Raw genomic sequence first — 144,179 nt, forward strand, 5'->3', positions numbered from 1 at the left:
GTGATCCAAAGATGGCTGTGTCGGTTTACACTTCCAGCAATAAGGTTTTTTCTTTACCCACATTTTCTCAAACATAAATTGTTGACAAAAATTTTTAATCTTGGTCATTTTTACAAGGATAAGATAAAATCTCAGAGTTTTGGTTTACATTTCTCTGATGGCTAAAGGATGTTATGTTTAAAATTTTTTTAAATGTCTCTCAGTCATTTTTAAGTTCGTCTGTTGAGAGTTTTCAGTTTAGGTCTGTAACAAATATTTTTATTGGATTAATTTTTAATAACTAATTTCCTGAGTTCTTCATATATTTTTGAAATGGGTTTATGATAAGTAAAGATCTTTTCCCACTATATAGCCTTGTTATACAAAAGTTTCTCAGTTCAGGAGATTTATGGTTTCTCCAAATGTTTGTGCCACTAAGGCTATGTTTAAGATATCACAAAATGTGCTTCAAAAATTTTTCTCTGTGAGGTTCAACATAATTTTTATATGCTAAGGCCTTTGGCTCATTTAAACTTAAGTTTTGTACATAGAGATGGATGTAGATCTATTTTCATTTTTCTACATGTTGGGGCCTGGTCTTGGCACCAGATAAGATCCAACAGACTACTGCTATAAAATTTCTGGGGGCAATTATATCCCCTTTGACGGTGACCCCTCAAAAGATTTCCATTCGCACCCATCATTTGAGGACACTTAATGATTTTCAACAATTATTGGGGGATATTAATTGGATTAGGGGGTATTTAAACATCCCCCGGGCAAAGTTGTTGCCCTTGTTTTCTATTTTGAAAGGTGATCCAAATGTTAATTCGTACAGAACTTTGACCCCCTTGGCTGAAAAGGCTTTAAAACAGGTGGAGAAAGCAATGACTAAGGCACAATTGTGCCAAGTCGATCCTGCTTTGCCCATATTCTTATGCATCTTAAAAACTGCACATTACCCTACTGGGGTGCTATGGCAAGATGGCCCTTTATGGTGGATCCATGGTAATTCTTCAGGTACCAAAGCCATTCAATATTATCCCGAGTTGGTTGCTTCTCAAGCGGTATTGGGGATAAAACATTGCTTAACATCTTTTGCAACCATGCCAGATAAATTGATTATTCCCTATACCAAGGGACAGGTGGAGACATTGACAGCTACAGTAAATAAATGGGCTGTTTTGGTTTGTGCTTTTCCTAACCTTATTGATAATCATTATCCAAGACATCCCCTATTAAATTTTATGGAAAGGAACTTAGTGTATTTTCCTAAGGTTACCTTTAAAAAGCCCATTAATATGGCCTTGACTGTTTTTACTGATGGCTCCAAAACTGGCAAAGGTGCCATAGTAATTCAAGGTAGGGAACCCATTTTGCTTGATTTTCGACCTGATTCCCCACAAGTCACGGAATGTATGACCGTGCTGGAAGTTTTTAAAAGATTTTCAGAACCCTTCAATTTATTTTCAGATTCTAAATATGTGGTAAATGCTGTTGCCTCATTGGAGGTGGCTGCCTTTGTTAGAAATTCAAGTACAGTTTCCAATATTTTGTGTCAAATTCAAGCATGCATTTTACAAAGGGATAATCCCTTTTTCATTGGACATATTCGGGCTCATACTTTGCTTCCAGGACCCATGTCTGAGGCCAATGATTTGGCTGACTGCCTTACCCGGTCCATGGCTTTGGTCGTCTCGGACCCTGTAGAATTAGCATGAGATTTTCATAAGCTTTGGCATGTGCCTGCCAATACCCTTAGAAAAAATTTCATATTTCCAGACAGATAGCCAGAGATATAGTTAAAGCCTGTTCTTCATGTGTGACCTTTTTATACCCCCCTAATGTTGGGGTCAACCCTAGAGGGCTGCAACCTAACGCGTTGTGGCAAATGGATGTTACCCATCTGCCTGATTTTGGCAAATTAAAATATTTACATGTATCAGTGGATACCTTTTCTGGCATTATTCATGCCACGCCCCTAGTGGGAGAAAAGGTGACTCATGTAAAAACACATTGCCTTGAGGCATTGGCTGCCTGGGGAAAACCCCTATGCCTGAAGACAGACAATGGCCCGGCATATACCTCCCATGGATTTCGTGCCTTTTGTGCACAGCTCCAAGTGACCCACATTACGGGTCTTCCAAACAATCCACAAGGACAAGGAATTGTGGAGAGAGCCAACAGAAATATTAAAGAAATTCTACAAAAACAAAAAGGGGGAATAGCTGAATCCGCTTCTGTTGAAATACGGAGCGGCGGGCTGTGTCCCGCCACCCGGCTAGCTTTACCCGAAATAATTACACGGAAACTGTATTCTTTTAAACACTGCCTGACCCATTAGTTTCAGTTTCTTATTGGCTAGCTTTTACATATTGATCTAACCCATTTCTATTAATCTGTGTAGCCCACGAGCTGGCTTACCAGGAATGATCTTAACCTGCGTCTGTCTGGAGTGGGAGAATCATGGCGACTCCCTGACTCAGCTTCTTCCTCCCAGCATTCCGTTCTGTTTATTCCGCCTACCTAAGGGTTGGCCTATCAAATGGGTCTAGGCAGTTTCTTTATTAATAAGAAATTACTCCCACATCACGCTTCCCCCAGGGAAAGAATCTCCCTTGCTCTCTTCACACTTAACTTTTTAAACCTGAATGAGTTGGGTACTGCAGCAGCTGAAAAGCATGCAGCAGGCCCTATGGAACAAAAGGAATATGTGATGTGGAAATATGTATTGGATAACAAATGGTATGGACTGGATCTTGCGATGGCAAGATCCAGGGGAGCTGTATGTGTTTTTCCACAGGGCCAAGAGGCTCCGCTTTGGGTTCCGAGCCGGCTGACACGCATGATCAAGGAAGCTCCTAAGGATGAGGCTGAGTCTCTGGAGGAAGTTCCAGCTGACATCCCTGATGACATGGATCCAGGGGAAGGCGGAGCACAGAAGGAGAATCCTGTCAGCCCTCCCAAAGGTGATGCCTGTTCGGCATGATTTCCCCAGATTTTTACCACCAATAGAAACCTTGATTTACTATTTTTAATGTATAAGTCTAAAGTGGCCCTTTTAGGAGAAGCACGTAACATTACAGAGAAAGGGTCCCTGTGCTTTTCGTTGCATGGGCATGTTTTTGGCAAGCTGCCTGGGTGGCTGTGTGTTGTGCCTGTGGTTGGTTTGCTGCCTTCGAGCCCAGACCAATAGGGATAAGGCTATATTGGGATAAGGTTGTAATCTCTCAGGCATTAGCTACCCTGGAATGTGGCTCCTTCCCCCAGATATGGATGTCAGCAATAAGAGACGCTTAGGGCTTCCATCCTGCACAGCCTTTGCACCCCATGGGATCTGTTGATCCATTGCACTTGGGTAGGTGTGCGGATGTAGATTTCTGCGGCTCAGCCTATGCACCCCATGGGATCTGTTGATCCATTGCACTTGGGTAGGTGTGCGGATGTAGGTTCCTGCGACACAGCCTTTGCACCCCCGGGGTTCCTCGAGTACCCATTGCACAGGGGAAGGTGTGTCCATGGAAAATATCTTCCATCCTCGATCGACCAACACATCATGAGGTGGGGGTCAGATTGGATGACGTTAGTCCTGCGCTCATTGCTTACAAACAATAAGGGGGAACTGTAGTGAGCCGGACAGGATCGCCATTACAAGATGGCGCCAACATCCTGTCTTGTTGGTTATAAACAACTCCATATTTGGCTATGGCTTTGAGAGCTGTGCGTCCCCGCTTCCCGCATGTGTGGTGGATGAGGATCCTTGAGCCTATCCCGATGCGGTCTGGTGTCAGCTGTTGGTGGCAGCCAATCACAGGGCGACCCGTGTGCCATTTCCCTATTTAAGCAGCTGCCTAAGAGCCCTCCTCCCTTCGCTTCCTGCTGCCTCTCCCCTTAGCTCCCCGCCCCTTTGCTCCCTGCCCCTTCGCTTCCTGCTGCCTTTCCCCTTCACTTCCTGCTCTCCCTGCCCTTCCCTTCTTGCCCCTTGTTTTCCTGCCCCCCTCGTTTCATGCTCCCCATCAATCAAGGGTACTCCAGTAAAGCGTGATCTGAGTGGAATCCTGATGTGGTGGTCGTTCTTCGTCGCTGGTCGAGAGGTCCGCCACAGGTTAACACATCCAAAACCGTTTGAAACTCTGAACAAGCCTATCATGGAGGTTTATCATTCCTGAATTTTATTAAATTAGAATTTATTGCTGGGTTGAGATGACTCACATCTTAAATTCCAGCCTCCGGGAGTCAGAGGCAGGCAGATCTCTGAGCTTGATTAATATCTGGGAAGTCAATTGGATTCCATTGGTCAACCACTGTTTTAATGTCAATATCAAGCTGTTTTCATTACTGTAGCTCTGAAATAGAGCTTGATGTCATTGATGGTGATGACTCTGGAAGTTCCTTTATTGTACAGGAATGTTTTGGTGATTATGTGTTTTTTGTTTTTCCATATGAAGTTTAGTATTGTTCTTTCAAGGTCTATGAAGAATTATGTTGGGATTTTGATGAGGATTTCATTGAATCTATAGATTACTTTTGGTAGTATTGGCATTTTTATTATGTTGATCCTCTCTATCCAAGAAGATGGGAGATCTTTCCATCTTCTGTTGTATTCTTCAATTTCTTTCTTCAAAGACTTAATGTTTTTGTCGAATAGGTCTTTCACTTGTTTGGTTGTTGTTACCCCAAGATATCTTATGCTATTTATGGCTAATGTGAAGGGTGATGTTTCTCTGTTTTCTTTCTCAGTCTCTTATGATTTGTATATAGAAGGGATATTGATTTTTTTGAGTTGACCTTGTATCCTGTCACTTTACTGAAGGTATTTATCAGCTTTAGGAGTTCCCTCGAAGGGATTTTGGGGTCACTTATATATATTGTCTTATCATCTGAAAATAACAAATGTTTGACTTCTTCCTTTCCAATTTTTAATGCCCTTGATTTCCTTTTGTTATCCTACTGCTCTATCCAGAACTTCAGGAACTATGTTGAAGAGATATGAAGAGAGTGGCAGCCTTGTCTTATTCCTGATGATTTTAGTGGAATTGCCTATTTAGTTTGATGTTATCTGTTGGCTTGTTGTATATTGCTTTTATTATATTTAGATATGTTACTTGCATTACTCATGTCTTCAAGGCCTTTATCATGAAGGGGTTTGGATTTTGGTGAATGATTTTTCATCATGTAATGAGATGATCATATGGCTTTTTTCTTTCATTTTATTTATATGATGGAATACCTTGATAGATTTTCATATGTTGAACCATCTCTGCATGACTTGGATGAAGCCAACATGGTCATGATGATTTTTTTCATGTATTCTGGGATTCAGTTTTCTGTTATTTTCTAGAGTATTTTTGCCTCTATGTTCATGAGTGAGATCAATCAGTTATTCTCTTTCTTGGTTGAGGTTTTGTGTTGTTTCAGTATCAAGGAAACTGTAGCCCCATGAAAAGTGTTTGACAATGTTTCTTCAATTTCTGTCATATGGAATACTTTGAGGAGGAAAAATATTAGCTCTGTTTGGATGCTCTGATAGAATTCTGCACTAAAATCATCTGGCTCTGGGTTTTTTTTTTTGGTTGGGAAGCTTTTGGATGACAGCTTCTATTTCCATTTAATAAGTCTATTTAAATTGTTCGCCTGTTCTTAATTTAATTTTGGTATATGGTATCTATCCAGAAAATTTTCCATTTCTATTTTGTTTTCCAATTATGTGGAGTACAGGGTTTTGTAATATGACCTAATGATTTTCTGGATTTTTTTAAGTGTCTGTTGATATGTTGCCCTTTTCCTTTCTGATTTTGTTAATTTGGATGTTCTCTCTTTGCCTTTTGATTAGTTTGGATAAGGGTTTGTCTGTCTTGTTAATTTTCTCAAAGAACCAGCTCTTTGTTTCATTTATTCTTTGTATTATTTTCTTTGTTTCTATTTTATTGAATTCAGCCCTCAATTTGATGATTTCCTGTCTTCTACTCCTGCTGGGTACATCTGCTTCTTTTTGTTCAAGAGCTCTCAGGTGTGTTGTTAAGTCACTAGTGTCAGTTTTCTGTATTTTCTTTATGTGGACACTAAGTGATTTCTTCTATCTCTTGTATTCTGCTGGTTATGCTTGTTTCTGTAGTCTCTATTCGTTTACCTAGATTTTCCATGTCCAGCCGGCCCTCTGTTTGTGTTTTCTTCTTTGCCTCCATTTCAGTTTTCAAGTCTTGAACTGTTTCCATTATCTGTTTGATTGTTTTTCCTTGGTTTCCTAGGGTATCATTCACTGATTTATTCATTCTTCAAACTTTCTGTTATATTTCTCATCCATTTCTATAAGGGCATTTTTTACATGCTGTTTAAGGGCGCCAATCACTTTCATAAAGTCAATTTTTTCTACTTCTTCTTGATTAAGGTGTTCATGTCCTCCTGTTGTGAGGTCGCTGGGATCTGGTGGTTTCATGTTGATTTTCAGATTGTTGGGTGAATTCTCGCATTGGCGCCTGCCCATCTCTTCCTCCGAATGCTTCCCTATGGATCTTCTTTTACAGGATCAGGTCTCCTTGCCTACTGATGTACCTTCCCAGTGATGGCACTCCCCAGTGATGGCTCTCCTGGTGCTCAAGCGATGTCTCACCCCAATGATGGCTCTCCTGGTGCCAACATCAGATCTCCGTGCTGGTTGGGTGGTTCATAAACAAAGCGCCTACCTTGCTTGCTGCAGACAGGCTATTGAAACAAAGGAGCTTCCACCCGCACATTTCAGCATTTGATAGATATAGTGAAATTGCTAATCAAAACCTCTTATAGAGGGAACTTTGGCCATAGGTATATTACTTAAATACAACTTTCTGTGACAGCAATGACAAGGTATAAGAACTTATTGCTCTGTAAACCATAACTCATTTTGTTTTCCACTGTCCCTTGTGTTCCTGACTTGACTATATACTTGTTCAATTTCATCTTCAGACTTGCCAATGCGAAGGAGTACATCTTCAAGTTTAGTGGCCTCCTTTGCAGCCTATCAGCCTTGGTGTTTGAGATTGTCATAGCAAGCAGCCAATTCTGGCGCCTCTGGGAATTCAATGACAAGCTTGTGCAATTCATGTCTTTTGGACTTTGGGAAGCTTACTACCCTCAAGAATTTAATGTTTCAGGCACTGTAACCAAGATTCTGGTGCACACCCCTATCAATTCCACTTGGACCATTTCACCTGAATTTCAGTATGCACAGACCCTGATAATGTGGGCTGTTTTGATGAAGCTTGTAGTTCTGATTTTCAGTGCAATTGCCATTAATATTGGCTGCATGAAAGACCCATTTATTGAGATGCAGTTATATTGCTACAAGGTTGCTGCCTTAGTTTTGTGTGTTAGCAGCATCTTCACATTTGTTTCTGTGAGCTGGAACCACTTTGTAGATCATTATGACCAAACCACTCTTGACTTTCCACCTGACTATCCGGTTAAAAAAGAAGCCTTAATAAGCAAACACTATACTGTTGTGTTCCCAATAGGGGTACTAATTGCCACCATGTCACTCTTTGGTGCTATCTTTTTTCTCTTAGAGATAAACTCTTTGAAACTAAAGAATCAGGTGAAGGCCAAGTGTGCTTCCGTAGTGGCCGAGGAAAAGATATGAAGTGAGAACTACATTTGCAACATCTGTCAGAAGAATCCTAGAAGAAAGTTCCTACTCATTTAAAAACTCTTGTAGTTCTCAACTTGTTCTAAATAAAGCATCAACTTTATTTTCTTGGTCTGTCTAAATGACTTCCTCCTCTGTCTAACCTGTTTCTTTCTTTGGGTATTTTCGTATCCTAATCTCTGAAGGCCATGATCATGCGTTCAGATATTTCCGACAGGCAATAGCAGGGAAAAGTAATGGTGAAATGCAAGTTTCAAAGATATTTATCATAGGATAAATATCAAGTGAAAGAAGGTTTGTAAGGAAGCTGACACATAAACAGAAAAGTAAACACAATTCTGTCTGGAGACACTCTGAAACTCAGGTCTCCTGAAGGCAGAGCTGGACTTCATAGTGTTAGCACTGCAGATAGTGTGTTCCCTTGTCATGTAGTAGGAAGACTATGCTGTACACTGGTCAGTCATGCATATCTTTCTGTTTGTGAGTTTCACAAATTGCCGAGCATTCCCTGTGTGCTCTGATCGAGAATATGGTGTAAAGATCAGAGGGCTGCTTGTCCGAGTTGTTTTTGTTGTTTTTACCTTCAGAAACACTGGGTTCAAACCCACATTAAGCTTGGTGGCAAGCTTACATAGCCACTGGGCAATCTCACTAACTTCAAATATACCCCCATTTCACCTAAGGATATCCCATGCTTGGCATCCATAGAATGTAGACCATTTTATAAAGTAAAAGAAATTTGCTTGCAAATGGGAAGAACTAGAAAAGCTCATCCTGAGTGAGGTAACCCAGACCCAGAAAGACAATTATTGTATGTACTCACTTCTAAGTGAATATTAGCTGTAAGGTAACCATGATGCAATCACAGGCCCAGGGAGGATAACCATGCTACAATCACAGGCTCAGAGAGAAGCTAATTAACAAGGGGTTACAATGGGGCTTGAGACTCTCACTGTGAAAGGGTAATAGAATAGACATCACTGATGGATGGGAGAGGGGTCTAGATGTGGGCAAGGCATGGGAACAGGATGGATCAGGTGAGGGGAAAATGGAGAGAGAGTACTGAGAGAGACAACTGGCTTCTGGGACATTTCTGGGATGAGCTAAAAACCTAGTAAAATGGAAACTCCCAGCAATCTATGAGGTAACCCATTCCTCTCCATCATGCCTTGTACTCCATCCATTCTGCCTCCTCTGTTTCTCTTCCGAAAAGGGTGGGCCTCCCATGGATTTCAGTCAATCACGGAATATCAAGTTCTATTGAGGCTAGGTATCTCCTGTTTTATTTAGACTGGATGAGGTAATCTGGTAGGCAAAACGGGTCCCCAAAGTATGCAACAGCCTCAGAGATAGCCCCTGTTGCCATTGTTAGGAGTCCCACAAGAAGACCAATCTACATGGCTGTAACACACACACACACACACACACACACACACACACACACATACGTACACAGAAGGCCTAGGGTTTCTGATTTTCTTTGTTAGATTTACATAACTTTATTCACCAGGGCAATGTCTAACCACAAAGTCCTATTTCCTGCATCTCTGCTACTATAAGGATTCCCTGCTTAATCCCATTAAAGCCAGGCCTATCAGAATAATCTGCAATCCTCAAGTCCTGACTGTATATTATACATTGGAATTCCCTGTTGCTTTTGACCATATCTTACTCTTCTTTTTAATCCTTTTTTGCATAATAGTTCAGGTTTAATAATTAAAGCATTAATCAAATAACAACATATGTCAAATGATCAGAAGAGGTTAAGCAGCTTGTACCACAGATCAATATGTTATGTTCTGTGGACTTAAGGGCCTATTGCTTCAAAAGCAACAGGAAGAATGTGTTTATAACAATAGCTGAAAATAAATGATAAATATGAGCATAGGAATATAGTAGGTGAAAATATTCTACACATGAAAAAGACAAAATATTCAGAAAATGATTATCTGGGCATGTTTGTTTGTTTATTTATTTATTTATTAAAGATTTCTGTCTCCTCCCCGCCATCACCTCCCATTTCCCTCCCCCTCCCCCAATCAAGTTCCCCTTCCCTAATCAGCCCAAAGAGCAATCAGGATTCCCTGCCCTGTGGGGAGTCCAAGGACCTCCCACCTCCTTCCAGGTCTAGTAAGGTGAACATCCAAACAGCCTAGGCTCCCACAAAGCCAGTATGTGCAGTAGGATCAAAACCCAGTGCCATTGTTCTTGACTTCTCAGCAGTCCTCATTGTCCGCTATGTTCAGCAAATCCGGTTTTATCCCAGGCTTTTTTAGACCCAGTCCAGCTGGCCTTGGTGAGTTCCCGATAGAACATCCCCATTGCCTCAGTGTGAGGGTGTACCCCTCGCATTCCTGAGTTCCTTGCTTGTGCTCTCTTATCCTTCTCCTTATTTGGGCCTTGGGGTTTCAGTCCGGTGCTCCAATGTGGAACTCTGTCTCTGTCTCCTTTCATCGCCTGATGAAGGTTAATATCCAGGAGGATGACTATATGTTTTTCTTTGGGTTCACCTTCTTATTTAGCTTCTCTAGGATCACGAATTATAGCCTCAATGTCCTTTATTTATGGCTAGAAACTAATTATCAGTGAGTACATCAGGAGACCGCTTCCTAAGTACAACCCCAGCAGCATAGACATTAAGGGCATCATTGAATAAATGGGACCTCCTGAGACTGAGAAGCTTCTGTAAAGCAAAGGACACTGTCATTAAGACAAAAAGGCAACCCACTGACTGGGAGAAGATCTTCACCAACTCTGCAACTGACAAAGGTCTGATCTCCAAAATATATAAAGAACTCAAGAAACTAGACTGTAAAAGGCTAATCAACCCAATTATAAAATGGGGCACTGAGCTGAACAGAGAATTCTCAACAGAAGAAGTTCAAATGTCCAAAAGATACTTAAGGTCATGCCCAACTTCCTTAGCAATCAGGGAAATGCAAATCAAGACAACTTTAAGATACCATCTAACATCTGTCAGAACGGCTAAAATCAAAAACACCAATGATAGCCTTTGCTGGAGAGGTTGTGGAGTAAGGGGCACACTCATACATTGCTGGTGGGAATGCAAACTTGTGCAACCACTTTGGAAATCAGTGTGGCAGTTTCTCAGGAAATTCAGGATCAACCTACCCCTGGACCCAGCAATACCACTCTTGGGAATATACCCAAGAGATGCCCTATCATACAACAAAAATATATGCTCAACTATGTTCATGGCAGCATTGTTTGTAATAGCCAGAACCTGGAAAAATCCTAGATGCCCTTCAATGGAAGAATGGATGAAGAATGTATGGAATATATACATATTAGAGTACTACTCAGCATTAAAAAACAATGACTTCTTGAATCTTCTGTTTAATCCTAATGCTCTTAATAGTAGTTCTCATCATATAGTTTCTATACCAGCTTTCCCTGATGGATCCATAAGAAATAAACTCATGTTCTTGTCCTCTTCATAGTCCCAAGTCCTATCTGTGGGAACACAGATTAAGCACTAATTTCCATGATGATTTTCCCCATAACCTCTTCTGCTCTGTGCCATTTCCATACTCCTTGGCTTTGCTCTGGTAACACAAGTTCATTCACTGGCTTTCTCTGCCATGTACCATAAGAACAGGTCTTGCTCTAGTGCCTTGATATGATACCTACTTCTCAATACACACATTGCTTAGCCATTTTCATACTGCAAAAACCTCAGCTGTCAGAGTTTTCCTCATGTCCCCAGTCCTACTTCTGATCACACAATCATGTAACTGCCTTGCCTTGTGAGTGCCCCTATTCTATATACACCTCCTTTATCTCCAAATACAAAGCCCTAGACCTGAATGCAGAATCAGTCATCAGTTTTCCTCATGACACTCAACTTATCCTCTGCTATCTCTGGACTAGCCAACTGTACATTGGCTTTGCATGGGAATTTTCCAAGAATAACATTTCACAGCCTCAAAACCACACTTCTAACCCAACCAGTAGTCATGCAAGTACTACATCAGATTTCATCAAATCCAAATTCATCTGATCCATCTCTACACTTCAGTTCGACCCCGTGTTTGCGGGAATCTAACACATGATTGGCTCTGGAGACAAAAGACGGATACCACATGAGAACTGAAGGAGACTTTGAAAGGACAAACAAGACCCATACCCATTCAAACCAGACCATATGCCAGTATTATTAACTGTGTAGCAGACACAAAAAACTCCACTAACCAAGAAGATATTTGCAATTGATACTTGCTGGAAAAAGAAGATCCGATCTGCCATCTTGCGTCCCCGCATTATCTCAGCTGGTCCGCCCGAGACCCCCTGAGCGCAAACCCTAGTCCCGCACAAGGCCCCATTTCCACTCCGACAAGATGAAAGAATCGATCATGAACCAGGAAAAACTGGCCAACCTGCAGGCAGAAGTGCGCATTGGTGGGAAAGGAACTGCTCACAGAAAGAAGAAGGTGGTTCACAGAACAGCCACAGCAGATGATAAAAAACTCCAGTTCTCCTTAAAGAAGTTCTCTGGTACTGAAGAGGTGAACATGGTCACAAACCAAGGAACAGTGATCCATTTTAACAACCCTAAAATTCAGGCGTCTCGGGCAGCAAACACCTTCACCGTTACAGGCCATGCCGAGACAAAGCAACTGACAGAAATGCTTCCCAGCATTCTAAACCAGCTTGGGGCAGACAGTCTGACTAGTTTAAGGAGACTGGCTGAAGCTCTGCCCAAACAATATGTGGATGGAAAAACACCCCTTGCTACTGGAGAGGATGATGATGATGAAGTCCCAGATCTGGTGGAGAATTTTGATGAGGCTTCTTACAATGAGGCAAACTGAACGGAGGCGACTTCTGAAGAACTGACACTTGCAGAAGTTACAGGAGCTGCTATTTTATAACATGGCTGCTTTGTAAAGGTCTTTTGTTTATGGATCTGATCAAATCTAGATCGCTAATATTTTTAAGCCCAAGCCCCTTGGACACTGCAGTTCTTTTCAGTTTTTGCTTAAACACAATTCATTCTTTGCAGCAAATTAAGCTGAAGAAGCCTGGGAATAAATTTTGGAAAAGGGTTAATAAAATTCTTTGCCTAGAAAAAAAATAAAAAGAACATCAGTTTTGTTCAATGGAATAAACTCGGAATACTCAATACATTCCATTGTAGGGTTCATAACTAGCAGTAGCTGGCCAATGCAAACCGTATACCATGTGTTCATTTTGTATTTTCGTCTTTCTTGTATTAAGATTTTTTTCAGAGAGATAGAGAAAGCTAAGACTGAACTAGTGGGCAGGTAGAGATGTGGGAAACAAAGGAAGTAGAAAACTTTGTTGAAGGGAGAAATCATGATAAATTTATTTTATGAGAATTTTTTCAAATTAATCTTAGATTAATTTATACCTTTAATAGATTAATTATATCTCTAAAGGTTTGTACATATGAGAGGGACATTAACCACTCTGGCCCTTTAAAACTATATATCTTGACTCTGATTCTTTGCTCATAATGTGACATTCATCTCTGGTAGCTACTGAAACAAGAATTTTTAAAGTCTCTTTTATACTGGGCATTCACTAGCATTTGGCCTTCATAGAAGGGAAGAAAGGCAAGTATTTTATGTTTTCTACATGGTTTCTGTTAAAAGCTTTCAATTTCAGGAGACATAGAAGATCAAAGAAGTCAATGACCTAAGATTCAACTCTTTGTTGATATCATTTCTATGTCAGTAAATCCTACTGAATATAAGTACTGGGAATCCCTGTGTAGCTGTCAAGGCTCTGTAGCCTGTATTGAGCTTTATACATTTGTAGTTTCCTGAAACTCAGTATGTGAATTAGACTTTCTGTGGTTTTTTCTGCTTATATAATGGGGTAATGATTGCGTGAATCTCATTGGAGGGTCAGGACTATCAGATGGGCTAATATCCCTGAAGAGTATAAATGAGGCTTCAACTAAGCAAAGCAGAGGAAGGGGTTGGTTTGTGTGAACCAGGGGTTGATGGTGAGACACCATTCTGAGCTGAAATATCTGCCTAACAGAACTTCTTTTACTGAAGGTGATTCAACTCTTGTGCGACTACCTGTCTGTTCAACATTTCCTGCTATTTGGAAGATATTTATGATCTCGGCATTTCTCAAATGGATCTCTTCCTCCTGGATAAACAAAGGTAAAAGCTTAAGATGAGCTTCATGGGGGGTTTCAAATTGGATCTTTATGAAGCATAAGCACCTCCTCCATGGGTTTCAGACATGGGCAAAAGTAAATCTTGCCATGCTCATTTGTCTTGCACAACAGAATTTTCCACCCTGATTCTGGTTGTGCTTCAAAACTCACTGATTCTGACATCAAAAGGCTCAGATCTGCCTTAACAAGGAAGAGGGCGAGGGCATTGGTCTGTCTAAATGACTTCTTCCTCTGTCTAACTTGTTTCTTTCTTTGGATATTTTCATTTCCCAATCTCTGAAGGCCATGATCATGCGTTCAGATATTTCTGACAAGCAGTAGCAAGCAAAAGTAATGGTGAAATGCATGTTGCAAAAAATTTATCACAAGATAAATATCAAGTGAAAGAAGGTTGTAAGGAAACTGACACATAAATAGAAAAGTAAACACCATTTTATCTGGAGACCCTCTGAATCTCGGGTCTCCTGAAGGCAGAGCTGGACTTCATAGTGTTGGCTCTGCAGACAGTGTGTGCCTTTGTCATGGAGTATGAAGACTATATTGAACGCTGGACAGTCAGACATATCTTCCTGTTTGTTAATATTCCAAATTGCCAAGCATTCCCAGTGTGCTCTCACAGAAAATGTGGTGTGAAGATCAGAGCGCTGCTTGCCCGAGTTGTATTTCTTGTTTTTACCTTCTGAAACACTGGGTTCAAACTCATATTAAGCTTGATGGCAAGCTTACATAGCCACTGGGCAATCTCACTAACTTCAAATATACCCCATTTCACATAAGGATATCTCATGTTTGGCATCCATAGAATGTAGGCCATTTTATAAAGTAAAAGAAATTTGCTTGCAAATGGGTAGAACTAGAAAAGGTCATCCTGAGTGAGGTATCCCAGACCCAGAAAGACAATCATTGTATGTACTCACTTCTAAGTGAATATTAGCTGTAAGGTAACCATGATGCAATCACAGGCCCAGAGAGGATAACCATGCTACAATCACAGGTTCAGAGAGAAGCTAATTAACAAGGGGTTACAATAGGGCTTGAGAATCTCACTGTGAAAGGGTAATAGAAAAGACATCACTGATGGATGGGAGGGGGGTCTAGATGCAGGTAAGGAATGGGAACAAGAGGGATCAGGTGAAGGGAAGATGGAGGGAGAGTACTAAGAAAGACAGCTGGCTCCTGGGACATCTCTGGGATGAGCCAAAAACCTAGGAAAATGGAAACTCCCAGCAATCTATGAGGTAACCCATTCCTCTGCATCATGCCTTGTACTCCATCCATTCTTCCTCCTCTGTTTCTCTTCAGAAAAAGGTGGACCTCCCATGGATTTCAGTCAATCATTGAATATCAAGTTGCAGTGTCTAGGCACCTCCTGTTTTATTTAGGCTGGATGAGGTAATCAGGTAGGCAGAAAGGGTCCCAAAAGTAGGCAACAGCTTCAGCGATAGCCCCTGTTGCCATTGATAGGAGTCCCAAAAGAAGACCAGTCTACAAGGCTGTAATACACACACACACACACACACACACACACACACAGAAGGCCTAGGGCTTCTGATTTTCCTTGTTAGATTTACATAACTTTATTCACCAGGGCAATGTCTAAGCACAAAGACCTATTTCTTGCATCTCTGCTTCTATATGGATTCCCTGCTTAATCCCATTAAAGCCAGGCCTACTTAAATAATCTGCAATACTCAAGTCCTGACTGTGCATGAATACATTGGATTTCCCTGTTGCTCTTGACCGTATCCTACTCTTCTGTTCAATCCTAATGCTCTTAAATGGTACCTCTCATCATATAGTTTCTATACCAGCTTTCCCTGATGGATCCATAAGACATAAACTCATGTTCTTGTCCTCTTCATAGTCCCAAGTCCTATCTGTGGGAACACAGATTAAGCACTAATTTCCATGATGATTTTCCCCATAACCTCTTCTGCTCTGTGCCATTTCCATACTCCTTGGCTTTGCTCTGGTAACACAAGTTCATTCACTGGCTTTCTCTGCCATGTACCATAAGAACAGATCTTGCTCCAGTGCCTTGATATGATACCTACTTCTCAACACACACATTACTTAGCCATTTTCATAATGCAAAAACCTCAGCTGTCAGTTATCCCCATGTCCCCAGTACTACTTGTGATCACACAATTATATAATTTATTTGCCTGGTGAGTGCCCCTATTCCACATACACCTCCTTCATTTCCACACACAAAGCCCTAGACCTGAATGCAGAATCAGTCATCAGTTTTCCTCATGACACTCAACTTATCCTCTGCTATCTCTGGACTAGCCAACTGTACATTGGCTTTGCATGTGGATTTTCCAAGAATGGCATTTCACAGCCTCAAAATCAGACTTCTAACACAACCAGTAGTCATGCAACTTCTACATCAGATTTGATGTTGAGTTTCACCAAATCCAAATTCATCGGATCCATCTCTACACTTTAGTTTGAGCCTGTGTTTGCAGGAATCTAATACATGATTGTTTTGGTGTGCTCTCTAAGTCCTTCTGCACCAGTGCCTCCCCAACACTCCCAGATCTATCTGTGGAGATGCAGCTCCTGCAACAGATTTCCCTGATCAGTTCTGCAAAAAGACATCCTATATGATATCCACTATCCAAATCCTGCCATCAGATGCACAGTAGGCATATTAGCTATGCCTGATGGAATTACCCTCAGTCTGTCACACTTTCTTGTTTAATACCTAGCTGTGTGTTTTTAGATTGCATGACATATTTGCTCTCTGAGTTCAAAAAAAAAACATTGTCTGGAAGCAGGTTTTAAAACTGTGGAGTAATTCCAACTAATGCATATCCCGCGGTGGTCATACATTATAAATATCCCCAGTACAGGGATTGCTCATGTCAAATCCACAACCCAACGAGTAATTTGGGGTTGCCAATTTAGATATACATATACAGAATTCTCAGATTCCTTGAACTTTTCCAGCCTCTGTGACTTCCATCCTCTTAGGTTTAGATCTGCTCATTCATATCTTGTTTCTTTCCATGCCACATTACCACAGAATCAAAAAGATCCCTACTATGTGCACTATTAGGCTTCTCTGTAGTCACACAGCTCTGGCACTTTCTCTTCCTGGTGATTCCCTCTCTGACAACAGCTGGCATGTCCCAAATTAATAAGCTGATTCCTGGCTAAAGAATGAGTAAATGGCTTTTTGCTTTCACTGGATAAGAGTCACAGAACTTGCTCCTACAGAACCATTTGGAATTTCCACTTCTAGCTCTGGCCACCCAACTGTTGCTCTGGATTTATCTAAGAAGTACCTTCAGAAACCTTTCCGTTTGGGATGTATTAACATTATCATGTTTAGCTCTGGAAACATAGATCCTCTCTAGGTCTGTTTGGTGGGATCCTAGGAGCCCTACCACAGCATGTCAAAGCCTAGAACTACCCATTTAGTTCCTGCACCATGTTTCCCTGATCCTTTTCCAGAACCCAGGCTGTGTAGAACACATCTACTCTTTTAGGAATAGCTCCCTTTCATTACCTATGCCAAATTTGCAACATAATTTCAACAGAAGTTTGTGTGTCAGCTTCATCCCCACAGTCCCAGGCATAGCTTGGTTTGCAGCTCTTTAGTTTAATTCTCCTTCACCATCCCCCAGAGCCATGCCTACCTGTATCATCTGCACACTCCAAGTGTTGATATGCAGGTCATGCATCAGACTATTCTGGTCATCTTTACCTATTTTCACTGGCCAGTTTTATCCATTTACTCCCAACAGTGTCTGCGACAAAACATTTGCTGTATCATCTTTCCCTGGTCTTGTCTTCAGAAACAGGTCTGCCTGTATCATCTCCACACTGACAAATACTAGTGCAATAAGTTCAGATTATGCACCAGTTTGTATTGGTGCATACATCCCCTGCCAGTACCCATACTCCCTGGTCTAAAGTTCCAACACAGTTAAATGCACAGAACACATACCTGGCTTGCCTAGTTTACTAGTACCATCCCTCCTGACTCCCATACATTGCTCCTTTGTAGCAGATTCTGTGAGATCTTCCCCTGCAGCATCCTCCACTCAGAACTAAGCCTCCTTCAACCGTCTGTCCAGTCCAAGGCCTCTCTGGAATTTCATCTACTATGCATCAAGTTTTCCTGGTGATCTCCACATAACCTCACCTGCTTTTGCCATTCCCACTCTCCCAGAAGAAGCTTCAAGGCAACTGCACCCAAATTTCCTAGTGAGTTCTGCTTGAATCCAGAACTCTTGGATCTCTCTGTATTCCCAGCCCTACTTGCAGTTGCTTTCATTACTCACCAAATTTTCCTTTTGAGTTCTCCTTAAGGTTGACTGCCAGTGCCATCCGTACACTTTGAGATCTTATCTAGTCTTGAGGCTGCAGCACTGACTTTCCTTGGTCAGCTCTGATGGAAACAACACCACCTGGACCATCTCCATAATCCAGATTCTAACATTCTCACTTGCACAGTTCATGAAAATGTTTGCCTGATAATGGTCATCAGAAAGCTTTCCCTAGCATATAACTGCCTCCCTTTCTGATGGGATAAAATAATATGATCAACAACCACTTTGGAGGAAAAGGTTTATTTCAGCTTAGACATTCCAACTCCAGTCAGGAACCTCAAGGCAAGATCTGACACTGAGGTCACATAGGGAAGTTGGTTACTAGTTTTAAATCCATGGCTCACAAAACTTGCTTTTTAAAATATAATTCAATATAACCCGAACAGGTGTGATAGGAAGTCTAATTGGCTGGGCTCTGAAATATCAAACATTAATCAAGAAAATGTTTCACAATCTCCATTACAGGCCAATCAGATAGAAACATATTTTTTCAATTAAGTTTACTTTCTTACAGATGACCCTAGTTTATGTTAAGTTGGCAAATTATTAATCAACCCCACTGAGTACTTACCCTTCACATACGTGCTTCACTGTTAAGCCATAATATTTCCTTTCATGGTTATCCCCTGGGTCTCGGTTAATATTGTGATACTTAAATATATATATTTGTAAAAGCCCTTCAGTTTTAACAAATTAAAATACTGAAAAATTTCATGTTCTTTAAAGTAATTAAAGACTCTTCAAAAGTCCATAGACTCTTATCTCTTGGCTCCTGTAAGACAAAAATAAAACTAATACCAAAATCAAATTAAATACACTGTTAGTCTAAAAGCAAAGAATAAGGGAAAAGTTTGATCAAACTAAAGTAAACAAAAAACTGTAGCAGGGTAAACCACTTAGTTTTCAATGTATGGGATTCAATCACAACCTCCTGGACTTCAAAGAGATTAGGTAACTCTGACTCTGTCATAAAAAGCACATAAAGGTTATCTCACTGTTTAGTCCAGGTCCAGTCTAGACCTTCCACTGCCCTTGGTCATACCCTGTCCTTGCATCTCCACCACATTGAGATCTAAAATACAAGTGAGGCTGAACTTTTTTCAATAGCTTCTCCTCAGGTTTTTTTAGGGCTTCTGATCTTACATAATAGTGCCAGGGCTCAGCTTCTATCCATGTCTTCTTTAATTCTTCTTCCTTCACTGCAGGTAAAGTTGCTCCATCAAAAAATGGCCTCTTCTAGGACCTTAAAGAGACATACATGGATCTAATCTACATTGGAAGTAGGAAAAGTCAAGATCTCCTGAGTAAATTGGGAGCAAGGGGTTCATCGAGCAGGCAGAAGTAGGGGAGGAAGGACGGCACAGGATTAGAGAAAACTATATTTAAATAAAACAAAAAAACAAGAAAAAGTAACAAAAAGATCCAAAGAAACACACCCACCAGATCCACTTCCACACTCCCACAATCATTTCAGAACACACAGATCATGAAAGAATTTACATGATGAGCTTCCCAGAATTTTGGACACTTTATAATCTCCACTGTCATAGACCTGGATCCTGATAAGCAACTCTTGCTCTACTGTTGACTTACTTCATCATTCACACAAAATATGAAATAGGAACATAAAAGAAATTGCCCCTAGCACAGAATAATTAAAACATTAAATGCAGACTGAAGAATGAGATAATACTCTCAAGAGAAATTCTATAAGACATATATGAGTGTGTTTTATAAAACAATCAGAATAATATCTGCTTTCTCATTGGAAACTTTAAAAATAAGAACATGGAGTCATGTGCTTCATATTCTAAAACAACATGAATGCTAACCTAGAGTACTATACCCCCCCAAAAAAAAACAATGTGACTATGTGCTGCATGTATAGGAGAAACAAAAATTTAACATTATATAATTATGCAATTTTCTTCATGCCCATTGAACCAGATTCCTGGGGAAATCTGAACTGAAGACAGGAATAATAAAAACAAAGAGATTATAAAAAGAAATCAAATGTTGTTCTAACTGCAGAAACTCAAAATAAATCTAAAACATCGTGGAAAAAAATGAATAACAAAATGACAGCATCAACCTTGTCATAATAACTTTAAATATTAATGACCGTATAACCCCAATGAAAAGCACATGTAAATTGAATATGTTAAGAAACAAAATCCATCTTACTGTTATCTATAAGAAACTCATCTTACTGTCAAATATAGATGACACATTAATTAAAAGTTTGGAAAATATATTCCAAGCAAATTACATCAGGAAACAAATAGGTGTTGATAGTTTAATGTTTAACAACATAGATTTTGAACAGAGACTAATCACAAGAGACAAAGAAGTGCTGTTGTAAGGACCAGCCTCCAATAGCTCAGGAATTGAAGAGGAACCTTGGAGTTGGCAGACAAATCACTCTATTGACTTTTCTATTTGAGAGAATAAAACTTAATTCTTTGGGTCAGTGAATGGGGAAAAAGTTAATTTCCTGGAACTGGTGAAAAAGGGAAACACACACACACACACACACACACACACACACACCTCAATAGGGCAGGAACTCACCTAGGGTATTGATGAATGTCAAGTCTTCAGTAGGCCAGAGAGACTGAAGTGGGAAGCAGAGTGGGTGAACAACTAGACAAACATATATATGACACCATTTCTAAGGACCAAAGTATAGATCTTCATTTTATTATTCCTTCTGTTGCTTATTATACTCTATTCTTTTTCTTTTCTATTCTTATACATTGGTGTTTTTCTTATTCTGTGTCTTTATTATTTCTTTTGTACAAAAATCTTTTAAACAGTATAAAAGTCACAATATGGTTACATTCTATTTTTAAGAGAATGATTACAGTGAGTACAAGTAAAAAAATTCCCATTTTTCTTACATGATTTAAGATTTACATATTACATGAGGAAAACCAAATTATTCCCATGAACACACAAAGAGCTAAACATTTATCTTTTAGAGTTTTCATTGATCAGGAACCTTTCAGCCATAGCTGTTTATTTAGGCAGTAGATTTTTTAATTGACAGACAAACAGGTCACTATTTTCAGTTTTAATATTTTAGAGTCCAATCCAATTATCTTAACTAACCATCCAATTCTTTGTTTTTAGTTATATGAAGTCATTATTTAAGGCTTTGTTTTAGCTATGATGTACATCAAAACACATGAGCACATTTTTAAATATAAAAAGTAAATTGAGCTAACTCCTGTGGTTTGATGGTTTTCCTTAATCATTAACCTAAGTCACAATCTATATAGGTCCTCAATAGAAACTCATTAAGTCTTAGCTGTGTGACACTTTGTTGGTCTTATTTTGTACTCATTTTATCCCCTGCTTTATCAGAGGTGGGGGCAGTACTAAATCCTACCTAAACCATTAAGTATCAACATTATACTGAAAATAACATGATTATTGTATAAAATCATTACTTCAGTTAAACAGTACAGTTTAAGAGAAGATCATCTTCACTGTAATTCACAGGTAAAAATGTCCAGTACAACAGGATATTTCCATGACATAATCATATTACCTTAAAGGCAGTGGGGAATCCCCCCACCCATTTTCACCATGACAGATACCAGAGAAAAATGGCAGCAGAAAACATGGAAAGTCAGAGCAGTAACAAGAAATATTCTGGAACTGAGGCCCTTGGGGGCCTTGTCAGCTTGCAATTCACCTTGTATTCTGGTGAGCCAAACTGCTAAATTTCAGTTGCTCCTTGTTGTTCCTCTGACATGCCACTGGCAATTTTAATCAAAATAACTATTAACCAAAAGACATCACTGTTATTATTCATAAAATGGTGATCTGAGGCCATTCCCATGAGATGCAGAAGTCCCACAATGGGCAGAGGTGGGCCACCTGAGGTCTTGTGGAGGTAGGTGACCTGAGTCCACAGCAGGTCTGTAAGGATAAGTCCCGCCCCTAAGGAGGCATGTCCGCCTCGGGCTAATGTTTGCCTATAAATTTGGCGTGCTCCCAGCCGCTGCTTCTGCTTTCCTGGTCTCCGCAGGAACAGTGGTTCTGTAAGTCTATTAAAGCTATATATATATTTTTACAATCTGTCTGCATTCGTTTATGCAGTTACACTTTGGCATCCAACGGTGGACTATTTTGCCCCCGACTCTAGCTAACACAGCACGCTCCCAGGTGCTATTTTTTAGTTCGTGACTGGTGACTTGGGCCCCAGTGCCAAGTCTGAGACACACTCGGCCACACAGGCCCATTCTGCCTGCCGTGGCTATGTTTGCAGCGGAACCCCACTGCCTGAATTAGCAGAAGCTCAAGTACCTGCAGTTTTCATTTGGTCCCAGATTTGGTCCGATACAAAGTGACTTGGCTGGGCGGTGGTGGCACACGCCTTTAATCCCAGCACTTGGGAAGCAGAGGGAGGTGGATCTCTGTGAGTTCGAGGCCAGCCAGGCGGTGGTAGCACACGCCTTTGATCCCAGCACTTGGGAGGCAGAGGCAGGCAGATCTCTGTGAGTTCAAGGCCAGCTAGGCTGTGGTGGTGCACGCCTTTAATCCCAGCACTCAGGAGGCAGAGACAGGCGGATCTTTGTGAGTTCGAGGCTAGCCTGGTCTACAAGAGCTAGTTCTAGGACAGGCTCCAAAACACAGAGACCACCACTGGCAAGAACCGATCATTGCAGGTAAAAAATTTTTCTTTTATAAATAAAATGTCTGAACACATTAGTATTCAAGAATTTAACAGTTTTTTAATTGTACCATGTGGGAGATTTTACAAGAGGTGTCCATCACCCCACATCTATGGATCCTTCTGGGATTCGTAGTTTTCATTGGCACTAAATGGTTTGATAATAGAAATATGATAAAGTCTTTACGAGACGAGTCCAGGATTCTTAAGGCAGAGATTGAATGCTTAAAAACAATTGAGAATGACAACAATCTTCTCAAGAATCAGTTTGAAGTTCTCCAGGCTGATGTTAAGGAAAAATTCATTACTATGGAAGAGGGAACAGCTGATTTGGATCGTAAGCTTCAGTCCCTTTCTGTAGGAACTGAAACATTAGTGGCTGATATTAAGGAGAAATTCATTACTATGGAAGAGGGAACAGCTGATTTGGATCGTAAGCTTCAGTCCCTTTCTGTAGGAACTGAAACATTAGTGGCTGATATTAAGGAGAAATTCATTACTATGGAAGAGGGAACAGCTGATTTGGATCGTAAGCTTCAGTCCCTTTCTGTAGGAAATGAAACATTAACTGAGAGAATCAAAACTGCTGAATGTGACAATCGGATTTTGTCTAAAGCTTATGACAGATTGGTGGAAAGATTGTCAATAAAAGAAGGCACGGTTTATGCCATAAATATTATGTCCAAAGATGAGATGTTATCTCTAATGGACAAACTTCATAATTTAGAATCCTCAATGAAGGCTTTGGAATATAATTCTGGACAGGAGATTCAGACATTGCAGAAGGCAATGGTGAATAGAATTGAAAAGATTGAGGAATTTCTAAATTCTGATGAAAAAGAGCAAAGGGTAGAAAGGCAAATTTTAACTACATCTGTGGGTAAATCTCTCTTGGACAATTTCCACAAAGCTCTACCTGCCTTTCCAGTAATAACAACAGAGACGGTGATTGGTTCCAGAAACCCTAGGGTCATCAAGGAGGATACATGGGAGCCTGTCCGTATGAATGACCTCAAGGAAGTAAAACAGGCTGTCATGACTTTTGGGATGCAAGGCTCTTTTGTTAAAGACATGCTAAGATCTTGGGCCACGACAAGCAGAACAACCCCTCAGACTGGCTCCAGCTGAGCTCTGCGGTACTTGAGACTGGACTGCAATTGAAATGGAAATGCTTATTCAGGCAAGAGGCTAGACTTTTAAAACAGCAGGAAAAAGCGAAGGGAATTGACATTCCCCTAGATAAAATTCTAGGTGAAGGGCTCTTTTCCGACCCTCAGGAACAAGCTAATTTGGATGAAAACACATTCTCCATGTGTACTACAGCAGCCTTAAGGGCTTGGGACAGGGTACAAGACCCAGGACAGAGAATGGAATCATTTGTCAGAGTTAAACAGGGTCAGAGAGAACCCTTTAGTGACTTTTTACAAAGATTAACTAAGGCTGTACAAATAGGGATATCTGACCCAGAAACAAGACATATAATGATTGAGTCTTTGGCTTATGAAAATGCAAATGTGGAATGCAAAAGGATTTTGGGTCCTTTAAAGCTCAGATCAGCGCCCTTGGACGAATGGGTGTTGCATACACTCAATGTTGATACATTTGATTATGGCACTGAAGCATGGGTAGAAGAAGCAATTTCCAATGGTAAAAGGAGACACCAGAATACCAAATGTTTTAATTATGGCAAAATGGGTCATATGAAAAGGAATTGTAGGCAACGGATTTTCAGAAATAATAATAATAATAATAATAATAATAATAATAATAATAATGCATCTTTCAGAAATAATAATAATAATAATAATAATACATCTTCTAGAAATAACAGAAATAGGAGGACTCAGCCTTCAGGTTTATGTAGAAGATGTGGAAAAGGCAGACATTGGACTAATGAAGGCAGGTCTACAAGAGATAGACAAGGCAACCTGATACAGTCGGGAAACGTGAGGGGGGGGGCCTCACAGGCCCCCATGGCAAACATGGTTCAGTCATTTCCAGTTTCCGCAGAGAACGTGCCTCGTCAGGACAATTAGGAAGCCCCATGCCTACTGTTACAAGCAATAATGATCAGAAAGATAAGTTACGTGTGTTTTGGCAAACTTCTATAAATGATCAAAGACCTAAACTGAGAGTGTGTGTAAATGGCATTTTTATTACTGGCCTGTGGGACACAGGTGCTGATGTAGGTATCATTACCCCAGAATCTTGGCATCCGTATTGGCCTCTTCAGAATGTAAATGTTCAGCTCCTGGGAATTGGAACCTTATCTCGAGTAAGGCAGAGCACGAGATGGGTTGAATGTATAGGGCCAGAGGGACAAATAGGAAAATTAAGGCCATATGTAGCCAATATCGCAATGAATTTATGGGGTTGTGACCTATTACAACAATGGAATACCGAAATTAACATTCCTGCTACTTCTAGAGCCTATATTTCTGAGAATAATATTAAGAGATATTGCAAATGGAGAAAACCGGCCATTCGGGCTGTACAAGAACAAGCAATTGATGTCCCTTCAGAGATACCAACAGCCTTGCCTCTAAAATAGTTGACTGAGAAACCAATATGGACAAAGCAATGGCCTTTAGCTGAGGAAAAGTTACAGGCTTTAGAACAGCTGGTACAAGAACAATTAGATGCTGGACATATAGAAGAATCTACCAGCTCTTGAAATTCTCCTGTATTTGTGGTTAAGAAAAAATCAGGTAAATGGAGAATGGTGACAGATCTCAGGGCCATCAATACGGTTATTCCACCTATGGGCCCTCTGCAATCTGGAATTCCTTTGCCCTCTTTATTACCAATAGGATGGCCTCTCATAGTTATTGATTTAAAGGATTGTTTTTTCACTATACCTTTGCAAAAAGAAGATAGAGAAAAATTTGCCTTCACAGTGCCTACTTATAACAATTCTCAACCTTTGAGGAGGTACCACTGGGCTGTCCTCCCCCAGGGTATGTTAAATAGCCCCTCCCTTTGCCAATAATTTGTGAACCAACCATTGCAAATAATACGCAAGAAATTTCCTAAATATATAGTATACCATTACATGGATGACATTTTGTTATCCGATTCAAACATGGATACCTTAAACAGGCTGTTTGAAGAAATAAAGATACTTTTACCTAAATGGGAATTGCAAATCGCTCCTGAAAAGATTCAGAAGGGAGATTCTGTTAATTAATTAGATTATAAAATAGGTTTGCAAAAAAATAAGGCACAAAAAGCACAAAATAGGAGAGATCACCTACGGACTCTTAATGAGTTTCAAAGACTGTTAGGAGACATTTCCAGTCTACGACCAGCTATTGGAATAACACCTGATCTAATAATTCATTTGAACAAAACCTTGGATGGTGATAAATATTTAAACAGTCCCAGAGAATTAACAGCTGAAGCAGAAAAGGAACTGACAATGATTGAGGAAAAATTACAACAGGCACATGTGGACAGGGTGAATCCAGAGCTCGATTGTATTCTCGTCATACTATCATCAAAAATTTCTTCTACAGGAATTTTAATGCAGAGAGATGATATTATTCTGGAATGGATCTTTTTACCACATAAACCAAGTAAGAAACTGAAAACTTATGTGGAAAAAGTCTCTGAGTTAATTATAAAAGGCAAGCTGAGACTTCGTCAACTAGCAGGCATAGACCCAGCAGAAAATATAGTGCCTTTCACTGCTGATGAACTAAAGAAATTATGGGAAGATAATGAACCATGGCAAAGAGCTTGTGCTAATTTTTGGGAGACATTATTAACAACTATCCAAAATCAAGAGGCTTAACTTCATAAAGAGAACTTCTTGGATTCTTCCTTGAATCGTCCGTGATGCTCCAATAACTGGAGCCCGTACATTCTATACTGATGCCAATAAATCAGGGAAGGCAGGTTACAAATCAGAAGACTTGGGTAAGGTGGAACAAAGTCCTTATAATTCTGTTCAGAAGGCGGAATTATATGCCATTCTTATGGTGCTAAGGGATTTTAAAGAACCTATTAAGATAGTCACTGATTCACAATACACAGAAAGAGTTATTTTACATATTGAAACTGCTGAATTTATACCTGATGATACAGAACTAACCTCGTTGTTTCTCCAGGTTCAAGATTTGATCAGGAACAGGCTTTGCCCTATGTACATAACACACATCTGATCCCATACGGGTCTGCCAGGTCCTCTAGCACAAGGTAATGCAGAAATTGATCAATTATTGATTGGTAGTGTGCTACAAGCCTCTGAATTTCATAAAAAACATCATGTTAATAGCAAAGGTTTAAAGAAAGAGTTTTCAATTACATGGCAAGAAGCTAAGGAGATTGTAAAGAAATGCCCTACTTGCTCTTTCTATAACCAAACGCCACTGCTTGCAGGGGCTAATCCAAAGGGCACCCAAAGCAATGAAATTTGGCAGATGGATGTGTTCCACTTTGCAGAATTTGGCAAATTAAAATATGTTCATCACACCATTGACACTTATTCAGGCTTTCAGTTGGCAACTGGTTTAAGTTCAGAAAAAGCTGATTCAGTAATCACTCATTTATTAGAAGTCATGGCTATCATGGGTATACCTACACAAATAAAGACGGATAATGGTCCTGCTTATGTCTGTAGGAAAATGAAACGGTTTTTTGATTATTATAATATAAAGCATGTTACAGGTATACCATACAATCCTACAGGTCAAGCAGTCACAGAAAGTTCAAATCTAACTATAAAGGATATGTTGAACAAACAGAAAGGGGTGTTAAGTCCTTAAGTTAGATAGATATTGAGAATTATATATATTAATAGTCATCTAAGTTTGTCATTTATAATTACACTAATCAGGTTCCTTAGATATATAGAGATTATACTCAGTATAGATAGATAATCTTCAACCTCTTCAAAGAGCTGTAGAAAATGGCCTTTAATCTAACTCAGAGTTTTGTGGTAGTGAGACACAATTGCTCCTGGCAACACTGCTCTATTCCCGAGAGAATGTTGAGCACCAAAGACACTCCACCTGGAGCCTTTCTTTTTGGCAGAACTGGCCTTTGGGCAAAGAAATGCCCATACCTCAACCACTGACAGAGATACAGAGCGTGCATCAATGGATAAAACAGGACTGTCATATCCTGCCAAGACAGGGTAAGATAGTTTTGAAAAGTTGCTTGCCTTTGACAATGGTATGTCAGTTATGTTAGGCCTTAGCCAAAGTTGTTTGCTTCAACGCTGCTAACGTGACTTTGGGTGATTGCCCAGGTAGCTAGTTGTCTCTGTGATTGGTTGCATGTTTTGGAAGTTGTTTTACTGAACTTCCTAAATACCCAGGTAACATTATTTCCCTTCTCAGATCTTCAATGGGGTTGAAGACTATATAAATGTAGTTACTTTTCTCTCATGACTTGGCCAAGTTATTTATTATACAAGACCTAAGCTAGTTAGAATAGGATATTTGTACTTATTGTATATAATTTCGTAGTAGGTTTAGAACTCTCTTACTTAAATAAAAGTGGGAGGTGTTGCGGGAGGTCCTTCTGCTCCTCCAGCCTATAGCCACTGAGATACCAGCCCATTGGGGCGTGGTCTCTCTCCCTTTAAAAAAGCAGCCACTTCCCGCTCTCTCTTCATTTCCTGCTCTGCTTCCGGCTACTAGACTCCCTTCCCGGTTGCGCAGAGGGCTGTTGTCTGGGACAGTGATCTGTAAGTTTTTTCCCCTTTAAATAAATACCACCCTATTAATCATAATTCCAAACTGGTGTGGCATTGTTTGTGACTTACGCCTTCACAGGTATGTTCCACCATGTCAGATTAGTTATCTCTGGTTTCCCGTCAGGATGGTTGCAGTTTACTAAAAGCTGAGATGACTCCCATCACCTGACTTTGAACTGCCAAGAACCATCAGTGGGACACTGAGAAGTGGCTTCCCAGGACCTAACCTTCCTCCCTGCCTTCCCTGCCTCCTCACCGTGTACTTGTCCCATTTTTTCTCTGGGTCATAGGGCTCCCAGCGACTGGCAGGAAAGATGTGCTTGTTCTTCTCATACCAGCTCCTCAGCACCACTTTGCCTGCATGTGACTGGGGAATGAAGGCTGTGATTCAGGGCCATCCTACCTGACCTTGCCTTCCTGTGACTTCTCCCAAGGATAACCCCAATGTCAGGCTCAGGGTGTCTTTGCCTGCCCAGTACCCTGGCACTATCATACCTCATCCTTCTCCACAGTGGCATCACTGAGCAGTCGTACATCATCATGAACATCGAAGTTGAAGAGTGGCCCTGGAGGGGAGAAGCAGTAATCCCAAGGCCATACTACTGCCTTTCCCAACATATTAGAACAAGTTAAGCTAGAATCACTCACCACTCTTTCCTCGTGCTTTGATGATGATGAAATAGTAGAAGCTGCATTGCTAGGAGCAGAGAGTGGGAAAGGCAAGTTTGATGATCCTTCTAGGTCTCTATCACCTACTACTCCTCAAACTCCTACTTGCAGGGTGGGAGCAGGCACCACTGTGCCTACTAGCCCTGGAAGAGTGCACAACAGTATAGTGACTCTCCTATGAAACAGTATGCATGACTCAGGGTTGAAGGGACTCACGTGGGGGATGATTAGGTCCTCCTTGATATACATGAGCTGCTTCACCCCTGCTGACATGAGAGAGATCGGAGCAGATGAATACCTGAAAGTCAATGAGTTGGCACAATACTTTAAGCCTTAATGATTAAGGGAAGCTGTGTAGTTTAGTGAACATGGGATAGAAATCCCAGTGTCCTCCACTTCTGGACCATATGACCAAAGCAGGGCTCTCTCACCTAAGCTTTCTACAGCAGGAAGTTAAGAAAAAAGAGCACAACTCTCCTCTTTGAGGAGCACAGTGCTCAGCACAACATCTTCCCAGCAGTGGAGCAGTCAGCATGGTTGTCTGATATGCTGGCTAGGGAAGCAGGCTCTTCAGGTGCATAACAAAGACACACACAATGCATAGCTTGCTCACCTGAGCTCACTCAAGTCTTGCGCAAGATCTCGAGTGCTTTCTGCAGGAACTGCTGCATGGTGTTGCCCCTTTTCATCTGCAGAAGCAGGTATATCAGTGAATTGAAAAGGAAAGACATTAGCCCAAAGAAATACCTCCAAGAAGACAAAGATCCACCCTGCTATCCACAGCGGTTTACTGTAGTAATAAAGGCGGCGGGGCTGCGTCCCCAGCACCCCGGCTGCCTGCTCGGCTAGCTTTTGCCCTGAAATAACAACACACAAACTGTATTCATTTAATCACTGCTTGGCCCATTCTCTTCTAGGCTAATTTTCACATATCAATTTAGCCCATTTCTAATCATCTGTGTGTAGCACCCCAAGGTGCGCTTACTGGGAAGATTCTAGCCTATGTCCATCCTGGGTCGGAGCTTCATCCCGGGAGCAGGGCATGGCATCTCTCTCAGGCGTCTGCTCCCGGGAGAAGAGCTGCTGAGTCTCTGAGCTCACTTCCTCTTCTTCCCGGCATTCTGTTCTGTTTACTCCACCTACCTACGTCCTAACCAATAAAATGGGCCAAGGCAGTTCCTTTATTAGCCAATGACCTTCCTCCATCAGTTTCCCAAGCCAAGACTGTCAGCTGCTTTCTATTGAACTCAAGACAAAGGAACCCTTCCATTGCCTACCTTAACTGTGCGCCAGTGTACAGAGCCATTCCAGTAACTAAAGGTGATTTCAATCTCTTCACCTACAAAGAAGAGTTGCCTCTTGGTCTAGAGAGAGACCCAAGTGCCCAGAGTTCCCTTGTTCTACATACCCAAGGTTAATATTTGCAAGAGAACTTCTTGGATCTTAGCCCTGCTTTTTCACTGCCCCAACTCTGGATCACACATGTTCAGCTCTACTAGAACTTATTGTTTTTGTGTCTGTTTTGTTTTTGACTTTTTGAGATTGGGTCTCATGTAGCCAAGACTGGCTTCAAACTAGCTATGTAGCTAAAGATGACCTTAAACTTCAGATCCTCTTGCCTTAAGCTCTTGAGTGTTAAGATAACAGGCCTAAGCAACTGTATCATCCAGCTATATAGTACTCACTCTTGATTTTCTTCTGCTTGGCTTCCCATTCGTGACGCAGCTCTTCTCGAAGCCGATTTTCCTCCTCCTGAGAGGAAATAGACAAAGAATGAGGTTCAGGTCTGATTCCTGGGAAATAGTCTCCACCAAGGTCAACTTCATGATCAATAAATACCAAAGTCAACACCAGATCCAGGCAGTTTTTACCTCCCTGTCCCGGTCAGGCAAGAAGCTCGTGTCTACATCAGGGTTCTTCCCCAATTTCCTTTGCTTTGTGGTGGGTGATCTCTAGAGCAATGAGACAAACAATATCTCACCATTTTTCAGAAAACGATTCTGTGGTTTTGTTTTTAGACAGTCACATTTATGTTACCCAGAGTGACCTGGAACTCTCTTATGTAGACCAGACTGGGCTCAAACTCAGAGATCTACCTACTTCTGTCTCCTGAGTGCTGGGATTAAAGGCATGTGGCACTATGACTGTACTAAAAATGGTTTTGATCTCCGTGGACCTGTCTGTATGGTCTCTCAGGCCACTGGAACGTGTTTTAAGAACTACTGACTTAGCCAGCCTTGGTGGCACACACCTTTAATCCCAGCACTCTCAAGAGGAAAAGCATGTGGATCAGAGTTTAAGCCCAGCTTGGTGTGCACAGTGAGCGCCAGACATACCACAACTACATTTAAACCTTGTCTTAAAAACAATCATTAATGTGATGGTGGCAAACACCTTTATTCCCAGCACTCGGGAGGCAAAGGCAGGCAGATATTTGGGAGTTTGACGCCAGCCTGGTCTACAAAGCAAGTTCTAGAGCTGCTAGGGCTATTACACAGAAAAACCTTGTTTCCAAAACCCCTAAAATAAATAAAATAAAAAATAAAGGGAAAAACAGAACTACTAACCAAAATATATAACAAACATAAACTAAAAGAAATAATCATCGATGCCAGGGAGCTGGGTGTCTAGTTCCTATTGCTAAGACCTCAAAATGATGGCAAGGGAAAACTCACCACCAGTGCTTTTCAAAAGTCCCAGTGAACTCGGAGTAGTGGCACACACCTGTATGTAATCCTAGCACTCAGAAGGCTGAGGCAACAGCACTGAAATTTAGAGCCCATCCTAGGATATACAGTAAGACTATCTGAAAGAAAAAGATCCCACTAATACACAGTGAGCTTGAGAACCTTTCCACTAGCCTGTGCAATCTAGAATTGCTCTTAAGGTAGATGCAAGATGACTATCAAGGCCAGACTGAGCTATGTAAGACCCTGTCTCAAATCAACACTACTTGCCACCTAGAGCCCTGAGTACTACTGAATGTATATCTAGCTCAACAAGCTATTTAATGATATTATTTCAGATACAGTTGGGTTAAATGTACTGCTAAATTAAAGTGGAAGAGCCCAGTGTGGTAGTACACACTTATATTAATCTTAGCATTGAGGAAAATCAAAAGGATTGGAAGTTCAAGGCCAACCTTAGCTACATGAGACCCTGTCTCAATAAAAAAAAAGAAAATTAAAAATTACAATGACAGGAAACAACCACAGTAAGGGGGGCCTACATGAATAAGATAACAGCTATTACCTAACTTATTCCAAGTCCTCAAATGCGTCCTTTGCCCTGTTATTTCTGTCCAACTGTTTCACTTCATTATCTAATCGTCCTGCCTCCTCCCATCTCTGCAACTAATGAAATACTCATCCTTCATTCCCGACACAACTATTCCCCATATGACTCTTTCTCTCACATGGATCTAGTAATTTCCCCTGGGCTATAAGGAAAGTAGCATTCCTGAATATCCGGAGTCCATACTGACTGTGTAGCCTGGCCAGGCACAGAACAGATATGCATACATAGGGCTGTACATTAGAGGCACTGGATTTCAGAAGGTATAAGATCAAATTCACCAATCACTACCAGTGCCCAGTGGCCAACTGTGGTGAGCAGTTACAATATCTGGCAGTGGCCAGGCATGGCACACACTTTAATGCCAGTACTCCGGGAGGCAGAGGCAGGTGGATTGCTGTGAGTTCAAGGCCAGTCTTCTCTAGAAAGTCAGTTCCAGACAGCCAGGACTATTACACAGATAAAATCTATTTTGGCAAAACCAAAACCATACCAAACCAAACAAACAAAAAGAAACCTCAAAATACCTGACAGAGTAGTCACAAACATTCCCATTATTTCAGAAATTTTTAGCAGGCTATCCACTCCCCTCAGTTTATCCTGTGTGCCCCAAAGGACAGCTTCTGGATCCCTTTAGACCAGGCACTAGTCCTCTGGTAACTTCCCACACTGGTGGCTCCTGTTCAGGACCTCTGGCCTAGCTCTGACTCAGTCTCCTGTTGCCAGTACTTCTGTACTTTAGCTTTAAAACCATGGTGCTGCCTCTGTTCCATTTTTCCTTAAACTGTGTGAAACTGGGGACCAAAAGCCCAGTAGGTAACCAGGGCTAAAGAATGAGTGTGCTTCTTCCTTTGCCGGCCCAAATGTTAGCCCAAATGCCAGGACAGAGCTCTGGCTGGCAGTGCCCTAACATTCCCTCTCCAGTTCCTCCTCATACATGGCCACCTCTTCCTCCTCTTCACCTCCCTCCTCTTCTTCCTCCAAGGTGAAGGACAGGCAAGAGATCTTCTGCTTGGCCTCCTTCTTGAGCTCCTTCTCTCACAGCTTCTCTAGCTTCTTACCAAGGCATGGACCAGTGAAGGAGTAGCTCCTGGGTCTGGAAGAAGGTGGTACAAGTGTCTTGTTTACTCACAGAACTGGACTTGAGCTCTGCTTCCACAGCGTCATAGTGGGTAGAAAACTTATCCATGTTGGATTTCATTATATTCTCCTGAAGGGGAGGGGCATATCAGTGCAGGCCATCCACTACTCACTCCATTGTGGCAGTGAAAGACTGGCTGTGGGTCCTAGATTGGTACCCAGACACACTATGATATAATCTTAGAAAACACACACACACACACACACACACACACACACACACACACACACCATGTTCCTGCCCTGAAGTCCCTTCTCTGACCTAGAGCCACTGTGTTCCTAACAAGGGGTCCACATTGCACAGGCTGGATTTCCCCAGCACCCAAGAGGGATTCTATTTGCCCTAGTTTACTTCAAGTTCAAGGACATGGCTCTGATTATGACACACCAAGCATAAAGGACACAGGGGTCATGGGACAGAGAGGAATGGGGACAATGCAGGCTGTTCAGGCACCCAGTAAAAAGAAAGGGCTCAGAAAGGACTCACTATCTTTACAAAGGAACAGAACGAAAGATAAACCTGGAAAGTGAGAACCAGTTTGGAGCTCAATAGATACCACATCTGCTTCCAAAGCAGAAAATGGGGTCTCCCTGTGGAATGGGGATGGGGACAGCCTTACCCATCCCAGGAATTCCTAAGCACTAGCTGTACTATATAGGGAGGACGGCTTAGAGAGGATGGGGGACCCACATCTCTAACTCCTTTGACTGTTCCTTTTTTGCTAGCTGCTTCTCTCTCTCCTTCACCAGTGCCTCCTGTTTGGCCTTCATGTCATTCAGGGTCACGAGACCTGTGAGGCAAGGAGATAGGGGAGGAAAGGCTGGTCATCCAGGGCCAGTGAAGGAGTAGCTCCTGGCTCTGGAAGAAGGTGGTACAAGTGTCTTGCTTACCCACGGTACTGGACTTGAGCTCTGCTTCCACAGCATCATAGTGGGTGGAAAACTTCTTATCAATGTTGGGTTTCATTATATTCTCCTGAAGGGGAGGGACATATCAGTGAAGGCCATCCACCACTCCACTGTGGAAGTGAAAGACTGGCTGTGGATCCCAGATCGGTACCCAGACACACTGTGGTATAATCTTAGAAAACACAGACACACACCCTTCCTTTTCTGGGTGGAAGGGTCCATGAAGCTGGGAAGGCTAAAGTAGCCAAAGGTCAGAACTAGAGAACTATGTGTCAATTCAAGCATGACTGAGGGCTGATGATACCTCCATCTGATGGCTGGTTCTTGGGTTTGGCTTCTCACTTCCCTAGATATGGCCTGTTCTCACCTGGAGAGCTGAGGCCCTGCTCTTGTCAGGAGTCTTGCCCAAAGAATTAAGCCAAGGTCTGCTCAATATCATGTCCCTAAATCCAGCAGCCACTCACTGAAGAAGCCCTGAGGGACACACTAGTACTCTGGGATGCTAAAGGCTCTGGAGTGAGCTTCAGGGGCATACTTCTGTGCCTCTCCACAGGAAATGAGCTCTTCCCTGTATGTATTGGAAGGCTGGGAACATGAATTAGGAAACTCTGTGCTCAAGACTCACCCAACAACAATGCCACCACTGTGGATCCCTCCTGCTGAAGTTTTCACAAGCTAGTGGTCTCAGTCTCTGACAGGGCCCAACACTGAGCCCACTTTACAGATTACACTGTCTCAGCTGGCTTCCAATACCAGTCAGAGATGCACAAGCAAGTCCCGCCCCAGGTGTGGGGCCCGCCCTCTGGGCTCTCCTAGCCCACCTAAGGGTTTCCCAGAGACAAGCGGCATGAAACTGCCAGGGCCCACACAAAGCATATGCTCTGAGGCGCCCCGGCCTGGTCCACACCTCTGCGATCCTATGCTTCATGAGCTCCATGTGCTCACGCTGTTTCTCCCTTTTCTTCATGAGGTGCATGGCGCGGCCTGCCTCGCTTGTGGCGCCCTTATACTGAGCCATAGTGGCTATGGCTATGGCGGCAGTAGCTGTGGCGATGAGCATTGACGACGACCGTGGTGGTGGAGACTCCTGCTTCAAGGAGTCCTGGCAACGGGGGTTTAGTCAGCTGACTATGATGCCACACACCAGGGAACGTATGGACACCGGCCCTGCCTTATGCCCCAGTGACTCTGGCACGTGATCACACCTTGCCCTGCCCCACAGTAGGCTGAGCTCCTTCACTCACTGTGTTTTGATAAACTACAAGTTCTGTTGGCTCTTTTGTGACAGAGCTGTGTCCCCTAGTTTCTTGCACATTCTCAAAGTTAACTGCTGTCTTAAGCTAGACCTACAGCCCCCTTACAGTCTCCTGTTGGCCCCAAGACTGAGCGCAATGCTCCTCTGAGTTGTTTCTTAAGAACTCTTTGAGTTATGTCTCATGGTCAGGTGTCCTCATAACTCTGAGACTATTTCCCCTACTTATTTGGCTGCTTAGATTTTTTTTTCCTGAAACAAAATTTCTCTGTGTAACCTTAGCTGTCCTGGAACTTACTCTATAGACCAGGCTGGCCTCAGATTCACAGAGCTCTGCCTGCAAATGCTGGCAATAAAGGCGTGAACCACCACATCTTGATGGCTTGGATTTTTTGTTATCATCCAAGACTAAGTATAGGTCCCTTTGCTTCCCTAGGACTGAAGCTGGCTCCTAATTCCCTCTTGAAAATTTGTGTGTGAGACTGAAGAGATGGCTCAGGCAGTAATGGCTACTAGAGGAGAGGTACTTCCAGAGGACCCAGGTTCAATTCCCAGCAACCACCCAGCTCACAACAGATTGTAACTCCAGTTCTTGGATATCCAACTCCCTCTACTGGCCTTTGTAGACAGCAGACATGCAAGTGGTGCACATTTGTCTAAGGAAAACACCAATACACATAAAATGTTAAATTTGTATATGTGTGTGTGTGTGTGTATGTGTGTGTGTGTGTGTGTGTGTGTGTGTAAGTCATGGAACGTGTGCAGAGGTCATATTATGGAGCTGGGCTCCAAAGATCAAGTTCAAGGTTGCCTGGAAAGGGCCTTTATCCAGAGTCATCTCACCTGTGCTTCCCTGCCTCAGAGAGCCCAAAGTCTTCACACCTAGATGCCTTCTCTATGACTTAAAAACCACTACTGCAGCTGGGCAGTGGTGGCGCTCACCTTTAATCCGGGTACTCAGAAGGCAGAGGTAGGCAGAGTTCAAGGCCATCCTGGTTTACATAGTGAGTTCCAGGACAGCCAGAGCTCTTATACAGAGAAAACCTGTCTCAAAATATCAAAAAGATAAAAACGAAGCCACAAGTGCAAAGATGACACAACACTAGTTGCTGATTGACCTACTTCACCCTTGAGGATACAGTTCTAATTCCAGAAGCTAAACTGCTGCATTCCTGCAAAACAACCCAATAAACTTTGAGCAAAGAACCTAAAGATCCAGATTCAGGTTTCAACAGTTTTATTGGGAGGTTTTTGTTTTCTGTGAAGTACACTAGTGATTGAGGAAGTGGACGCATTCACTTTGCAAGATAAGGGTTTCCCACCACTAAGGGAAAAGACATGGGGCAGGGCATACTGGGGTTTGGATCCACTTTCCCACCTCCTTCTGCTTTGTTCACATATGCTTTTTATCAGAGAACACAACACAAAGACAAGAAATTAAAAATAGATCAACCCCCAGAGGAGCCACACCTAAACCTTCACCCAGCCCAGACTTTGCCAGAACTGGGAGAGGCCAGGGAAGCTCACTCTGCATCCCCAGGCTGCACAGAAAGGCTGAGGGACAGAGGGGTAGGCTATAGTTAATAAATTATAAGGGGGAGAAGGAATAAAATTTTGTGCTGGGAGGGGTCCCTTCTCTCCAACACATAAGAGTTGGGGGAGGAGACAAAGGCCACTACATTGGGAGTAAGAACATTTGGGGAAGAGTCAGTTTTTCCTCTACTCCTTCCCAATCAGCAGAATGAGGGTGTACACGTACACACACACACACACACACACACACACACACACACACACACACAGAGGAATCCTCTTTTCCTAGAACAAGGATAGGCCAAGAAAGAGGATACTATCCAACCCCCATCTCCCAAACTATCACTAAGTTAAGGATTTGGTTGGTGAATCAAATCAATGAGGTGGATAATCGGAATGTGGTGGGGGAAGCAGAAGATGCTGGAAACAGGGATGTGCCCAGCCATACCATCTTCCCTGCCCCAGAGAAGGACATAGAGGTTAGGGAGAGGGTAGTATGGGCTGGAGGAGGGGAGTAAGAAATCACTGATCAGCCTCTCCAAAGACATCATTCTGTTTGTGCTTCATGCTCTCAAAATCAAAGGCAGACCCAGCCTTGCATTTGTAGATATCTTTGATGTCATTTCAGGTGGTCTCAAAGTGTGTGGTGGTATCATAGGAGCAGGAACAAAACACCTGTAAATAGGCAAATACCCAGGGCTCAGAGAAGTCAGACAGAGGATCTTGCGTGAGCATCAAGAGGCAGGGGTGACTGAGACAGGTTTCTTACCTGACTCTCGGAACCATCATCAATGTGTTCTTACGAATCACTTATAGCCACAAACCTTAAATGCAAATAGAAGACAGAGGTAGATTAAAGTTTCACAATAGGCCTTGTCCATTCCTGGTCTTCAACCCAGCCTTCCCAGTTTGGCTCAGCCCCTCACTTCTGGTCAGTGTGTTCCAAGAGCTCCAATGCAGGCTCAACCTCCTTTTCCGGTTCTGCAGTCTCCATGGTGGTATTGGCAATGCCAATGTACTTGCCCTGTGCTGCCACGTTGTGGGCATAGGAGATCATGCACACATATATGTCTGACCACAGGAAGCACACAGTTAACATATGCCGGGGGAAATGACCACACAAAAAGGTAGTTCTTAGGAAATGGACAGGAATCTGGCCCACCTGGCCCTCCCCAGCCCAACATACAGACAGCATTCAAACTGTTGCTCTCATAAAGAAGGGAAGGCCTTTCAAACCCAGGTATATTGCATAACAAAATGTCACACAAATCCCCAAGACTTCTGGTGAGAATAGAGGCATAGCAACAGAAGGTAGTCCCTCATGGCTTGGCCTACATGACTTCCTGTTGACCTGGGTCTGAGGGATGATAATTTGACAGGAATTGGAATCACTGATGTTCTTGATGGGGTGGCTGAGGATAACGATGATGCGAATAAGGTGGCCAGCCTTCTGTACATGGTCTGGGATGTTGCTAGGATCACAGATCAGCTGCTTGCAGTGGGCCACCTGTGAAGGCACCAGAAGACTTTATGCCTGTCAGATTACACCTTGCCTTGTGTAGTAGTAAGCCAAGTCAAAAGTCAAGCCAGGCAGCTGAGTTGTCATCACCACCCCTCCTATGCATATAACCCCTTTCTTGAAGCTCATAGAGGTGAGCCCTCACATACAGGGCTAGGTGGTGACCCTACTACTGAAACACAATGATCACAAATACCTTTTTTTGCTGTTAATGGGGTTTTATTTGAGTCTATCTGGCCTATACTCATCTCAAACTCAGGATCTTCCTCCCTTACCCATCTCAGTGCTCATGCACTACCGTATCAGGCTGAAGGATGCTTTTTTGGACAGGGGCATATGTCTCAGTTGGTAGAATGCTTGCCTATCATGCATAATGTCTAGGTTAGATTTCTAGCACTGCATAAACCAGGAATGTTGAAACACACCTGTTATCCCAGAATGAAGAAGGTGGAAGTGCAAGGATTAAGAGTTCATCCTCAGCTATATAGACTATTTGAAGTCAGCCTGGGAAACATGATACCCTTTCCAAAAGAATACCTTCAGGACAACAGACACAGCATGTGGCTTCTAAAGATTACGTCTTGATTTAAATCCATCTGACTCTGCCTCCCTAGTACTGGAATTACAGGCATGTACCACCTTACCTAGCAATTTGAAGGGTACTTTCTGCCAACAGGAATAGCTTTGAAGACTTTTATTGATCTCCCAGTTCCTAGCTGTAAGTCTCTCAGGGTTAACCAACAGCAAACTTATCAGCAATAAGGCTCCCTATGAACATAGCCCTAAAAAAGACTAAACCTTAACTGAGCCACAGTAACAAATGCACATGGCATAATTACCTCTCCCTCAGATTTCACACCCACCACCTTGCCATTTTCCATGATGATGTTATCCACGGGTTTGTTCAGCATATATGTTCCCCCATAGATGGCACTCAATCTATAGTAAGGAAAATGATGGGGAAGTCTTCTCAGAAGAATTGGGACCAAATCTACTATACTATTCCAACCCTACCAGTGAGATAGAGAAAACTGCCCAGGTAGGCAATAGTTAACTCCAACGACTTCAGGTGTCCTTCCTATGAACTTGGGGCCCATCTTGGCATACTCCTTCCTCTCCGGAGTTTCCATCCAGAATATTCTATTTTGCAAAGGGCCAGTTAGCATAACTTAAAGGAGTAGCTCCACAAAGAAAGGGCCCAGAAATTCAGAATATAGAACTCTCCAGAAAAGAGGCAGCTTGCAAGAATGCAGAACCTCAAGGTTCTGGGGTCCTAGAATTAGTACTCGTGCTACCAGAAACTGGGGCAACTATGTTAATGGTGATCGTCTCCTGTACTTTGTATTTCATTTACTTTTTAAATATTTTTATATTCACTATTTTATGTGTATGTAATTTATTTGCTCATGTCTGTATACCACATGAATTCTTGTTACCTGTAGAATTCAGATGAGGGTGTTGGATTCTCTAAAACTGTAGCTATGGACAGTTGTGAGCTATCATGTGGGTGTCGGAATTGAACCTGGGCCCTCTGTAAAAATAAGTGCTTTTGCCAAGCGGTGGTGGCACACGCCTTTAATCCCAGCACTTGGGAGGAGAGACAGGCAGACCTCTGTGAGTTTGAGGTCAGCCTGTTCTACAGAGTGAGTTCCAGGACAAGCTCTAAAGCTACAGAGAAGCCCAGTCTTGAAAAATCAAAAACAAAATAAGTGCTCTTATCTGCTGAGCCAAGTCTCCATACTTTTGAAAGCATTATTCATAAAATCCAAAAAGTGGCAACACCTCTAATATTCACCAATGAATAAATAGTGCATAAAATATGTCCTATATATAAAGTGGGTTATTTAGCCACAAAATCTGAATGACATATTGATACATACTAAAAGATATATTCACCTGCCCATTGAAGGCTAGGTGTAAGATCACAATGAAGAAAGCATGTAGAATTGCACTGATACGACATATTCAAAACCCGGCATGTACAAAGAATCAGAAGAGACTAGTACTTGCTAAGGGCTAGTAGGAGAGAAATAAGGATTAACTTCTTGATAGGTTAGAGTCTCTTTTTGAGATGATGAGAAAGTTCTAGGATTAGACAGTACTGATGGCCACACAATACTGTGAACGTGCCTCATAATACTAAATTATATGCTCTAAAATGATTCATGTTTAAACTTATGCTTTGTAATATTACCTCAATTAGAAAAACTATAGAAAACTAGGGAAATTGTAAGTATGCAGTGGAGGTGAATTGGAAGAAGGATATTACTGAGAAATTTGCTACCTGAGCTGAGCCTGCAAGATATGTCCTCCAAAGACATGTTCTCCTTTCAAACACCCTACCCTTTGAATGGAGACTTGTTCAGCAGCTTCAGAAGAAAATAAGGAGGCAGTGTGCATGGAAATGAGTGAAGATAGGGCTATGGGAAGATATGGCAGCCCTTGTCTACCTCATCTGTTAATTTGGTGGTTGTTTTCTATAGTTGATTCAAATGATTGACCTACCTACCAAGACTGACAGTGGTGACGCACAGGCTGTGGTGAGGAAAATAAATGCAGATGTTTCCTATACTCCTGAAGCCCAACAATTGGTTCATAGGTTACCCTTTTCTCTTTTGCTTAGAGGATTCCTTTAAATGATGTGGCCCTTCGGGACTCAATGAAATGGGAAATATTTTCTACTTATTTTAGTGAAATAATATTTTAATAAGCTTCTACAGTATAATAAAATTTAGGAACAAGCATACTGATAAAAGTGTATTTTGAGAAAGATCATAACCAACTTTCTGATTCATTTTTCTAAAGAAACATTTATATGGCAACAATGATAGATTTTTGAAGCATGATTCTGATTCTTTTCAATGAAGGAATTATGAGTAGCCATCTACTGGTGTCTTCGTAGGTAAATTCTTAAACATGAAATGGACTTAGGGTCATTGTTCTCCATACAGAAGTGAAAATGAAATGAAGCAGTTGGTAGAAAGGGAAGAAAGGTGGTGCTAGAACAGAAGCATGGATTTAAGACCACAGATGCACTTGCCATATGGGTAAGTTTGGCCAAGGTACTTCCCCCTCAGAGCTGCAGGTTGTTGACATTACCTCACCTCCTAGTTCACAGGCCCCCATCACTCAGCAATGTGACTATACTTTTAAAAGTACAATTTGCTTATATAAAAAACAAGTATTACTATTATTCTTCAATGATAACAACTGTTGTTAAATCTAAAACCCACTCTCCTTTCTCAATATGAAACCAATGTGATTTTGTTCATATTTATACAATTTTCCTGTTTTCTTAGGCATTGTGTCTTTGTCACTGAGTGAAACTCTGCAAACCAGAAAAGTCTGGCCAGACGTGGTAGAATGTATGTGTAAATAATGCAAGTAAGGTTGTTTTTGTTGCTGTTGTTTGTTTTCTTTTATTTTGGTTTGCAGTTGTGGTCATATGGTCTCACTTTGTGCCTTAGGCTGGCCTGGAACTCACTGTTTTTTCTGCCTTAACCACATGGGTACTTGCTAATAGGCATGTAAAACCATACCTGGTACTACCTGTACTGTCAAGAACTTTTATCCGTTAATCATTTGCAGTGCCTAGGATTGCTTTTAGATAGTAGAAGATTAAGACTTTGAATGCTTATGTGTTTGAAAATTGTGGAGGAAGCTAATAAAATCATGTGGAAGTTAAGGTGATATCATATGTTGCTTCTTTAATAGACACTGCAAGGAAGCATACAGTAAGACTACAGCAGATCTAAGAAGCCACAAGTATTGGCATCTTGGGCATGAGAGTGCACTCTAATTGTAGGGATAGAGAGGAAAGTTTCAGCAGTCTAATATCTGTTTTTTCTTGCCATCATTTTTGTTGATGAAGTTTTGAATATTCCTCTAAGTACACTAGTCATTTTCATGGACATGTAAGCAAGCTACAGGAGGTCAGCAATTAGCCAGAGCCCTGAAAACAGCTTTTTTGTCTTACATTGAAAGTAATGATTAAATGGTCCTAGCGTTTATTTCATTAAAGATATCTTAACCGCTGCTCTAAATTCAGTTCGAGATATATAAAATTGGTGAACTATTTCTTCTCTAATCAAAGAACATGATTTAAAAAAACAGTTAAAATTTCAATATGCTATCTCTTTATACTACTATGACAAATACCTTAAAAACTGTCAACCTAAAGATTTATATTGGCTTGCTGTTTCAGAAGTCTCATTCTTTGGTCCACTGGTTCTAATACTTCTGGGACTCAAGTGAAATAGAGCTTCATGGCAGAAGGGCATAGTGAAACAAAGTTTCTTTATTATTTTTAATGCTGTAGTTAGAAGTGTAAAGGTAATGGGAAGGTTCCAGGGACACAAAGTATCTTTTCAGTACTTGCCCCCAGTGATGTGATTCTTGCTGAGCCGTTACTATGTTCTAGAAATCCTGCTAAGCTCTTGCATATGTTGGGCTTAGTTGCCACCAACAGTACTGTTTGTACAGTATCAAATACAGGTGAAAATAGGAAAGCTATGTATCACATTAAACCCAGCCCAATGCAGCTGGCTCACTCAACTTATAAGCCCAAGAATAGTTAAATAGTAGATACGTGGGTATGTCCTGATGGTAGTGCTTTCATTTGTTTGCTTGCTTGGGAATTTTAATTTTTCTTTGACCCCAAAAAACACTCAGTTAGATAAGGCTTATTATCAATATGTAGCTTACTGGGACATGAGAAATATAGATCAGCCACAATAAGCGATGTTTGCCTACAAGTATTCAGGAGACTATATATATGGACACAAGACAAGGCAAATACAGTAAACACTCTTAGCTGCAGTGGCTGCTGAATTCTCCTTTGAAGGAATTTCATTTTCCAATTTTGAATGGGAGGAGGTTGTTACTCAAAAAATTAGGAAAGTATAGCACTGGTTTCTAGGGAGTGTTTAAGCACCCTCCCCCACATACACAGGCTTTTTCCCCTTTAGCTTCTCTGCTCTCGTTCCCTTTCTCCTATTTTCTTCTCTTTCCCCCTCCACTTCTTTCTCTCTTTATTTCTCATTATCTTTTACTTTCTGTATCCCTTTCCTCTGTTCCTTAACTATCTACCAATCTATAACCACATACATGTATTTGATCTTCTTTCTGTAAACCTTGTCAGATATTTCTTGATTTTTACCCTTTTGATTATACATATTAGTAGTATTAGGTGCGGTGGGGCTGCGTCCCCAGCACCCCGGCTGCCCACATGGCTAGCTTATGCCCCGAAATAACAACACACAAACTGTATTCATTTAAACACTGCTTGGCCCTTTAGCTCTAGCCCTTACTGGCTAATTCTGATATCCGGATCAACCCATCTCTAATAATCTGTGAGCACCGGTCTTACCTGGAAAGATTCAGCATGTCTAACCTGGCGGCTTGCTTCATCGCATGCATCTTCCCAGGAGCCAGGAGCATGGCGTCTCCCTGAGGCGTCTGCCCCCGAGAGGAGAGCTGTCGAGTCTGAGCTCACTTCCTCTTCCTCCCAGTATTCTGTCCTGTTTACTCTACCTACCTATGTTCTAACCAATAAAATGGGCCAAGGCAGTTCCTTTATTAGCCAATGACCTTCCTCCATCATTTATGGTTATTATTTTTGAATGTTTTATGAGTACCAATGATATCGGTAGTAGATAAAGCTGCTTATTTATTTTCCCCATGATTTTTATCTCGTGTATAAAATTAAATATTAATATTGTCATCAATTACTCCCTAAAAGATGTTGGAAACTATTTGTTAGTAACATATTGATAAAAACTATGTAAATAGATATTTTTCTGCTATTCTGACTCCCACATCTTCATTCACAAAAGAACATTTTATTTTATCATCAAGTAAGAGGGTAAAAATTTAAGTGAGACATATTATTTATTACTTGCTTTGCTTTCCAAAGCAAATCCTAGGAGCTTCATTTTTGACTGTGTCTAGTATCAATTTTAAATTTATGTTTTCAAATATGCTGAAAAAGAAAGAGGTATCTATTACTTATCTACTTACAATAAATTGTTCATTTCATTCTGTATTAAGAAATTCTTTCTTTGCTTTCAGAAGCTGAAATGATTTCAACCCGATAGAGCATATGCATGTCTGACCTCTTAACATTGCAACTTAAAATATATGCATATGAATTTTTTATGCATATGAATTTTATCTGACCATTTAGAAGACAATTTCCTTCTGGGAGTATATTTCTCAATGAGATCAACAAATTTCAGATTCTGAACCAAACTATACAAAAGAGGTCACATAAATCTGAACAAAATTGGACAACTGTCAAGAAAAAAATAGTGTAAACATGCTGTCGGACAATGATCATTTATCCTGTCACTTGTATTATTTTAATAAAATGCTGATTAGCGAGTAGCCAGGCAGGAAGTATAGGCAGTTTGACCAGGCAGGAAGTAGAGGTAGGTCAAGAGAATAGGAGAATACTGGGAAGAGGAAAGCTCAGTCTGCAGTTGTCATCCAGATACAGGGAAAGCAAGATGAGAATGCCTCAGTGATAAAGGTACCAAGCCACGTGGCTAACACAGACAAGAATTATGGGCTAATATAAGCTATAAGAGTTAATAAGGAGCCTGAGCTAATAGACCAACCAGTTTATAGTTAATGTAGATCTCTATGTATTTCTTTGGGACTGAATGGCTGCAGGACCCAGTGGGACAGAAACCCCTGGCAAAATAACAAATAGAATCTTGACCATAGTCATGAAGAGCGCATGTTTTGGAGTTGGAAACACTGACTTTAATATTTATTTTGCATGTGGTATTAGGAAAAAACTCTTGTCTGGGATTCAGCTTCCTCATGTATAAAGTAGAGATAATACTAAGCACTGATTTGCTGTCATTTTTGAGTGCCAAATAAAACAAATATATTTAAAATCATTTGTGAGTGTCCAAAATAATATCTTCATACTGTTTAGGAGATTAAATCTCTTGATAATTGGCAGTGGTTATTAGTATTGCCCTATTAGTCATAACCATCCATGTAAGAACACCAATTGAGGGTAATAAAAGATTATGGTATAGTGCTTGATTTATGACTTGTCAAGATTAATACTCTGAGACTTAAAGAAACTAATGAAGCTTCAAAAAGGATGTAGGTTTATTTTTAGGTCTTAATTTATGTTTTAGTCCTAAAATATAAAAACACCATAAAATACCTTAATGAACAGAGAATTATCACATCACAGTTTTCAAGGATTGAGCTCAAAATTTTTTGTGATGAAAGAGCCATAGTCCCCGTGAAAGCCTTAGAAGAATGCTTTTCCTTCCTGCAGATATTTGTAGCCCAAGGTCTTCCTTAGCTTGCAGTTAAGGCATGCCAGTCCCAATTTCCTTCATCACCTCTGCATAGTTGGATCCAGATTCTGCTCTTCTTAATCATATTGAATTCAGAGGCCATCCTACCCCAGTATGCCTTTCTCCATGTTTCTTCTTATTAGTTAATTCTTGATACTATAGAAAGTCTTTATATGTCAACTTAGCATCACTTTTTATGACATTTCCACATAAGGTCATGTCTATAAGTACTACAGATTAGAACATCATCATGCCCTTGGAGGACAAAGTTAATCCTGGCCCAAAATTATCTTTTAATGTCCTCCAAAAAGTGATATGCTCATCTTGATCTAGAATTAATATGAAAAGAGTAAACAGGTCTATTAAGGCAGTAAGATCATGGAAATTGAGATTTAGTTGGGAAAATAACGTATGCAGTGAATAAGAAAATATTGCTTAAAAGTGTTGGGTTGTCCTGATGAGCATGGTAGTAGAAGTTACTGGAAATGTTAACTATGTAATATGTATGCAGTCCTCCTGTTTGCTTTGATTTTTTCCTTATTTTTCTAATATGCTGACTATTCCCACCATTCACCCTATTAAGAACCCGAGACTTTATAGAATCCCTACCTCTATTCAACTTCAATATGGCCTCTTTAGGGTGCCTGAACTGATCTTCTCCTGTAATCAGATTTGTGAATACCCTAACATTCATCACAGAGCCTTCAGCCAATAATTGATGGAAAAGGGTGCACAGACTGGCAACCAGACTGCAGGGAGAGATCTGGGAATCCAGTTGAAGAAAGGGATGAGGGAATGTATAAGCAAGGGAGATCAATATCACGAAGGAAAAATCTACAGAGACAGCTGAACCAAGCTCATGGGAACTCATGAACCCAAGGCAGGCAGCTATAGAGCTTCCATGGGACCCAACGAGGCCCTCTGCATGTGAAGGACAGTTGTTTGGTTTGATCTATCTGAGGGGCCCCTAGCAGTGGGACCAGAAAAACCCCTAGTGCATGAATAAGCTTGTTGGGGCCCATTCCCTATGGTGGGATGCCATGCTCAGCCTTAATCTGGGGAGGCAGGTGGCTTGGTAATGCTTTAACTTGATATGCCATGCTTTGTTGACTTCCCATGGGAGGCCTTACCCTTTGGGAGGAGTGGATGCATGAGCAGGCAAGGAGGAGCAGGAGAAGGGGTGGGAGAAGAACTGTGGCTGAAATGTAAACTGAAATTTAAAAATGTAAATACATTAAAAATAAAAAAATAAGATGTCTTCTTTATTTAACAACTGACTAGTTACTTTGATCAAATAATGTGAATTGTCAAACCATAGTCTCCCTGAATGTTTGCTGTCTAGAACATGGCACAGATTCTAAGTGGTATTTTTAATCCTCTATACTGCTACAAATCTGGACTTGGTAATCCTCTATCAACATTCATCAAAAAGTACCTATTAGTGACAAAATAATATTTAAGGTCCTTTCTGTTAGTGCAGAGACCAATATACTTCCAGTTTTCATGCTGTCACTACTGGGCAGTCTTTCACTATGGGCTAGTGTCTGTACCATCCTGCATAATGAGCATCTGTGGCACTTTAACCACCTTGTACTGTATCATGTCTCAGTGATATCACATGCCCTTGTTCTCAACTTGATATCACCTCCTCCTCTCACCTTTTAACCTTCTTATTGGCTACTTTTATAAATTCACCTCCTTCATGAAGGCTTTCCTGATGCAGCTTCTTTCCTGATACAAAGACTCATACTTTATTTCATCATGAGAATAAAGTATCAATTAATCATTTGCTCTGTTACGTATCATAGAAGAGCATTATCATCAATTAAATTGATTTTCCACCCATGACATCATGAACACTTGAGAAAGACAGTGGTTAGTGCCTGCCTCTACCTCTTATACTAAGCACTGAGTCTGGTCCAGGATGAGAAACTAAGAAATGGTTCTGGAACCCCTCCCTTGCACTTAACTGGTTTTGGTAATCTCTTCCCCTTGCTAGATTAGCTGGTCCTCCCTCTTTTTAAGGAGAGGAGCTTGGTCCTGCCTCAACTTGATGTGTCATGATTTGGCAATCCCATGGGAGGCCAATCCCTTTCTGAGTGGAGATAGAGGAGGAGTAGGTAGGGAAGGGGTAAAGGGAAAGAGTAGAGGATGGGAAGAGAGGTAGGGAGAAGAAACTGGTTGGTATGTAAAATAAGTAAAAAAATATTTTTTAAATAAAAAATAAATGTTTCTTGGTTGAAAAGTAGAAAATGTCTTATGTGCACCAACCTCTTACCATAGAATTTTCTTAAAGATGGCAGACTTTCATTATAATATTTTTGACAACTTTTAAGGTAAGAATTTTGCTTCTACTTCCTAAAAATCCTTTATCAAGGGAGGCATTTAGTCTAATTTGGGGATATAATGAGAATGTTTTTGATGGCACCACCCAAGTTGGTATCAACTGAGATCTCCAGAGTTCATATAGAATATTTTCTTTGAGTGTTTTAATTCATCATTTTCAAAAGTCTAATGAGTGAGAATACATTGAGTAGGATTGAGATAATATTTAGTATACAATCCTCCTTGTAAACATCGTGAATGAAAATGACTGTTAAACAGGCATGCTCAGTACCAACTTAAGCTCAGGCAAGCTTAGCCATGCAAATCAATGCAAGTTCATCTTTCAGTGTCATCTGTCTGAGTTTCTGACTGGTGGTGAATACCTTGACTAGAAAGATGAAATACTGGAATGCCAGCCAGTGCTCTGACATCTCCAGATGGTGCCAGTTACTGCCAGTGGAGCCTGTCCTGCTGTGAGCCCAAGATGTCTGATTTGTGGACACAGGAAAATGAAAAAGAGGCCTTCCAGCTGGGCTTGTCAACTGTCCTTTATTGTTCTTTAACCAAAATTGTAATGAAGTGTGAATGGCTCTTCCCTTTTACTTTTTTGATGATGATAGCTAGGGACATTGAACATGAGAATGAAGCAATGTTACTCATGTTAATTTGCAGAGTCATGTTAATTGCCAAGCATATTCTAGAGAATTTGGAGTATGTCACTAGCCAGTTATTTTTCTCACCCCACTTCTAGTGTACAAACTGGAATATGAATAAAAGATAATGAAAATATTGCAAGTTTGTGATTTTTGGTGAGCTATGTACATACAAATATCTTATAGCATATCACTTGAAGAAAGTACTTCTGTTACAATTGTACTACTGTTACGTGAAAGACTTCGGATATTGGATCTTCCTGTGTTTATGCTCCAGAATCAGATAATCCCAGGACACATATTTGAAGTATAATAGTCAAATAAACTTTATTCTTCTCTTCCTCTCTGTGTGTATGTTGCATTCCTACGTTTGAAGGATCATCCCACAATAATACCTGGGTATAAACTGAATCCTCATTCTAAGACTAACAAAGTAAAATTTCAATTCTTATTATTCTTACTTATTTCTGTGTGTGTATTCATATGTAAAGGGGGCACTATGCCACAGTTCATGTGTGGGGACGAGAAGATAACTTTCAGGAGTTTGTTTTCTTTTTCTACCATGTGACACTTAAGGGATCAAATTCAGGTCATCAGCCTTAGCATAAAATGCATTTATACACTGAGCCATCTCTTCAGCCCAGAATAGAAAAGATGGTGGCATTATAAATAATAACATTAGCCACAATATTTTGATAGCTTCTTTTTATGTTTTATAATTATTGTGTACTAATAATACAAAATAGCATTATAACTTTTCATATACATATACAATATACTTTGATCATATTTATTCCTCCTGCTATACTCTCTTAATTTCCCTTCTCCTGTTCCCCTTCTTGCCTCCTAATAGTTATTCTTCTGCTTTTATTTCTCAAAAAAATAAAATCCGTATATGATTGGAAAGCTTATCTTATTCTACTTAGCATGGTTATCTCCAGTTATGCTCATTTTGTGGGAAAAAGACAGAATTTCATTTGTTATGAATAAATAATACCACATTGTGAATATATGGCATATTTTATTTATTCATCCACTGAATGCCATATTTTGGGGGAAAGTATTAGCTCAGACAATTTATCTCTATTATTCTTAATATTACAACAAAACATGTAGACAGATATTACTACTCCATGTTATCAATGAAAGATGATGCAGAAATGTGGCATGCATTATTAAAGTCTATAAGATTTATTTGAATACAATTATCCAAACTTTAAGAATGAATGTACCCAAGAATAGAACAAAAGGTTTTTTCACTACTTATCATATAATATGACAGCAAAACTCATTCAGTCAATGGTGGACACAGAAGAAAACTACAGACATTAGGTTGGAAGGTTAAGTAGAATTGCAATGGGAGGCAGAAAGGCAACAGCAGTGAATTGTTTAATTTTTTAATGTTATTAATAGTAGCTGAATATTCTAGGTAATAACCACTGTAAACTATAGTCTTTCTGATTCTAGATAATTTTCAGTCACATGGAGTGTGGTAGCCAGATGTCGGAAACTTGAATCAGGAACAATTAACTATCTTTTCTATGACTGTTCACCCTAAACGTGACAGTAGTCTCTTACAAAGGACTCAAAAGAAGCCAAGATAGCCATATCCACCAAAGGGTAAGAAAGTGAGATGCCAGTCCAAACTCCAATCCAAGAAGTCTGAAAGCAGTGTCAACTCACATGGCCCAATATCATTGCTTTGCTCTGTTTACCCACATGTTGGCCTCTGTGGGTTTTCCTGGATGAAAAATGGGTACTGGGAATCAATCTTATGGGTAAACAGGAATGGAGTGTTTGTCCTAAAATTACTACTTAACTCGCTAATCGTTGGTGTATAAGCACATTTTTAACTTTCCTAACACAATATTCTTTAATGTATTTTCAGTTCATGTATTCTTTTTTCCCATTTTCTTCCTACATCTTTCTTGTTAGACACAACTCATATGTTGCACTTGCATATTTGTATCTTTCTTCTGTCACATGTTTTCTCTTTATACATGGACTATAAGACAAATGCACGAAAGAGAAACTAGTGAAGAAGAGGAAAGAGTAATGGCAAGATCAATGTGATGAAAAATAGTGAGAGCTTACAAAAGATGCATACCCTCATAAAGACACCCATGGTCTCTTTGAAAACCCAGAGTTTCTAATGATTAGGACATTTCAAGAAGTAGAGGTTGAATCTACAATGTGACTTTCCATTGAAAAGAGATATGGAAGGCTCTCTAAACTTTTTTTCTTTCTTATTACAATGTTGACTTTCAAATAATTGGCCTATCCTTTGCTTCTACATGAAAAAGGCTCCTGACATTGGACAAAACCTAGCTGGTAATTTTGTAGTAAGTATTCTAAAAACAGGTCCAAGTTTTTAAGGCTGATGTTTCTGTTGTAGAAATTTCTCAAATTTTGGTGCAAGGATCAATATAGTCCTTCACAAGAGGTTTGTATATTGGGGGGGGGGGAGAGTTGATGGTGTTGATATTTTGGTAGATGGATACTTTAGAAGGATCACTGGATCAAGAAAAAAGTTGTTTATCCATAAACAGCCAAAGACTTACTAATCACTAGTCATAAAGTACTTAATTGATCACATGGCCCTAGAGAACTAACTTAGCTATTCTCCCAGGCTCATCAAACTTATTCTCCTACAGTCCTTTTATACGTACCATATTCTACAGTGCCTCTAAACCTCCATCCATGCAGGTCTTGAAATGTGATAAGTGATAAGTGGGAAAGACGTACACTGAATGAATAAAGCTCTTATTTGAAAATGAGTTGACATTGTAAAATTCACTATATAAATTTCAGGAGGGTTGTTAAGAACTAATACAGAAAAAATAAGTCCATATTTAGTCACTCAACAGTTTTGGTATTCCAGGAGTAGATTAAATCTAATGACTTCAGAGGCTTGAACTATTCTGTTCATGTTTGTTCCTCTTCATATGCATGTTAGTTACATGTTTTCTCTTGTCTCTTCATGTACATGTCAGTTACATGTTTTCTCTTATCTCAGCATCGTACTAATTTTTGGAGTATGCATGAAACATGGGGATAAATTAAACATTGTCTTGTCCTGCTAGAAATTGACAGCCTCATGGGATAGATCCAAAAAGGGATATATATAGAAAAGCAAGCAAGGTAGAATTACGTTCATGTGAAACAGAGCACTAAATGATATCTTGGGTTAGTGAAAATCATACTTTACATTTTGATTGAAAGAGCCAAAGTATAATCAAAAAGGTACAATTTGTGCTGGACTTTGATAAATAATGAGCATGATGATAATTAGTGAAATATGGACAAAGGATAACTCTTGTTGAATAAACAATAGTAAATAAACAAAAGAAAATATCGCATAGTCTACATGTGGAATAACAAAAAGATAAAGCTAAACGGAACAAGTGATAGAAGATCTACATGTCACAATTAATAGGCTACTGTCTGTTCTAAGTTTGTGAAAAGGGGGTGGATTATACTACATAAAAAATACTATATAGGCCTGTGAGAAAAGCAACAATATACTCAAATCCTGTAGTTCTGTTGAAAAGCAGAACATGAACTAGGGAGGCAAAAGGGAGACAGATGGTATAATAATTTGATTGTCAATTTGATAGGACTTAAAATCATCATGATGACACACCTTTTGGCATGCTTTGGAGAGTATTTCCCAAGAGTTTTAACTGAGAAGGAAAAACCCACACCAAAGGTATACAGGACATTCATGTGTGCTGGATTGCAAAACTACATGGAGTATAAGAACCTAGGTGGGACAATATTAAGAAACCAAAAGAAGCACAAGTACCTACTACTATCTATATTTTTTTATATTAGCTCAATGTGACCATCTACTTCATACTCATGCCACCCACCACACCTAGAGCCACTCTCACAGCCTTAATATAATTGAGTGTATGGTTGCTTTGGGAGACAAAACTCCTCCTTTACTTGATTTTATCACATCAGCACAAAAAATATAGAAAACTGGTATCAGGAGCCAGGATTCTACTCTGATAAGTCTGACCATGCAGTTCATTATTCTTTTGAAATTCGTTTGTGGGATGAATATGAAATAGTTTATATCTATGGGTTGAAAAGCCCAGGAATCCTGTAAACAGAGAATAATGGGCCATTCTGGTGGGAGTTTAGAAGACTAGAATGCCAAGATGAGTAGAATCAGTGAAGCTCATGAGCCTTCAGAGGGATACGATAACTCTATTAGCAACTTAAATAAAGATTACTCACATTATAACCTGGAAAATTTTTCTTGCTGCATTCTGCTCATGGCCTGAAAATTTGAGTATAGCTGAAATGAAAAGTAATTAAGTTAATTTTTGTCAGAAGTGATCTTAAGACAGCAGCATAACATCCAGGCTGTGGGAGAGTTACTGGTCACTGCTTTTAGCTCTGTAGAGAGAGAAAATAGTAAGATTATGAAGAAAGATTCATAGTTAAGGTTAAAGATGCAAAGAAGGTAGGTGTAGAGAAAGCAGCAATAACCTTAAGGAGAAATCTTAGGCTTGCCACTTTGCCCATTAGAGATGGCCTTAGGGAAAGACCTCAGTCATTGAAAGGTACAACATGTGAAAATATAAATTTGCGTGAAAGGAAAGAGCCTAAAATGAAACTGCAATGTGGGGGGTCAGTTTCTCTGTTCTCTAGGTCTAAAACAACTTAATGAGGAAGTATTTTCTCAGGCTGTGATGCCAAGCTGAAAAGAAACCACTGTAGCTGTATTAGAAATGGTCTAGACAACATCTCAATCTGCCACTGTAACGTGAAAGCATGACCTGCATAGTGATAGTTTTCACGCATGCAAAATGCAAGAGTGAGGAGGTCCTGGGGGCTTGTACTAAGGTTCCAGAATGCCTCTGAGACCCAGCAACATGAAGCAGGGTCACCTTTCCTAAAAGAAGGTTCCAAGAGGCCACTATACAAAATTGTGAAGGTAAAGTCTAGTTGTAGTAAGGGTACCAGAATGTTACTGATGCCAGGATCATGGAATAACTACCAAGGAAAGCTACAAAAACAGAGGTTATCTGGGCCAAGAGAGAGGTTTATGTAATGTATAATGCAAAGCTAGGGGAAATTTTATCTCAGGCCACTGAACTCTTTTAAAGATCCAGAAAATGAACACAGATCTCCAGGACTGAATGCTAGCCCTGTGGTTTTTCAGTCTTCCTTTATTCCAACCTTTCCTTATTATTCCACCTTTTCTCTCTTTTCATATGTGGATGTTTATTCTTTGCCACTGTAATATGTTTTGCCTATTTTTATAAAGATTCACAGTTAGGAAAATACCTTGAGTCTTGGAAGAGACAGGACTTTTAAATGGTGCTTTGAATGTTAAATTCTCTGGTGGCGTTTAAAATTGAACTGAATTAATTCTTTATAATGAAATGGCCACTACCCTTTGAGAAACAAGAGTAGAAAATGATAATTTCAAGTGATATATTTGGGTGTCAATTTGACAAGGGGCGGACTTGTTTGTCTTGATTGTTAATTTCATGATATTTAGAATAATCTAGGGCTCACAATTCTTACGATGGCTATGAAGGTATTACCAGAAACTTCTAATTAAAGTGGTAACACTAATATGAGTATAGGTAACTCCATTCCATGAGTTGGGCCCCATGCCTAAATTAGAAGGAGGAAGCTATCTAAAGACCAATATTCCCCTTTCTTCTTGACTGTGAATACAATGTGATGGAACACCTGCTCTATGTTCCATCCATGACAATATCAACTGTTTTCAATGCTGCACATTCTCCACCATACCTTCAAAGTGAGCGAAACTCAACTCCCATGATATGCTTTTCTAAGATATTTCTTAAAATCACCAAAAAGTAACTAAAACAGATGGGTTAGGAACTATTGTAATAGTTGAGGTGAAGGTTGGCCTGTGCCTGAAAGTAGAATTAAAACAATTATCCAGGGACTCTAATCAATGCAGAAAATGATCTTACTAATGAGCATAGATACAAGGGAGGCACTTAACTCTGTTTTTATTGCCTTAGCCTGGCCAGATAATTGTTTCAGCTCTTTGCTTTGACTTTATCACAGTCACTGTATGGTTTGCATAAATTGCTTAATATCTATAGACTTTATTTTAACCAGCTGAAAAGAAGGGAACTAATTCTTGTCACCACTGGTAATTGCCTCATAGGAATGCTTTATGCATTTGGGTAAGTGCTGGCATATTCTTGGCATGAAATGATCATTAATGATTATCTAAAGTGTGTCAAGAACTTCTAGGAAGTCAACATATATGAATGTTAAATACTTTAGACATAATTATCACTCAAAATCATAAAATGGCAATAATTTCTTGTGGCGTTCCCTTTGTTACAAATCCTTTATGTTCCATTTCTAGTTTGTTCATAAAACTTAATATTAGAAAATAACTACACTCTCCAGGGTGAGCTTAAGAAACTTGCTACAGTGTTTATGGTGAATAAGGAAATGTCTCCATCAACCCTGAACTTGTCCCGCATAAGTAAAGGCTTCCTATTGATCTTTAGGTGACAGTAGAAGGTAAGGAATATATGCATTTAGCAACATCATTTTCCTATAGCTCAAGGGATTAATGAGAGAAGTATGCTTAGTTTTTCAGAGTGTTGAGGAAAACTCAAAAAAAAAAAAACCAACAATGCCTTTGGCAAGTGACCTGATGTTTTCATAGAGGAAAAAGATGAGCTGTATTCACAGAGTCTTAGATGATATTTTATTTGCGGAAGCCACTCTATACTTACCTTTATCTCTATCAAATAAGGCAAAAGATATTCGCATACACTGTGATAAGTTAATGTGGTCAGAAAAAAGGCAAGCTAAACATCTGGTTCTAGTTGGCAACAATTAGCAGTGCATAAAACAACAAAAAGCCCAAAGCCAGAAGACATGCAAGTTCTAACATCAGCAAGTGAAGAAGTGAAACTATTTCTAGGTCTCCAACCCAGTAGCTCACTTAGAAATCCCTCATTGTAGAAAATGGATCAATGTGTAGCTTCAGGAAGCCACGTGGTAGCAGATTGGAGCTACACTTAGGTTACTAACAGCGACAGTATCGAGATACCTTATTCTAGGAGGAGTGTTGCATAGGGAGAGTCTACACATACATCGAGGCTCCAGACATTTTCATCTCAGAACAGTGCTTCTTACTGATTATTTCAATAACACAACCCAGAGATATAGCAGTTCCTTCAGGACCCTAATTTTTTTCTGATGCCACACAAGACCCACAAGGTAGAGATGGCTTATGGATCAACTGCAGAGAAGAACTTGGCTGTCACTGTGCACATGGCAGGCCCTATCAATACTTACCAAGCTATAGATACACTTTTCACTCACTGTGATAAAAAAATCAACATAAAAACCTAAACTAAAGCTGGTCCATGGTGATGCATGCCTTTAATCCCAGCACTCAGGAGGCAGAGGCAGGTAGCTCTCTGTGAGTTCAAGGCCAGCCTGGTCTACAAGAGCTAGGTCCAGGATAGGCTTGATAGCTACAGTGAAACCCTGTCTCAGAAAAAATAAAAAGACCTAAACCAAGGTATCACTACTTGATTTCAGAAAAAATAAAAAGACCTAAACCAAGGTATCACTACTTGATTTCACATAAATGGGAAATTTTTATAGGAAAGTATTCATTCTTTGAAAAATATGAAGAGCTGATTATTTGAAACTTTCTCCTTGGGAAGATGAATGTATTGCAAGCAAAGTACACACAGTTGTTTATGTAAATTACCTGTCAGTAGAGGCAGGAAGAATTCTATAACCCTTCAGTCTACTAGTCTGTCTAAGCAACACTCCTTGACATGTTTGTGGCTTTCTTTCCTTGTGTATAAATAGAACTAGGTTCAAAACAATTTGATCTTTGGTCAAGAGGTTATCATTGACTCGATTTAGAGATGCAATTAGTTCCCCATCACTGACTGTGGTCATCCTGAAACAATTATGATAATCAGTAGTTTACCTGTGAGGTTTTGTCTGAAGGGAGGGTTCATTGATTTTTTTCTTATTAATGAACTACTCAGAATATATTAATAAAAAGTAGCTAATTTCTTTTTTTGTTGTTAATCATTTTTTATTGAGAAAAGGAAGAAAAAAAAAAGTTTCCACCTCCTCCCTGCCTCCCATTTCCTTCCCCCTCCTCCCACCCTTCTCCCCCTCCTCTCACCCTTCTCCCCCTCCTCCCATTCCTCTCCCCCTCCCTCTCCAGTCCAAAGAGCAGTCAGGGTTCCCTGCCCTGTGGTAAGTCCTAGGTCCTCCCCCCTCTGTCCATATCTAGGAAGGTGAACATCCAAACTGGCTAGGCTCCCACAAAGCTAGCACATTGCGAAGGATCAAAACCCCGTGCCATCGTCCTTGTCTTCTCATCAGCCCTCATTGTTCTCCATGTTCAGAGAGTCCAGTTTTAACCCATGCTTTTTCAGTCACAGTCCAGCTGGCCTTGGTGAGCTCCCCGTAGATCAGCTCCACTGTCTCAGTGGGTGGGTGCACCCCTCGTGGTCCCGACTTCTTTGCTCATGTTCTCCCTCCTTCTGCTCCTCATTGGGACCTTGGGAGCTCAGTCCAGTGCTCCAGTGTGGGTCTCTGTCTCTATCTCCATCCATCCCCAGATGAAGGTTCTATGATGATATGCAAGATATTCGTCAGTATTGTTATAGGCTAGGGTCATTTCAGGTTCCCTATCCTCAGCTGCCCAAGGAACTAACTCAACCATGTTCATAGCAGTATTATTTGTAATAGCCAGAACCTGGAAACAACCTAGATGCCCCTCAATGGAAGAATGGATGAAGAAAGTATGGAATATATACACGCTAGAGTACTACGCTGCAGTAAAAAACAATGACTTCTCGAATTTTGCATGCAAATGGATGGAAATAGAAAACACTATCCTGAGTGAGGTATCCCAGACCCAAAAAGATGAATATGGGATGTACTCACTCATAATTGGTTTCTAGCCATAAATAAGGACCACGGAGTCTACAAGATGTGAACCTAAAGAAGCTAAGTAAGAAGGTGAACCCAAGGAAAAACATATAGTTGTCCTCTTCACTAAGGGAAGTAGACCAAATTTCCGGGGAGAAAATGGGATCTTGGGGATGGGGTGGGATGGGGGTAAGGGGAGATGGGGAGAGAAAAGGTAGAAGGGAAGGAGGGGGGACTTGGGGAAACAGGAGAATTGGGATAAAGGAAAGGTGGATAGGGGAGCACGGAACCACAATTCTTAGTTAAGGGAGCCACTTTAGGGTGGGCAAGAGACTTGACCCTAGAGGGGCTCCCAAGTGCCCAAGATGAGGTTCCCAGTTAGTTCCTTGGGCAGCTGAGGATTGGGAACCTGAAATGACCCTATCCTAGAGCAATACTGACGAATATCTTGCATACCATCATAGAACCTTCATCTGGTGATGGATAGAGATAGAGACAGAGACCCACACAGGAGCACTGGACTGAGCTCCCAAGGTCCCAATGAGGAGCAGAAGGAGGGAGAACATGAGCAAAGAAGTCGGGACCACGAGGCGTGCACCCACCCACTGAGACAGTGGAGCTGATCTACTGGGAGCTCACCAAGGCCAGCTGGACTGTGACCGAAAAAGCATGGGATAAAACCGGACTCTCTGAACATGGCGAACAATGAGGGCTGATGAGACGCCAAGGACAATGGCACGGGGTTTTGATCCTACTTAATGTGCTGGCTTTGTGGGAGCTTAGCCAGTTTGGATGTTCACCTTCCTAGATATGGACAGAGTGGGGAGGACCTAGGACTTACCACAGGGCAGGGAACCCGGACTGCTCTGTGGACTGGAGAGGGAGGGGGAGAGGAATGGGGGGAGGGGGAGAAGGGTGGGAGGAGGGGGAGGGAAATGGGAGGCTGGGAGGAGGTGGAAACTTGTTTTTTGTTTATGTTTTTTTTTAAAAAAAATAAAGTCCTAAAAAAAAAGGATTGTTGAGGTGAGCTCATCTTAGATTACCAGGGTGGCCCAATATAATCATAGGAAGTCATAAAAATACAGGAATTTTGGGCTAGAATACACATAGCTATACCCCTGTCTCAAAAACTGATGGGTAGATAGATGATAGATAGATAGATAGATAGATAGATAGATAGATAGATAGATGATAGATCAGTCAAGCAGTGATGGCACAAACCTTTAATCTCAGCACTCAGGAGGCAGAGGCCAACAGAGCTCTGTGAGTTTGAGGCCAGCCTGGTTTACAGAGTAAGGTGAGCTCCATAATAACCAGGGATACACAGAAAAACTCTGGAAATAAATTCAAAATGCAATAAGGTAAGTGTTAAGGTTTAAAACACTAAAATCTAGGAAAAAAGGGCTCTGTTTTAAACAGAGTGTGAGAAGCTAGAGAGATGCTTCAGTTAAGAGCACTATACCGCTCTCACAGAGGACCTGAGTACAGTTCCTAGTAGCCTTGTCAGGCAGCTTCACAAATGTCTCTAACTCTAGCTCTTGGGGATCCAGGTAAATACCCTCTTCTAGCTTCTTCAGGTACCTGCTCATAAGCCCACACACAGACATATAAATATACACATAATTAAAAATAACTAATAGATAAAAAGGGGATGGATATCTTGGGTGGAAATCAGACAAAGAGTGTAATCTGAAGGCTCAAAAGAGACTCGGTGTCTCAGGACCTGGTGGGTATTAGACATCTCAAATTCTGCTGGCAAACCTGAGGGTTTTCTTTTCTTCCTCCCTCCTCTGCACTTCCCATTCCCTGCATAGCTCACATTCCAGCCATATCCCTCCTTTATCTTTTGCACGTACCCACCCAGTCCACCCTTCTCGTCTAATTCTCTGGATTTGAGGACGTGGCCTTCAGATACTGCCGGTAACTCTGGTAACTCCATAGAGCCATGTGGAGCCAGCTCATCCCATGGAACAGTGGAGAGCATTCAAACAGATGCTTCTTTGTGATCGGGTGGGCAGGCTGGGCTCCAGCAGTCACAGACACTAGCTGTCATGTGAGATTCAGCAAGATACCTAGCAAATGGCAGCCATGTCCAGTGGGGATTCTGACTTTGAAGAGCAGCTGTATGAGCAGAAATCATGCTCATGGATCAGAGCAAGAAACTAAGCAGGAAAAGAAGCAGAGGCTCGCACACAAAGCTTCCAGAGAAAAACCACTTTGTTCCAACTGCTGGGAGAGCACAAGGAAATGACTCCAGCATATTTTGTCTCCCCCATTGTAACCAGTTCCTGGAGTATCCCTCTCCGGCCTCACAGGGGCAGGAAGCTGGGGGGGGGTGTCTGTGATGTGAGCATTGCCAGAGATCTGAGGGGAGCCTGTCTGTGATGTGAACATTGCCAGAGATCTAAGGGGAGCACTCTGTGATGTGAGCATTACCAGAGATCTAAGTTATGCGCAGACTCTGCTACCCTGGAGTGGCCCTCTGCAGGAGCTGTGTTGTTGATGACAGCAGAACATGCAAATTCCACCACACCCTCCCCTCATTTGGGGCCACACCAGGTGTATTGACAGAGCAAGGAGTTCAGTCCAGGAGGCAAGACTAGCCAAATCCAAGGCTGGAGGTCACTGAAACCTGGGCAATGGTTCTTCCTTCTGTGTGCCACAACAGCCACATCTAGGCTACAGGATACAGGAGACGGCCGTGTTAATAACAGACGCCTTCTAAAACCCAACCAGATTATGAACCTGCACCCTCACTCAGTGTCGACTCGTGGCAGTCAGACCATAAGTGAACACCTGTGTACCTTTGTCTGAATGCTTCATGGTTCCCAACTGTAATGGTTTGTCCTATCCCTGTAAGAGACAAGCCCCACCCACTCAATGCCTGTCTGTCCTTCCTTCCTGTTGGCCCCAGCCTCTTAGGCTGGGAAATCGAGTTCAGAACTGTGATCATCCAAAGTAGAAGGCTAAGTGTATAAGTTAAGTAGCTAAACGGTGTGGTAGCCAAAACAAGGTCCCAATGATGTCCATGTCCTGATTTCTAGAACCTGGAATACAATATGACAGGAAAGTCCACAGATGTGATTAAGGATTGTTGAGGTCCTGGAAACAACCTAGATGCCCTTCAATGGAAGAATGGATGAAGAAAGTATGGAATATATACACGCTAGAGTACTACGCTGCGGTAAAAAACAATGACTTCTCGAATTTTGCATGCAAATGGATGGAAATAGAAAACACTATCCTGAGTGAGGTATCCCAGACCCAAAAAGATGAACATGGGATGTACTCGCTCATAATTGGTTTCTAGCCATAAATAAGGGCCACGGAGTCTACAATAGGTGAACCTAAAGAAGCTAAGTAAGAAGGTGAACCCAAGGAAAAACATATAGTTACCCTCTTGGCTAAGGGAAGTAGACCAAATTGCTGGGGAGAAAATTGGGATCTTGGGGGTGGGGTGGGATGGGGGTAAGTGGAGATGGCGAGAGAAAAGGGAGAAGGGGAGGATGGGGGGAACTTGGGGAAAAAGGAGGATTGGGATAAAGGAAGGTTGGATAGGGGAGCACAGAAACACAATTCTTAGTTAAGGGAGCCACCGTAGGGTTGGCAAGAGACTTGAACCTAGAGTGGCTCCCAGGAGCCCAAGCCGAGGTCCCCAGTTAAAAGTAGCTAATTTCAACTACTCATGCAGCATATTGCTTCCCTGCTTTAGATTAGCTCTCAAAAGCATTTGGTTGTGCTTGAGTGAAATTGTCATTTATTTATTCATTAAAAGATTTGTGACACAATGCCCATGTCTCCAGCACTGTCATCTTAGGAACTAAATGTTATAAGGTTTTATTCCCTAAAATATTATTTCTCTTTAAGCCTGGTGTACTTTGTTTTATGCAACACCCTATCTCTCAATACATCAGTCTCTTTGATAAATACTAGAATTGACCCCTCATACATCATAAACATTTCAAGTGTTATAGAAGTGGAGCTTAGTAGGATTTTCTGTGATCCTTGACACGGATCTTATAATTTTAATGAAAAAGAGAAAAGCCTGTTAACTAATAACATATTCCCATGTTAGCAAAGTCAGTTCCATATATCCTGGAACTCCATTATCTGTGTTTGTGTGTAGGACTAATTTGATTTCTTTTGGAATTCTGCCAGTTGGTTACCATACCATTAGATATACAATTTATAATGATATATAATTGACGCATCGAAATTGAAGCTTTCAGAAAGTTTCAATAAACATAGCTAAGCACCTTAATCCAACAATTGACTAGAATAAATGGTATTTTGATTGAGGAGATACAACTGAACAGTTGTATATTATATGGCCTATAGTGTGACAGGAAGAGACTAACATCTACCCAAGCTATTTATATTGGTGATCTGAATTCCAACAAAAGAACTTTTCTCAGCATAATTTCTGAATGACTTTGCATGGCATGCTATTGGACCAGAATCTAGGAACATAAAATGCACTATGGCCTCTGCCCACCATTTGGGAACCTCCTAGGTGAGTTTAGATGGATGTGGGAAGGCAGTAAGCTGTTTGTTTTGTGCTTCTTTTGCTTTCAATGTTGTCTATCCAATCCATTCATGCAGCAGATACTGCTTTGGCTCTTACACTTGAGTTGTTATATGATAGCAGCCTAAAAATTTGTCCAAATTTGGGGGACTATAATAAAAAGGACATTATTAGGAGACTAGTTATTAAAAGAGAATAACGAAGGAAACTTACTAGGCATTCATATACACAGTACTTGATACTTTATTATGGCTTCATTCCACTTGTACTTACAAAAAACTTCATGAAATAAGAGCTAACATTGTATTCCACTGAAACAGTAATCAGCCTTGCTTCTAAAATCATGCAGTAATGCATAAAGAAAAGATTCCATGGCAAATCCATGTTAATTCCACAGTCTTGTATCTTAGAAAAATTCTAACACACTAAAACCTATTCCAACATGTGGTAGTACTTTCTCATTAGGATTGCCATTAAATACTATTCCAACATGTAGTAGTACTTTCTTTCTCATTAGGACTGCCAGCCTGCAAATATTGACAGGGAGAATTATGAAAGCTTAGCATTATCTTAGGCTTCTTCCTAGCTAGTTCTTATAACTTAAATTAATCCATATTTTTAATCTATGTTCTTCCATGTGGCTCATTACCTCATCTCAGTACTGCCCATCCTTCCTCCTCTCCATCTGACTGGCCACCCTGCCTTTCTTCTTTTCAGAGTTCTTTCTCTGCCTAGAAGTCCAGCCTATAATCTCTTGCCTAGCTGTTGGCTGCTCAGCTGTTTATTACACCAATAACAGAAATATATCTTCACTCAGTGTATAAAATCCCACAACCTTTCTGCTTTTTTGTCTAAATAAAAAGAAATGGTTTAAACTCTAACATAGTAGACTATATAAAATGAGAACAATTATCAGGTAAGAATTACATTCCATAGGTCTTTTTTTTTATTGAAAAAAGGGGGAAAAAGTTTCCACCCCCTCCCAGACTCCCATTTCCCTCCCCCTCTTCCCACCCTTCTCCCCCTCCCCACAATCCTCTCCCCTTCCCTCTCCAGTAAAAAGAGCAGTCAGGGTTCCCCACCCTGATGGAGGAAGGTCATTGGTTAAATAAAAAGAAACTGCTTGGCCCTCATTGGTTAGAAGACAGGTGGGAGGAATAAACAGAACAGAACGCTGGGAGGAATAGGAAGTAGGCTCAGATTCCACAGCTCTCCTCTCAGGAGCAGACGCCTCAGAGAGACGCCATGCTCCCCGCTCCAGGGAAGATGCACGCAATGAAGCTCCGACCCAGGATGGACTTAGGCTAGAATCTTCCTGGTAAGCGCACCTAGCTGTGCTACATAGAATATTAGAAATGGGCTAGTCCAGGTGTGAGAGTTAGCCGAGAAGAGGCTAGATAGAAATGGGCCAAGCAGTGATTAAAAGAATACAGTGTCCGTGTAATTATTTCGGGGCATAACCTAGCTGAGCAGGAGGCCAGGGTGCTGGGAACGCAGCCATACTGCTCTTATTACTATACCGCCCTGTCGAAAGTCCAAGGTCCCCCCCCCCCCAACAACCATATCTAGGAAGGTGAACAGCGAAACTGGCTAGGCTCCCACAAAACCAGAACATGAAGTAGGATCAAAACCCTGTGCCATTTTCCTTGGCTTCTCATCAGCCCTCATTGTTCGCCATGCTCAGAGAGTCTGGCTTTATCCCATGCCCTTTCAGTCACAGTCCAGCTGGCCTTGGTGAGCTCCCAACAGATCAGCCCCACTGTCTCAGTGGGTGGGTGCACCCCTCGCGGTCCTGACTTCCTTGCTCATGCTCTCCCTCCTTCTGCTCCTCATTGGGACCTTGGGAGCTCAGTCCAGTGCTCCAGTGTGGGTCTCTGTCTCTATCTCCATCCATCAACAGATGAAGGTTCTTTTGTGATATGCAAGATATTCTTCAGTATTGCAATAGGATAGGGTCATTTCAGGTTCCCTATCCTCAGCTGCCCAAGGAGCTAACTGGGGACATCGCCTTGGGCTCCTGGGAGCCACTCTAGGTTCAAGTCTCTTGCCAACAATATGGGGGCTCCCTTAACTAAAAATTGTGCTTCCGTGCTCCCCTATCCAACCTTCCTTTACCCCAATCATCCCGTTTCCCCAAGTTCCACCCATCCTCCCTTTCTCCCTTTTCTCTCCCCATCTTCACTTATCCCCATCCCACCCCACCCCCAAGATCCCAATTTTCTCCCCGACAATTTGGTCTACTTCCCATAGCCAAGAGGATAACTATATGTTTTTCCTTGGGTTCACCTTCTTCCTTAGCTTCTTTAGGCTCACCAGTTGTAGACTCTGTGACCCTTATTTATGGCTAGAAACCAATTAAGAGTGAGTACATCCCATGTTAATCTTTTTGGGTCTGGGTTACCTCACTCAGTATAGTGTTTTCTATTTCCATCCATTTGCATGCAAAATTCGAGAAGTCATTGTTTTTTACTGCAGCATAGTACACCAATGTGTATATATTCCACACTTTCTTCATCCATTCTTCCATTGAAGGGCATCTAGGTTGTTTCCAGGTTCTGGCTATTACAAATAATACTGCTATGAACATAGTTGGACAAATGCTCTTGTCATATGATAGGGCATCTCTTGGGTATATTTCCAAGAGTGGTATTGCTGGGTCCAGGGGTAGGTTGATCCCGAATTACCTGAGAAACCGCCACACTGATTTCCAAAGTGGTTGCACAAGATTGCATTCCCACCAGCAATGGATGAGGGTACCCCTTCCTCCACAGCCTCTCCAGCAAAGGCTATCATTGGCAGTTTTTGATTTTAGCCATTCTGACAGGTGTAAGATGATATCTCAAAGTTGTTTTGATTTCATTTCCCTGATCGCTAAGGAGGTTGAGCATGACCTTAAGTGTCTTTTGGCCATTTGAACTTCTTCTGTTGAGAATTCTCTGTTCAGTTTAGTGCCCCATTTTTTAAATTGGGTTAATTAGCCTTTTAAGGTCTAGTTTCTTGAGTTTTCAATATATTTTGGAGACCAGAACTTTGTCTGTTGCGGGGCTGGTGAAGATCTTCTCCCAGTCAGTAGGTTGCCTTTTTGTCTTAGTGACAGTGTCCATTGCTTTACAGAATCTTCTCAGTTTAAGTAGGTCCCATTTATTCAATGTTACCCTTAATGTCTGTGCTGCTGGGGTTATACATAGGAAGCGATCTCCTGTGCCCATCTTTTGTAGGGTACTTCCCACTTTCTCTTCTGTCAGGTTCAGTGTCTTCGGACTGATATTGAGGTCTTTAATCCATTTGGACTTGAGTTTTGTGCATGGTGATAGATATGGGTCTATTTTCATTCTACTACAGGTTGACATCCAGTTGTGCCAGCACCATTTGTTGAAGATGCTTTCTTTCTTCCATTGAATACTTTTAGCTCCTTTATCAAAAATGAGGTGATCATAGGTTTGTGGTTTTAAATTCGGGTCTTCTATACGTTTCCATTGGTCGACTTCTCTGTTTTTATGCCAGTACCACACTGTTTTCATCACTGCAGCTCTGTAATAGAGTTTGAAGTCAGGGATGGTAATGCCTCCAGAAGATCCTTTATTGTATAGGATTATTAACCACCTGTGTCTTATCAGATCACCATGGATTAAAGTTAGAATTCAGCATCAATGCTACCCCCAGAAAGCCTCCAAATTCATGGAAACTGAACAGTCAACTACTGAACCATTCCTGGATTAAGGAAGAAATAAAGAAAGCAATTAAAGTCTTCCTTGAATTCAATGAAAATAAAGAAACAACATACTAAAACTTATGGGACTCTATGAAAGCAGTCCTATGAGGAAAGTTCATAGCACTAAGTGCCCACTTAAAGTAAACAGAGAAAACACACATTGTAGACTTAACAGCCCACCTGAAAGCTCTAGAAAAAAAAGAAGCAGACTCACCTAGGAGGAGTAGAAGACTGGAAATAACCAAACTGAGGGCTGAAATCAACAAAATAGAAACACAGAAAACAATACAAAGATTCAATGAAACAAAAAGCTGGTTCCTGGAGAAAATCAACAAGAATGACAAACCCCTATCCAAACGAATCAAACGGCAGAGAGAATTTTCAAATTAATAAGATCAGAAATGAAAAGGGGGACATAACCACAGACACAGAAGAAATTCAGAGAATCATTAGATTGTAGTAATAGGGGCGGCAGGGCTGCGTTCCCAGCACCCTGGCCGCCTGCTCGGCTAGCTTATGCCCCAAAATAATTACACAGACACTGTATTCTTTTAAGCACTGCTTGGCCCATTCTCTTCTAGGCTAATTCTCACATGTTAATTTAACCCATTTCTAATCATCTGTGTATGGCACCCCAAGGTGCGCTTACCAGGAAGATTCTAGCCTATGTCCATCCTGGGTCGGAGCTTCATCCCGGGAGTGGGGCATGGCATCTCTCTCTGAGGCATCTGCTCCTGAGAGAGCTGTGGAGTCTCTGAGCTCACTTCCTCTTCCTCCCAGTATCCTGTTCTGTTTTCTCCTCCCACCTATCTTCTAACCAATAAAATGGGCCAGGGCAGTTCCTTTATTAGCCAATGACCTTCCTCTATCATTTCCCCCTTTTCGGTTTAAACAAAAAAAAAGGCTTTAACTTTAACATAGTAAAATTACATATAACAAAACAGTTATCAAGTAAAAGTTACAATAATCTTTATCATAACTAAGGAAAACTATAACTATAACTAACTATTCTTAACTCCATCAAAGACTCCAGAAAGATATAATATTACCTAAGTAAACAAGAACTAAGAAACTTCAAACTCTAGAAATGACAAAGACATCTCGCTGCCTGGACAGTCACCCACAGTTCCTCTGTACCGTTGGGGCATCCATCTTCAGCCTTCAGGCCCATAGTATCCAGCAGACATTTTCATCAAGCAGGAAATTCCAAAGGCAGTCACTATCTGCTTGTCCTGAAGAATGTCTCGCAGACTCTCTCATGAATCAGGAACCCCGAAAGAACCTTAGGCAAGTTCAGTAGTCCTCTCTCTGCGGGTTCTCTGTGTCCAGTTTATGCAATAGTCCAAGCAAGAGCAGTTTCTTGCCCAAATGGCCATCAAACTCCATAAGGATCCTCTTCGATGCCCATCTTCCTCTTGAAGTAGATTGGTGCTGCCAGGAGCAGAGTGTCTCATTGCCATGAAAAGTCCTAAATTATTAAAACATTTAAAATGCCATATTCTGCAGCCTTTGAGAGATATGAAGAATGCCTATCTGAAATATATCTCTATATGTCTAGAAAATCTAACTAACATGACTACAAGCTTTACTATTATCAATGATTATCCATTAACAACCTATATTTCTTAATTATACAGTACGTATTTAAATGAACTACACAATCACAATACCTTAATCAAAATCAGAAACACTTATACATATAACAAAATTGACCTTATATCTCTATCAATAAAGCAAAATCTATACTAATGTAAATTATTCATATCTATATCATATGCCCCTTTAAATGTAAAAGAACGTTTATAAACCATATTTGGGAACATGGGCGCAGTTTTTTCTCTCCAAACTGCTTCCTGCTGAATGGGGGCGTCGTTAATTAGGTCTTTCATGGTATAACCTGTGTGCTAGTTTCATCTCAGTTGGCAGTTGAGAGAAGCAATTTTTTGAAGGCGTGCACAGGAACCATTCAGGAGGACGTGGTCCATCATACCAAATCGGAATAGAAGAAATGAACAACGTCTCATCCTCTGTGAAAACAAAATAAGAAACTCTTTTCCAAAGTATCATATCATTAGATCCAAATTCAAGATATTTATGTTGGATTAGTTCAGCAGCATTTATAAACAAATATCTTTTAGCATCTGTTGCTCCTTCCTCAGTATTTAAATAATTTAAAGAGAGCATAATAGCATACAGTATCAAAATTATCTGTGTATTTTCCATCTTTGTGCAGCTTTGTTTTAACCTCTATTTTGTTTATTTTTAATTTAACTCTTTGCTTTTTGAGACAGGTTCTCTGTATCTTTGACCTGAAGTAACTCTGTAGACCAGGCTGTCTTTGAACTCTCAGAGATCCGCCTGTCTCTGACTCCCAGGCATTGGGATTAAAGGAGTAAACTACTACACCTTGAAGTCACAGAGATCTGTTTGCCTCTGCCTTCTAGGCACTGGGATTAAAGGCGTGTGCTACCACACACAGCAACTCTCTTCCTTTTTTTGTTTTTTACTTTAAGAACTTTAACTTTTAGTCTGCATATATTTTTAACACAGTTTAAACCATTTAGAAATTTTCTCTGTCTTTGAATCTCTCTTTACTGTATATCTCTCTTTTTCTGACCACATGAGTCTTTTTTTTTTCTTTTTTACCAAGCAATTAATTTACCAAGCAATATCAGTAGGATAAAAGGTGTTGCTTTGCTGGCTGGATCCAGCCCGTTCCTTAGCTTTCCAGCCTCATGGCTGAGGTACTGGCTGTAGCCAGCAAGCGAGCTTCAGCAGCCTGTGCTTGCAAACTGCACAAACCGCCTGCATAAAAGAGTCAGAGTTTGTCCTGGCAGGACAGCCCAGAAAGCCGGAATTTTTAAACGGCGCAGCTTTTTTCCTGCTACGGCTGAAAACCGAAAAGCATGCGTTCAGCTTTTCGTCAACACCGTTTAAGTGTTTCTTGGCAGGACCTCTTAATGAGCTGCAGGCTTTGCAGCTAAAGCTGAGTCAGGAAGCCTCTCTTAGATGAGGCGCTTGCTTGTCTCTGGCAAGCAGAGCAGACCCGAGAACACAGCGAGTCTCATTGCCATCAAACAAATCATAGCACTTTACTCCAATTGCTCTATTCAAAAGCTCTGTCTCCCGCAGGAGCCAGTCAGAGATTGCAAAGGTGGCACAGCCCCAGGAAGTCGTGCTTTAAAATGACACAGCGTTTTTTCTGCTACTGTTGCCGAATCAGGAAATCTCTCTACAGCACGCCACCAACAAACAGCAAAAATCTGTGTTAAACTCTCTTTCCCTTGTTTTTAAGCCTTCTCAGGTTTTTTAAGTGGGTTTAGGTGTCCACACGTCTGGGCACCAACTGTAGTAATAGGGGCGGCGGGGCTGCGTTCCCAGCACCCTGGCCGCCTGCTCGGCTAGCTTATGCTCCAAAATAATTACACAGACACTGTATTCTTTTAAGCACTGCTTGGCCCATTCTCTTCTAGGCTAATTCTCACATGTTAATTTAACCCATTTCTAATCATCTGTGTATGGCACCCCAAGGTGCGCTTACCAGGAAGATTCTAGCCTATGTCCATCCTGGGTCGGAGCTTCATCCCGGGAGTGGGGCATGGCATCTCTCTCTGAGGCATCTGCTCCTGAGAGAGCTGTGGAGTCTCTGAGCTCACTTCCTCTTCCTCCCAGTATCCTGTTCTGTTTTCTCCTCCCACCTATCTTCTAACCAATAAAATGGGCCAGGGCAGTTCCTTTATTAGCCAATGACCTTCCTCTATCATTAGATCTTACTACAAAAGCCTGTATGCCACAAAATTGGAAAATGTAAAATAAATGGACACTTTTTTAGATAAATACCATATACCAAAGTTAAACCAGGACCAGGTGAACAATCTAAATAGACCTGTTGGTCTCGAACAATTAGAAGTGGTTATCAAAAACTTCCCTACCAAAAAAGCCAGGGACCAGATGGTTTCAATGCGGAATTCTACCAGAACTTCCAAGAAGACCTAATAACTATACTCCTTAATGTATTTCACAATATCGAAACAGAAGAGGCACTGCCAAATTCCTTTTATGAAGCTACAGTTACTCTGATACCAAAACCGCACAAAGACTCAACCAAGAAAGAGAATTACAGGCCAATCTCACTCATGAACATCGACACAAAAATCCTCAACAAAATACTGGCAAACCGAATCTAAGAACACATTAGAAAAATTATCCATTATAATCAAGTAGGCTTCATCCCAGAGATGCAGGGCTGGTTCACCATACGAAAATCCATAGTCTTTTGAATTTCAAAATTTGCATAATTTCAGTTAGTTTGAAGTTATAAAGATAAATAGAAAATTGGATAACTTTGAAAGATCATCTAACCTGCTTGAAAGATGAATAAGTTTAAGTCAATGAAGGAGGTGATTACTCTTTGCAAAGTCATGTAGCAAGCAAGTGTTAAAACTAGAACTGAACTCCAAGGAAAATGTTGTACGGCTGCAACTGTAAATAAGTTTCACATTGCTCATTAGACCATAGTTCAGATAAGAATAATCTTTTGAGTTTTCCAGAGGCTAAACAGATATGTGCACATTGGTTGTATAGGTATTATATACATAATAGACATTAAGCAAGAAATGGTATCCTGTATTTGAGGTCAGGTGAAGGGGAAGCCAAGCCAATGACCTTGTTGGTAGGGCGTGTTCCCCTTGGGCTAATGTTTACTTATAAAATCTTGTGGGTGTGCTTCCCGCTTCCTCTTTGTTTTTCCTGTGCTTCGCGGAAACTCTGGCTTTGTAAGTCCCCGTTTTCTTACCCTTATTAAAGCTGAATATTTTATACTAAAGCTAGTCTGGTTAATTCTATAGACCACCTGCCAACAGGTTGGCTCTGATCATGAGGCTTTTTGGCTCTTTGGTTGCTGCACAGCCTGCTGGAGTCAGCGACCTCTCTTGGAGGGGCCTCCCCCCCCTCGCTGGAGGCCTCTCCCCTCCATGCACATTGTACCCTCTTAGCACAGCTCCCTCCCCTGCTGGTCTTCTGCTCCACTCTGCCCTACTACAGCGGCAGAAGCAGCAGCAAGGTGTTCCCAGGGTCACTGAGCACCTGCAGTGATTCTTTTTTAAAAAAATTTATTTATTTATTTATTAAAGATTTCTGCCTCCTTCCCGCCACTGCCTCCCATTTCCCTCCTCCTTCCCCGATCGAGTCCCCCTCCCTCATCAGCTGGAAGAGCAATCAGGGATCCCTGACCTGTGGGAAGTCCAAGGACCACCCACCTCCATCCAGGTCTAGTAAGGTAAGCCTCCTAACTGCCTAGGTTCCCCCAAAGCCAGTACGTGCAGTAGGATCAAAAACCCATTGCCATTGTTCTTGAGTTCTCAGTAGTCCTCATTGTTCGCTATGTTCAGCATGTCCGGTTTCATCCCATGCTTTTTCAGACCCGGGGCAGCTGGCCTTAGTGGGTTCCCGAAAGAACATCCCCATTGTCTCAGTGTGTCGGTGCACCCCTCACGGTCCTGAGTTCCTTGCTCATGCTCTCTCTTCTTCTTCTCCTGATTTGGACCTTGAGATTGCAGCGATTCTTGATCTTTCCCGGCAGTCAGCAAAAGGAGCTCAGGAAGCAGGACTTGGCCCCCAATGACCCAAATGCGCACCATACTCGCCAGGCCTAGCCCACTAGCCCACTGCAGCTTTTACAGCATGCACCCGGCTCAATTCCCCCTCCTGTCCCACTGCAACCACAGGCGCCAGACTCAATCCGAGCACACCCTGCGGCAACTCTATCCCCTCAGGCAGGGCGCAAACTGTAAGCTTATATTTGTCAGAATTCTTTTCTGGCTCTGACTTCCTAGCCACGTGAATTCAGGTGCACCCCACCACCTACTGGCAGCATCGGTCATTACAGGTAAAATTTCTTTTAATCAATCAATCAATAAATCAATAAGGATAAATAGTTGATTGAAAATGTCTGACAATATCACCATTGAAGGCTTCTACAGCCTATTTAATTACACCATGGCTGAGATGTTGCAGGATACAAATGAGGTTTACCTTGGTTGGATATTTATAGGGCTTGGAATTTTTCTTATTTTTGTTTTTTGCTTTATAATATGGTTAGACAATAGAAAAATGATAAAGTCCTTACAAGACAAATCCAGGATTCTTAGGGCAGAGGTTGAAAGCTTAAAAACAGTTCAGACTGACAACAACCTTCTCAAAAAAGAGTTTGAAGTTCTCAAGGAAGAGAATAGATCTTTGTCTAACATGACTCTGTCAACTGCACAAAATTTAGAAAAGGTACAGTCTGATATTAAGGAGAGATTCACTACTGTGGAGGAGGGAACAACTGATTTGGATCATAAACTTTAGTCCCTGTCTGTAGGAACTGAAACATTATCTGAGAGAATTAAAACTGCTGAAAGTGACAATTGGATTTTGTCTAAAGGATGTGACAAATTGGCTGACAGATTGTCAGTTCAAGAAGGCATAATTCATGCCACGAATATTCTATCCAAGGATGAGATATTATCTCTAATGAACAAACTTCATACCTTACAATCCTCATTGAAGGCTTTGGAGCATAATTCTGGACAGGACATTCAGACCTTACAGAAGACAATGTTAAACAGATTTAAAAAGATTGAGGAAATTCTAAATTCTGATGAACAGGAGCAAATGGTAGAAAGGCAAATTTTGACTCCTTCAGTGAGTAAACCTCTCCGGGATAATTTCCATAAAGCTCTACCTGCCTTTCCAGTAATAACATCAGAGAAGGTGACTGGTTCCAGAAACCCTAGGGTCATCAAGGAACATACATGGGAGCCCGTTCGTATGAATGATCTGAAAGAAATTAAACAAGTTGTTATGAATTTTGGGCTACATTCCTCCTTTGTTACAGAGATGTTAAAAACCTGGTCTATCAGTAACAAGGCTGAAGGCGTAAGTCACAAACAATCCCACACCAGTTTGGAACTAGATTATCAGAGAGGTTATTTATTTTAATGGGGAAAAACTTACAGATTACCATCCCAGACAACGGCCCTCTGCACAATTAGGAATGGAGCCTACTCGCTGGAAGCAGAGCCGGAAGCCAGAGCGAGTGCAGAGGGAAGTAGCTGCTTTTTTAAAGGGAGAGAGACTACACCCCAGTGGGCTGGTATCTCAGCGGCTATTGGCTGAAGGAGCGGAAGGAGCTCCCGCAGCACCTCCCACTTTTGTTTAAGTAAGAGAGTTCTAAACATACTATGAAATTATACGCAATAAGTACAAATATCCTATTCTAACTAGCTTAAGTCTTATATAATAAATAGCTTGGCCAAGTCATGAATGGAAAGTAACTACATTTATATAGTCTTCAACCCCATCGAATATCTGAGAAGGGAAATAATGTTACCTGAGTAATTAGGAAGTGCAATCAAACAACTTCCAAAACATGCAAAAAATCACAGAGAAAACTGGCTACCTGGGCAATCACCCAAGGTCATGTTTGCAGCGTTGAAGCAACCAACTTTTACTAAGGCCTAACATAACTAACATACCATTTTCAAAGGCAAGAAACTTTTCAAAACTATCTTACCCTGTCTTGGCAGGATATGACAGTCCTGCTTTATCCATGTATGGATACTCTGTATTCTGTCAGTGGTTGAGGCATGGGCATTTTTTGCTCAAAGGCCAGTTCTGCCAAAATGAAAGGCTCCAGGTGGAGTGTCTTTGGTGCTCAACATTCTCTCGGGAATAGATCAGTGTTGCCAGAATTTGATCTATAAATGAACAAAGACCAAAGCTAAGAGTCTGTGTAAATGGAATTTTTATTACTGGCTTACTGGACACAGGTGCAGATGTAAGTATCATTACCCCAGCATCTTGGCATCCGAATTGGCCTCTTTAGGAGGTAGATGTTCAGTTCCTGGGAATTGGAACCCTCTCTCGAGTAAGAAAAAGCACGAGATGGGTTGAATGCATAGGGCTAGAAGGGCAAATAGGAAAACTAAGGCCATATGGAGCAAACATGTGCAGTTAAAATAAAAACATTACAGACTAAAGAATGCTTACTATTGATGAAAGCATATAATTGTAATAAGAAGCTATTACAATCACCTATGATCAGAAAAGAAACATGGATCAAAAAGTCACAGAGAGACAATAAACAATTCAAAATACTAATTGGAGATTTCAGTATCAACTTTCAGTAGCAGTTAGGACACTTGGTGTAGATAACAGTGAGATAAAAGACTTGAACCACACTAAGAAGCAAATAGTCTTAGACATACATCTTCACTATATTCCAAACAAGAGTAGTAGAACAGTCATTCTTCTCAGGTCAATGTAGAATGTTTTCCATGTTAGATCATACCCTGGAAAGAAGAAAAAGAAAAGTTTAGAATTATGTACATATTTTAACCACAATGGAATGAAGCTACACATTGATAACAAGGAAATATATAAAAATAAGAATCCGTCGTAACTAAATACTATGACAATGTGTTAAAGAACAAATTAAAAAGAGAAATTATAATATATATTGAATACACAACAATTGTGGTGAAGGCCTGCTATCCAATCTACTTGAACTGCTGAGCAGGAGAATTGAAAGATCTACTAGAGAGAGATGTTGGAAATGAAAAATGCAAATGAAGACAAACTATATGAATATCTATGCCATTACTGAATTAGTGCTTAGGGATGATTTTAAAATATGAGTGCCTGTTGAAAAAAAAAAGAATGGAGCTGGAGAGATGGTGCAGCAGTTACAAGCCCTTGCTGATCTCTTGAGGGATCCAGTTTGGGTCCTGCAAGCCAAATAATTCAGGAGTCACAACCATATCTACCACAAGCGTCAAGGAATGTGATCACTTCAGTGCTCTTCAAACTTCCATACACACATGTTCACACAAAGAAAGAAACACACACACACACACACACACACACACACACACACACATCCAACCTACACACAGAAAGAGACATTTTTAAGAAAGATATCAGCTCAGTAACCTGGCCTTTTGTCTTAATACATTGGAATTAAGGAATAAGTAAACATAAAACAAACAAAAGTTATAAAATAATGGAGATTGTGTGGAAATTAATAAAATGTAGAATATACAAACAGTCTATAAAATCTACTTATCTTTTTTCCATAATGGTCGGAAACAATTTTTGAGAACAGCAGGTGTAGTATGTCCTCCTTCAACCAAGTTTTGCCTTTCAACTGAGCGACCCTCCACTGCTGGACAGCTTTTATTCCTAGGCTGATCTCTCACTGTTGGGTAATCTTTCCCAGGAAAGGGTTCTCTGTTTGTTGAGATACCCCTCTCGAATGAGTAACCCTTCTCGGCAGGGTACCTTTTCCTGAGGTACCGCCTCTTTGTGTGGTGATTTAGCCCAGAAGAAGCATGCCCTTCTCTGAGGTATGCCTTTCAGATGAATGAGCCTTTTCTGCAGGGTAAGTTTGGATGAGGTGACCTCTCCCTGCAGGTGATCTTCACTTGCACAGAGTCTTCTCCCTGCCAAGTTACCCCTCTCAAATGAGTTGCCCTCCTCTGGAGTGTACCTTGTTCTGAAGCAAAACCTCGTTGTATGGTGACATTTCACAGGTGATGATCCTCTCTTTCTAGAGTTACCCTTTTCCGATAAATGATCCTTTTAGGGATGGCAGCTTTTGATGTTTGAATGTCCCTCCTCTGCAGGGCATCATTTCCTCCCAGATGGACCTCTATGTATGGAGTGAACTTTCCCAGGTGAGGATACTCTCTTTACCCAGTTACACTTCTTAGATGAATGGTCTTCCTCTTCTGAGTGGCCTTTGATTGGACAACCTCTCCCTGAAGGGCAATCTTCACTTGCAGAGGGCCTTCCCCCATCCAGGTTATCCCTCTTAATTGAGTAACCCTCTTCTGCAGGGTATCTTTTCAGAGGTAAATCCTCGCAGTATGGTGACATTTCACAGAAGAGCATCCTCTCTTTGCAGAGTTACCCTACTCAGATAAATGACCCTCCTCTGCAGCGTGACTTTTGATAGGGTGACAACTCCTTGCAGGGTGATCTTCACCTCCAGAAGTTCGTCTTTCCTCAGAATTACTACACTTGATTGTATAGCACTCCTCTGCAGCATACCTATTTCTGAGATGAAGCCTTGCTGTATGGTGACATTTCACAAGAGAGGATCCTCTTCAGATGAATGACACTTTTAGCAGCATGGCTTTTATAGGATGGTCAGTTCTTGCAGAACCATCTTCACCAGCAGATGTTCTCTCCTCCGAGTTACCCCACTCGAATGAGTAACCCTCCTCTGCAATGCCCGAAGTCATCTCCTTCACTAAAATGTTGGTCATGAACATGAGGTCCTTTCTTTCAGAAACTCATTTAATTAAACTAATGAATAGCATGTTTTCTAGTATTAACTAGGAAAACAAACTGGGAACACAACCCAGAAGTCTGTTGTCTGAATTAGTTCTACAACCAGGATCATATCTCCTGATTGTTCACAAAATTAGTTCTTTTTTAAGGACTTTAGAGGAGTTCCACTCTGCATGTCCCACCACCAGCACTAAGTGAGGTTTCTCTGGAAACCATCTGTACATAAACATCATCTTGGGGGCAGGCTTATGCCCTCTGGCCAATCGGTAGTCCTATGCAAATTATCCTGCACTCCATAGCCAAATGATTGGACCACTAATCTGATGTAATAGTGGTTGCATGTGCAGTGTGGGAGGGGGCGTATTTTAAAGACCAGGTTCTCCTTAGGCACACACAGATCCCCAAGGTAATGCTTCTCTAGTGCTAGCCCTAAAGCTCGCATGCCCTGAACATCTCTCTTGATTAATATGTTCTCCTTTCTCTGACTCTTTCTATGCTAAATCACTTGGTACCTACTCTTCAATCCTGAGTGCAAGGGTGTGGAGGAGCCCTCACCTTAAGGGTGCTGCAGCTCAGAGGGTGAAAAAGAAAAGGGTATCATCTCCAGTCTGTTATCACAGAGGAAGAATAGGTTTCTTTTCAGTCTCTATTTTTATATTTCCTCCATATTTGGTACAACGCTGAACATGGCAATGAGTTCATTTCCATTCACCCTGAGAATGTAAGGATGATAAATTAATCTATTAATCTGTGTATCACAAAAAATAAACACATAGACTAATTCTTTAAAAAAATTGGGAAAAGATACAGGATATAAATTGTAAGCCTAACAGGAATGAGAGCAGTGAAAAATGTAGAGATCAGTAAAAATCCTTAAAAAATTACTGATACCATACAATGTTAACTAGAGTGTTCCAACTTACTACACATTATTGGTGGAATATAAATACATTTAATAATTTTCTTGGATAATTTGGACCATTATATATAATTTTAAAATGCAAATGTACTTGGATACTGTATTTTGAGATGCTAAAATGCCTGCACATCTGTACAAGGATGTTTATAGTTTAGAAGATTATAAGTAACCTTATGGTCCATCTGTAGTAGAAAGATAATAGGTACTATTATCTTTTGGCTGTGAAATACTACTGTATCACTGAAAATAAAATGTGTTTCCATAGGAAAAAAAATTGCAAGCCTAAGAAATGTAGTGTGTGAATTTAAGTATCTCATAAAATAATAAATAATACCTTACAGGCTAAAGTACGCTTACTATTGGTCAAAGGGTTGACTGTATTAGGATGCTATTACAATTTCCTAAGATCAGAAAAAAAATACATGAAGAAAAAAGTCACAGAGATACAATATGTAATTCAAAATACTAATTAGAAATTTCAATATCTATATTTACTAGCATTTAGGACACTAGAGAGAATTTAACAGTGAGATAAAAAATTTGAACAACACTAAGAAGCAAAAATCTGAGAAATACATCCACACTACGTTCCACTGAAGAGTAGCAGCACAGACATTCTTCTCAGGACAATGTAGAACACTGTCCATGTTAGATCATACACTGGACAAAGAAAAAGAAATGTGTAGAATTAAGTCCATACATTAACTACATTAAATGATGGTAGAAATCAATAACAAGGAAATTTATGTAATTTAGAAAATTAGAATCTGCTGAAACTAAATAGTATGACAATGTGTAAAAGAAGAAATCATTTCTAGGCTTTTCAAACATCCATATAAACATGCTCATACATAGAAATACAAACTCACAAACACATACACACATTTTAAAGAAATATATCAGCTAAGTAACCTGAGTTTTTGTCTCAAGACACAGGTATAAAGGAATAAATAAACATAAAACAAACAAAAATTATAATATAATGGAGATTTGAGTGAAAATCAATAAAATATGGAATAGCAGAACAGAGCATAAAATTGATTTATCTCAATTCTTGAGAAACATTATTTCTTTTTTTTTTGTTGAGAAAAGAAGAAAAAAAATAAACAAAAAAAACAAGTTTCCACCTCCTCCCAGCCTCCCATTTCCCTCCCCCTCCTCCCACCCCTCTCCCCCTCCTCCCACCCCTCTCCCCCTCCTCCCACCCTTCTCCCCCTCCCCCCACTCCTCTCCCCCTCCCTCTCCAGTCCACAGAGCAGTCCGGGTTCCCTGCCCTGTGGTAAGTCCTAGGTCCTCCCCCCTCCGTCCATATCTAGGAAGGTGAACATCCAAACTCCACGAGGCGTGCACCCACCCAATGAGACAGTGGAGCTGATCTACTGGGAGCTCACCAAGGCCAGCTGGACTGTGACCGAAAAAGCATGGGATAAAACCGGACTCTCTGAACATGGCGAACAAGGGGGGCTGATAAGACGCCAAGGACAATGGCACGGGGTTTTGAAACATTTCTTAAAACAACAACGCGTGTAGTGTATCTTCCTGCAGCCAAGTTTTGCCTTTCAACTGAGTGACCCTCCTCTACTGGGTAGCTTTTCTTCCTAGGCTGACGTCTCTCTGTGGGGTGATCTTTCCTCTGTTTTCAGAGTTACCCCTCTTGAATGAGTAACCCTCCTCTGCAGGGTAACTTTTCCTGAGGTGTCACCTCCTTATGTGGCAATTGTTCCCAGGAGAGAGCCTTCTCTTTTCAGAGTTATGCTTTTCAGATGAATGACCCTCCTCTGCAGGGCGGGTTTGGATGGGGTGACCTCTCCCTGCAGCGTGATCTTCACTTGCAGAGGGTCTTTTCCCTGCCAAGTTAGCCCTCTCAAATGAGTAGCCCTCCTCTGCAGTGTACCTTTTCCTGAAGGGAAACCTTGCTCTAAGGTCACATTTCACAGGATCCTCTATTTGCAGAGTTACCCTTTTCAGATAAATGACACTTTTCAGTATTGCAGCTTTTGATGGGGCCACCTTCACCAACAGAGTGTACAATAACTGCTGAGTACCTTTGCAGAGTACCTTATTTAGTAACGGCATAGATTTTCATTTATTTTGTCTTCATTTGTGTGTGATCCAGCTGCCCTCAGTCCCCCTGACTGACAGCTTCCTTGTGGTCTGTAATTTACACGGATGTTTGTGTTCTTTCTGGTCGCTGGGTCTCCACAGAAGGAATAGAGGTATAAATGGTTGCTGAACAAAATAAAGGTTGCTGTTCTTCCACCTGAAAAGAAGCCTCCATGTCTCAAACCCGGCACACCCCCAGCAGTCTTGGCTATCCAGGTGGAAATTACCAAGCCCAAATGGAATAAATAATGGCCCTATAGCTAACCAACAAGGGGGCAGATGGAGCACAGGAACAAACAGGTTGTTTAGCCAGAAATTGCAACAAGATATCTGGCCAGAAACTGTCCTCAAGATGAATACCAAGTAGAGCTGTCGGTCCTATACTCCCCAACAGGCTCATAGATTTGAGTGCTTAGGGAGTGGCACTATTTGAGCACATTAGGGGATGTAGTCTTGTTAGAGTCGGTGTGGTATTATTGGGTAGGTGTGGTCCTTTTTTGTAGGAAATGTGTTGCTGGAAGTGGCATTTGGGGTTTCAGAAACACGAGCCAGGTCCAGTGTCTCTTTCTCTTCCTGATTCCTTCACATCCAGATGTAGAACTCTCAGCTACCATATATGCCTGCACGCCAAAATGATCCCTATCATGAGGATAATGGACTGAATCTGAAACTGTAACCGAGACCCAATTAAATACTTTCTTTTATAAGAGATGTCATGGTCCAAGATCTCCTGAGTAAATTGGGAGCTTGGGGACCGTGGGAGAGGAGAGGAGAGATGGGGAAGGGAGGGAAGGGGAGGGGAGAAAAATATAGAGGTCAATGAAAACAATTTTTAAAAAAGACATACAAATCCATGCATGCAAATATGACATGTTTCGTGATTTTGCCCCTTCTAATAAAAAATATATAATTCAATTATTTTAAAGTTAGCCTTGGATTCTTTGACCCATGTCATCACCCTTCAACAGCATAATCTTGGAAGAAGTGTGTCGCTGGAGTGGACGTTGAGGTTTCCAAAACCCAAGCCAAGCGCAGTGTCTCTCTTTTCCTGCTGTCTGCAAATCCTGATGTAGAACTCTCAGCTCTTTCTCCAGCGCCATGTCTGCTTGCATGCTGCCATGCTTCCAGCCATGATGATAATGGAATATCCTCTGAAACTGCAAGCAAGCCCCAATTAAATGCTTTCTTTTGTAAGAAAAATAAAAGTTGTCATGGTCATCATGTCTCTTCTCAGCAATAGAACATTGACTAATACAGACTGTCACATCACTTCATGGAAAGAAGTAACCTTGTATGGAGCTTTACACACCAGTAAGAGCTTCCACGATATGAGTTGTAGTAGTACACTCCTTTAATCCCAGTACTAAGGAGGCAGAGGCAGGTGGGTCTCTGTGAGTTCAAGGTCAGTCTGGTCACCAGAGTGAGTTCCAGGACAGGCTCAAAAGCTGCAAAGAAACCCAGTCTTCAAAAACCATACAAACACAAAACTAGAACTAACAGAAGTTCCACAAACACATTACCAGTTTATCAGTTAGCTACAATTTCTGTCATTGGGCTTCTGGGCTGGCTGTATCTAGGCCAGTGATGACAGCACAAATCATTCTTGAGGCAGATCACCAGGAACCAAGGATGGTGATCATGGGCCCTTTTTTAAAGTACAATAAACGAACTAATGCAACCGGCTTAGTATGATGTAATGGGGCAATGCCAGCGATTCTTACAGTAATATTCCCTTTCCCTCATTCTTCAAACAGCTTAAATGTGTCTCCTAATAATGTGTTTAGAATGGAAAGTCTAGACAAGTAACCAAAAACCACAGATGGATTTTGGTTCAGATTAAGTTTATACTGTTACACCCAAAGCCCAGAACTTCAAAATACCACCATGAGACCAAATTCAATGCAAAAGCAAAGGATCATTATCGTGAGTTAACTCAGGGCCCTCTGTTCGTCTGAAGTGTTAGCAGCAGCAGTAATAGCAGCAACAGTAGCAGAGCAGGAGAGACCCTGAGTGGCATGGGGTAGCGGTTTTATTATAGAGGGGAAAGCTTGGGGAATTCCAAGTCTACAGGCTTGGAATTGGCTGCCTCCACCCATGGGGTGAGGGGAATTTCTAAGTCTACAGGTTTCGGTGGGCTGCCCCCTCTGGGCTAAGGTTAAAAAGGTCATGGTACATCTCTAGGTTAAGGGCTACTACTTACCTAGGCTAACGTCAATGGGGAGTCATGCCTCTATACTAGAAGTTACTACTTCCCTACTCAGAGATTGGTCTTTTTTCCTGACCAGGGATTGGTTGGTTTCTTGTCAGGGGCAGAGATGGCTCTGATTTCAGGACCAAACTGTGCTTCCTTTTCTGATTTGTTTAAGCTTTTAGGCTCCAATTTTAGGGTCAGAGCAGATTTCTTTAACTGGCCCTGAATCTAGGGGCAAATGTGTTTCTTTGGCTTTGGTTTCAGGTACGGGGTCTTCTTCTGTGACTCTGGGTTCAGGGCTCAGGTTCCAGATCCTGGGTGTATTCCTTTCACTGGCTCTGGGCTCTGAGTCAGGGTGCTCAGCAATTGTGCTAGGGCTATGGATCACAGAACTGTAGGAGCCTGGGTCCTCAATATTACACTTTCTGTTCTTATTTCCAAATAAGTTTGGATTACAGATCCACACAATTCCATCATATATGCTTGGTCTGTAGACTGTACCTAAAAATCTATCAACAGATATATGACCAATTTAAAAAATGTAAATGAGGGAACTATTATAGAATTCTGAGGATTCTGGCCTGGCAGAAGTACAATAACTGTTTCAAAGAAAGACAAGAAGCATATAATTATGGACAGTGAGAACCAAAGAACAGTGATGGCAAGATAATGCCAGTTAGTTTGAGAAAGGGATAAAAAGGGCAAGAAAAGTGAATGTAAGGATAATCTGAGTGACCTTAAAAACATATATGGTTTGGTGAAAGTAAAAGGTGGGATAAAATAAAAGAATTTGGGAAATTGGACCTTTTGTGGTTAGTTTCTAAGAGACCATCATTGGGAAAACAATAGTTTTCTAGCTGGGATGGTAATAGAAGAAATACTTTATAACTTAAAATCAAAGGTTTTATGTAATTGGCAAAAACGGCATATAAGCTACTACTCATCAGTTATTCCAGAATACCTTTGTACTAATAACCCTCAACAAGAATTCAGAAGCTTTTTCCCACACAGGATATCGGAGTGAGCTTCTAAAGCCAATGTGAATCTTGATGCCCTGAACATTTAGTATGTTAGTCTCTGTCTAGTAGTTACCTTCATGAGGTTTCACAACTCAAAACTATGAATGTATAAGAATAATCATAAATGGAGTGGATCCAATTCTTTGAAGACTTTCAGAAGTGAACTCCCTAAAGGACACATCACCATAAATGTTATAAGTACAATAATAGCTTGAAAATGAGGCATTAATAGGTTTCAAATAGGTAAATTGGTGGGAAAGGTGCCAGAAAAACAAATTTTGCAAGAAAAATTGGAATTTTTTCAATTATCTTTCAAAATAATTATTCAGATGCTATGAATATTGTCGGTGAACTTAATAGCTTCTGAATGAATGTATCAATCCTTCTTTATTGTATAATACCCCGACAATTTGTGTGGGGTGACATTATGATAAACATATTAGCTAAATGAATCTACATTATTAGCTAAATGTACTTAGTTCTGAAATTAGAATATAAAATGGATATAAAATAACTGGGAACCACATTTGAGGGGACTATATTACAAAGGGAGGCAAATGACCTTTGATAACACAAAATAATTTGGAAAGAAAATTTTCGATATGATTTTACAATGAAATAACTCTTTGTCTATAGTAAGATGAGTGGTGGGCTGGGTCCTGCTGCCCAACAATCTTATCCCCTAAATAATTACACAGAAACTGTATTCATTGAAATACTGGCAGGCCCATTAACTCTATACTCTTATTGGCTAACCCTCACATATTGATTAACCCATTTCTATTAAAGCTGTGTATCACCATGTGACTGTGGCTTACCTGGAGATATTCACCATGTCTGACCTGGTGGCTTTATGGCGGGTGGCTCTCTCTGCCTGCCTTCTTCCTCCCAGAACTATGTTCTGTCTATTCTACCCACCAAAGGGCTGCCTTATCCAAAGGCCAAAGCAGCTCTCCTTCCAACCAATGAAAGCAACACAAATAGAGAAGCACCTCCTACACCACATTTGTCCCAGTGTTTGTGAATGAGAAAGCATTTTTTTGCTAGACTTGAGAACAGTTCTAAGACTTTAGGGTGACAGTGAGAACATAAAATAGAAGACAGAGGAAAATTTGGCTGTTGGTGGCATAACAGGGTATTTGCATGCAGGGCACTTTTGACAAAGTAGCACAGACTCAGTGGCTTAAACAACAATACTTATTTTCTCAAAATTGTGAACTTCCTAAGTTTAAATAAAGGGTTTATCTGTATTCAGGGCATTTCTCTCAGCTTCTGAATGTTGGTCTCCCCTTCCAACTTCAGATGACCTTATTTATCTGAGTGTCTCTGTATTCTAATTTCTTATAAGAACTATAATTATATTGGATTAGAACAGATATACATGATTGAATTTGCCTTCATTATCTCTACAAAGGCCCGATCTCCATAAAAGTCACATTCTTAGGTGATAAGTTCTGAGATATCAAATATAAGTTGATGGAGACATAATTCAGTCCTTAACACTGAGTTCCTAGATTAATATTCACTCCATTTGCCAGGTGGTCCAAAAAATACTCCATTTATTGAAAAAGAAAACCTACTTTATTTGATTTTACTTAAATCCTCATACAACATCTAATATTATTTCCAGATTACAGGCTGTGTACCACAAAATATACATAAACTGAAAGTACAGATAAATGAATCATACCCATAGCACCTATGAGCACCTAACCCAAGTTGTTTATCAGTTGAAATCACAATGACAATAATGTGCATGTAAAACAAGCCTGTATTTCTTTAAAAAACGGTTTTTGGATCTAATGTACACATATATACTATTTTAAAGAAACACGAGTAGCCCGTTGATGGTGGCAAGTGCCTTAAATACCTGCACTGGGGAGGCAGACACAGGCAGATCTCTCTGAGGTCAAGGCCAGCCTGGTCTATAGAGCAAGTTCCAGGACAGCTAGGACTGTTACACAGAGAAACCCTGTATTGAAAATCAAAAACAAAAGGAAGGAAGGAAAAAGAAAAAAAATTAAACACACAAGAGGTGTGTTTGTCAGTATGTTATACTAAGAAATTAACCCTGTGCCTAATGTAATTGAACTGAGTCGCACACTGGTTTTATGTGGCACTGGATATCCACATCATCATAAGCAAAACTCATTTGTAGTGAATACTAATAAATGAATATTTATAAATGTGCACATAGTGTATATAATATGATGTATTATTTATGACCAAACTTAGTGAGTTTTGTGTTTGCATGTGAATTTGACATTGTCAGTGAGGGGCACAATTAAGAAACTACTGATGGGTAAGAGAGCATCCAGAGGCATCTAAAGAATCCAGAGCAGTGCAAAAAGGAAAGAGACCAGACATAGCCAAGGCTAGGAAAGCAGGGCATAGACCAGGAAGATGAGTAGCTGAGGGTAGGGAACCTGGGATCTGGTGAGGCCTGGCAGTTTAGGATAGATGTGGAAGTGAGGAAGGCCAGGAGCCAGGTGTTTCAACGTGTTTCACAAATCTCTAACTCTAGACTGGCATGGCTTGAAGGCCAGCAAGGACTGTGGGATGCAATCATAGGTGTCTGTCACTGTGGAGCCATTTGACCCTCCAGGCAGAGGCAAAGAAAATGACTCCTTTGAGCTGACAAGCCAGTTCACTAGTTCCTGAAGAATGTTGACTTTTATCTATCTACCAGAAATCTTGAGTTCAGTTTGAACTTAATTTAGGCGCAATTTTGGACCAAAGCAGTGGCCCTGCCTTTTGGGGGAGAAAGGGGCATATTTTGGACCTTACTATATAACAAATAATTTAAAGAACTTCTAAAGTATCTGAAGCAAAAAAGTAGAAAGGTGGAGCTAAAGAGTATGAGAAGGTCAACAAAAATAAAAGGACTTTGAAGGAACCACAGTAACGAACACTGGACAGAAAAGAAATGCAAGAGGAGATACAGATCAGAGAGAGAGAGAGAGAGAGAGAGAGAGAGAGAGAGAGAGATTGAGAACAAAAAAGAAAAAATTCCCACCACCACCACCAAAAAGCCCTGCAAAAGAAAGCATAAAAAGGGTGAGACAAATTAATATACAGAATGAGAGAAGAGCAGCAGCTGCTGGAATTCCAAGGTGACAGGGCAGCTGCCTGCATGGGAGGAAAGCTGAAGATGCCAAGAGTCCACCAGCCTCAGGACACCACGGGTCCTCCAGTCATCTGTCCTGCCACCCTTTGAGGCAGCCCTGGAGGGCAGATGGATCATCCCTTTGGCCTTCTGGGAGCATCGCCAAGGCTGGTGCCTTTGCTGCGGGCTTTAAACAGAAGTAGCAGCAAGGTATCCAATATGGGCATACGGAGCCCTGGACCCCACAACAGGACGCCTATGGGTAGGAGAGCTTCTAGGTGGGTTCCAGGCCTGAGCGGGGGAGGGGGGCACACAGAGCGGACAGGGGAAACAGAGTAGCAATCCTAGGGCACGCAGAGGGCACAGGGAGGACATCCGCAGCAGACAGCAGGAACTGGGCAATAAAAGACCAGTGCAGATTCGGAAACCAGTTCAGAGAAGCCCAGAGATGGGTACAGGGGAGCAGCCTTTGTAGTCTGCAAGAGCTGTGAGCCTCAGGCTGGATGCTCAGCAAACTGAGGTGAAGGGCAAGGTGGAGGAAGGAGAGGAGCTTTGCCCCTCTTCTCCGCTCTGCATCCAAAGGGCCACAAAAGGCACAGGGCGCGGTGAGCGGGGGGCACGGGGCAAAGGGCACATGGCTCGGGGCATGGAGCGCGCGACAGTGACGGTTGGGCTTAGGCGTCGCCATTTTCGGCATCTCGGAGGTCCAAATCCTGTTCCATATCCGCTGCCCCGCTGAAGGTCTCCAGCCCATCACAACAGAACCAGGGAACCCAGGAAAGCACAGCACATCAACAGGCACCCAGCCAGGTGTCCAGCTTTGCTGTCAGGTTCCCGGGGGTGATGGTGGGAGACGGTTAGAGAACAGATCCCTGGAGTGGAGGCATCTAACGGGGCGGGGCCATGAGTAAGTTGACCCTTTATCTCTTCCTGTTTCCCCAACACAGCCATGGACCCAGGCACCAGCACCCAGTATTTCTGCACCACTGAGGCCCAAGGGGAACCCGCAGATGCAGGTGCTGGACATGAGTTCTGTGACAAGATCGCCAAGACCGAGACTGCAGATTTGACCAAGAAAACACCTGCACAGAAGAGGCAGAGGAACAGATCTTCATCCCTGGCCCAAAGGAACATCGTGGGCCACAGAATCTCTCACAAGTGGAAGGAAGGGGATGGGCCCATCACCCATTGGAGAGGAACGGTTCTCCATCAGGTTCCTCTTAATCCCCCTCTCTATCTTGTGAAATACGATGGAATTGATTGCGTCTATGGGTTGGAACTTCACCAAGATGAAAGAGTGTTGTCCCTTAAGGTGCTCTCTGATACAGTCAATCCATCCCCACTCCCTGATCCTAACTTTGCAGATACCATAATTGGCAAAGCGGTGGAGCACTTGTTTGAGGGTGAGCAAGGTGTAAAAGATATTTGGAGGGGGATGGTTCTGGCCCAAGCTCCTATACTTAATGCCTGGTTTTACATTACCTATGCAAATGATCCCACCTTATACATGTACCAGCTTCTGGATGATTATAAAGAGGGCAACCTCCGTATCCTGCCAGAATACAATGAGATTCCTCGACCAGATTTAAGACTGAAATTTAAGGATGGGCTGATAGGCAAGATTGTGGAATATACCCAAGACGATGGTTCTAAAAGGACCGGCAAAGTGATTGGTGAAGTAGAAGCCAAACCATCGGTGTACTTGATGAAATTTGACGATGATGTTCATATCCATGTCTATGACTTAGTGAAATATGTCTAATTGGCAAAGTTGTGCCACAACTATAGAAATAAAGTTGTCATTTTTAGACGTTCAGTGCCTGTTGCTTTTAAGTGTGTTGGGAGCTCACCGTGGGCATAAGTTTGTCCTGATGGATACACATTTCTGTGTGTATAGCATGCTGTCTGTAAGCACTTTGCCTTGTGGAAAACACTGGGTGTGCTTGCTGGGTGGAGCAGGGAAGGAGGGAAGAGCTGTCAATTCAGCCTGTGAGAGAAGGGAGCTAGTATCATCTAAAAATGGAATGGGACTTAGCAGATCTGAATCTGTGGGGAGGAGGAGAAGGAAATGGAGTTGGGCTGTGGAGGAGAGGACTGCCTAGGGAGAAGTGAAGGGGAGCCAAAGTGTGAGAGAGGCTCCCTGTGGGTGAGATAGAGTGAAGGAAGAAACGTGGATTGGGAAGGGTAAGAGGGGTAACAGAGTGAAGTCTTCTGGCACCTTCTGGCTTTCAGAAAACCAAAGGAACTCCTGTAGGAGAATACACATAGCAGTGTGAAGAGGGACACAGGAAGGGTAGGAAAGGTCTGCTGGACAGGGAGGTCGCTGAGGAGAGCCTCTGAGACTTCAGAGGTCAGGGGGACCCACACATAGGTCATGGTACACTATAGGCTTAACTGGAAGGAGCTTTACAAGAAGAATCGCCTGATACATCTACCTTCTACTGTCTGGTTCTCCATAGTGGCAATGGTCAGCTGTCAAGCAAAGCACCCATGTTAGAGGATCACTAAATGTCCTTTCTAAGGGCCTACTGGGAAAACGAAAGGCAATGTCAAGATTTTATCTACATATCAGGATTATCTGTTTTCAGAGAGTCTGACACAGTCTGGAGCCTAAGCAACTAACGAGAATTCATGGCTAGCTCTGGGCAAAGGGAAAGTACTTTCTTTGGGAAAATGGATCCATGTTGAATCCAGAAATAGCAGTCCTGATACTGTCCTTCTGCTTGCCGGAATCGTCCTTGCTTCCCTGGGAGGATGGGGCATGTGATGGCTATGCCTGATGTCTCCATGGTATAGAGAGAACGTGGCTGTCCATGCTGTCACAGATGGCTGGCTCCATTCAGTACCCAGGCAAAGGGAACCTGCCATTCTTTGGGCATCGCATTCTGGTTAGACTCCGTGAAAATCCTGTAGCAACTGATATTGTCTAGGTACGTCCTACCCAAACCAGGTTCCCCTTCCTTTTTATACTCACAGCTACCCCTGATGGAGATGTGTGCACCTCTCTTTTGCAAGAGGGTGGTATTACCTGGGGGTGGGGGTAGGGCTGGGGATTGTGGCTTTGCCTAACTAACTCCTTTTGCAGGAAACTGCCCTTTGGAAGGGCTGGGCTCTCTGAGAAGAGGAATCGGGAATGCCAGGAAAGTGTCTCACAACTGTGGAGTTCAGGACATGGGTCTCTGTCCTCCTCTTCTGCTCTCTGTTGTCATTTCCCAACCGTCCAAAGTCCCTCTGAGAACACTGTGTGTGCTCTGCCTCCTCCTTCACCTGTTGCCTCCCAAGAGAACTGTGTTTCTGGTTCATGCTGTGGGGGTCTTCCTAAAGGCACACTTGGAGCAAGCAAGGATCTGACAGACATTGAAAGAAAGTGCTAAACCTCATCGATGCTCACCACCGGGCAAGCGTTGACTTTATAGATTGATTGCCTCAAGAATGACACACGACAAGCACACCTCACAAGGGCAGCCTTAGTTGTCTTTCCTACATCATGTGGTTTTTCTCAGACAACACCAGCAGTTCCTCTGGGGAGCACTTCTGCCAGTTTCCATGTTTTGTGGTTTGGTTGTGGTTCTGCTGTGTTCTGCATCTGGTTAGACTTGTGGTAAGTTCATATCACATAAATGCCCTGGGATAAAAGCCATCTCCCAACAGGGATACAAGGAAGGAAGGGTTGACAACTTTTTCACCTTGGAAAGGTCTTATTTTTATTTTTTTAATGTCTTCAGTTGATTTATTTGTGCATTGAAATTTAGGAAATATTCAATTCTCTGTTTTCCCACACAACACTATAGGGCATCTTTGAAATATCTCTTGTGTCAGGACAGCAGAAGTAAACATTAGCAGTCCATTTCTCAAATTCCTTTGTTTGCACTTTCCCTCTATTTTCATGACCTTTTTTATTGTCTCAGAGAATTAATTTTATTACTTAATTTTTATATTTAAAATTATAACACAATTTCATCATTTTCATATTTCTTTTCCCCTCCACTAATCATTTACATGCACCCTCCTTGCTGTCTCTCAAATTCTTTTTTTCCAGGTTTTTATTATTTTTTTTATTGAAAATTTCCACCTCCTCCCCTCTTCCCACTTCCCTTCCTTCCCCCCTTCCCCTCCCTCTCCAGTCCTAAGAGCAGTCAGGGTTCCCTACCCTATGGGAATTCCAAGGTCCTCCCTGCTCCCCCCATGTCCAGGAAGGTGAACATCCAAACAGACTAGGCTCCCCCAAAGCCCGTCCATGCAGTAAAATCAAAACCCAGTGTCATTGTCCTTGGCTTTTAGTCAGCCTCCACTGTCAGCCACATTCAGAGAGTCCAGTTGGATCACATGTTCCATCAGTTCCAGTCCAACCTGCCTTGGTGATCACCCATTAGATCTGTCCCACTGTCTCAGTGGGTGGACACACCCCTCACAGTCCTGACTTTCTTGCTCATGTTCTCCCTCCTTTTGCTTCTCATTTGGACCTTGGGAGCTCAGTCCAGTGCTCCAATGTGGGTCTCTGTCTCTATCTCCATCCATCGCTAGATGAAGGTTCTATGGTGATATGCAAGATACTCATCAGTGTGGCTATAGGATAAGATCAGTTCAGGCACCCTCTCCTCAGCTGCCCAAGGAACAAGCTGGGGACATCTCCTTGGACACCTGGGAACCCCTCCAGATTCAAGTCTCTCGCCAACCCTAAAATGGCTCCCTTAATTAAGATATCTACTTCCCTGCTCCCACATCCACCCCTCCTCCATCCCAACCATTCCATTTTCTCAAGCTCCCCCCATCTTACCCTTCTCTTTTCTCTCCCCATCTCCCCTTATCCCCATCCCACCTCTATGCTCCCAACTCCTGCTCGGCAATCTTGTCTACTTCCATTAACCAGGACGATAAATATTCTTCTTCTTTGGGTTCACCTTCTTATCTGGCTTCTCTAGGATCATGAATTAGGGGCCCAAATCCTTTGTTTATGTGTAGAATCCACTTATAAGTGATTACACACCATATTCCTTTTTGAAGGTCTGGGTTATCTCACCCAGTAAAGTGTTTTCTATTTCCATCTCTTTGCAGGCAAAATTGAAGATGCCATTGTTTTTTACCTCTGAGTAGAAATCCAAAGTGTATATGTGCCACATCTTTTTATCCATTCTTCTATTGAATGGAACATAGGTTGTTTCCAGGTTCTGGCTATTACAAATAGGGCTGCTATGAATATAGTTGAACAAATGCTTTTGTAATGTGATTGGGCATCTCTTGGGTATATTCTCAGTAGTGGAATTGCTGAATCTTGAGGTAGATTGACTCCCATTTTCCTGAGAAACCGCCACACTGATTTCCTAAGTGGTTTCACAAGTTAGCATTCCCACCAACAATGGATGAGTGTTCCCCTTACTCCACATCCTCTCCAGCATAGGTTATCATTGGGCTTTTGATTTTAGCTATTCTGACAGGTGTAAGATGGTATCTCAAAGTTGTTTTGATTTGCCTTTCCCTGATTGCTAAGGAAGCTGAGCATGGCCTTAGTTATCTTTTGGCTATTTGAATTTCTTCTGTTGAGAATTCTCTTTTCAGTTCAGTACCCCATTTTTTAACTTGGTTAATCAGAGTTTTAATGTCTAGTATCTTGAGTTCTTTATATATTTTGGAGATCCGGCTTTTGTCTGATGCAGGGTTAGTGAAGATCTTCTCCCTTTCAGTAGGTTGCCGTTTTGTCTTAATGACAGTGCCCTTTGCATTACAGAAGCTTCTCAGTTTCAGGAGTTCCCATCTATTCATTGTTGCTCCCATTGTCTGTGCTACTGGGCTTCTCTGTAGGAAGTGGTCTCCTGTGCCCATGTGTTACAGACTACTTCCCACTTTCTCTTCTATCAGTTTCACTGTGCTCAGATTTATATTGAGGTCTTTAATACACTTGAGGACTTGAGTTTTGTGCATGGTGATAGATATGGATCTATTTTCATTCTTCTACATGTTGACATCCAGTTATGCCAGCACCATTTGTTAAAGATGATTTCTGTCTTCCAGTGTATAATCTTAACTCCTTTGTCAAAAATCAGGTGTTCATAGGTTTATGAATTAATATCCAGGTCTTCGATTCGATTACATTTGTTTTATTTTTCCATATAGAGAATTGGAAGAATTGCCAGATACCAGAAAATGGAACGAACTCTCATGCTCTTAGATAGGGACCATCAACATAGTAAAAATGGCAATTCTACTGAAAACTTTAAGTCTTTGAAGAAAGAAATTGAAGAGGATATCAGAAAAATGGAAGGATCTCCCATGATCCTGGATGGGTAGGATCAACTTAGTAAAAATCGCAATTCTATCAAAGGTAATCTATAGATTCAACACCATCCCCATCAAAATCCCCACAAAATTCTTCACAGACCTTGAGAGAACAATAATCAACTCTATATAAAAAAAATAAAAAACCCAGGATAGCCAAAACAATCCTATACAATAAAATTACTTCTGGAGGCGTTACCATCCCTGACTTCAAACTCTATTACAGAGCTACAGTAATGACAACAGTTTGGTACTGGCACAAAAACAGAGATGACGACCAAGGGACTCAAATCAAAGACGCGTATATTAATCCACAAACCTATGAACACCTGATTTTTGACAACGGAGCTAAAATTATGCAATGGAAGAAAGAAAGCATCTTTAACAAATGGTGCTGGCATAACTAGATGTCAACATGTAGAAGAATGAAAATAGACCCATATCTATCACCATGCACAAAACTCAAGTCCAAATGGATTAAAGACCTCAATATAAATCAGTCCATGCTGAACCTAGTAGAAGAGAAATGGGAAGTAGTCTGTAAAACATGGGCATAGGAGATCACTTTCCACTTTTAACCTGAGTAGCACAGACATTAAGAGTAACAATGAATAAATGGGACCTCCTAAGACTGAGAAGCTTCTGTAAAGCAGAGGACACTGTCATTAAGACAAAAAGGCAGCCTACTGAATGGGAGAAGATCTTCACCAACCCTGCATCAGACAAAGGCCTGATCTCCGAAATATATAAAGAAGTCAAGATACTGGACATTAAAATTCTGAATAACCCAATTAGAATGGGGTCCTGAACTGAACAGAGAATTCTCAACAGAAGAAATTCAAATGGCCAAAAGATTCTTAAGGTCATGCTCAACTTCCTTAGCAATCAGGGAAATGCAAGTCAAAACAACTTTGAGATACCATCTTATACCTGTCAGAATGGCTAAAATCAAAAACACTTATTGCTACCTATGCTGGAGAGGATGTGGAGTAAGGGGAACACTTATCCATTGCTAGTGGGAATGCAAACTTTTGCAACCACTTTGGAAATCAGTATGGCGGTTTCTCAGGAAACTGGGAGTCAATCTACTTCAGGATCCACTAATGGCACTCTTGGGAATATATCCAAGTGATGCCCAATCATAGTACAAAAGCATTTGTTCAACTATATTCATAGCAGCCCTATTTGTAATAGCCAGAACCTGGAAACAACCTAGGTTCTCCTCAGTAGAAGAATGGATAAAGTGTGGCACATATGCACATTAGAGTTCTATTCAGAGGTAAAAAACAATGACATCTTCAATTTTCATGCAAATGGATAGAAATAGAAAATACTGTACTGAGTGAGATAACCCAGTCTCAAAAAGAAGAATATTGTATGAACTCATTCATTAGTGGACTCTAGCCATAAACAAAGGACATTGAGTGTATAGTTCATGATCCTAGAGAAGCTAAATAATAAGGTGAACTTAAAGAAAAACATATATAGATCCTCCTGGAAATTGGAAGCAGACAAAATCACCTGGCAAAAGTTGGGAGCCAGGGAGCGTGGGGTGGGTGAAAGCAGAGATGGGGAGAGAGAAGTTAGAAGGGGACGACTGCCGAGAGTTTGGGGGAGTGGAATGGTTGAGATGGAAAAAAGGTGGATATGGAAGCAGGGAAGAAGATATCTTAATTAAGGGAGCCATTTTAGAGTTGGCTAGTCTTGGCTCTAGAGGGGTTCCCAGATGTTCAAAGGGATATCCCCAGTTAGGTCTTTGTGCAGTAGAAGAGAGGGTGCCAAAACTGGCCTTGTCCCAGAGCCACACTGATGAATATCTTGAATATAACCATACAACCTTAGTCTGGCGATGGATGGAGATAGAGACAGAGACCCACATCGGAGCACTGGACTGAGCTTCTAAGGTCCAGTCGAAGAGCAGGAAATGGAGACAAATAGAAAGGAAGTCAGAACCGTGAGGGGTTTGTCCACCCACTGAGATGGTGTGACTGATTTAAGGGGAGCTCACTGATGCCTGCTGGACTGGGACTAAACAAGCATGTGATCAAACTGGACTGAATGAATGTGGCTGACAATGGGGGCTGACTGAGAAAACAATGATGATGGCACTGGCATTTGATTTTATTTCATGTACTAGCTTTTTATGATTCTAGTCTGTTTGGATGCATACCTTCCTAGACCTGGATGGAGAGAAGAGGACTTGGACTTCCCATAGGGCAGAGTAACCTGCCATCTCTTAGGACTGGAAGGGGAGGAGAGAGGATGAGTGAGGAGTGGGAGGGAAATGGGAGGAGGTGGAAATTTTGAATCTATTTATAAAACAAAAAATAAAATGTTTGAATTTAAAAAATAAATAAATAAATAAAAAAATCTTCCCTAAGCACTAATTTAGTAATGGCATAGATATTCATATATTTTCTCTTCATTTGCATTTTCCTTTCCAACATCTTCTCTCTGTAGTTGAACTCTCAATTCTCTTGCCTCACTAGTTAAAGTGGCTGGTATTGTAGGCCTTCATCACCATTTGTGGTGTTTTCAATATATATTCTAATTTCTCTTTTTAATTTCTTCTTTTACATATTGTCATAAAATTTAGTTTTGACAGATTCTAATTTTCTAAGTTACATAAATTTCCTTGTTATCGATTTCAAACTTTATTCCATTGTTGTTAAAGTGTGTACTTATTTCTATACTTTTCTTTTTCTTCTTCCAGTGGAAATTCTTCCCTTTCTAACATGGAGAATGTTGTACATTGACTTGAGAAGAATGTCTGTATTGCTACTCTTGGGTAAAATATAGTGTAGATGTATTTCTCAAACAATTTGCTTCTTAGTGTTGTTCAAGTCTTTTATCTCACTGTTAAATTCTCTCTAGTGTGCTAACTGCTACTGAACATAGTTATTGAAATCTCCAATTAGTATTTTGAATTGCTTATTGTATCTCTGTGACTTTTTGCTTCATGTAATTTTTTTCTGATATTAGGCGATTGAAATAGGTTTCTATTATAATCAGCCCTTTGATCAATAGTAAGCATATTTTAGCCTGTAAGGTTTTTGTTTTAAAGTGTATTTTCTGAGATATTAAATTGCCATTCTAGCTTTCTTGGGCTTGCAATTTGTTTTCTCTTTGGAAACACATTTTATTTTCAGTGATATAGTAGTATTTCACAGCCAAAAGATTATAGTCTCTATCTTTCTACTATAGATGGGTCACAAAGTTATTTATAATCTTCTAAACTATAAACATACTTCTAAAGATGTGCATTTTAAAATTAGGTATACTGGTTCCAAATTCTCCAAGAGAATGATTATATGTATTTAAATCATTACCAATAATGTATAGTAAGTTTCCCACACTCTAGTTAACATAGCATGGTATCAGTAATTTTTTTATTTATTATTATTGAACTCTACATTTTTCTCTACTATCATCCATGTTAGGCTTACAATTTATATCTTGTATTTTTTCCCAGGTTTTTTTTTATTTAATTGTTTTATTTATTTATTTTTTGTTGAAAAAATTTCTGCCTCCTCCCTGCCTCCCATTTCCCTTCCCCTCCTCCCATTCCTCTCCCCCCACTCCTCTCCCCCTCTCCCCACTCCATTCCCCCTCCTTTGTGTGTCACAAAAAATAAACACATAAATTGAAAGTTTAAAAAAAAACCTGGGAGGGCAGGTTTTTTTTTTAACTTTCAATTTATGTGTTTATTTTTTGTGACACACAAATTAATAGATTAATTTATCATCCTTACATTCTTGGGGTGAAAGGAAATGAACTCTATCAGTTTTTAACAGTGAACCATGAGCATGCCTTATAGGGATCTTTGAAGTCTCCAAAAGGAGGATGGGACTCACATTGATGATTCCTCCAGGACTATGTTAACACCACTAAGCTGAAAAACACCACCTAAAGATTGGCTTTGGACTACAAATGCTCAGAACAATTTCAGGGTGGCTAGTTGACATGATCCAGCCTAACAGCCTACTCTAGCTAGGACTTGAGACAAGCCCTGCACTTACCCATTTTGCAGACACGAGGAAACAAATGATAATGCTACCTCTCCCAGGACTTGCCAATTAACCCAAACTTTTCTTTTCAGGGTGCCCTAAAGATTCTGTTGCCTCCAGACAGCAGGAATAAATTTAAGAAAGCAATGCTCACATTCCCAAGAGGTGGGGTGGGTAGTTTGTTTCTTTCATTGGGTTATGGATATTTGTCATTGTTTAGAGTAATTGGCTCTTTTCTTTATGACAATGAGACACATCTGCTCCTCACAGGAGCACTCTACTTTAGAGAAGATGATGAGCATCAAGGAAATTCCACATGAATTTACTTTCTTTGTGGCAAAAGTAAGACACTGGGAAATAAACTGTCCTTGTTTTTAGTGCTGACACTATGCTGCCCTAATTGAACAAGCAAGCAGGACATAACAAAAAAAGTGTCTACTAAACATTTTCAAGACAAAGTTGGACAGCCCTTTAGAATATCCTGCTTCCCAGAAATGTCTGTCAAATATTGTAGGTCTGTAGGCCAAAGATGGATGCCTCAACATTGCAGAAGAACATAGGGTGACTGTCCTGGCAGCCAGTCGTTTCTGTCATTTCTCACATTTTTTAGTATATTTATCCTGTATTATCCTCTCTTATCCTCCTCTCATCCTCATCGAACCCTTTCTTCCTAACAACTGTATCTTCGTTTTTATATCTGTCATTAGTGCCCTATTGAGTTTAATTAGGGTTGCTTGCATAGTCGTGGGTGTGGGATTATTTACAGGAGTATGACCAACTTAACAGTGGTGACACTACTGAAGATAAACAGCTCCCTTTCCCCAGCAGCCATTAACTGCCAATATATCTTCAGAAGAGGGGCCTCATGATATTGCTATACATTTATTATACTGATAAAATTCTAATACCAAAAGTTTCCCAAAGTGGAGGCACTAGTGAGCATTACATGAGAGCATGCATGTAGTGTTAATTTTCCTTTATTTCTGAAATTGTCTTCATCTACTTTCAGTGTTGGGATTGAATCAAGGACCGCATACTTTCGGTGAATACTCCTACCTCGTACTAACAAATACTTGAGAGCTGATATCATATTTTAAATATGTGTGTGTGTGTGTGTGTGTGTCTTGTGTCTGTCTCTGTGTGTGTGTGTGTTGTGTCTGTCTCTGTGTGTGTGTGTTTGCCTTTCTATGTATGAGCATGTGCATATGGCTGTTTGAAGATCCCAGAAGGGACCACATTCCTTAAAGATAGAGTTGCAGATGGTTATGACCCTTGAATTTGGAATACAGGAACCAAATTGGGTCCTTTGCAAGAACAGCAAGGACTTGTAAGTGCTGCACCATCTCTCCAGCCCCTTTTCTAGTTTTTTTTTCTTTTTTTTTTATTATTAAACTCTTTTTTTATTAAAAATTTCCGCCTCCTCCCCGCCTCCCTTTTCCGTCCCCCTCCCCCTACTCCCCACGTCCCACTTCCCTTCCCCTCCCTCTCCAGTCCAAAGTGCAGTCAGGGTTCCCAGCCCTGTGGGCAGTCCAAGATCCTCCCACCTCCATCCAGGTCTAGGAAGGTGAGCATCCAAACAGACTAGGCTCCCACAAAGCCAGTACACGCAGTAGGATCAAAACTCAGTGCCATTGTCCTTGGCCTCTCAGCAGCCCTCATTGTCCGCCATGTTCAGAGAGTCCAGTTTTATCCCATGCATTTTCAGTCCCAGTCCAGCTGGCCTTGGTGAGCTCCCAATAGATCAGCAAACCGTCTCAGTGGGTGGGTGCCCCCCTCACGCGGTCTTGACTTCCTTGCTCATGTTCTCCCTCCTTCTGTTCCTCATTTGGACCTTGGGAGCTCAGTCCATTGCTCCAGTGTGGGTCTCTGTCTCTATCTCCATACATCGCCAGATGAAGGTTCTATGGTGATATGCAAGATATTCATTAGTATGGCTATAGGGTCGGACCATTTCAGGCTCTCTCTCCTCAGCTGCCCAAGGACCTAGTTGGGTACATCTCTCTGGACCCCTGGGAACCCTTCTAGAGTCAAGGCTCTTGCCAACCCTAAAATGGTTCCCTTAATTAAGAAATATACTTCCCTGCTCCCGTATCCATCCTTCCATTATCCCAACCATCCCATTCTTTTCTTGGTTTTTAAACAGGCACTCTTAGTTTAAAATCTTCCCTAAGCACTAGTTTGGTAATGGCATAGATGTGCTCATATTTTGCCTTCATTTACATCTTTCATTTCCCTCATCTTCTCTCTGTATTTGAACTCTCAATTCTCCCGCCTCAGCAGTTAAAGTCCTGGGGTTTTAGGCCTTCATGATGATTTCTGGTGTTTTCAATATAAATTCTAATTTCTCTTTTTGGTTTCTTCTTTTACACATTGTCATAGTATTGAGTTTCAACATATTCTAATTTTCTAAATTACATAAATTTCCTTGTTATCGATTTCAAACTTCATTCCACTTTGGTCAAAGTGTGTACTTAATTCTAAACATTTCTTTTTTTCTTCTTCTTCCAGTGTATGATCTAACATGGAGAATGTTCTACATTGTCCTGAGAACAATGTCTGTGCTGTTACTCTTTAGTGGAATGTAGTTTAGATGTACTTCTAAGACTATTTGCTTCTTACTCTTGTTCAAGTCTTTTATCTCACTATTAAATTCTCTCTACTGTCCTAACTGCTACTGAACATAGTTATTGAAATCTCTAAGTAGTATTATGAACTGTCTATTGTATCTCTGTGGCTTTTTGCTTCATCTATTTTTTCTGATCTTAGGCAACTGTAATTGCTTCCTATTACAAATAACACTTTGATCAATAATAAGTGTAATATAGCCTTTAAGGTTTTTGGTTTAAAGTGTATTTTGTAAGATACTTAAATTGCCACTCTAGCTTTCTTAGGCTTGCAAATTATTTCTGTATGGAAATACATTTTATTTTCAGTGATACAGCATATTTCACAGCCAAAAGATATTAGTCTCTATTATCTTTCTACTACAGATGGACTATAATGTTATTTATAATCTTCTAAACTATAAACATCCATGTACAATTATGCAAGCATTTTAGCATCTCAAAATTTGGTATCAAAGTACATTTGCATTTTAAAATTAGATATAATTAGATATAATCAATCCAAGAGAATGATTATTTGTATTTAAATTCCCACCAATAATATGTAGTAATTTCCCACACTCTAGTTAACATTGCATGGTATCAGTAATATTTTTATTGAGCTCCATGTTTTTCTCTGCTTTCCTCCCTGTTAGACATACAATTTATATCTTGTATCTTTTCCCAGTTGTTTTAAAACTTTCAGTCTAAGTGCTTATTTTTTGTGATACACAGATTAATAGCTTCATTTATTGTTCTTACATTCTCGGGGTGAATGGAAATGAACTCATTGCCATGTTCAGAGTTGTACCAAATTTGGAGACAATGAAAAAGGGGAGACTGAAAAGAAACCTATTCTTCCGCAGTGACAATAGGCTGGAGATGACACCCTTTTCTTTTTCAGCTTCTGAGCTGCAGCTCCCTTAGTTGAGAGCTCTTCCACACCCTTGAACTCAGGATTGAAGAGTAGGGACCAAGTGATTTAGGCATAGAAAGAGTAAGAGGAAGGAGAACATATTAATCAAGAGAGATGTTCAAGGCATGCAGGCTTTAATGCTAGCACTGGAGAAGCATTAGCTTGGGGATCTGTGTGCGTTTAAGGACTGCATGGTCTTTATGACATCATAGTAGTGGTCCAATCATTTGGCTATGGAACATAGGATAATTTGCATAGGACTACCGATTGGCAAAAGAGCATAAGCCCATCCCCAAGATGATGTTTGTGTACAAATAGTTTCCAGACAAACCGCACTTAGTGCTGGCTATTGGACATGCAATGAGCAGCTCCTATAAAGTCTTTATAAATGAACTAAATTTGTTAAAAAAAATCAAGAGATATGATCCTGGGAGTGGAACTAATTCAGACAACAGACTTCTGGGGTGTGTTCTCCGTTCATTTGCCCAGATAATACTAGAAAATATGCAATTCATTGGTTTTATTTAAGTGAGTTCCTGAAAGAAAGGTCCTCATGTTCGTGACCAACATTTTAGGGAAGGAGATGACTTTAAGGCATCGCCTCAGAAAAAGTTACCCTGCAGAGTAGGATTACTCATTTGAGTGGGGTAACTCAGAGGAGACAGGAATATCTGCTGGTGAATATCACCATGCAAGGACTGGTCATCCTATCAAAAGTCATGCTGCTAGAAGGGTCATTCTTGTGAGGAGGGTAATTCTGCAGAGAGAGGGTCCTCTCCTGTGAAATGTCACCATACAGCAAGGCTTTGCCTCAGAAAAAGGTACCCTGCAGAGGAGGGCTACACATTTGAATGCAGTAATTCTGGGTAGAAAGGAACTGCTGCAGGTGAAGATCGCCATGCAAGGAGTGGTCACCCTATCAAAAGTCATGCTGCAGAGGAGTGTCATTTATCTGAAGAGGGTAACTCTGCAAAAGAAGACCCTCTCTTGTAAAATGTCACCATGCAGAGACGCTTCTCCTCAGAAATAGGGACCCTGCAGAGAGGGGGTACTCATTTGAGAGGGGTAACTTGGCAGGGAGAAGACCTCTGCAGGTGAAGATCGCCCTGCAGGGAGAAGTTGTCCAATCAAAAGCCACTCTGCAGAGGAGGACCAATCATCTGAGAAGTGTAACTGGCAAAGAAAGGACCCTCTCCAGGAAAAGTTCACCCCACAGGGAGAGGTCAACCTCAGAGGATCAGATTCCCTGCTGAGGAGGGAAGCTCATTCGGAAAGGGTACCTCAGCAGTTTGAGTACCTTCTATTGGTGAAGGTCACTCCATCAAAAGCTGCCATGCCGAAAAGAGTCATTTGTCTGAAAAGGGTAATTCTGCAAATAGAGTATCCTCTCCTATGAAATGTCACCTTTCAATGAGGCTTTGCTTCATAAAAAGGTACACGGCAGAGGAGAGCTGCTCTTTTGAGAGGCGTACCATGGCAGGGTACCCTCTGCAAGGAAAGATCACACTGCATGGAGAGGTCACCCCATCCAAACCTGCACTGCAGAGGAGGGTCATTCATCTGAAAAACATAACTCTGAAAAGAGAAGGCCCTCTCCTGGGAAAAATCACCGCACAAGGAGGTGTCGCCTCAGCAAAGAGTTACCCTGCAGAGGATGGTTACTCCTTTGAGAGGGGTAACTCTGAAAACAGAGGACCCTTTCTGGGAAAGATAACATAGGAAGAAAAGCAGCCCAGCAGAGGAGGGTAACTCAATTGAAAGGCAAAACTTTGCTGCAGGAGGACACACTACACATGTTTTTGTTCTCAAAAAAATGTTTCCCACAATTGGAAACGGGATAAATCGATTTTATGTACTGTTTTGCTATTTTATCTTTTTATTAATTTTCACTCAAATCTCCAACATATTATAATTCTTGTTTGTTTTAGGTTTATTTATTCCTTTATCCCAGTGTCTTGAAACAAAAGGCCAGGTTGCTGAGCTGATATTTTTCTTTAAATATGTGTGTGTCTGTGTGTGTGTGTGTTGTGTTGTGTGTGTGTGTGTTTGTCTTTCTACGCATGAGCATGGGCATTTGGTTTTTGAAGATCCCAGAAGGGATCATATACCTTGAAGCTAGAGTTGCAGAAGGATGTGACTCCTGAATTTAGCTTGCAGGACCCAGACTGGGTCCTTCCCAAGACCAGCAAGGGCTTGCAACAGCTGAACTATCACTCCAGCCCCTTTTTCTTGGTTTTTAAACAGACAGTCATAGTTTAAAATCTTCCCTAAGCACTAATTTAGTAGTGGCATAGATAATCATGTATTTTTTTTATTTTTTTTTATTAAAAAAAGGAAAAAAAAGTTTCCGACACCTCCCAGCCTCCCATTTCCCTCCCCCTCCTCCCACCCTTCTCCCCCTCCCCCCACTCCTCTCCCCCTCCCTCTCCAGTCCAAAGAGCAGTCAGGGTTCCCTCGCCCTGTGGAAAGTCCAAGGTCCTCCCCCCTCCGTCCATATCTAGGAAGGTGAATATTCAAACTGGCTAGGCTCCCACAAAGCCAGAACATTAAGTAGGATCAAAACCCTGTGCCATCGTCCTTGGCTTCTCATCAGCGCTCATTGTTCGCCATGTTCAGAGATTCCGGTTTTATCCCATGCTTTTTCAGTCACAGTCCAGCTGGCCTTGGTGAGCTCCCAATAGATCAGCCCCAATGTCTCAGTGGGTTGGTGCACCCCTCGTGATCCTGACTTCCTTGCTCATGTTCTCCCTCCTTCTGCTCCTCATTGGGACCTTGGAAGCTCAGTCCAGTGCTCCTGTGTGGGTCACTGTCTCGATCTCTATCCATCACCAGATGAAGATTCTATGATGATATGCAAGATATTCGTCAGTATTGCCACTCTAGGTTCAAGTCTCTTGCCAACCCTAAGGTGGCTCCCTTAACTAAAAATTGTGCTTTTGTGCTCCCCTATCCAACCTTCCTTTATCCCAATCATCCTTTTTCCCCAAGTTCCCCCTATCCTCCCCTTCTCCCTTTTCTCTCCCCCTCTCCCCTTACCCCCATCCCACCCCACCCCCAAGATCCCAATTTTCTGCCCGACAATTTGGTCTACTTCCCATAGCCAAGAGGATAACTATATGTTTTTCCTTGGGTTCATCTTCTTACTTAGCTTCTTTAGGTTCACCAATTGTAGACTCCGTGACCCTTATTTATGGCTAGAAACCAATTATGAGTGAGTACATGCCATGTTCATCTTTTTGGGTCTGGGTTACCTCACTCAGTATAGTGTTTTCTATTTCCATCCATTTGCATGCAAAATTTGAGAAGTCATTGTTTTTTTTCCACAGCGTAGTACTCTAATGTGTATATATTCCACACATTCTTCATCCATTCTTCCATTGAAGGGCATCTAGGATTTTTCCAGGTTCTGGCTATTACAAATAATACTGCTATGAACATAATTGAACAAATACTCTTGTCATGTGATAGGGCATCTCTTGGGTATATTTCCAAGAGTGGTATTGCTGGGTCCAGGGGTAGGTTGATCCCGAATTTTCTGAGAAACTGCCACACTGCTTTCCAAAGTGGTTGCACAAGATTGCATTCCCACCAGCAATGGATGACGGTACCCCTTCCTCCACAGCCTCTCCAGCAAAGGCTATCATTGGAGTTTTTGATTTTAGCCAATCTGACAGGTGCAAGATGATATCTCAAAGTTGTTTTGATTTGCATTTCCCTGATCGCTAAGGACGTTGAGCATGACTTTAAGTGTATTTTGGCCATTTGAACTTCTTCTGTTGAGAATTCTCTGTTCAGATCAGTGCCCCAATTTATAATTGGGTTGGTTAGCCTTTTACGGTCTAGTTTTTTGAGTTCTTTATATATTTTGGAGATCAAACCTTTGTCAGTTGCGGGGTTGGTGAAGATCTTCTCCCAGTCAGTAGGTTGCCTTTTTGTCTTAGTTACAGTGTCCTTTGCTTTACAGAAGCTTCTTAGTTTTAGTAGGTCCCATTTATTCAATGTTACCCTTAATGTCTGTGCTGCAGGGGTTATACATAGGAAGCGATCTCCTGTGCCCATCTTTTGTAGGGTACTTCCCACTTTCTCTTCTATCAGGTTCAGGGTGTTCGGACTGATATTGAGGTCTTTAAGCCATTTGGACTTGAGTTTTGTGCATGGTGATAGATATGGGTCTATTTTCATTCTTCTACAGGTTGACATCCAGTTGTGCCAGCACCATTTGTTGAAGATGCTTTCTTTCTTCCATTGTATACTTTTAGCTCCTTTATCGAAAATGAGGTGATCATAGGTTTGTGAGTTAAAATTCGGGTCTTCTATCGATTCCTTTGGTTGACTTCTCTGTTTTTATGCCAGTACCACACTGTTTTCATTACTGTAGCTCTGTAGTAGAGTTTGAAGTCAGGGATGGTCATGCCTCCAGAAGATCCTTTATTGTATAGGATTGTTTTGGCTATCCTGAGTTTTTTGTTTTTCCATATAAAGTTGATTATTGTCCTCTCAAGATCTGTGAAGAATTTTGATGGGACCTTGATGGGGATTGCATTGAATCTATAAATTGCCTTTGGCAGAATTGCCATTTTTATTATGTTGGTCCTCCCAATCCAAGAGCAAGGGAGGTCCTTCTATTTTCTGGTATCCTCCTCAATTTCTTTCTTCAATGCCTTAATGTTCTTGTCAAATAGATCTTTCAATTCCTTGGTTAGAGTTACCCCAAGATATTTTATACTGTTTGTGGCTATGCTGAAAGGTGAAGCTTCTCTGATTTCCCTCTCTGCTTCCATATCCTTTGTGTATAAGAGAGCGACTGATATTTTGGAGTTGATCTTGTATCCTGCCGCATTACTAAAGGTGTTTATCAGCTGTAAAAGTTCTTTGATGGAGTTTTGGGGGTCACTTATGTACACTATCATATCATCATCTGCAAATAATGAAAGTTTCACTTCTTCCTTTCCAATTCGAATCCCCATGATCCCCTTATGTTGTCTTATTGCTATTGCTAGAACCTAGAGCACTATATTGAAGAGGTATCGCGAGAGTGGACAGCCTTGTCGTGTTCCTGAGTTTAGTGGGATGGCTTTGAGTTTCTCTCCATTTAATTTGATGTTAGCTGTTGGCTTGCTGTATATAGCTTTTATTATATTTAGGTATGACCCTTGTATCCCTAATCTCTCCAATACTTTTATCATTAAGGGATGTTGAATTTTGTCAAATGCTTTTTCAGCATCTAATGAAATGATCATATTGGTTTTTTTCTTTCAGTTTATTTATATCATGGATTACATTGATAGATTTTCGTATGTTGAACCAGCCCTGCATCTCTGTGATGAAGCCTACTTGATCATAATGGATAATTTTTCTAATGTGTTCCTGGATTCGGTTTGCCAGTATTTTGTTGAGGATTTGTGTGTCGATGTTCATGAGTGAGATTGGCCTATAATTCTCTTTCTAGGTTGAGTCTTTGTGCGGTTTTGGTATAAGAGTAACTGTAGCTTCATAAAAGGAATTTGGCAATGCCTCTTCTGCTTCTATATTGTGAAAAACATTAAGGAGTATAGGTATTAGGTTTTCTTGGAAGTTCTGGTAGAATTCCACATTGAAACCATCTGGTCCTGAGCTTTTTTTGGTAGGGAGGTTTTTGATAACCGCTTCTAATTCTTCGCGACTAACGGGTCTATTTAGATTGTTCACCTGGTCCTGGTTTAACTTTGGTATATGGTATTTATCTAAAAAAGTGTCCATTTCCTTTACATTTTCCAATTTTGTGGCATACAGGCTTTTGTAGTAAGATTTAATGATTCTCTGAATTTCCTCTGTGTCTGTGGTTATGTCCTCCTTTTCATTTCTGATCTTATTAATTTGCAAATTCTCTCTCTGCCGTTTGATTAGTTTGGATAGGGGTTTGTCAATCTTGTTGATTTTCTCCAGGAACCAGCTTTTTGTTTCAGTGATTCTTTGTATTGTTTTCTGTGTTTCTATTTTGTTGATTTCAGCCCTCAGTTTGGTTATTTCCAGTCTTCTACTCCTCCTAGGGAGGCTGCTTCCTTTTTTTTTCTAGAGCTTTCAGGTGGGCTGTCAAGTCTCCAATGTGTGTTTTCTCTGTTTTCCTTAAGTGGGCACTTAGTGCTATGAACTTTCCCCTTAGGACTGCTTTCATAGTGTCCCATAAGTTTGAGTATGTTGTTTCTTTATTTTCATTGAATTCCAGGAAGACTTTAGCTTCTTTCTTTATTTCTTTCTTAATCCAGGTATGGTTCAGTAGTTGACTGTTCAGTTTCCATGAATTTGTAGGCTTTCTGGGGGTAGCATTGTTGTTAAATTCTAACTTTAATCCATGGTGATCTGATAAGACACAGGTGGTTAATAATTTTTTTTTGTAACTGTGGATGTTTGCTTTGTTACCGACTATGTGGTCAATTTTCGAGAAGGTTCCATGAGCTGCAGAGAAGAAGGTATATTCTTTCCTATTTGGGTGGAATGTTCTATAGATGTCTGTTAAGTCCATTTGATTCATTACCTCCATTAATTCTCTTATTTCTCTGTTAGGTTTCTGTCTGATTGACCTGTCCATTGGTGAGAGAGGAGTGTTGAAGTCTCCTACTATTAGTGTGTGCAGTTTGATCGCTGCCTTGAGTTTTAGCAATGTTTCTTTTACGTACGTGGGTGCTTTTATATTAGGGACATAGATATTCAGGTTTGAGACTTCATCAAGATGAACTGTTTCTGTTATGAGTATAAAATGCCCCTCTCCGTCTCTTCTGATTGATTTAAGTATGAAGTCAACTTTGTTAGAGATTAGTATGGCCACACCCGCTTGTTTCTTAGGTCCATTTGCTTGATAAGCCTTTTCCCAGCCCTTTACTCTGAGTAGGTGCCTGTCTTTGTGGTTGAGGTGTGTTTCTTGTAAACAGCAGAATGTTGGATCCTGTTTTCTTATTGAATCTCTTAGCCTGTGCCTTTTTATAGGTGAGTTGAGTCCATTGACATTAAGTGATATTAATGACCAGTGGTTGTTAACTCCGGTCACTTTTTTAGCCGTAGAGTTTGTGTGTTTCCCTTCTTTGAGTTGTTCTGGTGAAGGGTCATTAGATGTCTGAGTTATTGTGACCATTGTTGGACTCCTTGGTTAGTAATTTTCCTTCTATTACTTTCTGTAAGGCTGGATTTGTGGCTACGTATTGTTTAAATTTGTTTTTATCCTGAAAAAAATTATTTTCTCCATTTATAGTGAACGAAAGCTTGGCTGGGTATAGTAGTCTGGGCTTGCATCCATGGTCTCTCAGTTTCTGCAGTACATCTATCCAGGACCTTCTGCTTTCATGGTTTCCATGGAGAAGTCAGGTGTAAGTCTGATAGGTTTAACTTTATAAGTAATTTGGCCTTTTTCCTTTGCAGCTCTTAATATTCTTTCCTTATTCTGTATGCTTTGTGTTTTGATAATTATAAGGCAAGGGGATTTTTTTTTTTTGATCCAGCCTATTCGGTGTTCTGTATGCTTCTTGAACCTTCATAGGTATATCTTTCTTTAGGTTGGGAAAGTTTTCTTCTATAATTTTATTAAATATATTTTCTGGACCATTGAGCTGCACTTCTTCTCCTTCTTCTACTCCTATTATTCTTAGGTTTAGTATTTTTATTGTGTTCCACATTTCCTGAATATTTTGTGATGACAGTTTGTTGGACTTGCTGTTTTCTTTGATCAGTGTGTTTATTTTCTCTATGGTATCTTCAGAATCTGAGATTCTTTCTTCTAAGTCTTGTATTCTGTTGGTTATGCTTGTTTCTGTAGACTCTGTTTCTTTACTTAAATTTTCCATGTCCAGTCGGCCCTCTGTTTGTGTTTTCTTCTTTGCCTCCATTTCAGTTTTCAAGTCTTGAACTGTTTCCATTATCTGTTTGATTGTTTTTCCTTGGTTTTCTAGGGTATCATTCACTGATTTATTCAATTCTTCAAATTTTCAGTTATATTTCTCATCCATTTCTATAAGGGCGTTTTTTACATGTTTTTTAAGGGCATCAATCACTTTCATGAAGTCAATCTTTTCTACTTCTTCTTGATTAAGGTGTTCATGTCCTCCCGTTGTGAGGTCTATGGTTTCTGGTGGCTTCATGTTGCTTTTCAGCTTGTTGGGCGAATTCTTGCCTTGGCATCTGCCCATCTCTTCTTCCAAATGCTCCCTTATGGATCTTCTTTTACTGGATCAGGTCTCCTTACCTACCCAACGCTGGCTCTCCCCAACGTTGGCTCTCCTGGTGCCAAGAGATCAGGTCTCCGTGCTGGTTGGGCAGGTCGCAAAGAAAGTGCCTACCCTGCTTGGTGCAGGCAGGCAATAGAAACAAAGGGACTCCCGCCCGCCTGGGTGCCCCGAGGATTCAGACCCAGTGCCCAGACAGTCTGGGCTGGGTGATGTTATGTGCCTAAAGAGGGCGGAGGGGCCGAAGTGGGGAGGGTTCTGGATGGGAGCTGGGTGGGCTAGGAAGAAAGAGGCTGTATGCAGGGAGTGGAGGCCCTGCAGAGAGCCCAAGAAGGATAGGGGGCCAAGGAACCTCTGAGCTCCCCTTCCCAGGCTGGCGCCGCGGGGCCAGAAACTCACCCCAACACTGTCTCTCCTGGTGCCGAGAGATCAGGCCTCCGTGCTGGTGGGCAGGTTGCAAACAAAGTGCCTACCCTGCTTGGTGCAGGCAGGCAATAGAAACAAAGGGACTCCCGCCCACTTGGGTGCCCCGAGGATTCGGACCCAGTGCCCAGACAGGCTGGGCTGGTTGATATTATGTGCCGAAAGAGGACAGTGGGGCCAAAGTGGGGAGGGTTCTTTATGGGAGCTGGGTGGGCTAGGAAGAAAGAGGCGGCATGCAGGGAGTGGAGGCCCGGCAGAGAGCCCAAGAAGGATAGGCGGCCCAGGAACCTCTGAGCTCCCCTTCCCAGGCTGGCGCCGCGGGGCCAGAAACTCACCCCAATGCTGTCTCTCCTGGCGCCAAGAGATTAGGCCTCCGTGCTCCAGGCAAAGCAATTATATAATTGTGTGATCACAAGTAGGACTGGGGACATGGGGATAACTGACAGCTGAGGTTTTTGCAGTAGGAAAATGGCTAAGCAATGTGTGCCTCGAAAAGTAGGTATCATATCCAGGCACTGGAGCAAGATCTGTTCTTATGGTACATGGCAGAGAGAGCCAGTGAATGAACTTGTGTTACCAGAGCAAAGCCAAGGAGTATGTAAATGGCACAGAGCAGAAGAGGTTATGGGGAAAATCATCATGGAAATTAGTGCTTAATCTGTGTTCCCACAGATAGGACTTGGGACTACGAAGAGGACAAGAACATGAGTTTATGTCTTATGGATCCATCAGGGAAAGCTGGTATAGAAACTATATGATGAGAACTACTATTAAGAGCTTTAGCATTAAACAGAAGATTCACGAAGTCATTGTTTTTTACTGCTGAGTAGTACTCTAATACGTATATATTCCATACAGTCTTCATTTTCCATTGAAGGGCATCTAGGTTGTTTCCATTTTCTGGCTATTACAAACAATGCTGCTATGAACATAGTTGAGCATATACTTTTGTTGTATGATAGGGCATCTCTTGGGTATATTCCCAAGAGTGGTATTGCTGGGTCCAGGGGTAGGTTGATCCCGAATTTCCTGAGAAACTGCCACACTGCTTTCCAAAGTGGTCGCACAAGTTTGCATTCCCACCAGCAATGGATGAGTGTACCCCTTACTCCACAACCTCTCCAGCAAAGGCTGTCATTGGTGGTTTTGATTTTAGCCATTCTGACAGGTATAAGATGGTATCTTAAAGTTGTCTTGATTTGCATTTCCCTGATCGCAAAGGAAGTTGAGCATGACCTTAAGTGTCTTTTGGCCATTTGAACTTCTTCTTTTGAGAATTCTCTGTTCAGCTCAGTGCCCCATTTTATAATTGGGTTGATTAGCCTTTTACAGTCCAGTTTCTTGAGTTCTTTATATATTTTGGAGATCAGACCTTTGTCTGTTGCGGGGTTGGTGAAGATCTTCTCCCAGTCAGTGGGTTGCCTTTTTGTCTTAGTGACAGTGTCCTTTGCTTTACAGAAGCCTCCTAGTCTCAGGAGGTCCCATTTATTCAATGATGCCATTAATGTCTATGCTGCTGGGGTTATACGTAGGAAGCAGTCTCCTGATGTACTCACTGATAATTGGTTTTAGCCATAAATAAAGGACATTGAGCCCGTAATTCGTGATCCTAGAGAAGCTAAATAAGAAGGTGAACCCAAAGACAAACACATAGGCATCCTCAGGAATATTAACCTTCATCAGGCGATGAAAGGAGACAGAGACAGAGACCCACACGGGAGCACCGGACTGAAATCCCAAGGTCCAAATCAGGAGCAGAAGGAGAGAGAGCACGAGCAAGGAACTCAGGACTGCGAGGGGTGCACCCACACACTGAGGCAATGGGGATGTTCTATCGGGAACTCACCAAGGCCAGCTGGACTGGGTCTGAAAAAGCCTGGGATAAAAACGGACTCGCTGAACATAGCAGACAATGAGGACTGCTGAGAAGTCAAGAACAATGGCACTGGGTTTTGATCCTACTGCACGTACTTGCTTTGTGGGAGCCTAGGCTGTTTGGATGCTCACCTTACTAGACCTGGAAGGAGGTGGGATGTCCTTGGACTCCCCACAGGGCAGGGAACCCTGACTGCTCTTTGGGCTGATAAGAGAGAAGGAGTTGATTGGGGGAGGGGGAGGGAAATGGGAGGCTGTGGCGGGGAGGAGACAGAAATCTTTAATAAATAATAAATAAATAAATAAATAAACATGCCTAGTTAATCATTTTCTGAATATTTTGTCTTTTTCATGTGTAGAATATTTCCACCTATTATATTCCTATACTCATATTTATCATTTATTTTCAACTTCTGTTATAAACACGTTCTTCCTGTTGCTTTTGAAGCAATAGGTCCTTAAGTCCACAGAACATAACATACTGTTTCTGTGGTACAAGCTGCTTAACCTCTTCTGATCATTTGACATATGTTGTTATTTGACTATTGCTTTAATTATTAAACCTGAACTATTATGCAAAAAAAAGGATTAAAAAGAAGAGTAAGATATGGTCAAAAGCAACAGGGAATTCCAATGTATAATATACTCATCCACAGTCAGGACTTGAGGATTGCAGATTATTCTGGTAGGCCTGGGTTTAATGGGATTATGCAGGGAATCCATATAGTAGCAAAGATGCAGAAAATAGGTCTTTGTGGTTAGACATTGCCCTGGTGAATAAAATCATGTAAATCTAACAAGGAAAATCAGAAACCCTAGGCCTCCTGTGTTCGTATATATGTGTGTGTATGTGTGTGTGTGTGTGTGTATGTGTGTGTGTGTGTTACAGCCATGTAGATTGGTCTTCTTGTGGGACTCCTAACAATGGCAGCAGGGGCTATCTCTGATGCTGTTGCCTACTTTGGGGACCCTTTCTGCCTATCAGATTACCTCATCCAACCTAAATAAAACAGGAGATGCCTAGTCTCACTGCAACTTGATATTCCGTGATTGACTGAAATCCATGGGAGGCCCACCCTTTTCTGAAGAGAAACAGAGGAGGAAGAGTGGATGGAGTTCAAGGCATGATGGAGAGGAATGGGTTAGATTGCTGGGAATTTCCATTTTCCTAGGTTTATATCTCATCCCAGAGATGTCCCAGAAGCCAGTTGTCTCTCTCAGTACTCTCTCTCCATTTTCCCCTCACCTGATCCATCCTGTTCCCATTCCTTGCCCCCATCTAGACCCCTCTCCCATCCAAAAGTGATGTCTATTCTATTACCCTTTCACAGTGAGATTCTCAAGCCCCATTGTGACCCCTTGTTAATTAGCTTCTCTCTGAGCCTATGATTGTAGCATGGTTATCCGCTCTGGGCCTGTGATTGCATCATGGTTACCTTACAGCTAATATTCACTTATAAGTGAGTCCATACAATAATTGTCTTTCTGCGTCTGGGTTACCTCACTCGGGATGACCTTTTCTGGTTCTACCCATTTGCAAGCAAATTTCTTTTACTTTATAAAATGGTCTACATTCTATGGATGCCAAGCATGGGATATCCTTAGGTGAAGTGGGGGTGTATTTGAAGTTAGTGAGATTGCCCAGTGGCTATGTAAGCTTGCCACCAAGCTTAATGTGGGTTTGAACCCAGTGTTTCTGAAGGTAAAAACAAGAAAAACAACTCGGACAAGCAGCCCTCTGATCTTTACACCATATTTTCGATCAGAGCACACAGGGAATGCTCGGCAATTTGTGAAACTCACAAACAGAAAGATATGCATGACTGTCCAGTGTACAGCATAGTCTTCCTACTACATGACAAGGGAACACACTATCTGCAGAGCTAACACGATGAAGTCCAGCTCTGCCTTCAGGAGATCTGAGTTTCAGAGTGTCTCCAGACAGAATTGTGTTTATTTCTCTGTTTATGTGTCAGCTTCCTTACAAACCTTCTTTCACTTGATATTTATCCTATGATATATATCTTTGCTACTGCCTGTCGGAAATATCTGAACGCATGATCATGGCCTTCAGAGATTAGGATACGAAAATACCCAAAGAAAGAGACAGGTTAGACAGAGGAGGAAGTCATTTAGACAGACCAAGAAAATAAAGTTGATGCTTTATTTAGAATGAGTAGAGAGCTACAAGAGTTTTTATATGAATAGGAACTTTCTTCTAGGAATCTTCTGACAGATGTTGCAAATGTAGTTCTCACTTCATATCTTTTGATTGGCCACTACGGAAGCACACTTGGCCTTCACCTGATTCTTTAGTTTCAAAGAGTTTATCTCAAAGAGAAAAAAGATAGCACCAAAGAGTGACATGGTGGCAATCAGTACTCCTATTGGGAACACAACAGTATAGTGTTTGCTTATTAAGGCTTCTTTTTTAACCGGAAAGTCAGGTGGAAATTCAAGAGTGGTTTGGCCATAATGATCTACAAAGTGGTTCCAGCTCACAGAAACAAATGTGAAGATGCTGCTAACACACAAAACTAAGGCAGCAACCTTGTAGCAAAATATCTGCATCTCAATAAATGGGTCTTTCATGCAGCCAATATTAATGGCGATTGCAGTGAAAATCAGAACTACGGGCTTCATCGAAACAGCCCACATTATCAGGGTCCTTGCGTACTCAAATTCAGGTGAAATGGTCCATGTGGAATTGATAGGGGTGTGCACCAGAATCTTGGTTACAGTGCCTGAAACATTAAATTCTTGAGGGTAGCAAGCTTCCCAAAGTCCAAAAGACACGAATTGCACAAGCTTGTCATTGAATTCCCAGAGGCGCCAGGATTGGCTGCTTGCGATGACAATCTCAAACACCAAGGCCGATAGGCTGCAGAGGAGGCCACTGAACTTGAAGAGGCACTCCTTCACATTGGCATGTCTAAAGATGAAATTGAACAGGTATATAGTCAAGTCAGGAACACAAGGGACAGTGGAAAACAAAATGAGTTATGGTTTACAGAGCAATAAGTTCTCATACCTGGTCCTTGCTGTCACAAAAAGTTGTATTTAAGTAATATACCTATGGCCAAAGTTCCCTCTATATGAGGTTTTGATTAGCAATTTCACTATATCTATCAAATGCTGAAATGTGCAAATTTGTTAACTAAACATGTTAATGCTTGGAATTAATACTCAATAATTTACAACACATGTTAAATGATGTTTAATTAAGCAGTATTTACAATACATAAATAAGATAAATAGCTTAAATGAGAGGTATAAGCAGAAGAATGCACAAATATCTATAAATTATGGTAGTGAATTTACACAAATTTAATTCACCTATATTGTCTGCTATATTTCTACATGTGTATGCTAGTGTATGTGTTATCGGAAAACATATTGGAAAACCTGAATTATTATTATGTGACCAAAATTAAAATCTGTATGTGAAACATGAGCCCTCATGAATATTTCAATCATTTCCCATGACTTACTCAAACATACACATTAGAAAATTACCTTCATTTCATTGCTGAATATGAAGTATCCCAACTGTCTTGTGTGAGAAACTATCTTCTCCAGCACCAAATTAATACTATACATTTACTGTATGCACCAACTTATTTAGATCACTTATTGGTTCATAAGTAGGGTTAATGGATGTGGGGTTAATGTTCATGAATAACTATGCCCTGAAGGATGTCACTGTGTTCTTGAGCATAAATAAAGTTCAGGCATGTACATGATAACATTGCCACCTCCAATGCAGAAGGTTTGAGTGCACTACAAACTGTACCTCCTTGCCACAAAAATTTCTCTACCAGGTTCCCACTATTCCACATTCTCTGTGGAATGTACTTCCTAACAGGGTGAAGGCAGTAGCTCTACTAAATTGGGAAGTCATATCAGCAAGGTGACTTTAAAATCTAGTATGAATTGAGTAACACCCTACCCATGCCCTCTTCCTTGTTAAGGCAGATCTGAGCCTTTTGATGTCAGAATCAGTGAGTTTTGAAGCACAACCAGAATCAGGGTGGAAAATTCTGTTGTGCAAGACAAATGAGCTAGCATGGCAAGATTTAGTTTTGCCCATGTCTGAAACCCATGGAGGAGGTGCTTATGCTTCATAAAGATCCAATTTGAAACCCTCCATGAAGCTCATCTTAGGCTTTTACCTTTGTTTATCCAGGAGGAAGAGATCCATTTGAGGAATGGCGCGATCATAAGTATCTTCCAAATAGCAGGAAATGTTGAACAGACAGGTAGTCGCACAAGAGTTGAATCACCTTCAGTAAAAGAAGTTCTGTTAGGCAGATATTTCAGCTCAGAATGGTGTCTCACCATCAACCCCTGGTTCACACAAACCAACCCCTTCCTCTGCTTTGCTTAGTTGAAGCCTCATTTATACTCTTCAGGGATATTAGCCCATCTGATAGTCCTGACCCTCCAATGAGATTCACGCAATCATTACCCCATTAAATAAACAGAAAAAACCACAGAAAGTCTAATTCACATACTCAGTTTCAGGAAACTACAAATGTATAAAGCTCAATACAGGCTACAGAGCCTTCACAGCTACACAGGGATTCCCAGTACTTACATTCAGTAGGATTTACTGACATAGACATGATAGCAACAAAGAGTTGAATCTTAGGTCATTGACTTCTTTGACCTTCTATGTCTCCTGAAATTGAAAGCTTTTAACAGAAACCATGTAGAAAACATAAAATACTTGCCTCTCTTCCCTTCTATGAGGGCCAAATGCTAGTGACTGCCCAGTATGAGAGTGACTTTAAAAATTCTTGTTTCCGTAGCTACCAGAGATGAATGTCACATTATGAGCAAAGAACCAGAGTCAAGACATATAGTCTTAAAGGGCCAGGGTGGCTAATGTCCCTCTCATATGTACAAACCTTTAGAGATATAATTAATCTATTAAAGGTATAAATAAATCTAGGTTTAATTTGAAAAAATTCTCATAAAATAAATTTATCATGATTTCTCCCTTCAACAACGTTTTCTACTCCCTTGTTTCCCACAGCTCTCCCTGCCCACTTGTTCAGTCTTTGCTCTCTCTATCTCTCTGAAAAAAAATCTTAATACAAGAAAGACGAAAATACAAAATGAACACATGGCATAAGGTTTGCATTGGCCAGCTACTGCTAGTTATGAAGCCTACACTGGAATGTGTTGAGTATTCCCAGTAATATTCCAATCAATAAAAGTGATTTTCTTTTTATTTTTTTCTAGGCAAAGAATTTTGTTAACCCTTTTCCAAACTTTATTCCCAGGCTTCTTCAGCTTAATTCGCTGCAAAGAATGAATTGTGTTTAAGCAAAAACTGAAAAGAGCTGCAGTGTCCAAGGGGCTTGGGCTTAAAAATATTAGCGATCTAGATTTGATCAGATCCATAAACAAAAGACCTTTTAAAAGCAGCCATGATGTAAAATAGCAGCTCCTGTAACTTCTGCAAGTGTCAGTTCTTCAGAAGTCGCCTCCGTTCAGTTTGCCTCATTCTTAGAAGCCTCATCAAAATTCTCCACCAGATCTGGGACTTCATCATCATCATCATCATCATCATCATCCTCTCCAGTAGCAAGGGGTGCTTCTCCATCCACAGATTGTTTGGGCAGAGCTTCAGCCAGTCTCCTTGAACTACTCAGACTGTCTGCCCCAAGCTGGTTTAGAATGCTGGGAAGCATTTCTGTCAGTTGCTTTGTCTCAGTGTGCCTGTAATGGTGAAGGTGTTTGCTACCAGAGAAGCCTGAACTTTAGCGTTGTTAAAATGGATCACTGTTCCTTGGTTTGTGAACACGTTCACCTCTTCAATACCAGAGAACTTCTTTAAGGAGAACTGCAGTTTTTTATCATCTGCTGTGGCTGTTCTGTGAACCACCATCTTCTATCTGCGAGCAGTTCCTTTCCCACCAATATGCACTTGTGCCTGCAGGTTGGCCAGTTTTTCCTGGTTCATGATGGTTTCTTTCATCTTGTCGGAGTGGAAATGGGGCCTTGTGCGGGACTAGGGTTTGCGCTCAGGGGGTCTCGGGCGGACCAGCTGAGATAATGCGCACACATGCAGGGACGCACGGTGGCAGCTCTGATCTTCTTTGTCCAGTAAGTATCAATTGCAAATATCTTCTTGGTTAGTGGAGATTTTTTTTTGTGTCTGCTACACAGTTAATAATACTGGCATATGGTCTGGTTTGAATGGGTATGGGTCTTGTTTGTCCTTTCAAAGTCTCCTTCAGTTCTCATGTGGTATCTGTCTTTTTTCTCCAGGACACTGTTTCCTAAGAGTCATCCACTAACTCTGACTCCTACAATCTTTCCCTCTCTTCTACTGTACAAACCCTAAGCCTTGAACGGGGAAATCTGTTGAGGATATTCCATTAAGGACTGAGTATTTCAATGTCTCTCATATTCTACAGATTGTCCAGTTTTTGGGCCTCTGTGTTAATTACCATCTAGTTCAAGAATTTTCTATGATATGTGTGGGGTAGAGTAGGGCAGAAATCTATGGGAATAGTTCTTTAGAAGTCATTTTATTTCAGTATTCCTTTTTCTGAAAAATAATGATAGAAGATTTAATATGACCTATCTAATCCCAGGTAATTTTCCACTTCAGCGATGTCTTCTACAGGTTCTATTTCATGGAGTTTGTCATAAATTCAATCAAAATTTGATGAGGAAGAGTGGTGAGTGCCTGCCTACCAGGCATGCCTCAAGGTCCCTCACAGGGGAGCGCGGACACCTTCAGCTTGTGCTACAGGGTCTCCTGTGTTCTATTTGACCCCACCCAGCCCCCCACGTTCAACCTTTTGTCTGTGGGTCATTGGGCTACCAGGTGTCCCTGTTTCGGTGCTGAGGAGTTCCATCTGGACAGGAACAGTTCCTGCTTCTACACTGAGGATATCAACCGAGAGAGTCAGTCACAGAAAATACTGGACCAAGACACCAGGACTCTCCTGGCTCCATTTGAAGGAAGAGATGGGCAGGCACCAATGCAAGAATTCCTCCAACAACCAGAAAGGCAACATAATATCACTAGAATCCAGGGATCCTGAAACAAGAAGAATTGAACACCCTACTCAAGAAGAAATAGAAAAAGTCGACTTTAAACTAAACTATATGAAAAAAATAGAGGACCTTATACAGGAGGTGAAAAACTGCCATGAAGAAATGGAAATGACAAATAAAAAGGTAGAGGAAATGAATAAATCTCTCAAAGATACCCAAGAAAACCAAGAGAAACAAGAAATAGCAATCAAACAGGAAAGGGAAACGGTTCAAGACTTGAAGAATGAAGTATAGGTAATGAAGAAAACACAAACTGAGGGAAGGCTGGAGATGGGAAATCTTAGTAAATAAACAGGAACTACAAGGTCAAGTATTACCAACAGAATACAAGAGATATAAGAAAGAATCTCAGACACTGAAGATACCATACAGAAAATAAACACACTGATCAAAGAAAATAGCAAATCCAACACATTATCATCACAAGCCATTCAGGAAATCTGGGACACAATAAAAAGACCGAACCTAAGAATAATAGGGGTAGAAGAAGGAGAAGTACAGCTCAACGGTCCAGAAAATATATTTAATGAAATTATAGAAGAAAACTTTCCCACCTAAATAAAGATATTCTTATGAAGGTTCAAGAAGCATACAGAACACCAAATAGACTGGATCAAAAAAAATCTCCTCTCCATATAATAATCAAAACACAAAACATGCAGAATAAAGAAAGAATATTAAGAGCTGCAAAGGAAAAAGGTCAAGTTACTTATAAAGGTAAACCTATCAGGATTACACAGAACTTCTCTATGGAAACCATGAAAGCCAGAAGGTCCTGGATAGATGTACTACAGAAACTAAGAGACCATGGATGCAAGCCCAGACTACTATACCCAGCCAAGCTTTCGTTTACTATAAATGGAGAAAACAAAATTTTCCAGGATAAAAACAAATTTAACAATACATAGCCACAAATCCAGGCTTACAGAAAGTAATAGAAGGAAAATCACAAACCAAGGAGTCCAACAATGCCCACAATAACTCAGACATCTAATGACCCTTCACCAGCACAACTCAAAGAAGGAAAACACACAAACACTAATACCAAAAGAGAAAAAAATGACTGGAGTTAACAATCACTGGTCATTAATATCACTTAATGTCAATGGACTCAACTCACTTATAAAAAGACACAGGCTAAGAGATTGGATACAAAAACAGGATCCAACATTCTGATGTATACAAGAAACACACCTCAAACACAAAGATAGACATCTACTCAGATTAAATGGGCTGGGAAAAGGCTTATCAAGCAAATGGACCTAAGAAACAAGCAGGTGTGGCCATACTAATTTCTATCAAAGTTGACTTCAAACTTAAATCAATCAGAAGAGATGGAGGGGGACATTTTATAATCATAACAGGAACAATTCATCAGGATGAAGTCTCAATCCTGAATATCTATACCCCTAATATAAACACACTCACTTATGTAAAATAAACATTACTGAAATTCAAGACAGTCATCAAACCACACACACTCATAGTAGGAGACTTCAACACTCCTCTCTCACCAATGGACAGGTCAATCAGACAGAAACCTAACAGAGAAATAAGAGGATTAATGGAGGTAATGAATCAAATGTACTTAAGAGACATCTATAAAACATTACACCCAAATAAGAAAGAATATACTTTCTTCTCTGGAGCTCATGGACCTTCTCGAAAATTGGCCACATACTCGGTAACAAAGCAAACTTCCACAGTTAGAAAAAAATATTAGTAACCACATGTGTCTTATCGGATCACCGTGGATTAAAGTTAGAATTCAACATCAGTGCAACCCCCAGAAAGTCTACAAACTCATGGAAACTGGACAGTCAACTAATGAACCACACCTGGATCAAGGAAGAAATAAAGAAATTAACGTCTTTCTTGAATTCAATGAAAATAAAGACTCACATACTCAAACCTATGGGACATGATGAAAGTTCATAGCACTAAGTGCCCACTTGAAGAAAATGGAGAAAGCACACATTGGAGACTTAACAGCCCACCAGAAAGCTCTGGAACAAAAATAAGCAGACTCACATAGGAGGAGTAGAATACTGGAAATAATCAAACTGAGGGCAGAAATCAACAAAATAGAAACACAGAAAACAATCCAAAGAATCAATGAAAAAAAAAGCTAGTTCTTGGAGAAAATCAACAAGATTGATAAACCCCTACCCAAACTAATCAAACAGCAGAGAGAGAATACGCAAATTAACAAGATCAGAAATGAAAAGGGGGACATAACCACAGAAACAGAGGAAATTCAGAGAATCATTAGATCTTACTACAAGAGCCTGTATGGCACAAAATGGGAAAATGTAAAAGAAATGGACACTTTTTTAGATAAGTACCATATACAAAAGTTAAACCAGGACCAGGTGAACAATCTAAATAGACCTGTTAGTCACGAAGAATTAGAAGTTGTTATCAAAAAACTCACTACCATTGGAAATCAGTGTTTCGGTTTTTCAGGAAATTCGGGATCAACCTACCCCTGGATCCAGCAATACCACTCTTGGGAATATACCCAAGAGATGCCTGATCATATCACAAAAGCATTTGTTCAAGTATGTTCATAGCAGTATTATTTGTAATAGCCAGAACCTGGAAACAACCTAGATGCACTTCAATGGAAGAATGGATGAAGAAAGTGTGGAATATATACACATTAGAGTACTACTCAGCAGTAAAAAACAATGACTTCTCGAATTTTGCATGCAAATGGATGGAAATAGAAAACACTATCCTGAGTGAGGTAACCCAGACCCAAAAAGATGAACATGGGATGTACTCGCTCATAATTGGTTTCTAGCCATAAACAAGGGTCATGGAGTCTACAGTTGGTGAACCTAAAGAAGCTAAATAAGAAGGTGAACCCAAGGAAAAACATATAGTCATCCTCTGGGCTATGGGAAGTAGACAAAATTGCCGGGGAGAAAATTGGGATCTTGGGGGTGGGGTGGGATGGGGGAAAGGGGAGATGGGGAGAGAAAAGTGAGAATGGGAGGATTGGGGGAACTTGGGGAAATAGGATGATTGGGATAAAGGAAGGTTGGATGGGGAGCACGGAAGCACAATTCTTAGTTAAGGGAGCCACCTTAGGGTTGGCAAGAGACTTGAACCTAGAGTGGCTCCCAGGAGCCCAAGGCGATGTCCCCAGTTAGTTCCTTGTGCAGCTGAGGAGAGGGAACCTGAAACGACCCTATCCTATAACAATACTGACGAATATTTTGCATATAACCATAGAACCTTCATCTGGTGATGGATGGAGATAGAGACAGAGACCCACACTGGAGCACTGGACTGAGCTCCCAAGATCCCAATGAAAAGCAGAAGGAGGGAGAAGATGAGCAAGGAAGTCAGGAACATGAGGGGTCTACCCACCCACTGAGACAGTGGGGCTGATCTATTGGGAGCTCACCAAGGCCAGCTGGACTGGGACTGAAAAAGCATGGGATAAAACCGAACTCTCTGAACATGACGAACAATGAGGGCTGATGAGATGCCAAGGACAATGGCACGGGGTTTTGATCCTACTTAATGTTCTGGCTTTGTGGGAGCCTAGCCAGTTTGGATGTTTACCTTCTTAGACCAGGATGGAGGGAGGAAGGACCTTGGACTTACCACAAGGCAGGGAACCCTGTCTGCTCTTTGGACTGGAGACGGAAGCGGAGAGTTGTGGGAGGAGGAGGAGAAGTATGGGGGGAGGGGGAGGGAAGTGGGAGGGTGGAAGGAGACAGAAACTTTTTTTTCCTTTTCTCAATAAAAAAAAAAAAACTTCCTACCGAAAAAAGCCCAGGTACAAACGGTTTCAATGAAGAATTCTACCAGAACTTCCAAGAAGACCTCATACCTATACTCCTTAATGTATTTCACAATATAGAAACAGAAGAGGCATTGCCAAATTTCTTTTATGAAGATACAGTTACCCTGATACCAAAACCACACAAAGTCTCAACCAAGAAAGAGAATTACAGGCCAATCTCACTCATGAACATTGATGCGTAAATCCATAATAAAATGCTGGCAAACGAAAACCAAGAACACATTAGAAAAATTATCCATTGCGATCAAGTAGGCTTCATCCCAGAGATGCAGGGCTTGTTCAAAATACAAAAATTTATCAATGTAATCCATCATATAAATAAACTGAAAGAAAAAAAACCATATGATCATTTCATTAGATGTTGAAAAAGCATTTGACAAAATTCAACATCCCTTTATTATAAAGGTCTTAGAGAGATTAGGGATACAAGGGACATACCTAAATATAATAAAAGATGTTTACAACAAGCCGACAGCTAACATCAAATTAAATGCAGAGAAACTCAAAGCCATCCCACTAAAATCAGGAACACAACAAGATGTCCACTCTCTCCATATATCTTCAATATAGTGCTTGAAGTTCTAGCAATAGCAATAAGACAACATAAGGAGACCAAGGGGATTCGTGTTGGAAAGAAGAAGTTAAACTTTCATTATTTGCAGATGATATGATAGTGTACATAAGCAACCCCAAAAACTCCACCAAAGAACTTCTACAACTGATAAACACCTTTAGTACTGTGGCAGGATACAAGATCAACTCCAAAATATCAGTTGCCCTCCTATACACAAAGGATAAGGAAGCAGAGAGGGAAATCAGAGAACCATCACCTTTCATAATAGCCACAAATAGTACAAAATATCTGGCGTAATGCTAACCAAAGAGGTGAAGGATCTCTTTGAGAAGAACTTTAAGTCTTTGAAGAAAAAGTTGAGGAGGATGCAAGAAAATGGAAGGATCTCCCTTGCTCTTGGATTAGGAGGATCAACATAGTAAAAATGGCAATTCTACCAAGGGCAATTTATAGATTCAATGCAATCCCCATCAAGGTTCCATCAAAATTCTTCTCAGACCTTGAGAGGACAACAATCAACTTTATATGGAAAATAAAAAAAACTGGATAGCCAAAACAATTTGTACAATAATGGAACATCTGGAGGCATTACCATCCCTGACTTCAAACTCTATTACAGAGCTACAGTATTAAAAACAGCTTGGTATTGGCATAAAAACAGAGAAGTCAGCCATGCAATCGAATAGAAGACCCGGATTTTAACCCTCAGTCCTATGAACACCTCATTTTCAATAAAGGAGCTAAAAGTATACAATGGAAGAAAGAAATTATCTTCAACAAATGGTGCTTGCATAACTGAATGTCAACCTGTTGAAAAATGAAAATAGATCCATATCTATCACCATGCACAAAACTCAAGTCCAAATGGATTAAAGACCTCAATATCAATCTGAACACACTGAACTGATAGAAGAGAAAGTGGCAAGTACTCTACACCATATAGGCACAGGAGATCACTTCCTAGGTATAACCCCAGAAGCACAGACTTTAAGGGCAACATTGAATAAATGGGACCTACTGAAACTGAGAAGCTTCTGTAAAGCAAAGGACATGGTCACTAAGACAAAAAGGCAACCCACTGACTGGGAGAAGATCTTCACCAGCCCTGAAACAGACAAAGGTCTGATCTCCAAAATATATAAAGAACTCAAGAAACTAGACTGTAAAATGCTAATTAACCCAATTAAAAAATGGGGCACTGATCTGAACAGAGAATTCTCAACAGAAGAAGTTCAAATGGCAAAAAGACACTTAAGGTCATGCTCAAACTCCTTAGCAATCAGGGAAATGCAAATCAATACAACTTTAAGATACCATCTTATACCTGTCAGAATGGCTAAAATCAAAAACACCAATGATAGCCTTTGCTGGAGAGGTTGTGGAGTAAGGGGTACCCTCATCCATTGCTGGTGGGAATGCAAACTTGTGCAACCACTTTGGAAAGCAGTGTGGCGGTTTTTCAGGAAATTCAGGATCAACCTACCCCTGAAGCCAGCAATACCACTCTTGGGAATATACCCAAGAGATGCCCTATCATATGACAAAAGCATTTGTTCAACTATGTTCAAAGCAGCGTTATTTGTAATAGCCAGAACCTGAAAACAACTTAGATGCCCTCAATGGAAGAATGGATGAAGAACGTGTGGAATATATACATATTAGGGTACTACTCACCAGTAAAAAAACAATGACTTCTTGAATTGTGCATGCAAATGGATGGAAATAGAAAACACTATCCTGAGTGAGGTCACCCTGACAAAAAAGTTGAACATGGGATGTATTCACTCATAATTGTTTCGTAGCCATAAATAAAGGACATTGAGCCTATAATTTGTGATCTGAGAGAAGCTAAATAAGAAGGTGAACCCAAAGAAAATCATATAGTCATCCACCTGGATATCGGAAGTAGACAAGATTGCCAGACAAAAACTGTTAATTGGGGGTGTGGTGGGATGGAGTTGAGGGGAAATGGGGAGAGAAAAGTGAGTAGGGAATGATGGGGGGAACTTGGGGAAATGGGATATTTGGGATAATGAAATGTGGATATGGGAGCAGGGAAGTATATATCTTTATTAAGGGAGCCATCTTAGGGTTGGCAAGAGATTTGACTCTTGAGGGGCTCGCAGATATCCAAGGAGATGTCCCCAGCTAATTCCTTGGGCAACTGAGGAGAGAGAACCTGAAACGACCCTATCCTATAGCAATACTGACGAATATCTTGCATATCACTATAGAACCTTCATCTGGCGGTGGATGGAGATAGAGACAGAGACCCACACTGGAGCACCGGACTGAGCTCCCAAGGTCCAAATGAGGAGCAGAAGGATGGAGAACATGAGCAAGGAAGTCAGGACTGCAAGGGTTGCACCCACCCACTGTGACAGTGGGGCTGATCTATTGGGAGTTCACCAAGGCCAGCTGGACTGCGACTGAATAAGCATGGTATAAACCGGACTCTATAAACATGACGAACAATTAGGGGTGATGAGGAGCCAAGGACAATGGCACTGGGTTTTGATCTTACTACATGAACTGGCTTTGTGAAAGCCTAGCCTGTTTGAATGCCTACCTTCCTGGACCTTGATGGAGGGGGGAGGACCTTGGACTTTCCACAGGGCAGGGAATCCGGACTGCTCCTCAGACTGGAGAGGGAGGGGGAATGGAGGGGGGAGGAGGAGAGGAGTGAAGGAGAGGGAGAGGAGTGGGAGGAGGGGGAAGGAAATGGGAGGCGGGGAGGAGGCAGAAATTTTTTCAATAAATAAATAAATGGGAAAAAAAGAAAAGTTTTCTAAACTAAAGAAAAAAAATTGATGGGTAACCTCCTTCAGCCAAAGGCCTTTGAAAGGTATACTGTAATAAAATCTGGTGTTTCTTCTGCCAGTAGCACATATTTCATGACTCACAACTGAATGAAAGCTTTGGTCTTCCTTCTTCTGATCATCAACTCTCAGAACCACCTCAATTGTTCTTAATAACTGCTATCAATTTGTTAAACAAAACATATTTATCAGTATAAAAGAAATGATGTCCCTCTACTAGATGGCTGCAACCATGACACCTTCTGGTCAACAAAGATTATTACACCTATTCCAATTCACCATAATTACCTAAGGCAGGTTAAGATTTGAGAGTTATATGATGACTAACAGTATTACCATTCACAAATTTAATAATCATTTTGCTTATGCTATTCTGCAAGGCTTATGTGATTTTCCTGATGCATCCATTTATTTGATTTGAGGAAATAGTTTTGTTTTTCATATTATATCGATAAGAATATGGTTTTATAACAGAGCCAAGAAGAAGACACTTTTAGAAATGGTACAGTCTTTACAGACTAATAATGAACAGCTAGTTGAAAAATTTATACTATTGAAAAGGATAACATTAATTTAACAGAAAAAATCCAATTAATGTTGAAGGATGCTGAGATAATATCTGACAAATTCATGCCGTTGAACTTACTAATAGGAATCTGTTGAAAAGTTATGGTAGGCTAACGGATAAGGTATCTCTCCAGGAAATAAATATGCACACCATCACAATTATGTCCAAGGATGAGATGTTATCTTTACTGGACAAATTTCATAACTTATAATCATCAATAAGAACATTAGAACAAAACACTGGACATGAGATTCAGACTTTACAAAATGCATTGGTAAAATAATTTTTATACAGTTTTTTGATATTTGTTGAGTTCTACATTTTTCTCTGTTCCCCTCCCTGAATCTCCCCTCCCCTCTTCAATCCTACCACAAGTTCCCCATGCTCCCAATTTACTCAAAAGGTCTTATATTGTTCTACTTTCTATTTTTCATGTAGATTATATCTATGTAAGTCTCTCTTAGTGTCCACATTGTTGTATAAGTTATCTGGGATTGTGGTTTGTAGGCTAGCTTTCTTTGGTTTATGTTTAAAAACCACCTATGAGTGAGTACATGGGATAATTGTATTTCTGTGTCAAATAATTTGAAAATATTGAGGAATCAGGAACAAGACAAGGCTGTCTACTCTTACCATATCTCTTCAACATAGCGCTTGAAGTTTTAGCAATAGCAATAAGACAACATAAGGTAATCAAGGGGATTCAAATTGGAAAGGAAGAAGTCAAACTTTTGTTATTTGCATTTGATATGACAGTGTACATAAGTGACCCCAAAAAAAGAAGCCCTCCTATACACAAAAAAATAAATAAATAAAGATGCTAAAACGGAAATCAGAGAAACATTGCCTTTCACAATAGCCACAGATAACATAAAATATCTTGGGATAAGACTAACCAGGGAAGTGAAAGAACTATTTGGCAAGAACTTTAAGTCTTTGAAGAAAGAAATTGAAGAAGATGCCAGAAAATAAAGAGATCTCCCATGCTCTAGGATAGGAAGGATAAACATTGGGAAAATGGCAATCCTACAAAAGGCAATCTATAGATTCAATGCAATTCCCATCAAAATCCCAAGACAACTCTTCACATACCTTGAAAGAACAATAATCAACTTCATATGGAAAAACAGAAACCCAGGATATCCAAAGCAATCCTATACAATAAAGGAACTTACAGAGGCATTACCATCCCTGACATTAACCTCTATTACTGAGCTACAGTAATCAAAACATCTTGGTATTGGCATAAAAACAGAGATATTGACCAATGGAATGAAATTGAATACCTGAATATTAATCCACATATGCATGAACACTTGATTTTTTACAAAGAAGCTAAAATTATACAGTGGAAAAAAGAAAGCATCTTCAACATGGAGAATAAGACAAAAAAACTCCAGTAGGAAATTGGAAACTTATATTTTGGCAGATTTCTATAAATGATCAAAGACCAAAGCTAAGAGTGCATATAAATAACATTGTCATTGAGGAATTACTAGACACAGGTGTGTGTAAGAGTAGCATTACTCCAAAATCTCGGCATCTGAATTGGCCTCTTCAAGAAGCAGATGTTTAATTCCTAGAAATTGGAACTCTATCTCAAGTGAAACAAAATGCAAGATGGGTTGAATGAATAGGGCCAGAGAGACAGAGATGAAGGCTGAGGCCATATGTAGCTATTATTGCAGTGAATTTATGGGGTTGTGACCAGTTGCAGCAATGGAATACCCAGATTAACATTTCCACAGATATTACAAAGTACTATGAACAAAGGTCACCAGCCATTCAGGCTAAAAAAGAATACAAAGCAACTAGCAAACCTTCAAATGTACTAATGGCCCTACCTTTAAAATGGTTAAGTAAGAAATCAATATGGGTTAAACAATGGTCTTTACCAGGAGAGAAGCTTCAGGCTTTAGAGCAGGTGGTAAAGGAGCAACTAGATGCTCAGCATATTTAAAAGTCAATCATCTCTTGGAATTCTCCTGCATTTGTTACTGAAAAGAAATCTGTAAAAATGGAGAATGGTGACAGATGTTAGAGCTGTCAACAAGGTTATTCAATGTATGGGCCCTCTACAGTCTGGAATTTTTCTGCCTTTTCTATTACCAAAGGATGGCCTCTCATAGTTATTTATTAATTTTTTATTTTTTTATTGAAAAAAAAGAAATTTCCGCCTCCTCCCAGCCTCCCACTCCTCTCCTCCTCCCCCACTCCTCTCCCCCTCCCCCCACTACCCTTCCCCTCCCACCACTCCTCTCCCGTTCCCTCTCCAGTCTGAAGAGCAGTGAGGGTTCCCTGCCCTGTGGAAAGTCCAAAGTCCTCCCCCCTCCATCCTGGTCTAGGAAGGTGAACATCCAAACTGGCTAGGCTGCCATAAAGCCAGAATATGAAGTAGGATCAAAACCCAGTGCCATTGTACTTGGCTTCTCAGTAGCGCTCATTGTCCGCCATATTCAGAGAGTCCGGTTTTATCCCCTGCTTTTTCAGTCCCAGTCCAGCTGGCCTTGGTGAGCTCCCAATAGCTCAGCCCCACTGTCTCAGTGGGTGGGTGCACCCCTCGTGGTCCTGACTTCTTTGCTCATGTCCTCCTTCCTGCTACTCTTTGGGACATTGGGATCTCAGACCGGAGCTCCAGTGTGGGTCTCTGTCTCTATCTCAATCCATCACCAGATGAAGGTTCTATGGTGATATGCAAGATATTCATCAGTATGGCTATAGGATAGGGTCATTTCAGGTTCCCTATACTCAGCTGCACAAGGAACTAACTGGGGACATCGCCTTGGGCACCTGGGAGACCCTCTAGTTCTAAGTCTCTTACCAACCCTAAGATGGCTCATTTAATTAAGATATGTGCTTCCCTGCTCCCCTATCCAAACTTGCTTTATCCCAATCATCCTGTTTCCCAAATTTCTCCCCATCCTACCCTTCTCACTTTTCTCTCCCCATCCCCCCCTCCCACCCCATCCCCAAGATCCCAATTTTTGGCCCAGCAATCTTGTCTACTTCCCCTACCCAAGAGGATAGCTACATGTTTTTCTTTGGGTTCACCTTCTTATTTAGCTTATTTAGGATCACCCATTATAGACTCCGTGACCTTTATTTATGGCTAGAAACCAATTATGAGTGAGTACATCCCATGTTCATCTTTTTGGGTCTGGGTTACCTCACTCAGGACAGTGTTTTCTATTTCCATCCATTTGCATGCAAAATTCGAGAAGTCATTGTTTTTTACTGCTGAGTAGTACTCTAATGTGTATATATTCCACACTTTCTTCATTCATTCTTCCATTGAAGGACATCTAGGTTGTTTCCAGGTTCTGGCTATTACAACTAATGCTGCTAGGAAGATAGTTGAACAATTGCTTTTGTGATATGATCAGGCATCTCTTGGGTATATTCCCAAGAGTGGCATTGCTGGGTCCAGGGGTAGGTTGATCCTGAATTTCCTGAAAAACCGCCACACTGCTTTCCAAAGTGGTTGCACAAGATTGCATTCCCACCAGCAATGGATGAGGGTACCCCTTACTCCACAACCTCTCCAGCAAAGGTTTTGATTTTAGCCAATCTGACAGGTGCAAGATGATATCTCAAAGTTGTCTTGATTTGCATTTCCCTGATTGCTAAGGAGGTTGAGCATGACCTTAAGTGTCTTTTGGCCATTTGAACTTCTTCTGTTGAGAATTCTCTGTTCAGATCAGTGTCCCATTTTTTAATTGGGTTAATTAGCATTTTAAAGTCTAGTTTCTTGAGTTCTTTATATATTTTGGAGATCAGACCTTTGTCTGTTGTGGGGTTTGTGAAGATCTTCTCCCTGTCAGTGGGTTGCCTTTTTGTCTTAGTGACAGTGTCCTTTGCTTTACAGAAGCTTCTCAGTTTCAGTAGGTCCCATTTATTCAATATTGCCCTTAAAGTCTGTGCTGCTGGGGTTATACCTAGGAAGCGATTGCCTGTGCCCATATGTTGTAGGGTACTTCCCACTTTCTCTTCTATCAGGTTCAGTGTGTTTGGACTGATATTGAGGTCTTTAATCCATTTGGACTTGAGTTTTGTGCATGGTGATAGATATGGATCTATTTTCATTCTTCTACAGGTTAACATCCAGCTGTGCCAGCACCATTTGTTGAAGATGCTTTCTTTCTTCCATTGTATACTTTTAGCTCCTTTATCAAAAATGAGGTGTTCATAGGTTTGTGCGTTAAAATCCGGGTCTTCTATATGATTCCATTGGTCGACTTCTCTGTTTTTATGCCAATACCACACTGTTTTCATTACTGTTGCTCTATAATAGAATTTGAAGTCAGGGATGGAAATGCCTCCAGAAGTTCCTTTATTGTATAGGATTGCTTTGGCTATCCTGGGTTTTTTGTTTTTTCATACAAAGTTGATTATTGTCCTCTCAAGATCTGTGAAGAATTTTGATGGGACCTTGATGGGGATTGCATTGAATTTATAAATTGCCTTTGGTAGAATTGCCATTTTTACTATGTTGATCCTCCCAATCCAAGAGCAAGGTAGATCCATCCATTTTCTGGTATCCTCTTCAATTTCTTTCTTCAATTCCTTAAAGTTCTTGTCAAATAGATCTTTCACTTCCTTGGTTAGAGTTACCCCAAGATATTTTATGCTGTTTGTGGCTATCATGAAAGGTGATGCTTCTCTGATTTCCTTCTCTGCTTCCATAACTTTTGTGTATAGGAGGACGACTGATATTTTGGAGTCGATCTTGTATCCTGCCACATTACTAAAGGTGTTTATCAGCTGTACGAGTTCTTTGGTGGAGTTTTTGGGGTCGCTTATGTACACGATCATATCATCTGCAAATAATGAAAGTTTAACCTCTTCCTTTCCAATTCGAATCCCCTTGATCCCCTTATGTTGTCTTATTGCAATTGCTAAAACTTCAAGCACTATATTCAAGAGGTATGGAGAGAGTGGACAGCTTTGCTGTGTTCCTGATTTTAGTGGGATGGCTTTGATTTTCTCTGCATTTAGTTTGATGTTATCTGTCAGTTTGCTGTAAACAGCTTTTATTATATTTATGTATGACCCTTGTATCCCTAATCTCTCCAAGACTTTTATCATAAAGGGATGTTGAATTTTGTCAAAAGCTTTTTCAGCATCTAATGAAATGATCATATGTTTTTTTTCTTTCAATATATTTATATGAAATATTACATTGATAGATTTTCGTATGTTGAAGCAGCCCTGCATCTCAAGGATGAAGCCTACTTGATCATAATGGATAATTTTTTCTAATGTGTTTTTGGATATGGTCTGCCAGTATTTTGTTGAGGTTTTTGAGTCGATTTTCATGAGTGAGACTGGCCTGTAATTGTCTTTCTTGGTTGAGTCTTTGTGTGGTTTTGGTATCAGAGTGACTGTAGCTTCATAAAGGAATTTGTCAATGACTCTTCTGTTTCTATATTGTGAAATACATTAAGGAGTATAGGTATTAGGTCATCTTGGACGTTCTGGTAGAATTCCGCATTAAAACCATCTGGTCCTGGGCTTTTTTTGGTAGGGAGGTTTTTGATAACCGCTTCTAATTTTTCACGACTAACAGGTCTATTTAGATTGTTCACCTGGTCCTGGTTTAACTTTGGTATATGGTATTTATCTAAAAAAGTGTCCATTTCCTTTACACTTTCCAGTTTTGTGGCATACAGGCTTTTGTAGTAAGATCTAATGATTCTCTGAATTTCCTCTGTGTCTGTGGTTTTGTCCCCCGTTTCATTTCTGATCTTATTAATTTGCATATTCTCTCTCTGCCGTTTGATTAGTTTGGGTAGGGGTTTATCAATTTTGTTGATTTTCTCCAGGAACCAGCTTTTTGTTTCATTGATTCTTTGGATTGTTTTCTGTGTTTCTATTTTGTTGAATTCGGCCCTGAGTTTGATTATTTCCAGTCTTCTACTCCTCCTAGGTGAGTCTGCTTCTTTTTATTTCTAGAGCTTTCAGGTGGGCTGTTAAGTCTCCAATGTGTGCTTTCTCTGTTTTCTTTAAGTGGGCACTTAGTGCTATGAACTTTCCTCTCAGGACTGCTTCATAGTGTCCCATAAGGTTGAGTAGGTTTTTTTCTTTTTTTTCATTGAATTCAAGGAAGACCTTGATTTCTTTCTTTATTTCTTCCTTGATACAGGTGTTGTTCAGTAGTTGACTGTCCAGTTTCCATGAGTTTGTAGGCTTTCTGGGGTAGCATTGTTGTTGAATTCTAACTTTAATTCATGGTGATCTGATAAGACACAGGAGGTTACGCATATTTTTTTGTAACAATGGAAGTTTGCTTTGTTACCAAGTATGTGGTCAATTTTCGGGAAGGTTCCATGAGCTGCAGAGAAGAAGGTATATTCTTTCCTATTTGCATGGAATGTTCTATAGATGTCTGTTAAGTCCATTTGATTCATTACCTCCATTAATTCTCTTATTTCTTTGTCAGGTTTCTGTCTGATTGACCTGTCCATTGGTGAGAGAGGAGTGTTGAAGTCTCCTACTATTAGTGTGTGTGGTTTGATGTCTGCCTTGAGTTTGAGCAATGTTTCTTTTACGTACGTGTGTGCTTTTATATTAGGGGCATAGATATTTAGGATTGAGACTTCATCCTGATGAATTGTTCCTGTTATGAGTATAAAATGTCCCTCTCCATCTCTTCTGATTGATTTAAGTTTGAAGTCAACTTTGATAGAAATTAGTATGGCCACACCTGCTTGTTTCCTGGGTCCTTTTGCTTGATTAGCCTTTTCCCAGCCCTTTACTCTGAGTAGGTGCCTGTCTTTGTGGTTGAGGTGTGTTTCTTGTAAACATCAGAATGTTGGATCCTGTTTTCGTATCCAATCTCTTAGCCTGTGCCTTTTCATAGGTGAGTTGAGTCCATTGACATTAAGTGATATTAATGACCAGTGGTTGTTAACTCCGGTCACTTTTTTAGTAGTATAGTTTGTGTGTTTCCCTTCTTTGAGTTGTGCTGGTGAAGGGTCTCTAGATGTTTGAGACCCATCTATCCAGGACCTTCTGGCTTTCATGGTTTCCATAGAGAAGTCAGGTGTAAGTCTGATAGATTTACCTTTATAAGTAACTTGGCCTTTTTCCTTTACAGCTCTTAATATTCTTTCTTTATTCTGTATGTTTTGTGTTTTGATTATTATATGGCGAGGAGATTTTTTTTTTGGTCCAGTCTATTTGGTGTTCTGTATGCTTCTTGAACCTTCAAAGGAATATCTTTCTTTAGGTTGGGAAAGTTTTCTTCTATAATTTTATTAAATATATTTTCTGGACCGTTGAGCTGTACTTCTTCTCCTTCTTCTATCCCAATTATTCTTAAGTTTGGTCTTTTTATTGTGTCCCAGATTTCCTGAATGTTTTGTGATGAGGATTTGTTGGTTTTGCTGTTTTCTTTCATCAGTGTGTTCATTTTCTCTATGGTATCTTCAGTGTCTGACATTCTTTCTTCTATCTCCTGTAATCTGTTGGTCGTACTTGTCTCTGTAGTTCCTGTTCGTTTACTCAGATTTTCCATCTCCATCCTTCCCTCGGTTTGTGTTTTCTTCTTTACTTCCTTTTCATTGTTCAAGTATTGAACCGCTTCCTTTTCCTGTTTGATTGCTTTTTCTTGTTTCTCTTGGTTTTCTTGGGTATCTTTGAGCGATTTATTCATTTCCTCTACTTTTTTGTTTGTAATCTCTAATTGTTTATGGCACTTTTCACCTCCTGATTAAGGTCTTCTATTATTTTCATGTAGTTCACTTTTGAGTCAATTTCTTCTAATTCTTCTAGAGTAGGGTGTACACTTCTTCTTATTTCGGGATCCCTGGATTCTGGTGATGTCATGTTGTCTTTCAGGTTGTCGGAGGAATTCTTGCATTGGTGCCTTCCCATCTCTTTCCTCAAATGGAGCCAGGAGAGACCTGGTGTCTTGGTCCAGTCTTTGGTTGTATCTCTTCAGTGTAGAAGCAAGAACCGTTCCTGTCCAGATGGAACTCCTCAGAACCAAAACATGGACGCCTGGTAGTCCAATGACCTGAGGACAAAGGGGGGAACTTGGGGGGCAGCGTGGGTATGAGTAGAACACAGAACACTCTGCCGCACAAGCTGAAGGTGTGCGTGGTCCCTTTCTGGGGGTCCTTGAGGCCTGCCTGGTAGGTAGGCACTCACCGCTCTGGGTGGGTAGCCCGTCCAGATGGAACTCCTCAGCACCTAAACAGGGCCACCTGGTAGCCCAATGATCCAGGGACAAAAGGAAAAACAGAACAGGGCAGGGCGGTATCCAGAAGAGCACAGGAGACCCTGGTGAACGAGCTGAAGGTGCCCAGGCTCCCTTACAGGGGACCTTGAGGCCTGCCTGGTAGGCAGGCGCTCACCGCTCTAGGTGGGTAGCCTTAGTGTAGGAGCAGAAAACTGTTCCTAAGCAAAGGACCTTGCAGAAAACGCAGACTTGTGGGGCGGGGGTCGTGTGTAAGAAAGACAGTCCTGCAGAAGGAGCTGGGGGAGGGGGGTTTGTGCTCTCTTCCATTACAATCCGCCCCTGGGTAGCACACACTCACCCGTCCAGATGGAATTCCTCTGCACCTAAACAGGGCCGCCTGGTAGCCCCATGATCCAGGGACTAAAGGATTCTCTCAAAGTTATTGATTTAAAAAAAATGTTTCTTCACTATACCTTTAAAAGAAAAGAACAGAGAAAAATTTGCCTTCACAGTGCCTACTTATAACAATTCTCAGCCTACTAGGAGATATCAATGGACTGTCCTCCCAAAGGGAATGCTCAGTTGACACACCCTGTGTCAATACTTTTCAAATCAGTCACTGGAAATAATATATAAGCAATTTTATAATTCTATTATTTTCTATTACATTATGCTATCTGACTCAAATGAGATAAGATAGAAAGAATGTTTGAAAAAGTAAAGAAAGTTTTACCTAAATGAGAATTACAAATTGTTCTTGAAAAAATATTGAGAGGAGATTCAGTAAATTACTTAGGTTATAAAATAGGTTTACAGAAAGAACACAAAAGACACAAATTAGGAGAGACAAATTGTGGATTCTTAATGACTTTCAAAGACTGTTAGGAGGCATTTCCAGTCTATGACTGGCTGTTGGGATAACACCTGATCTAATAATCTATTTAAAGAAAACCTTAAATGGTGACAAAGACTTAAATAGTCCCAGGGAATTAACAGCTGAAGCTGAGAAAGAACTGATGTTGAAAAGAAATTAAAAGAGGCATATGTGGGTAGGGTGGGTCCACATATTAATTGCATTCTAGTCATATTGCCTTTCAGAATTTCTCCAACAGGAATTTTAATGCACAGGGAAGATGCTATCTTATAATGGATCTTTTTACCACATTAATCAAGTAAAAAATTGAAAACTTATTTGGAAAATGTCTCTGAAATAATTATAAAAGAAAAATTGAGACTTTGTATAAATCCAACACGTATAGATCCAACAGAGATTATAGTGCCTTTTACTACTGATGACATTAAAAAATTATGAGAAGACAATAAACTATGACAACGAGATTGTGATAATTTTTAGGAGAGATTAATAGCAATCATCACAAAAAGCAATAGAATTGATCTTATAAAAAGAACTACTTGAATTCTTCCTCACATGGTATGTGACACACAAATAACTAGAGCCCATATATTCTATACTGATGAAAATCAATCAGGAAAGCGAGGTTACAAATCAGAAGATTTAAGTAAGGTAGAATAAAGCCCTTATAATTCTGTCCAAAAGGAAGAGCTATATGCAATTTTCATGATACTAAGGGATTTTAAAGAACCTCTCAAAGAGTTACTGCCTTGCAATAAACAGAACAAGTTGTCTTGCATATTGAAACTGTTGAATTTATACCAGATGATACAGAATTGACTTCATTATTTATTCATGTTCTAGATATAATCAGGAATATGCTTTGTCCATATACATAATACATATTTGATCCCATATGGGTCTGCCAGGACCTCTAGCACAAGGTAATGCAGAAATTGATCAATTATTGATTACAAATGTGTTGAAGGCCTCAGAATTTCATAAGAAACATCATTTCAATAGCAAAGGTTTAACAAAGGAGTTTTCTATTACATGACAACAAGCTAATGAGATTATAAAGAGATGTCCTACTTGCTGCTTCTATAATCAAACACCACTAGCTGCAGGGAATAATCCAAAGGATACTCAAAGGAATAAAATGTGGCAGATGGATGTGTGCCACTTTGCAGAATTTGGAAAATTAAAATATGTACAGCACACTATTGGTACTTATTCAGGTTTTCAATGGGCAACTGCCTTGAGCTCAGAAAAGGCTGGTTCAGCAATCATGTGCTTATTATAAGTTATGACCATCATGGGTATTCCTGAGCAAATAAAGATAGACAATGGTCAAGCATATGTGTCTAAGAAAATGAAACAGTTTTTTGTTTATTATAATATAAGACATATTATAGATATACCAAACAATTCTACAGGTTAGGCAGTTGTAGAAATGTCAAATTGAACTATACAGGACATGTGAAGCAAAGAGAAAGTTATGGAAAATACCCCCAGAAATAGATTGCATAATGCTTTATTAACCTTAAATTTTCTTAACATTGGTGAGAAAGGATCAATGGCAGCAGAGAGACATTGGATAATAGAAAAGACTTCTGAATTAAATCATCCATTGTATTTCAAAGATGTGTTGACCTCAGAATTGAAACCAGGAAATGTGCTACATTGGAGCAGGGAGTTTGCTCTTGTTTCCACAGGAGAAGAAAAGTATGAATACAATCAAAATTAATAGATTCAATTTGAAAAGGAGAGACCTCTTGAGAAAGAGAAATGACAGCTCATTCACATAGGTGGCAATCATACATGTGGTAAGGAAACCTCAAAATGATTTGTACAGGCTTCTATTCTTGTCTTTGCAGAAAAATACAAATCTTCAAAAAAATAAGAGACCCTGGATTTTTAGATTCCCAAAGAGGAAAAAATAACTATCAAGAAATGATCATCAAGCAAAAAGGAATATGACTTATGAGGCCATGTCACCTGAGGGTAAAAATTCATATATATATATTTTAAAAAAAACCACACACACACTTAAAATTTAAAGCTGGCTTTGGAGTTGGACAATGGCTATTCTTCCCTAAATTCAGAGTTTCTGTCTCATGTCAGGAGCCATCTGGTATGGGACACAAAGAAGAAAGATTTTAGGAAAACTTTACTTTTCTCCATACCTATATTTATTATATATTGTATATTTTATTGAATATATGTATATACAAATAATGTTTAAGTTTTCTACAATGAACAGTATATATTCCTGCAGTAATTTTTAAAGTTTTCAGGGAGAAGATGGGGCCCCACAACAATGACTCCATGTGATTGATATGATGTAATGATGCTGATAGCAGTACTATAAGAATGGCTTTAGGTACCAGCTGCTCAAGACGTTTCCAGCATTGTTACCTGAAATGATGCACCTTATTACAACATTCTGGTCAGAACTCCAAATAAGAACTACAGAATAGCCATATCTACTACCAGGGAAACAAATGCAATTATGCCAGACAGTAATCTTGAAACTTAACCATTGTTTTAGTTTTACAGGATCCCTTAGAAAGAATATTGCCCCTATGTCAGTTGGAAGTTAAAAGACAACAGCCCTTCTCCCAACAAAGTCTGTGCTCGGAGTTAGTGTCATCATTTAAGAGTTGATTGTTACTGATATGGGGTTGGGTGTTGGGGTAGAAATTATGTAGGTCTAGAGATCTTTTTTTAAAAAGGAAGAAAAACAAAGGGGAATTGATTGGGATTTTCAGGGACTGCAGACACTCAGAGCCTGAACTTTCTATGACCCCTTGCCTGCCAAAGTAAACAACTTGTTTTCCAATGCTTGCACCTGCTCTGAGCACAAGACCCTCATGAGTTCCTGATAACAAGGGAATGGTTTTGGTGGGCTTGCAGCTGAAAAATTCAGAGAGCTAGGGCAGAGCCATTAGTCAAGGAGATCACTATATACGCTGTCCTGAAACACAATAAAATTTTCATATTTTTCAAGAGTGACCCACGTCTCTGTGTGTTTTTGAAACTACAGGCCCTTGCCCAATTACAGTTCCAGGTGGTACAAGTGCCACAAGTGGAGGTTATCATGGGATGGGAACTAGGAACACTCTGATGGATGCTCTATGGAAGACTGGCCATCAGGAAAGTAATAAATAAAAGACAAGAGGGTGAATTGTAAGGATGGGGGTGTATTCTTCCAAGTTCGCTCTCGTAAAAGAATTACAGGTACTAATGAAACAACAGGGTACCAGGATTAAACTAAGTTTTTAAAGAGACAGCAAACTTTCAGAAAAAGTAATAGGAATAAAGAAAAATAAGCCATGGATAATTAGAATATACATAGAAGAGACATTTGATTATATGGACTTCTAAACAAACCAGCATAAATGTGGTATAGGAGGTCCTTCTGACTATGTGCAGCTTTAATCGGTTAATGAATAAAGAAACTGCCCTGACCAGTTGATAGGACAGAACTTAGGTAAGCAGGGAAGATGAAACTGAATTTTGGGAGGAAGAAAGCAGAGTCAGAGAGACACCATGGAGGAGGAGAGAGACACCATGGTGTTACGGGAGGTCCTCCCACTCCTCCAGCCTATCACCGCTGAGATACCAGCCTATTGGGGCGTGGTCTCTCTCCCTTTAAAAAAGCGGCCACTTCCCCCTCCTCGCTCTCTTCACTTCCTGCTCCGCTGGCGACTAGACTCCCTTCTTGGTTGCGCAGAGGGCTGACGGTGATCTGTAAGTTTTTTCCCCTTTAAATAAATACCACCCTATTTATCATAATTCCAAGCTGGTGTGGCATTGTTTATGACTTACGCCTTCAGTTGGCACCCAACGTTTGGTTTTAGAACCTCTTCTTTCCTCGCTCGGCTGCCAGCCGCGAGTTCGGCTTGGCGGGAGCCCTCCCTTCCTCAGCCGCCAGCGGCGGCCTTGGCCTCCCACATGGATTTAAACTCCACAGGCCACGTGGTTTGCTCTTTTCTGAGTCGTTTTTAAATCTCCCTTGCAAGCACAGCTCTTAAATGGCACGAACCAGAGCACGCGGTTGCTGAAAGCTGCAACCCCTCAGGGTGACTCTGTCATGTGGAGGCATAAGCGGCTTCCAGGTTGCTCTTCTCTACCCCTGGATTCTGGGTTTCTGGTTCTGTCTCTGGAATTGATTTAATTACATTTACTTTGTTGAGCAACTTACATTTTTCAGTTTTTAACAAGTACTAGGCAGACTCTGAAACATGACTCTGTTTTCGTCGTGACTTGGCAACAGCGCCATGTGCTGGATAATAGGTAATATGGCAGTTTTCGTTTCCAATGCAAATTTTACTGTTCTGGTTACCAACACAATGGGTTATATCATGCAAGGTTTATATGACTATGGGAATAACTTAATTTACTGGTTACTAGGTTTCAGTATTCTTTTGAATATTCTATCATTTAGGAAGATCATGGCACTCCTAAGAACCATACAATCTTTACTAGAAACTCATGCAGGTCAGGAGATTCAGGATTAAAAAAGAGACAATAATAAAGACAATAATAAAAAGACTTGAAATGATTGAAGAAATGATTGGAGCTGGTGAACAGAGTAATAAGGCACAAGGACAGGATACAATGCCTCCACCAGCTATTAGTCCTGGCTTACCCAAGGTTTAAGCAGCATACCCTATACTTAATTCTGACAAAGCGTCAACTTCTAAAGGCTCAAAGGGAGTCAGAGAAGCTAGATGGATGCCAATAGCAATGAATGATCTAAAAGAAATTAAGCAAGCTATTGTTAATTTTGGCTTGCACTCTGCATATGTAAAGGAAATGATAAGGACTTGGGCTTCTAATGCTAGAGCTACCCCCCATGATTTCCATCAGTTAGTGTCTGCAGTTTTAGATAATGGACCTTCCTTGATGTTTGGAATTTATTTCAGAGAAGAATCCAAACACATGGAACAGCAAGGAAGAGCAAAAGGTGTCAAGGTTTCCCAATATCAAATTCTTGGTGCAGGAGAATATGCTGATCCACAGATCCACGCTCTTTATGATGATGAAGTACTGTGTCTATGTCACCAAGCAGCTTTAAATGCTTGAAATAGGATACAAGATCCAGCAAAAAGGGTTGAATCATATACTAGAATTAGGCAGGGACTGAGAGAACACTTTATGGACTTTTTGCAAAGATTAATTAAGGCTCTGGACATAGGGGTAACAGACCCAGAAGCTTGATGAATACTTCTTGAATCTCTAGCTTTTGAGAATGCAAACATAGAATGCAAAAAGATAATTGGGCCTTTAAAGTCTAGATCAGCACCTATGGATGAATGGATTCAGCATACGATGAACGTTGAGACGTTTAACTATAATGATGAATCTTGGGTAGGAGAAGCGATTTCCAAAGCAATGAGGAGACATCAAACTGCCAGGTGTTTTAATTGTGGTAAATTAGGACATCTGAAAAAGGATTGCAGGCACAGAATCTCTAGGAATAATATCTCCTCTGGGAATGACAAAAATAGGAGACCTAGGCCTTCAGGTATATGTAGGAGATGCGGTAAAGGCCGAAATTGGTCCAATGAATGCAGGTCAACAACAGACAAACAAGGCAACCTGATACCATCGGGAAACTCCTTGAGGGGCCTTTTGCAGGACCGCAAGCCAACAGTGGCCCAGTCATTCCCAGTCACAGTGGAGAACGTGCCTCACCAAGAAAATTAAAAGCTCCAATTTCTGCTGTAAAAAGTAATACTGGTCTAAATGATGAATTACGTGTGAAGGATGAGTCAAAAAACCCAGTAGGACAGAGTAAACATATATTCTGGCAGACTTCTATTAGTGATCAAAGACCAAAGTTAAGAGTCTGTATAAATGGCACTTTTATTGAAGGCTTATTAGACACAGGTGCGGATATAAGTATCATTACTCCAGAATCTTGGCATCCAAATTGGCCTCTTCAAGAGGCAGATGTTCAGTTTCTGGGAATTGGAACCCTATCTCGTGTAAAACAAAGCACAAGATGGGTTGAATGCATAGGGCCCGAAGGGCAAATAGGAAGACTAAGGCCATTTATAGCCAATATTGCCATAAATTTATGGGGCCGTGACCTGCTACAGCAATGGAATACCCAGATTAACATTCCTGTATTTCCAGGAACTCATAATTCTGGGAAGGATATGATGAGGTATTATGGAAAAAGGTCACCAGCCATTCAGGCTGTACAAGAACATACAGCAAATACCAAACCTTTAGAGGTACCAACAGCCCTACCTTTAAAATGGCTAACTGAGAAGCCAATATGGATCAAACAGTGGCCTCTAGCTAAAGATAAACTACAGGCATTGGAACAGCTGGTGCAAGAGCAACTAGATGCTCACCATATTGAAGAATCAACCAGCCCTTGGAATTCTCCTGTGTTTGTTGTAAAAAAGAAATCTGGTAAATGGAGAATGGTGACAGATCTAAGAGCTGTCAACAAAGTATTTCAACCTATGGGCCCACTACAATCTGGAATTCCTTTGCCTTCTGTTACCAAAAGGATGGCCTCTTATAGTTATTGATTTGAAAGATTGTTTTTTCACTATACCGTTACAGAAAAGGATAGAGAAAAATTTGCCTTCACAGTGCCTACTTATAATAATTCTCAGCCTAATAGGAGATATCAATGGACTGTCCTCCCACAGGGTATGCTCAATAGTCCTACATTGTGCCAATATTTTGTAAGTAAGCCATTGGAAATAACTGCAGTGTATTTAGGTCTACATGGTGTTAATAAAGATGGGCTTTCTGAACCAGCGTTTTGGAGCTGCGTGTGTCAGTATGTCTCTCAGCTCCCAGCCCCTTGCCTGAAGCTCAGTAAATGGGTTCAGTGCACCGAGTGCAGACACGGGGGCATGGTGCGCGGCAGGAATCAGAAGCACAAAATGAAACAGAGATCATGAAGGAACACTGCTTATAGCCCTGGTTTTCATGGATACCTCAGATTAACTTCTTAAACAATACAGGACCACCTATCCAGGGTTGGGACCACACACAGTGACCTGGAATCTCTCAGATTAATCATTACACAAAACAATGTGGTTTTTTTGTTCCTACAGGCCATTATCATGAAGGCATTTTCTCAGCTGAGGTTTCCTCCTCTCAGATAATTCTACATTGTCAAGTTGACAAAACACTGACCAGAAAATCCAGGCTCTTTCAAAACCTGGCCAAAGAAATTGGCAGCATCGTCCATATAGTGCTAAATTAGCAAAAAGGAAATATGAAGGATTGTAGAAGTAGTAGAATAATGAATGAAGATTTGGGAGATTCTAGTCATACAATATGTGTCAGGGCTGGGGATCCTACAAGGAAGTACAGAGAAGCACCTGCATGAAGCTCTGAAGTTGAAGTTTATGCTGCAAAGGGGAGTATAGGAGATTGGAAATTCCAAAAAGTTCATGTAACTGCCATGGAAAGCTACATGTGTGTAGTATAGACAGCTCAAGAAAGAGACTGCTTGGTAGAGCCAGAACCAATGGAAGGCTAGGGATCCTTAAATCCTTTGAAGTCAAAATGACTGCATCATATCACTAGAAGACAGATACAAAGATGTTGGATTCAGTTTGCCCTCATGGATATAGATCTTTCTTCAGGCTGCTCTTTTCTTGTAGTTTTCCCATTCCTTCCTTGTAGGATAAGAATATTTACTCTGTACCATTTCATACCAGAAGGTATTGTAGAATATTATTTTAATGTGTGTTACTTTTGTTTGTGCTGCATTTGTTTAACTCTGTGAAGCCGTGATTCTTTGCCTATCTAAAACACCTGATAGTCTAATAAAGAACTGAATGGCCAATAACAAGACAGAAGAAAAGAGAGTCGGGACTGGCAGGCAGGGAGTATAAATAGGAGTAGAAGTCTGGGAAGAGAGGAGAAGAAGGCAAAAAGGGCATCAGGGGCCAACTACCCAGCCACCCAGAAGGCCATAGAGTAAGAGTGAAAATAAGATATACAGAAGTAAGGAAAGGAAAAAGTCTATAGGCAAAAGGTAGTTGGGATAATTTAAGATGAGAAAAGCTGGCAAGAAATAAGCTAAGCTAAGGCCAGACATTCATAAGTAATAATAGGTCTCTCTGTGTGTGATTATTTTGGGAGCTGTGTAGTAGGCACCCCCCAAAAAGTAAAATGTTTAAAGAGCCAATGAGCCAGAAGAGTAAAAAAAACCAACAACATTTTGATGTTCCAATGAGGTGCTAGAGTAAAAGTAAACCAAACTACAAGAAGGAAGTATTTTTTTTAAAGATTATCCAAGGACTCCCAGTTGAAAAACTGCCCTGAGTCCCAAATGAGACTTTGGAATTTTGAAACATCTTTGAACTGAAAAAAAACCACTATGGACTATTTTAGAGTTGAAAAAAATATTTTGCATTATGTAGTGTCCTTCAGCCTGTTTAGAGAAGGTGTTAACTATCTTCAAAGTTATAAGTTTGGGGTTGGTGAAATGGCTTACTGGGTAAGGGTGTGTGCCACCAAGCATTATGATGAGAATTTGAATTCAGTCATGGGGATAATGAAACAAGAATATCAACTCAACTCTGACAAGCTGTTCTGTCATCTACACACCATTTGGTACATAAGAGCACACTGGAATTGTCCTGGCCTTTGTAATATTCACAACCAGGGGAATAGAAGATAGCTGCTGGCTTATAGTAGAGACAGGCTACAAATGACACAAGAATCATCCTTGGTACACAACATAGCCTTCTCCTCCAAGATAGCAGCCCACACTATTGGCAGTGCCAAGGTTAAGGCATTCAGGTCTACCATTCAGAGTTATGTGTCTACACACATGAATGTGGTGACTATTCTGTATTGAGGTGTCAGGTTACATACAAACATTCTTTGTTGGGCATGGTTTGGGAAACTCAGCAGACAAAGACCTGTTAATTCAAAAACAGGATGGAGAAGTATGCAGATGGAGATTGATTCTGGGGACATTCAACAGGGGAAACTAAGGACCTGCAAGACAATAGCTAGTCCTGCAGCTATGGGAATGGATCTAGCATGCCAGCTTCTATAGAACTAGTCTTGCAAATTTTGGTGCTAGCAATGAAAGGGGGCTAGACCTGCACATGTGGATGTGGCCTAGGAAGGCTGGATTCTCATTAATGATAAGGTAAATCTGGTGTAGGAACTACATGGCAGACCTAAGCTTGGAAGTTCTGGTTTGACACTCATGGGAGTTTTACAGTGAATGTCACAAGGCGAAACTGGTGAAAGTTCTACACATCAAGGGGTAAACCTTATGAAGAGATAGCCCAGGCAGGATTGGTTTTGGAGGCACTCCCCAGGGAAAGCTAGTACAGGAGCTCAGTGACAGTGGGCTGGAAATATGATAAAGAGTCTGTAGGATGACATTCTAGGGAGATTAGGAGGCAATGTGTATGATCTTCCTATCTAAAAGTGTACCTTGGTGTTTGTAGAAGGAATGGAGGGCAAGACCTAGGGAGCTTAGAAGACAAAACCAGTATGATATTGTACATCCAACAGAAGGCTGGCCAGTGTACAGGTAGTACAGATAGTTTGGTTAGTTAGAGGGGAACTTCTCAGGAAAAGCAGGTTTAGGAGGAGCAGCAAGAGAGATAAGCCTCCTATTGTAGATACTGTAAAGACTGGCTTGGTTCTTAGGGAACTTGAAAAAAAAGAATTCCTCTGCAGGACCTCCTTGACAGGATACTATGCCTGGGACTGTGAAGACAGTGATAACAGGCAAGGTTCCTAAGACTATCACAGGGAAATAGAAGTCTGATTGCTGAGTCCAGACCTAGGCCCTGGACTGCAGAGATAGAAGAGGTGTATGTTGTACTGGGGCACTGGCCAGGCAAAGATACTACATGACCACAGTTAGGCCTGGAAGTGTGGAGGTATCTGAGAGACAATGATCTTCCCAAATCATCAGCTGCTGATAATCTGCTAAATAATGTGTGAATTCAGAAATAAGTCTCAGAATGTGGGCAACTTGGTGCAGGCTTAGTTCTGGGTGTACTCAACAGAGAAGTCCA

At 40.8% G+C, this 144,179-nt stretch overlaps 4 protein-coding genes and 3 pseudogenes across 4 annotated transcripts; 3 read left to right on the top strand and 4 right to left on the bottom strand.

Annotated features, from left to right (window-relative positions):
- Nucleotides 1-2,824: 2,824 nt before the first annotated feature.
- On the top strand, nt 2,825-7,682 carry LOC121443072. Its single transcript, XM_041644755.1, has 2 exons — nt 2,825-2,948; nt 6,909-7,682. The coding sequence occupies exons 1-2, from the start codon at nt 2,825-2,827 to the stop codon at nt 7,592-7,594; spliced, it is 810 nt and encodes a 269-aa protein (XP_041500689.1). The 3' UTR covers nt 7,595-7,682.
- A 4,276-nt stretch (nt 7,683-11,958) lies between these two features.
- LOC121443054 (transcription factor BTF3-like) lies at nt 11,959-12,432 on the top strand. The gene has a single exon (XM_041644736.1). It carries the CDS (start codon nt 11,959-11,961, stop codon nt 12,430-12,432), a length of 474 nt encoding a protein of 157 aa, XP_041500670.1.
- A 14,854-nt stretch (nt 12,433-27,286) lies between these two features.
- LOC121443073 lies at nt 27,287-35,530 on the bottom strand (annotated as a pseudogene).
- A 2,289-nt stretch (nt 35,531-37,819) lies between these two features.
- Nucleotides 37,820-86,648, bottom strand: LOC121443074 (annotated as a pseudogene).
- A 261-nt stretch (nt 86,649-86,909) lies between these two features.
- Nucleotides 86,910-87,722, top strand: LOC121443075 (spindlin-2-like). Its single transcript, XM_041644757.1, has one exon. The coding sequence runs from the start codon at nt 86,910-86,912 to the stop codon at nt 87,720-87,722; it is 813 nt and encodes a 270-aa protein (XP_041500691.1).
- A 24,786-nt stretch (nt 87,723-112,508) lies between these two features.
- On the bottom strand, nt 112,509-114,450 carry LOC121443076. The gene is made up of 2 exons (XM_041644758.1): nt 114,422-114,450; nt 112,509-113,181 (listed from the first exon to the last, which is right to left on the bottom strand). Exons 1-2 carry the CDS (start codon nt 114,448-114,450, stop codon nt 112,509-112,511), a joined length of 702 nt encoding a protein of 233 aa, XP_041500692.1.
- Nucleotides 114,451-115,747: 1,297 nt separating this feature from the next.
- LOC121443055 lies at nt 115,748-116,235 on the bottom strand (annotated as a pseudogene).
- Between the last annotated feature and the right edge of the window lie 27,944 nt (nt 116,236-144,179).

Source organism: Microtus oregoni, unplaced genomic scaffold, assembly GCF_018167655.1.
Source record: "Microtus oregoni isolate MIOR12 unplaced genomic scaffold, Mior012 000099F_ref0000060, whole genome shotgun sequence".
NCBI lineage: Eukaryota > Metazoa > Chordata > Mammalia > Rodentia > Cricetidae > Microtus > Microtus oregoni.

Coding starts and splice junctions, on each gene's coding strand:
- LOC121443072 (XM_041644755.1), top strand. CDS start 2,825: ATGATCAAGGAAGCTCCTAAGGATGAGGCTGAGTCTCTGGAGGAAGTT. Junction 2,949..6,908: donor TCCTGTCAGCCCTCCCAAAG/GTGATGCCTGTT, acceptor TATACTTGTTCA/ATTTCATCTTCAGACTTGCC.
- LOC121443076 (XM_041644758.1), bottom strand. CDS start 114,450: ATGGATCTCTTCCTCCTGGATAAACAAAG. Junction 113,182..114,421: donor TTCCTCCTGGATAAACAAAG/GTAAAAGCCTAA, acceptor TTTCATCTTTAG/ACATGCCAATGTGAAGGAGT.
- LOC121443054 (XM_041644736.1), top strand. CDS start 11,959: ATGAAAGAATCGATCATGAACCAGGAAAAACTGGCCAACCTGCAGGCA.
- LOC121443075 (XM_041644757.1), top strand. CDS start 86,910: ATGGACCCAGGCACCAGCACCCAGTATTTCTGCACCACTGAGGCCCAA.